Source organism: Sus scrofa, chromosome 1 (assembly GCF_000003025.6).
Source record: "Sus scrofa isolate TJ Tabasco breed Duroc chromosome 1, Sscrofa11.1, whole genome shotgun sequence".
NCBI lineage: Eukaryota > Metazoa > Chordata > Mammalia > Artiodactyla > Suidae > Sus > Sus scrofa.
Window position 1 is genome coordinate 86,364,036 of NC_010443.5, and position 144,179 is coordinate 86,508,214.

Below are 144,179 nucleotides of genomic sequence, written 5' to 3' on the forward strand. Positions count from 1 at the left end.
TTTTGATTTGCATTTTCCCTAATGACTGATAACGTAGAGCAGCCAGCCATGGCCCTACCTGGATGCCATCCTGAATCTTCGTTTCATCTTCAACCTCAGTTTGCACCATATATGCCGCATTTCCTTTGATCTCAAATTAATCTTCCAATTTCACATGTTATAGCATCCTTTTGTGACTGTCTTTGATGGATGCTCTTGGACCTGGTAAAATCCATGGCCCCTACCTGCCCCTGAGTCTATCCGAACTCCATCTTCTGGCCTTTGTGACCTGACCCATTCCACAACCCCCAATCTCTAGTTAGGACACAAGTAGGTGAAAGGGCTGGAAACAAAGGACAAAGCTGAGAAAGGAAGAAGCAGGCCACTGCCTAGAGTCCTAGGGGCAAGCTCACAGTTTAGAGGGGAAACTGATACAGGCAGGATGAGTGAGTTTCAGGCCTCCGTCATATATTGCTTGTTAAATGTGAAAAGGAAATTACTGAAAAAAGGAACTGCAGCCAATTAGATTATAGCTCTGACAGCACCAGAAACACCTGCAACACTTCGAAAAATACCGATCCCCCTTTTTTTTTTTTTTGCTTTTTTGGACTACACCCTAGGGCAAATGGAAGTTCCCAGGCTAGGAGTCAAAGCTGAGCTACAGCTGGATCTGAGCTGTGTCTGCAACCTACAGTACACTACACTACAGCTCACGGCAATGCTGGATCACTGACCCACTGAGCAAGGCCAGGGATAGACTGAGCAACCTCATGGATACTAGTCGGATTCATTTCCCTGTGCCACAGCGGGAACTCCAAAAAATACTAGATCCTGTAACTTGCCTCAGAGAATATGATTCACATTGAGACAAGCTGGGACCATAGACCTAAGACTTTGGCTGCAGCGCTTGTACCTGGACAAATATCTCCGTGAGCAACAAAAGACAAAGAAACTACAAGTGACTAAAAATAACTGTGTGCATGGCAGTTGGGGAAAGTTATGGCCAATAAGATACAAAAAGACCAAAAAAACCCAACTACCACTTCGGAAGGCAAGGAGAAAAAGCGAGGTACTGCACATGCCACCTGCACACGCCACCACCGAGGAGGTGGCTAAACCTCCTAAGCCACAGTTAAGGATTCAGTGTTGTCACTGCTGTGGCTCAGGTTCTATCCCTAGCCTGGAAACTTCCCCATACCCTGGACGAAGCCAAAAAACAACAACAAAAAACCCACCCCAAAACCCGGGAGTTCCCTCCATGACTCAGCAATTAACAAACCTGACTAGGATCCATGAGGCTTCGGGTTTGATCCCTGGCCTTGCTCAGTGGGTTAAGGATCCAGCATTGTTGTGAGCTGTGGTGTAGTCCACAGACTTGGCTAGAGCCCGCGTTGCTGTGGCTGTGGTATAGGCCAGCAGCTACAGCTCTGATTCGACCCCTAGCCTGGGAACATCCATATGCCATGGGTGCGGCCCTAAAAAGCAAAATAAAAACTAAAACAAAAACCCAACTAACACCCCCCCTTCCCACCCCACCCCCCACCCTCAGCCCAGTCCCTGAATCCACCCTTACCCTCACCCCATATGAGGAACCAGCTCGCAACCCACTTAGGGAGTGATCAAGAGAGCCTATTACTTTTTTCACTTCCCACTGCTGCAGCAGGAACCCCAATAAAACCTTGCCTGAATTACTTGTCTGGCCTTTTATTAATTTCTATTGATCCAGGAAGATCAAGAACCCTAGAGGGTAACAGAAGGATCTGCCATGAGGCCAAATGAATCAGCATTTGTAAAAATCCTTCCCCAGTGATTTCAGTGAGCAGTGTGAGTTAAAAATCACCAGATAAGGGGAACCAAGACAACAATTACACCTTGATTGTGGTCAGCAAATCAAAGTGATCAGAACTGGCTTAAATATGACAGCTGCAGTTTGAGAAGAGACATCCCCTCAGCCTCATAGAAAAATACAAGGGAAAATAACCAACTCCAAAAAGCCATCAATAACAGCAGAACAATGATGTCCACTCTCACCATTTTTCCTAGAAGGTTTTCTCTTTAGAATAATCCAGGAAAATAGCATCCATGTCTAAATATGTATTCATAAGCTTTAAAAATTTTACGTCGCCTGCACGGTTCCATGGCTATGGCTTGCTCAGCACAAGGTCAGCACAAGGGCTAGTATTTATACAGCTTCCCATACACCTGAATCGGAGAAAAGATTCAAGGCTTTAGGAAGGACTTGTTGGAGGTGTGCTGGAGCCTGCTTGTACCAGCTCAGGAGAGCCAATTGTTATTTTTTCTTAAACCCTTGTTCAGTCACGCCGCCTATGTAGTTGACTTCAGCTATTGTGGGAATACGTATACCATGAAAACAGGCAAATGTTGCAAATCAAGACTTTTCTTTGATACTGCTGATCGTTGTTCCCAGCACATCCCTGGGCCTGATCCAAAGTCTGATGCTCACTCTTTGATAAACTCGTGACAAATAGTCTCCTGCATTCTTTGCTTTCAGTGAAATGAAAGGCTACTGCTGACTGTACAGAGGTGTGGTGGGGAGACAGTGAAGCATGACATTTAACCTGGCACCAGCCCAGAGAATCCATTTGGTCATGGAACTCATCTCTGATCTTTTTTTTTAACAGACGTAACCTCGGCATATGAAGTTCCTGGGCCAGGGGTGGAATCAGAGCTGCAGCTGTGGCCTACCCCACAGCCACAGCAACACTGAATCTGAGCTGCATCTGCAACCTCTGATGCAGCTTGAGGCAACTGCAGATCCTTAACTCACTGAGTGAGATAGGGACAATGTTGGGCCCTTAACCTACTAAGCCACAAAGGGAACTCCATCTCTGTTCTACTTTCATCCACACTGATTTATATCTATTGGCTTTGCACATTTCATCCTTTTGGGAATTTATGTTGGTTAGAATTCTATATTACTTAATAATTAGACAAGTCTATGGACAGGTAATTATAGATGCTCTTTTAAGTCTTACAAATTTGAAAGCATAGACTATGGCATAGAAAACATCTAAAAGGAAAGCACGAAATATGTTCTTCCACCAAACTACTGGGAAAAAAAGTGAAGTTTCTCTTTCATGAGTTAAGACTATGTAGTTATTTTTGCTAAGTTAATTTATAGGCTATATACTAACATCATATATTATAAATACATAAAGATTGACTTTTGAATTTTTATGTTTTTGTTTTTGTTTTTTGCTCAAAATAAAGCCAATGTCATCTCAGTTCAGATCATAAAATTTCGTTTCTTCAATATCTTGTCCACAGAGGATATCCTAGGGCTGGTAGACTTGCTTCCTACTGATCCAGATTATTTTACTATAGACCATGAGGTCCTTTCTGTTACCACTTAGAGAACAGTTCTCAAACTTCTCATCCTTGGCCATAGCATTTCATCTCCACTCTTGGCACTGCATATACAACTGGATTCATTATTATCTGGAAGGCTATAAACACTGAATTTTTGTCGATTCCCTCAAACCATCAGCCCACAAAATTACCCCTATTTTTTTGGCTTATTATTTGCTACTGTTTTGGCATCATTCAATGCATTTGGTGTTTCTGGTGATAGGAAATCGGGCAGTAGTTTGCCTCAGGATGGAATGTAATTAAAACTTACTGGATTGTTTGTAAATGCCAAATCTAGGCTGTGTGGAGTTTTGAAACTATTGGTAATTCCAAGAAAAACTGAGACAGAAATCTGAGCTACTTAGCATCAGTTTTCACAAGATTGACAGAAATGACTATTTCAGGGCTTGAGTCAAGGAATGCAATACATTTATGAATAGAGCAGAAACTTATTTATAGATCTCTGTTATTCCATTTCCAAGTACATGGACCAGTATCTGTCTTTAGAGTGATCCCGTCTGTATGTCAAGGCAGTGAAAAACAAAAGCAAACCTGTGTGTGCAAACCCTTGAGGAAAGACGTCCTGCAGTGATTCCCACGCTTTACCAACAGGGGCGCCCGAGAGCCAGCCATTAGGTACAAAGCTATGAGGCAACCAAAGATAACAGTTGAAGGCTGACATATTTTGCCTAGAATTTGCCCAGTAATTCTGCAAATGACCAAAAAAAAAAAAAAAAAAAAAAAAAAAAGACGCTCCTAAAGCCAAATAGTGACGACTTCATTTTTCATTTTTCCGGAATGAAGTGTTTTCCCATGATTTTTTTCAAAACATGTGACCACTTAATGCTTTTCTGACATTTTAACAGTATTTCCAAACATGTATCTGTTTAACTGTCTATATCCTTTTTAAGTAGCAAAAGAGAGAGTTACTAATTAGGTATTCTGAAGGAAAATTCAATTCATTACAGTTTAACTGGGAGCTGTACACGCCATTCCAGCTATGGAGAATCAATCCTTCTCAGAGAACTAATGAGCCTTAGCTTCTGCATTAAATTGGTGCCTGCCACTTAAAATTATACACGGATGTATACATACCTGCATGCGGGGTGAGTTATTTATATGTAAATAGTGCAGATACCCAGCTTTTCTAAAAAGCAATTCATTTGATCCAGACTTTAAATCCTGTCTTCTTTACTTGTACTTTCAAAAATACATTTTTTTTAAATCAGAGCCGGAATTTAAAGCAAGTGAGAACAGCATGCAAATCCTTGAAGAGACATGCAATGTAAAAATAACATGACTGCTAATGAAGTGGTATCTACATTTCCGACCCCAAGCTTACATCTGTCCCCGCACCCCCCCCCCCGCCCCCAGCAAAAGGGGATTCATTTTTATTTTCCCTCTTCATCAGCAGTGACATCCAGCTTCCATCATGGCTTGTTAGGGCAACTGAGCACAGCCACACGATAGGATTTGTAGACTTGCAATGGCTCAGATGGTAACAGAAGCATACATCAAAGAAATAGTCTACAATTTCTGTGGGCGAGGAAAGTGGGGTCTGGAGTGGAGGCTAGCTCCACACCCCACCCCTGCCCAGGAAAATTGAGGCGAATCAACACACAGGAAGTTCACAGTGCCGGGTCAGTTTGTCAGTTGGTTTCTATTACACTCTGTTTAAAAAACACATACAACTCCTCTTCCTCACCATATTTTTAAAACAACATAACAGCATCTACAAACACAGGGGGAAATGCTGGCCAGTGTTACCTCCAGGGCTGTGTATATATTGAGAGAGAAATCTGTAGAGTGGCAACGTCCACCACACCTTTCCTCCACCGCAGGCATTGCCACATGATTGGCCTCAGCAGATACAGCACATCCACCTACATTCCCAGGCAAAGGTTTATTCCCATAATTTACAGTATCTGTGAAGGGTGAGCGCCTAAAAATGAGAGTGAATAGAAATAATGTAATTCCTCTAATGATAGAGTATGGGAAAATGTTTAGAACAAAGTTATGAAAGGCAATTTTGGAAACTCCAGAAATCTAAAAGTTTCGCACTCAGCTGACACAGACTTTAAAGACTTCACTGCTATTATCTTTAAGTTTTCTTTGAGAGCTGAGTCATAGGTTGGTGTCAATACACTGAAAACACTTATGAAATATTTGGGTCTAGCCTACACAAAATTTTGTAAGAGGTTAAGTTTGCCTTCTGGGGTCTCCACTTTTGCTTTGGGAGGGTTTTTTCTCTGTATTCTTGTAATGTCTTCTGCCTTCAAGCTTTATTTTTTGCTTATGAAAACCTAATTTTAGAAATGTAGCTGATAAATTCAGTTATGTTAAGGTATAAAATGACTAGAGATGGATCCCAGGGGTCAAGAATTAAGCCAACACTAAAATAAGTTCTAATAGTGGAATTTTACCAAACTCATGGTAACAATCAAATTTTACTTTTTCTTTTTCTTTCTTTTCTTTCTTCCTTTCTTCCTTCCTTCCTTCCTTTCTTTCTTTCTTTCTTTCTTTCTTTCTTTCTTTCTTTCTTTCTTTCTTTCTTTCTTTCTTTCTTTCCTGTCTGTCTGTCTTGGCTGCCCTGCAGCATATGGAGTTACCAGGACAGGGATCAGATTTGAGCCACAGTTTCCACATATGCTGCAGCTGTGGCAATGCCAGTTCCTTAACCCACTGTGCCAGGCCTGCCACTGATCCTTTTGCATCATGGCAGTAACTCCCAAATTTTAAACTTAAAAATACTAGAAAAGGACTGGTAGTTTTATCCCTAAAGCATAAATAATATCCATGAATGAAATATCTTGGCTAAATTCTATAATTATAAATGAGTGTAATGTAAAATTTTGCGATCATTTAAATATCCATATGGAAATTTCACAGTGAGCCAGAACCATTTTAGAAAAATCTCTTTATCTACAGTGGGATGCCTGTGATTAAATAGACATTTATGTTTAGATTCATTGCAGCAGCATTTGTAATAACAAAACTAAAAAAATTTAAATGGCCAACCACATAAAACGTCTGTCCATAGGAAAAGGGCAGAATGATTGAAATATAAAGAAATACAGGAGTTCCCGTTGTGGCGCAGTGGTTAAGGAATCCGACTAGGAACCATGAGGTTGCGGGTTCCATCCCTGCCCTTGCTCAGTGGGTTAACGATCCAGCGTTGCCGTGAGCTGTGGTGTAGGTTGCAGACGCGGCTCAGATCCAGCGTTGCTATGGCTCTGGCGTAGTCTGGTGGCTACAGCTCCGATTCGACCTCTGGCCTGGGAACCTCCATGTGCCGCAGGAGCGGCCCAAGAAATAGCAAAAAAAAGACCAAAAAAAAAAAAAAAAAGAAATACATACACACACACACACACACACACACACACATATACTTGTGTGTGTGTGTGTGTGTGTATACACAATCATTTTTTGGTGATTAAAATTTTCTGGTAAAATACACATAAAATTTCCCATTTTAAACATTCTTAAGTGTGTAGTCCAGTGATAAGCAACCATTGAAAAATCAGGTTGATCTCTGTATGCTAAAATGATGAAAACCCTCCAAGATACATGGTTAAATGAAAGAAGTACAATGCAGAGCGTTCTGTATTGAATGAATCTACTTTGCTTTTGAATTTTGTACTTTAAATACCTTTAGAAGTTAAATAATATACAGAGACTAAGTTTTATCCATAAATCTGCTGCTGAAACTGACAATTCTTAACATTGGTCATATTTCCTTCAATGTGTATATATTTAACAATTCCAGATAAATTTGTGCCTTGTCCTTTATTCCCTATCCTTGGCACCTTATTAACTTCTTGAGAATCATGAGTTTAGCGTATATCTGAATAACTTATTTTTATCCTTTTCCATATATCTGTAAGTAATACGAATGCAACATTATTGTTTGCATGCCCTATAAAATTTGCCTAAATGTTGTGGCCTCTTCAACTTGCTTTCTTATTTCTTGATCACTCTGAAGCCTTCATTTAGCATTGGTCTTGAGTGGGAATGCCAGTGTGCTTTCTGTTTAAAAAGCTATGTGTGTACACTAGGTTTTGCTAGTCAGCTTCCTGGTAGGATCCAAAAGACACTGTTAATCGTACTCTCATCTAGGAGTTCCCGCGGTGGTACAGTGGGTTAAGAATCCTACTGCAGCCGCTTGGGACATTGCAGAGTCGAGGGTTTGATCCCCAGCCTGGCCAAGTAGGTTAAGGATCCGGTATTGCCACAGCAGTGACACAGTTTTCAGCTGCAGTTCAGATTCAGTCCCTGGCCCTGGAATTTCAATATGCTTTGGGAGCAGCCAAAAAAAAGTAATCACATCTAGAAAGAAACTCTGCTTACGAATCAGTGGTGGAATTGGGGGAGGTAGGGTTTTTACTTATCACTTTACCCCCTCTGAAGTTTGAAATTTTACTATAGTTGTTATTTTGTAATGAAATAATTCATTTAAAGATGTAAAATGTTGAGCCTGGTGAGGGATGTGAACATAACAGGGCAGCTTATCTGAGTTAAGTGATTTCTCCCCTGTCCACACACCAGGTGACATGGGGCTGTCGACGTTGTGCGTTGTGATGAGAGCAGTAGAACTTTTACAGAAGTGATAGATTCGAGGGGGTAGGAGGCCGAGAGATTACAGAGGAGGTCACTCAGCTTCCAGTTCATTGGGTTTATAAAAACAGAAGGAAATCTGTGTCCTAAGAATGCATTGAATAGGAGCAGAGAAGGTGACTGAAAGGGCCACCAAAACATGTACACATTAAAATGGGAGTCAGTACCTCTAACTGCAAGTACTGATTCTATGAGTAACAATCCCATGTACTGACCAATGCACTTAACTTTCTCCTTGTAGTATATTTCCTCCATCAAATAAGACACAGATTTCCCATTCATTCATTCGGCAAATGTTTATAGAACCTCTAGTAGATACCAGGCACTGTGTTAGGTACTAGAAGTGAAAAGGTGATCAAGATGGAATTCTTGGAGTTCCCGTCGTGGCTTAGTGGTAACAAAACTGACTATTATCCATGTGGCGCAGGTTCGATCCCTGGTTCCACTCAGTGAGTTAAGGATCAGGTGTTGCCATGAGCTGTGTTGTAGGTCTCAGACGTGTCTTGGATCTCAAGTTGCTGTGGCTGTGGTGTAGGCCAGCAGATGCAGCTCTGATGTGACTCCTAGCCTGGAAACTTTCATATGCCATGGGTGCAGCCCTAAAAAGATTTAAAAAAAAAAAAAAAAAAAAGGAATTCTTAGCCTTATCTTAGAGGTTGTCTGATGTTCTAAGAGTCTAGCCACCAAAGCCTAAAAATAGGCAAAGTGCCAACCATCAGAGGCCATCAGAGGCCAATGAGTTCTGGCTCTTTCCCTGGACAGAAATGTCCATTGACAGATGAATGGATTAGGAAAATGTGGTATACATACACAAAGGAATACTACTCAGCCATAAAATAGAACAAAATAATGCCATTTGCAGCAACATGGATGGTGCTAGAGACTCTCATACTAAGTATCCTTTAATCCCAGTCTCCTAATTTATCTCCCCCACTTAACCCCTCTGCATCACCTTTGGTAACCATAAGTTTGTTTTCTATGTCTGTAAGTCTCTTTCTGTTTTGTCAATAAGGTCATTAAAATTAGGTCATTAAAAGCCTGTTTTTTTATTTTGTTTTGTTTTGTTTTTTGTCTTTTTGCCTTTTCTAGGGCCGCTCCCACAGCATATGGAGGTTCCCAGGCTAGGGATCTAATCGGAGCTGTAGCCACCAGCCTACGCCAGAGCCACAGCAATGCTGGATCCGCGTCTGTGACCTACACCACAGCTCAGGGCAACGCCAGATCCTTAACCCACTGAGCAAGGCCAGGGATCAAACCCGCAACGTCATGGTTCCTAGTCGGATTTGTTAACCACTGAGCCACAACGGGAACTCCCACACATCCAATCTTTTTCAGATTCTTTTCCCACATTGATGATCACAGACGATTGGGTAGAGTTCTCTGTGCTATACAGCAGGTCCCCTTGGCCAGTCATTCCATATACCTCAGTGTGCATGTCCCAATCCCAAACCCCCAAACCATCCATCCCCACCACTTGTCTGCTTTGGTAACCATAAGTTTGTTTTCAAAGTCTGTGCGCCTGTTTCTATTCTGCCAATGATTTCATTTGTATCCTCTTTTTTTAGACTCCACATATAAGTGATATCATATGTACATTTTACTAGTTTACACTTTGAGACTCTCTTACAAATTATTTTTAATGTGTATAAACTTTTTTGGGGGTGCTACCCTACAGCATATGGAAGTTCCTGGGCCAGGGATCAAATCTGAGCCACAGATGCAACCTACACTACAGCTGCAGCAAGGCCAGATCCTTTAATCCACTGTGCCAGACCAGGGATTGAACCCAAGTCTCCACAGCAACCTCGGTAGTCAGATTCTTAACCCATTGTGCCACAACAGGAACTGGCTAAGTGTATGAACTTTAACATGTCTGACCACATAGACTGTATCAACGTGAGTCGTGTGGGAGGCAGAGTCATTTTTAGGGGGAAATCTCCCTCTTCCTATTGGAATTGTTTATCAGTCAGTGCAGCAACATTATGAGTCATACAGAGGTGAAGTCTATGTGTCAGGGGCTGAGAAGCCTTCCAGGGCGGTTGTCCCGGCTTCTTAGTGAGGAGTTTTCACCCCAAAAGTGAAGCCTAAGTGGCCCAGGAACAGAAAAACACTGCCTGCCTTGAGATTAAACTCTAAGGGCAACCATCTAAGAAAGGAAAGTAGTATCTCACAAAATGGGGTTAATAATATGAACTTCAGAAGATTATCATGAGGAGGAATAAAAGTTTTTTTTCCTTTTTCTTTTTTAGGGCTGAACCTGCAGGATATGGAAATTCCCAGGCTATGGGTCAAATCAGAGCTGCAGCTACAGGCCTATGCTACAGCCTCAGCAACACCTTACGGCCAGGTTGCATCCTTAACCCACAAAGTGAAGCCAGGGATTGAACCCTCATCCTCAGGATACTAAGTCAAGTCCTTAACCTACTGAGCCACAACAGGAACTCCTGAGAAGGAATAAATTTTAAGATGTGGACATGTGGTGTAAAGTATAAAGAGCTTTACAAGCATGAGGTTCTTATTATTTTAGTTGAAGTTCTAGAAGATATAGGTAATACGTTTTCAGGAATGGACTCATGAAATGGGCCTAAAGCCCCAGGGGCCCTGTCTATGGCTGGCATCATCCTGTGGACGGCCACCTTATCTCTTATTTGTGAGAATGACTCTCATTCCTAGAGGGTGAAGTATGTGACCTAGTTTAGCAGAGGTCTTAGGACATTTAGAGAAGTGTGATCTTGACAAAATCCAGGAGGGCAGTTCAGATGGGCATTTAAATCCGGAAACCAAAAACACCAAAACCTTGAGTTCTTGTGGGATTTGGCTGATGATGGCAAATGAGGAACTGAAGCACAATCTCTTTCTTGGATTATTCTCAGTTATTCCTAATTATGGCAAATGTATTGTCAAGAGAGAAATTTGTCTTGCATGTTTTTAAAAATATTCTTACAGATTTTGTCACAAAAGAAACATTGCTCAGTAGCAATGCATTTAGAGAGAAACAAGCCCAAAGAGAAAACGTTTTGGAAATTGCATGATTCATTTTTTTTTTTTTTGGTAAAGGCAAACAGGAAAAGCAATTTTTCAGCACAGTACAATCTATACCCTCAAAAGATTTTCCAATGTTCCAATGATGAAATGCTTTATGCATACATAATTCAAATTTAACAATTTCTAGTCATTATTTAAATGAGAAACTTGAGTGTGTTAACAATTTAGAGACGTTTACATAAAAAGAAAGCATTTCGACTTGATAATTATCCATACCAAGAGAAAATTATGGGGTACTCCTCTGGGAAATACAGAGCAGAACAAATGGAAAGAAAAAGAAATAGAATATAACGGAAATTTGGAAAACAAAAAGAGACAATCACGTCATTTGAAAAAGGATGAGTTGCCCTGATTCATGCAATGGCTTTTGGCTAGTTTGTGAGAAAGACTTTTTTTCCCTTTCTTTTTATGGTCCCACCTGAGGCATATGGAGGTTCCCAGGCTAAGGGTCAAATCGGAGCTGCAGCCGCCGGCCTACAGCAATGCCAGAAAACGAGTCACATCTGTGACCTACACCACAGCTTGCAGCAACACCAGATCCTTGACCCAATGAGCGAGACCAGGGATGGAACCTACATCCTCATGGATACTAGTTGGGTTGGTTAACCACTGAGCCATAACGTGAACTCCTATGAGAGAGAATTTTGTGCATATTGAACCCAGGTACATTATTTGTGGAAAGAGCTTCAGAACTAAATGGTTCTCTTTTGGGATTCTTGAAACCTTAGGTGATGTGGGGATAAAGTCAATGTCAAAGGGAGCAAATCCCTGGAAGAAAGTCCTGGGCCAGACCCGTACAAGCCTAGAAACAAAGGGCAACCAGAACAGGGACCAACGAGCCTCATTTCCACCAAAGAGAGCACAGGGACAGGAACAACTCAGCGTGTCCTGTACCAGATGGCACATGAGGAACCTGAACCTATTCAAGTACAAAAATGAACATTTCTATTTTGTTTCAAAAATGTCTGCTAACTGGATTCTATCGACATCTTGCTTGCCTGCCTTTTTCCAGGAAATGACAGACCCTCCTCTGTCAGAAACAACTGCCTCTGATTCCATAATTCAAACATGCTGGTTATCAAGGCAGGGTCCATTTTCTTTGTGAAAAGCTAATCCTCTAAACTTAAAATGTCACTCCTACATTCAATTTAAAGGTTTCTTGCCATCCTCCTATTTCTCCCCCCATTATCTGGCTGGAATATCTTTTTTTTAATTTTTTAATTTTTATTTTTTGGTTTTTAGGGCTGCACCTGCAGCATATGGAAGTTCCCAGGTTAAATTGAATCAGTGCTACAGCTGCCAGGCTACACCACAGCTGCAGCAATGCCAGATCCTTAACCCACTGAGCGAGGCCAGGAATCAAACCCACATCCCCATGGATCCTAGTCTGGTTTGTTACCACTGAGCCACAACAGGAACTGCAGGCATGGAATATCTTGAGGCTCCAGAGGCTTCATGGGATGACATGGGATGGATCTGGAGGAAGGGAATGTGGAAATGGAAAAAAGCTGTGTCCTTATGAGGTTCCACAGAACAAGTTGGCTTCTTTCTTTTTGTCCATCCAGGGGGGCAGCTTTATCCATGATAATAAGGTCACTCTTCCTGTTCTATTGCTAATATAGTTTCATTATCTGGACTTACCCCAAACATCTTCCAACGTGTCATAACCCAACTCTGGGACCTCAGGCAGAGGCACATGCTTGACATTTTGGGGACAGTCTTGTCCTTTATCCGCCAGGTTCTGTCACTATGTGAGCTTTCTTTCTCTCACTGGAAGACACCCAGGCATGTCATCAAGTCCAATGGCCAAGCAAACCCTCAATCAGGAAACAGGAAACCAGTTTCCCCTTTTAAAATAAGATCACAAATCTTAAAAATTATTCTCTTGGCTGGAGAATTATTAGCTACCAGTGCTGTACCAACACAGAGTGCTGGAGGCCATTCCACTCTTGGTGCAGGCAGTGGGGCAATGTGTTATCCATAGAGAAATTAAAAGCAATAATAAACCAACTATAAGTTGGTATATTTGTATCATTACCATACAATTCTAAACAACATCTGTGATAAAATACTTCTTCCTAGAAATATTTTTTGGTGGTCTAAGTTCTAAACAACTATTGGTGTGTGTGTGTGTGTGTGTGTGCATGCACGTGTACTTCAAATTAATATATTTTTAATTTATTATTAAGTAAAATTTAAAATTTAATAACATAAAATTTATATATATATATTTTTTTGCTGCCCCCTGGCATATGGAATTCCTGAGCCAGGGATCAGATCCAAGCTGCAGTTGACCTATGCTACAGCTGCAGCAGTGCCGGATCCTTAACCCACTGTGCTGGACTGGGCATTCAACCTGCATCCCATTGCTCCAGAGACACTTATCTTTTAATAAATATTTTTTCTACATGGGAGTTAATTTGGAGAACTCAATGGCGACTTGACTCCCAGCACACAGGAATTCTGTAACTTGCATTCATTTCAAGAGTAAGTTTGTAAAGTTTCGATTTGGATACGAGCACTTAGTTACTCCATGTTCCTTCTTCTAAACAGTCATCCAAAATTAAATAATGGGAGTTCAGGATTAACATATACACACTGCTATATATAAAAGAGATAACCAACAAGGACCTACTGAATAGTACAGGGAAATATACTCAATATTTTATAGCAACCAATAAGGAAAAAGAATCTTAAAAAAATAGTTACATATGTATGTATAACTGAATCATTTTGCTGTACATCTAAAACTAACACAACATTGTAAATCAACTATAGTTCAATTTTTAAAAACATCAACATAAACTTTAGCTCTCGAATTTTAAAAAAAGTTAAATAATGATAGCACAGCAATTGTGAAGAGAAAGAAAAAGAATTAGAGAACCTCAGTTTACTTACCGTATGCAGCCACTCGGAGTTTTTAATCTGTGTTTGAAATGTAAAAGATAGAACTGCAAACTGTGAGGTATGGTATATCTGATTCTTTTGTGCAGATTTCAGCTTGTACATGCAATATTTTACTGAATTTGAATGCTATCTTTAAAGAGTTAAAATATATTCTCCTTTTTAAATTGTGAACTATGGAGTTCCCATCATGGCTCAGCAGAAACAAATCTGACTAGCATCCATGAGGATGCAGGTTCGATTCCTGGCCTCACTCATTGGGTTAAGGATCCGGTATTGCCATGAGCTGTGGTGTAGTTCAAAGACACGACTCGGATCTAGTGTTGCTGTGGCTGTGGTATAGGTTACCGGCTACAGCTACGATTCAACCCCTAGCCTGGGAACTTCCATATGCTGAGGGTGCAGCCCTAAAAAAAAAATACAAAAAAAAAAAAAAAAAAAAAAAAAGAGAGAGAGAGAGAAAAAGAAAGCTGTTCTCCTTCTCCAACCCACCATGAGGAAAGATAGATCAACAAAGCTGGCAAAGTATGAATATGCAAAAAGACCCCTTTTTGACAAAATTAAGGTTTGAAGACAGACCCTATGTCATTCACTACTGTGCTAAACCAATAGAAAGGAAAAACTTTCACTTTTTTTCCAGCAATGTATTAGTACAATTAAAATATGTTAAGCCATGACGTCTTACTTTTTTCTGCAATATTTTGTTAAATTTTTATTATTTTTTACTGACATAATAAAGTCAGTAAATGAAGCCCTTTTCACTGTTTACATTTCTTTTCTGTCCATTATTCTTATTGTTGTTATTTTTTGCTTTTTAGGGCCACACCTGTGGCATATGGAAGTGCCTAGGCCAGGAGTCAAATCGAAGCTGCAGCTGCTGTCCGATGCCATGGCCACAGCAACACATGACCTGGGCAGCATCTATAAACTACACCACCGCTCATAGCAACACTGGATCCTTAACCCACTGAGCAAGGCCAGGGATATCGAACCCGAGTCCTCATGGATGCTAGTTGGGTTCCTTACCACTGAGCCACAACTGGAACTTCCGTCCATTATTATATACTTGATTCAGCCTGTGATAACTCCTGAAATAATTTTTGATGGGGATATGAAAAACCTATTTTTTCAGCCTAGGGGAACTTCTAGATTCACCACTGCTTAAACTCCCTCCTTAGCCTCCCCTCACAAACTTGCCTTCCACTCAGCCTCTCCTCCTTCCCTCTGGGCCATCTCATCTCAACTAGGGAAGCTGAAGTTGAAATGGAGATTTTGCACTTTTAAGGTCAGTTAACAACCCCCCGGACACACGTCTAATCATTCTCTGAGTTAGAACAAGGGTACCATTAGTATGGCTTGTTCTCAGAGTGGGCTTTTATCTTAAACTCTGGAAAAGAGGGAAGATTTTGATCAGCTCCTCACACCACCACACATTTTAGAACAAGTAGATCAGTGCTTGATGACTTCAATTGAACTTGATCATAGCAGATGGCATTGCTTAATATGAATATAAAAATGATTTGGGGGAGTTCCCGTTGTTGTTCAGCGGAAACGAATCTGACTAGCATCCATGAGGATGCAGGCTCAGTGGGTTAAGGATCCAGTGTTGCCATGAACTATAGTGTAGGTCACAGAAGTGGCTTAGATCTCATGTTGCTGTGGCTATGGCACAGGCTGGCAGCTGCAGCTCCCATTCAACCCCTAGCCTGGGAAATTCCATATGCCTCGGGTGTAGCCCTAAATAAAATTTAAAAAAAAAGATTTTGGTTAATGGAATAATTTTGAGACTCTCCCTAGTAACCTTTTTTTTTTTTTTTTTTTTTTGGCTTTTTAGGGCTGCAACTGCAGCACATGGAAGTTCCCAGGCTAGGGGTGAAATCAGAGCTACAACAGGAGGCCTACACCATGGCCACAGCAACTTGGGATCCGAGATGCGTCTGAGACCTACACCACAGCTCATGGCAATGCTGGATCCTTAACACACTGATCAAGGCCAGGGATTGAACCCTTATCCTTATGGATCCTAGTCGTGTTTGTTAACTGCTGAACCATGAAGAGAACCTCCCTAGTAACAATTAAAAAAAAAAAAAAACTCAGCCTTAAGTATCTTACATAACTTAAACTTATAGTTTTAAAATAGAACTATAGAGAAATTTAAAATATGTGATCATACCACTTTAATGCAGAGGAGAAAAAAAAAATAGGATGAATTAACTTCTTTGCTGCTCCTGCAGTACTGACAGGATTTGCCAGTGATGGAAACTTTGCTCCTATTCCCAGTCGAGAAAGACAAAAATGATTCTGAGAAACATGGCATTATTTTGCAAAGAAGTGTACTTATTAAAGGAGGTTTCAAAACTTGAGACTCTGTGACATAAATCCTCTCTGAAATCGTTCAGAGTTGCTCTCAGGCAAGTCTCATCTTTTGATTTCTTCATCGTTTTTACTTCTCCAGCTAGAAGTCCTAGGTGAAGATTGAATGATTCTTTGCGTTGTTCTGTCCTGGGAAGAAGTTATCCATGCGGGACTGCAACTGAGCAGTCCAGGCTGTGTTCCTTGGTCGATGAGCCAGAAGCCTAGACAAACAGATTCAGTTTTTGTTTTCCTTTTCCTCCTGTTACTGGTTGGTGATTTTGGGTCTTGAGATCAGGGTATTTTTGGTTTTTCTCTGGGTAAGCTAAGCCCTTCAGGTTTATCCCTCGGAATAACATTGCAGAAAGGGAAAGAGAAGAACAGGATCGCGAAGCTTACATGTCCTTTGCTCTGGAAGGGGATTTGTGCTTTGTTTAATGATTTCTTGATAATATGCAGTGCACGTAACGAGAAATGAAGGCTTTTGAATGTCTGCTCTCCATTTTAAGAGAATACTTGTTCAGGTTCACCAACAAAGAAGCAGCAAAATTAGTAACATCATTGATGGCTTCCTGAGAAAAATCTTTAAAATCATGCATCTTTTATCTTCTACCAAGAGAGGTTATCTAGATCTGATTTTTTCAAAAAATTCCAAAATGTTTAAAGACCAAGGCTTCAAAGGAGAAAAATTTAATCATGAAGGGGACATAGCAGGGTCTTGAGCTACATAATAAAGTCTTTTAATTTGCACTACCTGCCCCTGCCCCCCACCAGCGTTAGGTTATTTCCTTTTTATTGTTCTCTGAAATCCCTATACTTCGATGAAATACACCAGGACCTGGAATAAGTATTTCCTCAATTAATTAAGATTGGCTTCAGGTCCTGTAAGTCACAAACTCAAACTCACTTTTTTTAATGCCTTAACCTGCCTTTCAAAGCAATGTTTGCCCAGTGTAAGGAAACAATTGTGAAACTACAAATAGATGCTGACAAGACTAGAATAATGGTTGTGTCCGTTTTACTAATTTATGGTTAATGAAGTCTACAGAGCCTGCCACTGGCTTTTTTGTCTGCTCAACAAGGTTTCCAGCCCCATTCTTCTCAAAACAGACCTTGGTCCTTCGGCTACAGTGGTGGGGTGAGCTAATTCTAGTGCTTTATCCTTCAGGGCAGCAGCGACCAAAGCGTGTGTGTGACCACTCAGGGCTGGTCATACACATTCCCTGGAGTTGATACATAAACACTCAGAGGAAAAGAAGTTCATTCTTTCTGCTAACTTGGGAACCAGGGGACAAGTTCTTTGCCACAAGGAGGTCAGTAAGAACAACCCCAAATATGACTTTAAAGCCAAGCACAGGGGAAGAATCTGGCCCCAGGAACTGGCAGGCCTATCTCTGTGCTCCGGTTCCTAAAGCCCAACCAACCTTTAGGTTTATCATCAACACACACTGGCTCTTCCAGCTACCTACATAGTCAGTCTTTCCCTCCCTATCTCTCTCTCTCTCTCTCTCTTTTTTTTTTTTTGCATAAAAATCATTTCTTTCTGAAACTTGCAGCCTGAAAGACTCATACATGTGCCATTTTTTCAGCATTCATTTTTGCCATGTTTTTTAAATTTAGTTTTTAGTTGACATACAGGAAGACCCACTTTTTTAAAGAACTGGTTCGTTTTTATTTATTTGTTTGTTTACTTATTTATTTTTGGCCACACCCAGGGCATGTGGAAGTTCTTGGGCCAGGGATCAAACCCTCAACACTGCAGTTACCCAAGCTACAGTAGTGACAATGCTGGATCCTTAACCCACTGAGTCATCAAGGAACTCCTCATTTTTTTTTTGATATGCAGTTATATGTTATGTTAGCATTAGCAAATGCATAGCGTCATGTGGCAAACACTGTTACAAGACACAAAATAGTTCCATCACACCCCAAAATGCCCTTATGCTGACCCTTTCTAGTCACTCCCTACACCCAGAACCAGCCCTTCAGAACCAACCATCTGTTCTCCATCCTAATAATTTTGCTTTTTCCAGAGTGTTATTTAAATAGAACCATAGAGTATGCAGCCTAGAGTAGGCAGCATTTTGTGTTTGGCTTCCTTCACTTAGCACAGGGATCCAGCAAACTCATTACGTAAAGGGCCAGGTAGTAAATATTTTTAGCTTTGTGAGCCCTATTGTTGCAACTATATATCTATTTAACTCTGTCATAGTAGCATAAAACCCCCACAGACAGTAATAATAAATGAATAGGTATGGCTGGAATTAGCCTGCAGACCAAATAGTTTGCTGACTCCTGACTTAGCCTAATCCATTTGAGATTCATCCATCATGTTGTCTGTTGGTTCCTTTTGCTCGCTGAGTAGTATTCCATTGGGGGGAATGTTCCACACTGTGTTTATCCATTCGACAATCGAAAGATGTTCAGATGGCTTCCAGTTTTGAGAGATTATAAATAAAATTGCTATCAACATTGGCATACTGGCTTTTTTATGAACTTCAGTTTCATTTCTCTTGGGTAAAATACACAGGTGTGTGATTGCAGGGGCGTATGGTTGTTGTTTGTTTAGTTATATAAGAAACTGCCAAACCATTTTCTAGAGAGGATGTACCACTTTGTGGGGGCTGCACATTCTTTTTTCCCCAAGAGTTATTGAGATATAATTGACATGTAACACATTGTATTAGTTTAAGATTGCAACATAATGAGTTGATATATACATATATTGAGAAATGATTACCACAATAAGTTTAGTTAACATCCATCACCTCGCATAATTACAGTTTTTCTTGTGATGAGAACTTTAAAGATTCATGCTCTTAGCAACTTTCAAATATACAGTGTGGTTAACTACAGTCACCGCAATGTGGATGTGCCATTTTGCACACCCACCAGCAAAACCTGATGGAACCACTTGCTCCTTATCCTGTTAGCACATGATATTGCTAGCTATTTTTTTTAATTTTCAAAATGATTTATTTTTTCCATTATAACTGGTTTACAGTGTTCTGTCAAATTTCTACTATACAGCAAGGTGACCCAGTCACACACTTAATATACATTCTTTTTCTCACGTTATCCTCCATCATGCTCCATCATAAATGAGTAGATAGTTTCCAGTGCTATATAGCAGGATCTCATTGCTTATCCATTCCAAAGGCAATAATCTGCATCTATTAACCCCAGATTCCCAGTCCTTCCCGCTCCCTCCCCCTCCCCCTTGGCAACCACAAGTGTGTTCTCCAAGTCCATGAGTTTCTTTTCTGTGGAAAGGTTCATTGGTGCCTTGTATTAGATTCTGGATATAAGTGATATCATATGGTATTTGTCTTTCTCTTTCTGACTTACTTCACTTAGTACGAAAGTCTCTAGTTCCATCCATGTTGCTACAAATGGCACTATTTTTTTCTTTTTTATGGCTGAGTAGTTTTCAATTGTGTATATATACCACATCTTATTAATCCATTCATCTGTCGATGCTATTTTTTTTTAAATTTGCCCCTCTAATAGGAGTATAAAGGTTTCTCATGTTTTCAACTTGAATTTCCCTATTGAACAGTGATGTTGAGTATATTTTTAGGTACTATCCATCTATCTTCTTTGGTAGAGTGTCTATCAAATCTCCTGCCCGTTTTTCATTGGGCTATTGGCTTTTTTATTATTATTGAATCTTAGCTTTCTTCATATATTCTGGGTACAAATTCTTCTTTGTGAGTGATTTGTAAAATTTCTCTCAGTCTGTAGTTTGTCCTGTCAGTCTCTTGAAAGTGTCCTCCACAGAGCAATTTTTTTTAAACTTTTGATAAAGTCTTATTGATCATTTTTTATAGTCATGCTTTTGAAGTCACATCTCAGATTCTTTCCCCAACTCAAGGTCACAAAGCTTTTCTCCTGTATTTTCTTCTGAAAGTTTTAGTTTCATATTTTACATTTAGGTTCATAATCTATTTGAAGTTAATTTTGCAGTAAGATTTATGACTAGGTTTAATTTGATCATTCAGTTTGAAATTATCACTTATTTTTGATGTTTTTTATGACTATAATATCTTCCTATTCCAGAGAAAATTCAAAGCAGCTACTTTTCTTTCTTTCTTTTTTTGGCCACACCAGGGATTGAACCCGAGCCACAGCAGTGACCACACTGAGTCTTTAACTGATAGGCCACCAGGGAACTCTTATTTGGGGTTAACTTTTGTACATAGTATATCTCGTCAAGGTCCACTTCTTTGTGGCTGAATAACTTTTCTTTGCATCATTGCTAGAAATCAATTGGCTATATTTGAGTAGGCCTATTTCTGGGCTTTCTCTTCTTCATGGATTTATTTGTCTGCCCTTTTACCAGTATTACACTCTTTCTCTCTTGATTACTGTAGCTTTATAGGAAATCTCGAAATCTGAGTGTTCTTCGTCTAACTTCATTCTTTGACAAAATTGTCTTGGCTATTCCAGTTATTTGCCTTCCAATATAAATTTTAGGATCAAATTTTTGCAGTCTTAAAAAAAAATCCTTTTCAGAATTTTGATTAGGATTTTTTTGAATCTACAGATAAAAATTGCAAGAATTGACTTCTTAACAGTATTGAGCCTTCCATTAACATGGCACATCTCTCTTTATTTAGGTCTTTTTGAATTTTTTTTTTCTGTACCTGTGTTGCTATGGCTGTAGTGTAGGCTGGTAGCTGCAGCTCCAATTGGACCCCTAGCCCAGGAATATGCCATAGGTGCAGCCCTAAAAAAATAAAAAAATAAGATAAGGAACTAGAGCACCTAGTTTGAAGTGTCCAGGTCAGTTTCCACAGCCAATCTGTTGTAGAGCTGGGTATATGTAAGATCTTTCTCATGGTCAGTACTCTTAGCATGCTATGGTGTTAGTAAATCATGTTCTTCAACTGAAAAATTCTCAGCTCAGATCTCTTCAAACATTTCTTTCCATTATTCCCTTGTTACTCTTTTATCAAATGTTTGTGTTGGCAAAGGTTGCTCAGGGAACACACTGCACAACTCTTTGGTCACCATTCACACCAAGAGGCTGTGAGCCTCTAATTTCCAGTCAATTTATGTAGAGACAATTTTGTCGGTTCTCAAAGAGTTGATACTTAAAGACATTTTGGGTGCGGCTCTAAAAAGACAAAAAAAAAAAAAAAAAAAAAAGATTAGAAGAAGCCATTTCTACCACATGTTTGTAAATCAGCTGTTACATACCTGGTCCTCCAGAAAAGAAGATATTTCCTGATGACCTATTGCTACGTCATTCAAATTTACCTCTGCTTCTCAAGTATTAATAATAATAATACTGATAATGATAATAGCTTTTTCATGTATTATGCTCCATCATCTTAAGAATGATTCATGTGCCTTATTTGACCTGATTCTCATCACAATCCTGTGAGATAGTTTGTGTGTATGTTATCAATGCCACCACTTATTGGAACAGGTCTCAGTGAAGCCAAGTGGCTTTTACACAAGCTAATAAGGGTATACAGCTTCAAATGGCAATTGGGCTCAAGTTTCTGCAGCTTAAACAGTGCTCACAACACTCTCAAAGATATTCAAATGCATAATAAGATGATTTCCTCGTAGTAGAAATCAACGAGGTCTATTGACTTGACTTGTCATCACTACCATTAACTTCGCCATAAAAGAAACTGCACTCAGCAATACAACTAAGTATGGTACAGGCTAAAAGGTTTTGAGTTGTCACACAATTATGTAACATAGGAGTTCCCATGGTGGCTCAGCAGTTTAAGAACCCGACTAGTATCCATGAGGATGTGAGTTTGATCCCTGGCCTTGCTTAGTAGGTTAGGGATCCAGCATTGACACAAACTGCCGTGTAGGTCACAGATGAGGCCCATATCTGGTGTTGCTGTAGCTGTGGCACAGGCCAGCAGTTGCAGCTCCAATTCAGTCCATAGCCCAGGAATTTCTATATGCCACAGGTGTTGCCTCCACCCCCAAAAAGGAAAATTATGTAACAATTATGTAATTATTTATGTTGTTATAAATAATATTATTAATATTGCCGGAAGTTTCCATGACTAAAGGATGAAGTCTAAACACCATAGCCTTCCACATCTTGGATCCTTCTTACATTTTTCTGGTCACTTTTCATATTTTCCTATTGCAAGCACTATAATTTTCCAACACTTTTTTTTTTTTTTTGGCTTTTTAGGGTCACACCCACAGCACATGGAAGTTCCCAGGCTAAGGGCCAAATTGGAGCTACAGCCACCGGCCTATGCCACAACGACAGAATCATGGGATCCCAGACATGTCTGTGACCTACACCACAGCTCACAGCAAGCGGGATCCTTAACCCACTAAGTGAGGCCAGGGATTGGACCTGCATGCTCATGGATCCTGGTCAGGTTCCTTAACCGCTGAGCCACAAAGGGAACTCCAATTTCCCAACATTCTTGAATATCCCAAGCCCTTTCAGAGCTGACATGTCTCTTCTCTCAGGTTTCTGCCTCCTCTGCCCCTCTGTGGAGCCCAGAGAACAGGAGACCACCTATGGGTGCCATAGATGAAGTTGCCTCAACTGTGACTTCTTTATCAGATTTCTTCTGTGCCTGGTGCTTTTCTATTAAAACATGAGCTCCTGGAAGGTAGGGGGGCTAGTTCTTAGTTGTTTGTGAATTCCCAGTTCTCGGCACAAGGCTTGGGCCACACACCGGGAGTGCCTAACATTTTGTGAATGAATTGAAATACAAAAAAATTATTTCTGGATAGAAAGGTTTATGAGGTTTTACAGTTTGAAAACACTTTCATGTGTTAAAACCTAACTTTTTTTTATAATGATTTTTATTTTATTTTCCGTTGTAGCTGGTTGACAGTGTTCTGTCAATTTTCTACTGTACAGCATGGTGACCCAATTACACATACATGTACACAGTCTTTTTTCTCACATTATCATGCTCCAATATAAGTGACCGGACATAGTTCCCAGTGCTACACATCAGGAAAACCTAACTTTTTTTTTATGGTTGTGCCACAGCATACGGAATTTCCTGGGCCAGGGATCAAATCAGAGCTTTAGCTGCAACCTACACTTCAACTGCAGCAATGCTGAATCCTTTAACCAACTGCGCCAGGCCTGGGATTGAACCCACACCTCTGCGGTGACCCCAGGTGCTATAATTGGATTCCTAACCCACTGCACCACGGGGGGAAATCCAATACCTAAGCTTTTATTTTCAAGCTTTCTGAAAAAATGCTAAATACTGCGTTAATATACGTCAAAAGGATAATAAACAAATTAATGAATAAATTAGTGGATCATAATAATAAAATAAGGCAATACCTCTATGTGTGTTTAATAATAAATCCTCTCACCGTAAAATTTAATTCAGTCAGTCTAATGTGCTTAATTGCACTCTTAACCTTTACTGACATTTAAATCTATAAGCTCACTAATTTAATCTTTAAAATGAATGCAATGTGAAATGTTTAAAATCTGTCAGGGAATCTGAACAAAAGGCATGAGCAAATATAAACTTGCCGTGTTAGATATTGATTTCATCATTTCTGATCTAGGAATATAAAATCAATGTTTAATATGGCAGTCAATGATGAATGTTGGGGGCTCAATGAGCTTCCTATGTGTATTCATTTTGGTGGTAAGTGAAACAAAAGGGATCCAGTGTGAATTTATGTCTGTGGCGCAGTTGATTAAACCTGCATGTGCGGTCACAGTGTGAGTAAAATATCATTGGATCCATGAGATGCAGTTTGCCTGCAGGAGCAGCAGGCAGGCAGATCCTCTGCAGTTCGGTGATTTTACTGCATATATATGATTTCAGACAAGTGCGACAGAAAATACTCAGAATAAAGGCAGCCCCGGAAAGATAGCCAAGCCACAAATGATAGATTGGCTGTTTCAGAGACGCAAGAAACAGGGCAGCTTGATAAGCATTAAGAAAGGAGCAATGGACGCCTGGCATTCCATTTCATTGTCAAAGCCAGACTAGAGAAAAATCATGTCTCTGCTGGGTTTGTAAGCAGGCCAGGCAGGAAAAATACAAGCAAATATTCATGGAGAAAAGACTATAAAAGCACTCTTTTCACAGCTGGCCCAAGTCCACCAGGCCAGATTAGAAGATGAATTTAAGAGCTATAGAGGGAAGCACAACCACAGAGAAAGAAAATTCCATCCTGTGGTTGTTTGTGCTGGCCTACTCACTTTTCATTCAGCAAATATTAATAAGGACCTTGCTAGGATATATAGAGAATGCAAAAAGAACAGGTCACATCTGGGCTCAGATAGCCTTGTTTGGTTAAAAATGTCCTTTACCAGGAGTTCCTATTGTGGCTCAATGGGTTAAGAATCCGATGCTGTCTCTGTGAGGATGTGAGTTCAGTCCCTGGACTCACTCAGTGGGTTAAGGATCCTGCATTACCACAAGCATCAGCATAGGTCTCAGATGCAGCTCAGATCTGGTGTTGCCATGCCACAGCTGCAGCTCCAATTTAACCCCTGGCCCAGGAAATTCCACATGCCACGGGTGTGGCTGATAAAAAAAAAAAAGAAAGAAAACTTTTATCATTATAGAATGATTATAACTGGAGATTGCAAGGAAGAGTGTCTAGTTCTTTAATTTTTGCTTTTTAGGGCTTCACCCATGACATATGGAAGTTTCCAGGCTAGGGGTCGAATTGGAGCTTACAGCTGCCTGCCTATACCACAGCCACAGCAACATGGGATCTGAGCCACCTCTTCGAACTACACCACAGCTCATGGCAACACCAATCCCCAATTCACTGAGTGAGGCCAGGGATTGAACATGCATCCTTATGGATACCAGCTGAATTCATTTCCGCTGAGCCATAAGGGTAACTCCCAAGAGTATCTAGTTCTTGAATGAACACATTTTCCCACAGCTCTAGAGAATCCTATATTAGACTAGATTCCATTATTATTACATTACCTTGGAGAGGTGAGGTGTTTAGCATCTTTGGGGCCATAAGAATGTTGTTTAGAGAGTGATATCTTGACGTGCTGGAGCATGAGCATCTATTTCAGCAGAGGGAAAGAGTTCAAGGTGTTTTATTTATTTATACGTTCAAATCCAGCAGTTTATTTATATCCTAAGGCTTTTTATTAATCGGGTATTCTCCCAGGCCACTTTAGAAACCTCTATAAGGCATGTCCACTAAAACTGGAGTTCCCATCATGGCTCAGTGGTTAACAAACCCAACTAGCATCCATGAAGACATGAGTTCAATCCCTGGCCTCGCTCAGTGGGTTAAGGATCTGGCATTGCTGTGAACTGTTGTGTAGGTCGCAGATGCCGCTCAGATCCCAAGTTGCTGTGGCTATGGTGCAGGCCAGCAGTTGTAGCTCCAATTTGACGCCTTGCCTGGGAACCTCCATATGCCACCAGTGCAGCCCAAAAAGACAAAACAAAAACAAAAAAAACAAAAACTGAATTATGGTTCCTCAGCAGCTAGATAAGTTATTAATTTTAGGTGTCAGTTGCTTATAACATCTTTTCAGCTTTTATTCTAATATGATCTTAAGATAATCATGGGTCCAGAAGCTCATAGGCTGAAATACCTGCCAAAGAGAAACTGGGGAGACAGTTTTCCTTTAATGTGATGCTCTGAGTTTGTGGTTTTCAGAGCAACTGGTTGTAAATATATTAACATAAGTTGAATATGGGAACTGAAGAAAGTGGAGAAACCATCAGCAAATGTGAACACAATGCATTTTTGAGGTCTTTTGCTATTTTATTTTATTATTATTTATTTATTTATTTTGCTTTTTAGGGACACACCCACAGCACATGGAGGTTCTCAGGCTAGGGATGGAATCGAAGCTGCAGCTGCCGGCCTACACCACAGCCGGAGCAACTCCAGATCCAAGCTAGATCTGTGACCTACACCGCAGCTCACAGCAACACCAGATCCTTAACCCACTGACTGAGGCCAGGGATTGAACTGGCATCCTCATGAGTACTAGTCAGATTTGTTTCTGCTGCGCCACAACAGGAACTCCTTTTGGTATTTTAAATAATTCTCTGAAGTATTATTCTAGGCTTCTTAATGACAAATGGCCTTTACCTCTCTTGAATATGTTTTCTCTGTTATTTGGTATTTCGAACAAATACCTCACTTCCCATTACTTACACTTGTTTATTTCAATTCAGTAAACCTTTTAAAGCTTCTACCTACACTCTTTGTCAACGGAGAAATGTGTTTCCCAAGTGCCATGTGCTGGAAAGTCTAAGTAGCTAAAAAGCAAAAGCTGTGGGCCTGTTTTTGGAGTCTACATTTTACACAGGAGTCAATTTAAACTTTTTTTTTTCATTAAAATTACTAACACTATACAATAATTTTGAATGTAAAATTCACTTGAATTTCTAAGAGAAAGCATGGCTTCAAAGCCGTTTTATCCTAAAGTGGTCTGAAGGTATATATTCTTCTGCAGTAAGTAGTACCTGGAGGAAAATGTGAGAACATTTCATGCAGGATAAGTGGTTAGTCACATACCACTGGGAAGCATAAAGAATCTAGCCATGTTCCTCTTACTCCTGGAGTTTATAATTTGGAAGTAGAAAATACAATTCACAATGAACACAAACAGAAGCTTGTGGAGAGACAGGAGGGGAAAATCAATTCTGAATAATATAGGTGCCTTGTGAGTGGTAAAAACTGGGAAAGCCCTGGAATTTCCAGCAGGTGCAGTACGTGGAAGGGCATTCCAAGTGGAGGGATCAGCCTGTGCAAAGGCACAGAGGCATGAATCAGGATGGCAGATTTAGGAACAAGAAACCATGTCATGTGACTGGAACATGAGCACAGGACACAGGGAAGATTTTTCAAAAGTTGTGCATATGTGTTTTTTTGTATGTGTTGTGTTATCTCAGATAAATCAACATCCAATCTCTAGGAGCTCCCGTCATGGCGCAGTGGTTAACGAATCCGACTAGGAACCGTGAGGTTGCGGATTCAATCCTGGCCTTGCTCAGTGGGTTAAGGATCCGGATTTGCCATGAACTCTGGATTAGGTTGCAGACACGGCTCAGATCCCGCGTTGCTGTGGCTCTGGTGTAGGCAGGTGGCTACAGCTCCGATTCGACCCCTAGCCTGGGAAACTCCATATGCCGCAGGAGCGGCCCAAGAAATGGCAAAAAGACAAAAAAACAAAAAACAAAAAACAAAAAAAATCCAATCTCTAAAGGAAGCGTCTTATGAATAATTAACTTTTAAAGTGAAAATAACTTCATTTATCTGCAAGAAGATTGACTGGTCTCCTTAGGAATAGTGTGCTCAGTAGTGAGTTGTCTGCTATCTCTGGCAGTCCCTCCAGAGTCATCAAGATGTTAAAGCAACAGAAAATCGAAGGCATGGTTAATACACCAATTGACATTAGTCGAGTATAGACATTAATACTAGAGAACCTCATTAATTCAACCCTTAATAAAGATCACAAAAGGAGTAATGGAGAATAACTTCATGAAGACCATATGGAATAAGAACTATAAACACATTACTCTGAATTAGCTTGGACATTATTCTTCACTACAAAATATAAGTCCGGTGCACAGTGGTGTTTATAATAACTACCAATGCTGTCTCACTGTGATATCCTATGATTTCCTAGAGCCCTTAGGGCCTGGCTAAAGGAAGTTTCCTTTTTTTTAATTGCTTTTTAGGGCCAAACCCGCAGCAAATGGAGGTTCCCAGGCTAGGGGTCGAATAGGAGCTACAGCTGCTGGCCTACACTACAGCCACACCTGATCCAAGCCACATCTGCGACCTAAACACCACAGCTCATGGCAACACCAGATCCTTAACCCACTGAGCAAGGCCAGGGATCGAACCGCAACCTCATGGTTCCTAATTGGATTCGTTTCCGCTGCACCACTATGGGAACTCCTAAAGGAAGTTTCTTGGTTATTGTCTTCACTTCAGTCCTGATATCTCCTCACCTGCTGACTCCTCTTTTATGATTCCCACCAGTCTATGGGAACCATCATTTCTTCTCTTTCTCTCTCTCTCTCTCTTTTTTTTTTTTTTTCTTTTCTTTTTAGGGCCGCACCTGCAGCATATGGAAGTTCCCAGGCTAGGGGTCGAATCAGAGCTACAGCTGCCAGCCTACACCACAGTCACAGCAACACAGATCCAAGCTAATTCTGCGACCTACACCACAGCTCATGGCAATGCTGGATCCCCAACCCACTGAGAAAGGCCAGGGATCAAACCCATGCCCTCAGGGATACTAGTCGGATTCATTACCACTGAGAAACAACAGGACAACAGGAACTCCTACATTTTATTTAATAAATGTCTATGTCTCTTCACATCAATGTGTCTAAATAAAAAATACTTTTTATTTATCTGATTTGGGATGTGTTTGGGTTTCCTGGATTTGAGTCTTTCCACAATTTTGGAAAACTTCAGTATCTTCTTCGAGATTGCCTTTCCTCCGTTCTGTTACCTTCCTCTGAAACTCTGGACTGAAATAATTAAAACTTCTTTCTATAGCTGTTCCTTTTATGTTTCTTATCTTTGTCTATCTCTAATTTAATTGAGTAATTTATTCAGATCTGTCTCGTTTCCAGTTCACAAATTCCCTTTCATCTAGGTCTAACTGCTATTTAACTTCTCCATGGAGTTTCTCATTTCAATAATTATATATTTCTTTATTTCCAAAAGTCTTATTTTTTTACCTTGCTTATTCTCTAAGTCTCTTTATCCCACTCATATTCTCCATACTTTTAATATTTCTTTAAACATACTAATATTTTATTTTATATTTCTATATTAAATAGATCCAAATATTCTCCTAAATATGCTGACTCTCTTAGACACCATCTTGTTTGGACTGATAATTTTTTTAGGGATGCACCTTTGGCATATCAAACCACACATTTGCAGCGAACCGAGCTGTTGCAGTTGGATTCTTTTTTTTTTTTTTGCTTTTTGGGGCCATGCCCACAGCAAATGGAAGTTCCCAGGCTAGGGGTCAAATCGGAGCTACAGCTGCCAGTCTATACCAAAGGCACAGCAACTCAGGATCTAAGCTTCATCTTCAACCTACACCACAGCTCACGGTAATACCAGATCCTTAACCCATTGAGTGAGGCCAGGGATCAAACTCATGTCCTCATGGATACTAGTCAGATTCATTTCCGCTGAGCTACAATGGATTTTTAACCCATGGCACCAAAGCAGGAACTCCTAACCAATAATTTTGGAGTGAATTCCAACACTAATTTGGCCTTTGGGGTTGTAGATACAAGCTTCTCCTAGATCCATATGTATTTGAATACTAGGACAGAATGTTCCAAGCAGCCTGGTAATAATGATTCCAGCTTTGATGTAATACACAGGTTAATTATATTCTTGTGACAATGCCAGAAGTTTGGCTGCATTGTCCAAGGGACTGTGATTATCTACAGTGATTAAGTATTCATTGATATTTGTGAGAAATGTTCTAGCACTATTTCAAAACCTTCCTCATCTAGACAACTCAATCTTCTTGTGTACAAACCATCAATATTTCCATAGGATAGTTTCCATATGGATCATCCTTGTGTTAACATATTAAAACAGTATTTAAAATGAAATATTTAGCCTAAATGGAGAGGTATTAAAAACAAAGACCAGCTGTTATGTCTGTGAACTTGGGAAAGAAACAGCTGGAATCAATATAGCATTTGGACGCATGGCTGAAGATGTGCTTTGTGTGAGGAATACACCCTTGGGGAAAAGAACTTTTGCATTTGTGTACAACTGAAGTGGAAAATAGGAAAGAAACTTGAAAGCTAGGGACTGTCTTTAGATACATAACAGAAGTGAAGAGTGAATGCTTTGAATGTTATTGATTACAAGGCAGCCATGATAAACCATGGAGTTTTAATTAAATCCTGCACATTGACAGTGAAAGCCCAGTCCCAACCTTGTGCTAAGTTTTAGGAGTTGAATATAGAGCCTCTTAGGGTATCTATGTGGCCTGCTCATAGTAGATTTGTGCTGTCCAAAATGGTAGCACTAGCCATACATAGATGTTTACACTTAATTTAAATGAAATACATTTTATTTTATTTTATTTTTGGCTGTACTCATAGCATACAGAAGTTCCCAGGCCAGGGACCCATGCCACAGCAGCGACCCAAGCCACAGCAGTGACAATGCCAGATTCTTAACCTGCTGAGCTCCCAGGGAACTCCATAAATGAAATACATTTTAAAATTCAGCTCCTCAGTCTCACTAGGCACATTTCAAGTGCTCAGCAGTTACAGGTGGCTAGTGGCCACTGTGCTGAACCATGCAGATATGGAACATTTCCTGCATTGTGGAAAGTTAGACAGCACTACATCAGACTTCGATAAATGTATGTTGAATGAATGAATACATGAATGCCCAAAATTTGAAAAGAGATAAAAAGTATTGCTTTTGGAAAAAGTTGAACCAGTCCTCTTAAAGAAGACATAATATTTATTCAGGGGGAAATAAACACTAGTGGTAAAGTGATATAACCACCTCTTAAGAATTGTAATGTCACGATTCCACTGGACATTGTTAGAAACTGCGAGGGAAGAAGAAAAGGGAAGAAGGAGAAACGGCGAGAGAAGAAGGAGGCAGAAACGGGAGCAATGGGATTTCAGGAAGATTTATCAACCAACAGAGTGGCTGGGAGCACTGAACAGAGAGAACTCAGGCTCGCTGGAGTTTAGGGAGCAGCTAGTTTTATAGGGAAAGGGGTAGTTTCTATTTTTAGCACATTCTATTTTTAGCACAGTTTCCCAATTAAATAAGAACAGGGAAGATACAAGTTATGTTGTCACACTGTAACAGTTCCTCCAACTATTCTTGTCTTGCAGTTTTGTGTTTCATTTTGTACAGTTACACCTAACAGACATATAGCTTAAGCCTTGAGAGAAACTCTGCCTCTGGAATCTTCAGTAAAATCTGTTTTGTTCAAGAATGCTTGTGTGGGTGAGGATGTTTTAAAAATTTTTATTGAAATGTAATTGATTTATAATGTTGTGCTAGTTTCAGGCGTAAAGTGATTCATATATATATATTCTTTTAAAAATTCTCTTCCATTATAAGTTATTACAAGATATTGAGTATGGTCCCCTGTGCTATACAGTAGGTCCTAGTTGGTTATCCATTTTATATATAATTGTGTGCATATTTTAATCCCAATCTCCTAATTTATCCTTCTCCCCCACTCCCCTTTGATAAACATAAATTTGTTTCCTATGTTGTGGACCTATTTATGTTTTTTAAGTAAGTTCATCCTGTTTTAAGATTCCACATATAAATAGTATTATATGATATTTGTCTTTCTCTGACTGACTTCACTTAGCATGATAATCTCTAGGTCCATTCATGTTGCTACAAATGGCATAATTTCATTCTTTTATGGCTGCATAGAATTCCATTGTGTATATGTACCACATGTTCTTAATCCATTCACCTGTCGATAGACATTTAGTTTGTTTCCATATCTTGGCTATTGTAAGTAGTGCTGCTATGAACATAGCTGTGCATGTATCTCTTCAAGTTATGTTTTTCTCAGGATAAATGCCAAGGAGTGGGATTGCTGGATATATAGAAACTCTAGGTTTAGGTTTTTTGGGTTTTTTTTTTTTTTGGATTTTTAGGGGTACATCCACAGCATATGGAGGTTCCCAGGCTAGGGGTCGAATTGGAGCTATAGCTGCTGGCCTACACCACAGTCACAGCAACGCCAGATCCGAGCTGTGTCTGCAACCTACACCAGAGCTTATGGCAATGCCAGATCCTTAACCCACTGATCGAGGCCACCACTGCACCACAATGGGAACTCCCCAATGACTGCTTTTTGAAAAAGGATATTTCATGACACATGAAAATAATATGTAATTCAAATTTCAACATTCACAAAAAGTTTTGTTGAAACACAACCATGTCATTTGTCTATTGCTGATTTCATGCTCCAGTGGCAGAGTCAGAGTGGTTGCAACAGAAAGCACATGGCTTGTGAACTTTGAAATATTTATGCTTTGGCCCTTTATAGAAAAAGTCTGTCAGCCCCTGTACTGTGTGATCAGTAGTGAGAAAAGGGATCTGCCTACCAAAGACTACAAACACTGAGGCCAGGAATGGGCTGTACTAAAACATGGCTGCCTCTGGAGTTCCCTAAAAGGACAGCAGGTTAGGGATCCAGCATTGTCACTGCAGCAGCTAAGGTTGCAGCTGTGGCTGGGGTTCAGGCCCTGGCCTGGGAACTTCCACATGCAGTGGGCGTGGCAAAATAAATAAATAAATACATTTTAAATAAATATTAGTTTACTAAATATGGCTGCCTCATGGGGAATTGGAGAAAATTTTTAGACAATTAGAAGTGGTGAGGAGTAGAAAGTTACTTAACTGGGAAAAAAACTCTCCATCAAATGTAAACTGCTAGATTTTTATGGATGACCACAGGAGGAAACTGGGATAAACAGAAAACTGTGTGACCCGTTACTCAGCTAACCTTTCTGAGGGTCTTTTCAACATCAGGCAAACATCCACCTGTGATACAGCACCGTCCACACCAGATGCTGTGGCTCATTTGGTAAACAAATGCCTACGTAGTGCCTCCCACAGGAAGATGCTACACTAAAGTCATAGGGAGGGGAATATGGGAAGTCTCAGTTTTGGCCTTTATTCTCTACAAAGTATGTAACCTCCATGGAGAGTTAAAAAAACATATTGGATTGTTTTTGATCATCAGGGGGCAAATGAGAAATTTTGGAAACAAGTAATAGAACTATTCAGAAAGGAAGGAGCTAGAGATCAGCAAAAGTAGTGAAAAAAGTCCTCTGAAAGAAGAAAGGAAGGAGGTGGGGTGGAACTTGAAGGCTGATTGGGCAGAGGGGAGGGGAAGAAAGGTAGTCCAGATGGGGAAATGGATGAGCAAGAGCTCGGCACCCTCCAAAATAGGAAACCCTTCAAAAGACTAGAACAGCCAGGCTGGAGCCGGTGAGTACCATGCAGAGAAGCTGGAGATGGAGGGCAACAGAGCAAAGGAGGGTTTGGGAAGGTTTTTGAAAGCCAAGATGAAGGGTTTTCCAGATTGACAGTAGAAAACCCTAGTATGTTTGTATAAAGAGGTAGGATAAGAAAATGGGTTTTTTTGAGTTCCCCTGTGATGCAGTGGGTTAAGGACCTGGTGTTGTAGCTGCAGCAGCTTGGGTCGCTGCAGTGGCAAGAGTTTGATCCCTGGCCTCAGGAAGTTACACATGCCATGGGAGTGGCCAAAAAAAGAAGAAAAAGATTTTCTTCAAAGCTATAGCACAGAGAAGAGTTGTATAAGCACAAAGAAAACAGACAAGTCTGATGATATTCTAGTGGGAGAGAGATAAGCAGTAAGCAAGGGTGTGCACCTTAGATTTTACAAGATAGGAGAGAAATAGTCTCAAAAGACTCATCATCTAGAGCTTCTGAAGACAAAATATAATGAGAGTCTATGAATAAAGATGGAAATTGTGCAGCAGTGCTGTGAATTCGGGCACATCATGGCCAACTGCTGACCACACAGCCAATGGCTTTATTTCCATATGGGTCTGATGAATTTCTAAAAAAGATAATGAGAAGAAGTATTAGCATAAACAACTGATCCTAGACAACTAGGCACCATAGATGTCTCTTACTCTCCTGACCAAAGGTTAGAATAAAAAGAGAAAGAGGCTCAAGAGGGGAGAGATTCAGAAATATCCATCAACCCTCCAAGTTCCTGGAGTCAAGGGAATGGAGAAAGTCTACTGCTCAAGAGTGAATCCAATAAAACATCTTTTATTGTTATGGAAGCTGTGGAAAACATACAGCACAGTCACCATCGTTTTTTTCCCTTCCATCTTTTTTCTTGACCACTTCAGTGAGGCAACACATAGAGTGAATTTGTGACTAAAACACCAACCTCAGTGGCTAATAGGTGGCCATATCCCCACAGGTATGGTTGAGAAACAGTAACCAGAGCTATGAAGCTTGAAGACACTCATAAAAGATGCTCAGTACACATGAAAGTCCATGAGCCCTTGTTGATGAAAATGATAAAAGGAGCCTAAGGACTTCCACTTCAGAGATCTCACTAAGATGGCTAATAGCAGATGCTACTGTTTTTATATTGCCTTTAAAAACCAAGAGTTTTGCTATTTAGGTTGGTGACAAACCCAAAACCCCTTGGCTCATACCAAAAAAAATTATTTTTCATAGACTGAAGAATAATAACTTTGTTAGTTTTACCAACAGGTTTAGCACTGTACATGGTTTTTACTAAGAGTCATTGAGTAACATGTTGTGTTACTCACAACCATTGGCTGTGTGGTCAATAAAGCCATTGGCTGTATGGTCAATGACATTGTATCATTGAGTCCCAGTGGCTAGAAGCCTTTGGCAGCCACATCAGTGAGTCCTGATTTGAGAAGATCAAAGGCCGTGTTCATGTAAAATGGAGGTTCTTGTCCACCATATGTGCTCTTACTGTTTGCACAAGAATAAAATGACTGGGGGAAAAAAATCATAAATAAAATGATTTCCATGATTGAGATGGCTTCTTGTAGATATGAAATAGAAGATAATCAATTATCACATTGACCTTGCACATTTCAGGAAATGAGCTTGTTTTAAAAAAATAACAAAAATGTCTTAACTTCTATTTTTGGATGAACAGAATTAATTGTGTCTAGGTTTAAGACTTAGTGTGTTGGTAAGAAAACATAGATACAGTTTTATAACTAAAAAGATGTCCAAAACATCGAAACCCTTTACTAATTAATTCATAACTACATGAGTAACTAGAATGGACAGGAATTGACAGCACAAATATTGAAGCATGTTTCTGGACTAATTTCAATAAAATAGGTTGATTATACTACTAAATGAACTAAATTCTATGAAGAATAATAGGGCTTCTATAATGATCTAATTTCACATGATTTGTTTCTACCAACAGAGAGAGAAGATAAATGGTTAAATCTGAAAATAAAATGTAACTGGCTTATAAAAGCTTTTCCATTTTCCATTAAAAAATAATTTCTGGATTAAATTTGTCCTGTTACATTTTAATGTGATTCTTTAGGCAATTAGAATTAGATTATAAAAGCTCTAGGAAGCTCTTCCAAAAGTAAAGGAAAAAAAAAAAAAACAAAACTTCAAAAGAGAAGGCAAATTGCCAGCTCAGAAAAAAATTATTTGTGCACCTTTCAAATGAAAATAAAACGCATTTGAATGTCTGGTTTCTTTAAAAGGTTATTTTAAAAATCATGAAGTTCAGGTCAGTTCCTGCCTTGAATACTAATAAGTGGTGAAGAATTTTCTGAAGCTTTCTCCAACTCCATAAATTCAACAATAGTGCAATGTCAAAATAAAGGCATATTTTACTCATCTGCTAGGAAAACCACTTCCTGAACTCTAATTAGAGGGTGATGCATAAAACATTTTTTACCTAACCAACCTAACATATTTGCAGCTGAGATACTGTCCAGGGAACATACATTCAAATGAAAAGAAGAACTTATTTGGGGGTAATGATTACTCTTGATTATTAAATATTTCTCTCTTCTTTACTTAAAATTTAATTGCTCTGAGAGAAATATTAATTTTCAAGCAGTAAATTAAGAAAATGAAGGTAAATGCAGACAAGTTCACTGTGTATGGGGTGAAGATAGGCTTATAGATAGAATTCAAATTTAAAACACAGATAATTTACCTAATACTCACTTTTTGGCCAGAAAAAAAAAGAAGTACCATATTTGATACAAACTATTATATATAAAACAGATAAGCAACAAGGATTTACTGTGCAGCAGTAAATAACCTATAATGGAAAAAAATCTGACTATATATATGCAAATATATAGATAACTGAATCACTTTGCTGTATACCTGTCACTAACACAATGTTGTAAATCAACTATATTTCAATAGAAAAGAAAGAAGAAAAAAAGTAGCATCTTTGTTTTCAAGGAGTCCAGAGGTGGATTACAGGACATATGGCACACCTGGTAGGCACAACCCACATCAGCACAGAGCAGGTGGTTCCCTGGCAGGCAGGTGCAGACACTGAGATGGCTGACCATGGACCTGTCTTAGGGAGGTTCCACTCTGACAGAATGTGGAATTCAGTAGACTGGAACTGTCCCTATCAGAGACATTGATCAAACAATAGATAAACCCTCCCAAGCTATATACTTTCCACACAGCCTGGGTGCCTGTCCCCCTAGAGTTCTGGGGAAGATGTGTCTGCAGTGCAGGTCCAGAGTGCCATCTTAGGATATCATATTCCCTAGAAGCATTCTTTTTTTTTTTTTTTTTTTGCCTTTTTAGGGCAGCACCTTCAGCATATGGAAGTTCCCAGGCTAGGGTTCAAATTGGAGCTACAGCTGCTGTCCTGCACCACAGCCACAGCAATGCAGTATCCCAGCCGTGCCTGCTACCTACACCACAACTCGCAGCAACATTGGATCCCGACCCACTGAGAGAGGCCAGGGATGAAACCAGCATCTTCATGGATACTAGTTGGATTTCTTTCTGCTGCACCACAACAGGAACTCCGAAGCATTCATTTTTTAAAGACACTAAAAATAAATTACCATGATATAAAAGAAAAAAGAAAAAAAAAGAAACATTGCTCTGTAGCTTACAGGCTATGCAGCATTAAGAAAGTACAAGAGGAGTTTCCTGGTGGCTCAGCAGGTTAAGGATCCGGTGTTGTCATTGCCATGGCAGGGTTTTGTTTTGTTTTGTTTTGTTTTTTTGCTTTTTAGGGCCAAACCCAAGGCATATGGAAGTTCCCAGGCTAGGGGCTGAATTGGAACTACAGCTGCTGGCCTACACCACAGCCATGGCAACACCAGATCCTAACCATGTCTTCACCCTACACCACAGCTCACAGCAATTCGGGATCCCCAACACACTGAGCGAGACCAGGGATTGAACCTGAATCCTCATGGAAACTAGTCATATTCATTTCTGCTGTGCCACAATGAGAACTCCACTGTGGCACAGGTTTGCTCCCTGGCCTGGGAATTTCCAGGGGCCTGGGGCATGGCCAAAAAATAAAAAGAAAAAAGAAAAAGAAAGAAAGAAGAAAGTACAAGAACTTGATAAAGCCCGCATAGTTTCTAACGCACTAAAAGAATTACACCTGGGAGTGAAATATGGTGAGGTAACAGGCTGGGGCACGGACAGCTTTCCAACACATTGTGTAGCATAAACAGCCAACTGAGAAGCTATTAGTTATGTCAGGTTTAAGTCCAGATACTTGCTCTTAATGACACAGCACAGAATTGAAGACGCTTTTTTTTTTTTGCCATGCTTGTGGCATGTGCAAATTCCCAGGCCAGGGATAAAACTCATGCCACAGCAGCAACCTGGGCCACTGCAGTGACAATGCCAGATCCTTAACCTTCTGCACTGCAAGAGAATTCCCTATTCCCTAATAGTCAAGGTTTAAAAAAAGAGTCATTCCATCTCCATCACTTATTTCCAACTTTCTTCTGTTTTCCTTCTTTAAGCATCTTCCTAAAGCCTCTGATACTTTTGATCTCCAATTTTCTCCATTTTTCTTCTTATTTCTAGGCTCTGCATGCTCCAGTTGGGTTTTATCAGATTTCTGCCGAAGCATCCTCCTTTTCAAGTGGCTTGCCTGCTTCCATGAGAGTCCTTAAAAATCAAAACCTGCTACTACAAGTCCACTTGCCTCAACTTAAGATTTTTTTTTCTTTAGTGACATTCTGCATACATTCAAGTTTCCTTTCCATTTCTAGTCACTCTCTCCCAATTTCAGCAATTCTTTCCTACAATTTTCAGCACATAAATAATTAAGGACCTCACCTCAGATTTCCACATTGTCAAATCCGAAGGATAAGGTCTAGAGTTTGTTTGATCTGACATTTCTTCGAGACTCTTCTCTCTCGAAGCTGGCCATACAATGCTTTCTCCTGACTTTCCCACTTCTCGGGGAGGGGGGTTCCCTTCATTTTCTGTTCTCCAGGACTTCCCGAACTGTGTCATCACAGCCACTGCGCTGTCCAACGGTGAATTTAAACACCTGGGTCGGAGTTCCCATCGTGGCACAGTGGAAACGAATCTTACTAGGAACCATGAGATTGTGGGTTCGATTTCTGGCCTTGCTCAGTGGGTTAAGGATCCAGCATTGCCGTGAGCTGTGGTGTAGTTTGCAGATGCGGCTCAGATCTGGTGTTGCTGTGGCTGTGGTGTATGTAGGCCAGTGGCTACAGTTCCAATTAGACCCTAGCCTGGGAACCTCCATATGCCACAGGTGCGGCCTTAAAAAAAAAAAAAAAAAAAAGAAAGACCAAAAAAATAAAATAACATAAAATAAAATAAAAAATAAACACCTGGGTGTTTCACCTCAAACTCAGTGTCCAAACACAGCCTCATTATCTCTATTCTGTTTAACTATATCCATCAACTAAGCCAGAAAATGCAGGTGTCGCGCTTAACTCCTTTTGCTCCCCAGCAGCTAATAAGACATTTCCATGGCTATGAACCTAGTCTTAGTCCTTCTCCCTGAGTAAACTCTATAATCATTCCCCCAGCCTCCATTCTTCCCAGCATCACCCTTCTTCACATCCTATCTTCTCCTCTCCCAACTCTGTGATTTTCTGAAAATGCAAATACGATTCTTTGACCCTTGCTTTCAATCCTTCAATGCCTTCTCTCTACATCAGGGCTTCTCAAATTTCAACCTGACTTTCAATCACCTTCAAGCTTGTTAAAATGTGATTTTCATGGGGGCGGGGCTGTAGCCCATTCCCCATGCTGCTCTTGCTGCTCCTTGGACCACACTTTGATAGCAAGACTTCCAAGTTCACATCCAAGTTCCATAGCCCCTTATAGTCTGGTCCTTGACAGCTGAGACCTTGACATCGCCCAGGAAATACCGGTGTTCTAGCTTTCTCCTTCCTTCCTTTTCTTTTTCAGCTGCACTTGTGGCACGTGGAAGTCCCCAAGCTAGGGCTAGGGATCAACTCAGAGCTGCTGCTGCCGCCCTACACCACTGGCTCAGCAACAGTGGATCCCGGCCGCATCTGCAACCTGTGCTGAAGCTTGCAGCAATGCCAGATCCTTAACCCACTGAGTGAGGCCAGGGATCAAACCTGCATTCTCACAGACACTATGTTGGGTTCTTAAGCTGCTGAGCCACACAGAACCTCTAGCCACAGTTCCCTTTTTTTTTTTTTGGTCAGCCAGTAAAATAAGCACCAGCTGGGGATTAGTCCATATTCAAAAGATAAAAATCATATCAAATTTCCATAATAGCAGGGCAATACATGTTTTACAAGCTCTTTAGTGTGAAATGGTTCAATAATCTCACATGTGTTTCATATTTCTTAACAATTCACCTTTGGGTCTTTACCATGGTAATCTTTTTTTTTTTTTTAATAATAAAAATCTCACTAAAATTTTCATGAGGCCGGTGGTAAAAGAACAGAACTATATTGAGTCTCATGAAAAATATATTATACATCTTCCTTTAGATATTGTCTTTTCATATTTTCCTTGGATTATCAATTGCTTATCTTCATTCTAGCTTAATAGTTTCTTTTCTTTTATCGTTAGAAGTAGCTAATAAAAAGATAGATTAAAATACTGTGTGACTGGGGTTGAACATACTTTCCTAACACCATGAATACTGGGAAGCAAGGTTTACGTGAAAGAAAATCAACCTCCTTGTTCCTAGAGCCCAGAACAGATCCTTATTGTAAAAGAATAGCCTCTCATCACGTAGTTGAGTCTTTAGGTCCAGCCTTGTCTCCCACCATGTCCAGCAACACAACACAACATCCTATTAGTCACGAAAAATGCTGAGCTGTCTTTACACATTTCCGTACTTTTGCATATACTATTTGCTATGTTTAAAACTCCCTTTCTCGGAGCTTCTGTCATGGCGCAGTGGTTAACGAATCCGACTAGGAACCATGAGGTTGCGGGTTCGGTCCCTGCCCTTGCTCAGTGGGTTAACGATCCAGCGTTGCCGTGAGCTGTGATGTAGGTTGCAGACACGGCTCGGATCCCGCATTGCTGTGGCTCTGGCATAGGCCGGTGGGTACAGCTCCGATTCGACCCCTAGCCTGGGAACCTCCATATGCCGCGGGAGCGGCCCAAGAAATAGCAAAAAGACCAAAAAAAATTAAAAAAATAAAAAATAAATAAAACTCCCTTTCTCCCTTTGGTAGCTAACTCATCCTGATCTTTCAGAACTAGGTTAAATGTCACCTGGATCTGGAAGCCTGAACTGATAGCCTCAGCTTCTTACTGAGTTACCTACAATGACCACCACTGGTCCTGTAACCGAGCAGGACCCTGTGGGGCCTTCCCAGAGTGGACCCTCACTTGTGTCCTCCCACCTGCCTTTTTAGCTAGAGAAAAACTTTAATCAAAGAACCAATTTAATCAGAGAAATGAAAAAATACAGAGGAAAAGGAAAACAGTCAAGCAAGACAGAATAACAACAGTTAAGCCATTCAACGAAGTCAAGGACCTTTAGTTAGTTCTTCTTCAAGGACTGTACATAATATTCTGAGCCAAGTCCTTGGAGCTGTTTGGCAGGTGCTGAAGCTCCACCGGGTGGAAGAAGTTAATTCTATGCTGCCCACAAGTACGTAGACCCTGGACCGTTTGGAACCAGAAGGTTGATGACGCTGACTCCCAATGACCTCACTACCCACCAATCAGGAAAATGTCCATGAGCTGATCACTCCCGGCTCCTCAAACACTGTAAGACTCCTCACTAACCCCTTCAAGGGGGGTGGGCACAATCCTTGAGGCACTAGCCTGCTGTGTCCCCTCTTTGCCTGGCAATTAACTACATTTTCTATTTCCTCCAGCTCTGTCTCTGAGTTTCCATTTGGTCTCGGTGGACAGAGGCAGCCAACATTTTGGCAACAGTACTGTGGAAAATCTGATGTATTTGCAGGGCCCTATCCCTACCATATTAGAGGTTGGGACTTTATACCTCCTGTGCCCAGCTGGCACAGTGGTGATTTATGAGGTGCTTGTGAAGGACAGGAGACTGCCCTCTCCTCTCAAAGATGTCTGTGTCCTGGTCTCCCACACCTGCTTTACATTGGTAAAGGGGACTTTGCAGATGGAATTCATGACCTTGGAAAGGAGTCTAACCTAGATTATTATCAGTAGGTCCAATGTAATGCCAAGGATCCTTCTAAGGGAAAGGAGGTAGTGTCAGAGTCAGAGAAGGAGACGGAGACGTGAGATGAAAGCAGAGGTCGAGTCACACAGCTTGGAGCTGAGGTTCTGGAAGCTGAAAAAGGCAAGACAATAGTTTTTCTCCAGGAGCCATCAGAAAGGATTGCATCCCTACCAACACCTTGATTTTAGCCTATTTGGGGCTTCTGACTTCCTGAACCCTAAGATACATTTCTGTTGTTTTAAGCCACTAGCTTCCAGTGATGTGTTACAGCAGCAAAAGGAATCTAACACAGTGTGAAATTAATGCTCTTTTGCAACATGAAGAAGAGAAAAATGCCTCTGGGCTCATCTTCTCTGTCTTGTGCTGTTTTTCTCTCCTCTTCCTCCTTGAGCTGCAAGGGGCCTGCCAAGATAACTTTCACACCCACACATGTTTTGCAACCCCCTGCCCTTCTGCTGGCTCAGCTGAGTCAGGGCTGGGAGGGAAATAGGGGCTTCTTTCCAGTTCACTCCACCAAAATGCAAAGTCGCACTTCATTCATCATTTTCTATCACCTACTGGGGCAAGGCTCCTGTGGTTGGTGCTGTGAGCAATCCTATTTGGTCTCTATCTTACTTTTAAGATTCTCTAGAACTCCTTGAGAACTGCAGCAAGGTAAGTTCAAAGGAAACCCCTCTGGCGATCCTCCGCCCTCCACGGGTTTCTCCACCTTCTCCCCCAGGAAGACAGGCCCGCCCACCTCCCTGGAGAACTCAGGTCTCCCCAGTCACAAACCTTCTCCTTCCCCAGGCCTTCATTTCCAATGTAACTTACGTAAATATATACTGAAAAAGGCCTGTTCTGAAAGGTAGATTGCCTTCTCACTGTTATCTTCACCGGTCTTTTCATTGTTATAGTGACGGTTAAAATGCAACACGCAGTTCAGTCTGACTTGCACTCAGCTATCAGGCCTCTAGGTGTCGCCACCACCCAAGTCCTGTTAACCAAGGGCGCCGGTTCTGCACATCCATACTGCTGAACATTTATTTTCCCCAAGATGATCCAGGAAAAATATATGCATATCATATATACTATATATACAATGTATTTTTTTCACAAATATTAAATGTGTAATATACATTTTTGCCCTAGACTTTACACACACACACTTACACACATACATATATATACACATCATAATTTTCCTTCATTCTGTGCCAGCTCTAATTTTCTGTGCAAAATTCAAACTAAGAGTATATGTTGTACCTGGCTACTTGCTAATTTTATTTTGCTCTATTTTCACTGGCACTGGAACTTCTTGGATTTTGCTTGACTATCAGAATGTTCATTAAAGATACACCAAGTTCCGCAGACACAAACAAGAAGTTTTTTCTCCTACAACACGGTGTGGGTGTTTTCCTTTCCTCTGGACCCGCATCCGTTTCTGGAGACTACCATGAGTTGATTTGGTTTTCAAAGCAAGCAGAAAGCAGCCAACACGGAAGAGTGGAGGCTTTTAGACTTCTGGAAATACTTCAAAAGTTCATCAGTTAATCACTTAAAATCACTTAACGTTTCCTTCTTCCCCACTCTGAAATTTTATAGCTTAACAAATGTGAATCTATGGTATTAGGAATCTGAAAGAAGAATGCTGGGTGGGAGAATTCAGAAGAGTTGAAAGGGTGGAAACCCTGCCTTCCAATTCTGCTCCTTTGTGATCTTAGGAAGTTTTTCTCCAAGTCGGACAACCCAGAGCACGTGTCTGTCTTGATTTCAAAACATATAGCCAAGTTTTACAACAATTACCCAGTTCAGTTATACTACTTTCTCTCTTTATTCCGGAATTGCCTCCTTTGTTCCTATGTCTTTATGCTTTGGCATTGCTACTGTTCCTTGTGACTGACTTTGTAATCATTTCGTTTTCTTTCTGGTGATTGCTATAGGTCATAGGCTAGACCAAGGCTTGAATCGAATAACTGGAAAGAACATTCTGTTTAAAGATACTCCTTGCCTCTCTTTATTTAAAACTAAGTAGAACTAAAAATTGAGACAAATTTCCATTAAGATATATGTGTGTGTACACACACAAACACACTCATAAATAAATGGGGGCTTTCCAAATCTTAAATTTCAAATATATAGTCATTTTCTGTTAGCTTTGAATATAATCAAAGCTATTGTTAGGCAAAGAACCTTGACTGTAATCAAGGTTATTGTAAGACAAAAGGAACACGCTGTTTTTATCATCCACCCACTTGCTCTACCCAAGAAAAATACTGAACAGCAGTTAGCTCATATTAAAGGCTATATCTAGTTACTGCTAAATTGGCAGATTTCTGTCAGGCTTCTAAAAGCAATTCGCATTGATTTCTGACTTTGGAGCTAAAATTAATAAGGGGCAGAGGAAGGCCAGGGTTTTTCTTCCAACAGAGAAACAACCCAAAGGCTATGTCCATGAAGAGTTGGCTGTGCTAGTTAAGGGGTTTTTGTTCGTTTATTTTCAAGTATGTATGTATACTAATCAGATTGAAAAAGTGGGTAGTTACATAGTAAAAGTGAGTATCTGATTTTGCTCTGCTTCCATTGTACACCAGCAGTGATACTTCCATTTGGCCCCTGGGGAAGCTAGACTGTTTAGTTAACTAATACTTGTGTAAAATTACAGAATACCAAGCCTACCAGGCATAGGTATTAACAGTTGACAAGTCTGAGCTTGTGGGGTAAGGATAATTAATTCCTGAAACAAACACCCATGTTCCTACTGATTTACAGATTCCTGTAAAATCCACACCATAGAAATGAAGAGCTAGAAGGGTGCGGAGGCTGCCTGGTGCATCTCCTCAGCACTACGGAAATCTTTCTACAGGTGGCCTTGGATGACATCAACACCACAAGCTCCTAATATGACAGAGCCACACTGGAAGTCACTTCTCCATTCCCAACAAAGTCCAGAACGGTGCTGGTCCTCTGAATATCTGTCACTCTTAAATTAATAGATGTGTGTTTTTTTTTTTCTTTTTAGGGTTGCACTCACAGCATATGGATGTTCCCAGGCTAGGGGTCCAATTGGAGCTGTAGACGCTGGCCTACACCACAGCCACAGCAACGTGGGATCCGGGCCACCTCTGCAACCTACACCACAGCTTACGGCAACAGCGGATCCTTAACTCACTGAGCAATGTCAGGGATCGAACCCGAGTCCTCATGAATGCTAGTCAGGTTCGTTAACCACTAAGCCACGACAGGAACTCCTAGTAGACGTGTCTTGATGGCATACATAACCCTCAGGTATAGTGGAGACACCACAACAGAAAATGAGCATTTCAGTGGCAAGCTGAGAAAGTCATTGGGAAAGAATGGAGAATACTGTGCTGGTCATCTTGTGAAGCCAATTAGTTTCTCAGGAAAATTAATTTTTCTTTCACTGCAGGCTCACTTAAAGGTTAACAAAGGTAGGCTCTCTGGCAGGATCATCTCTCTCTCTCTCCATTTATGGATCTGCTTAATCACTAGCCACCACGGACTAGAGTCTAGAAGGCACAGAGTCATTGGGTTTAATTGGTTCTGGCACCTACCATTTCCTAATAATATTTTTCTGCCTTGGTCTTCCATTAGAGGTGGGTAGGTCTTTCAGAGTGGTCAATAGGATCGACTTTACAGCAAGGTTTTTCAATTTTCTGTTTGCCACTGGAGTAAACTAAAAACAAGAAGAGCCAATAGCTCATGGCCTTTATGAAAGAATTGAGTCCTTGGTCTTCACTGTTTTGGAATTAAAGAGAAATTCTAATGCTAGTCTAAGATCAATGCTCAAAAAATTGTTTGGTGTGTATCGTCTAGATCTGATTGTGTGCAAATTCATTTCTAGAAGCTTTAAATATAATCCTCAGCATCTTGCTTCTTCCTTTCAATTTCCACAGCTTTATAAAACTAAGAACCACAAAGTGAGGATGCCTGGACGTCACAGTTACATCCCAAGCTTTGCATCTTCCTGTAATATTTATATTTGTGACAAGATGCTCACCAGCTCGGTTAACAACTGAATTACAAGCTTCCCATGGTGAAGTTTTGCCTACTGGTCAGCAAGGCCTCAGTATGGCTCTTATGGCTAATTTTCACTTCAGTAACCTATAGTTCATAAAACACTGATCATCCTTCTGTTCTTAATGAACATGGTGAATTTTAGATGAGACGCCACTAAGAGAATTCCTTTACAATGTGTGCCAGCTATCAATGTATCAATGTATTAGCTTCATATTCACCCGCCAACACATGTTGTCATGGTTGACAGAACTCCTTTAAGTGTCTTTCCTTCAGTGAGCATGTTACAGCAGCTGCCCAGCAGCCCCACGGCTGCAATGCATCAGCTCTAGAGACAGCCCTGTGATTGCAGTGTACCAGCTCCAGCAGCTCTGTGCCTGAAGTATATCAGCTCTTTTAACCTTCGAGAAACCAAACGAGCACTTGGAGAGTTGGAGAACTCAGGATTATTACGCTGGCAGGCTCAGAGGAGATCTCTCTGCAGAGTCTGAGCCCCAAAAAAGGGTTTCACAAGGCTTTTATGGGCTACCTCTTCCAGGTCCATGCTTGGCTGGTCAGACCGCTGTGAGGTCAGGCAAGGTAGTAGATGTGGAAGAAAGTTTACAGAAGCAGATGTGTGGGGGAGGGTTGGTTAGGGGCAGTTGGCTGGACTTTGCTTAGTCATCATGGCCGAGGTCTCTTCTTTCCACCTTTTTATAGGGACATTTTCTTCTACAAGCACATTATGCTTTCTCAGTAGAGGGCGGTAGAGGGACAGTGCAGGAGAAAGGGGGCTTTCCTTGGGGGCTGCTGCGTGGTAGGTCAATGGTGTGGGTCTGATGGTGCTGCTTCAACTCTGAGTCCCAGAACATGCGGTGGCTCGGGACCTTGTAGCTCTGGCCTGACCTGGTAATAACCAACCTCTCTGAAAGTGCTCTTGTTGTGGATACACCTGCTTCAGGTGTACCATCCACATCCCCTCTCAACCACGTGTCACTGTGCTTGCACTGTCTGACTCCAGTAAAACCCCTGTCCATCTTCACTGCAGGTGTAACCGTGTACCTTAGGGATTCAGGTAGCTGTCCCTAGAGAACTGGGTCACTCTTGAATGGTCTCAATAAGAGGCAGCCCAGGAGTTCCCGTTGTGGCTCAGTGGTTAACAAATCTGACTAGGAACCATGAGGCTGCAGGTTCAATCCCTGGCCTCGCTCAGCGGGTTAAGAACCCGGCATTGCCGTGAGCTGTGGTGTAGGTCAGACGCGGCTTGGATTCTGCCTTGCTGTAGCTCTGGCGTAGGCCGATGGTTATAGCTCCGATTCGACACCTAGCCTGGGAACCTCCATATGCTGCGGTTTCGGCCCTAGAAAGCAAACAAACAAACAAAAAGAGGCAGCCCGGTCCCCGAATGTGTCCATGCCAGGAAAGGGGTTCCTGGCTGTTATTCAGAAACTGCCCAGAAGCCTGAATGCTGCCGTCATTTTACTTGCTAAATATACACACTAAAATTCAGTTTGCCAGTCATTTGATAACTAGGATAGAAAGTATGTTACTATTCAGTACCCCCCCCTTTTTTTTTCTTTTATTTTTCAGCTGTACCCATGGCATATAGAAGTTCCTGGGCCAGGGACTGAACCCTCACCACCTCGGAGACAACACTGGTTCCTTAACCTGCTGCACCATAGTGGGAACTCCCAGTTTCTCATTCATGATTTGGAATACTGCAGAATAAGTATTTATGAGGCCTAAAAAACTGTACAGAAGGGAAGCTGCAGCTGGAGGCATTCTTCCGGGTTGCCAATCTGGGGAGTAAAAATATTGCTGTTGTCATGACTTCTGCTGCCCATGCTAGTTAGTTAGGATGTGGTTAGGAGCACATTGTTTAAGAGTGGTTAGCCACCAAAGACAGGGAGAGAGGACAAGTCCAGCCCAAGGGAAGAGTCAATGCCAAACTGCTGGTTCTTTTTGCCCCAGCTCTTGATCTCAGTCCTCTTCCAGTCTAGCTGTGGGCTGTCCTAGAACCCAGAACCTGCATTTCAATAGGGATATTATTGTACAAGACATGACACAGATTGACAGGGAGGAAATTAAGAGAAAAATATTATCTCAACTGAACAGATGGGATCATAATATCAACAAGCTAAATTAGCATGAAAAATGTGTCTGTAATTTATTCCGGACAAGTTGTCCCACCCATCCCTAAAGGCTAAATCCTGCCTAGGTGTGGCAGCTCATTAGAATGACAAATAAGGAGCCCCAAAGCAGCATGCAAAACAGCTCCAGGAAACAAAGAGTTGGCTGGCAGGATAGCAAGGGCTATATACCACACTCTTATTTCAGGGAACGGTCCCCAGCAAGAGTCCAAAGAAACCTCATTTGCTTCATAAGTACTGTTACTATCAATTATTTTCGAGACAAAGATGATACAGGTGTCCCCCCAAATTGATTCTGCTAAGAGAGGAGCAAAAAGAAAATGGTTAAAAACCCAAGGCAGAGAAAGGAAGATATTTCCCCTTAATACTCACATGCTGTTTTAATCTTTGGCAATAAGAACAGAATGAAACTTTGAAAAAGCAGATGATCCTTATATTCTGAACAGCTCAAGTGAGTTTTGCAGATACTGAGAATTAACATTTTAGGAAATCTAGGACAAAATCCTATTAATATTCATCACTGTTCTGCAGATTATAGATAGTATCCATGTGAGTCATGAAATTCCTTCTTTAAAAAAAGAAAAAACACCAAAATGTCCCCATGACTAGTTCACAGATGTGGACCAACTCAACAGGGGACATCAACTTTATATGATATAAAGGAACAAGAGGCTAGACACAGAGAGATGGCCCATATTACAAGACACACATGTTACTCTTTTATTCCAGGGGGAAAAAAACCCTCCTCCTTCATGACAAAAATATTTCACACTAGAGGGACAAAAAAAGCAAAATGAGAAAAGCATTTACTTTGGCAGAAGTATTAGAAAATTGTATCCCAGAAGATGTTCACATTTCCTTTCCTATTACAAATAAATGAAGGACATATTTTGCCAAAACCCAAAAAAACCTTTTAAAGGTATTTATTATAAATTCAGGTAAAGAGGCTGGAACAGAACAGTACTGTCCAAGAGAGCTTTAATGCAAGCCACATATGTAACTGAAAACTTGCTAGTGGCCATGTTTATAAAAGGTGAAATTAGTTTTTAAATATTTAATTTAACCCAGTCTATCCAAAATATTATCATTTAAAATATAATCAATATATAATTAATGAGATTTTACATTTTTTTTCACACCGTCTTCAAAATTTGGAATATGCTTTGTACTCACTGCACATCTCAAATTCAAGTGCCCAATAATTCTATGCGGCTTGCTGGTTACCACACTGGGTGGTGCTGTTCTGTACCATAGTACTTTCATTGCCAAGACATGAATGATGATAGAGCTTTTTCATCAGAAAGTTTTGTGACAGTGAATTTTACCACCATTGGCCTCAAAGGGATGTATATTACGAGAGCATGGAAAGATCTAAATCTTTGTACTGTTCATTAAAATCAGGACCAAGTTTTCAGTTAATATCCTTTCAAATACCAGGGTCCTTGGTATATTACAAACTCCCTAGGAGTTCCCTTGTGGTGCAGCAGGTTAAAGATCCATCTTTGTTACTGCAGCAGCTTGGGTCACTGCTGTGGCGCTGGTTCATTCTCTGGCCCAGAACCTTCCTATGCCACAGACATGGCCAAAACAAACAAAAAACTAACATGCTGAGCCCTTATTTAGCAGAAACCTCAGAAAAGAATAAGCACTGTAGTTCTCATACCTACCAGTTTACGTACATGAAAACACATCACTACCACAAACTGCATTATAATTGCATGATGCTGTTTCATTTAGCTTAAGGATTATTTAATTATATGTCCAATATAATTTCCTATGACTCAAATCATTTAAAAAGCTGTTCTAAAAGTATATACCACTTGGTCTATTGCTGTAAGCCTACTACATGTTGACATCTTAAGGAAATGTGTACATACAAACATGGGATCTATATAAAGAGTGCCTTTTGGTGAAATTCTGGAACAGAAAACGAAATCATGACATTAATTTTCCACCAAATAACTGGAATTCATGAGCCTTAAAATTGCTCCAAAAAAGGAACACTTCTAGTGTTCTAGGATCCTTCTAGAACATAAGAAAATTTCCAAAGTGTATTTTTTTTTGGCTAATATGCTGACAAGGGAAAAATTAGCCACAATAAAAGTACCCAATGTAGGCATTTAACTTTATTTTCTCCAAAGAGAATAAATAGTTTCACATGCTTTTCATACTTTTGGAAATAGCTTCAGATTTTTCTGCTTCCAATATGCTTTCTCTCTACCTTAATAGATAAGCACTAATCAATAAAAAGTATAAAGAACTTTTAAAAATTAACAATCCTGCATGTTCACTGCAGCACTATTCACAATAGCCAAGATATGGAAACAACCCAAATGTCCATCGACAGATGATTGGTTTAGGAAGATGTGGTATATATTCACAATGGAATACTACTCAACCATATAAAAGAACAAAATAATGCCATTTGCAGCAACATGGATGAAACCAGACTCTCATACTGAGTGAAGGAAGTCAGAAAAAGAAAAATACCATATGCTATCACTTATATCTGGAATCTAATATATGGCTCAAATGAATCTTTCCACAGAAAAGAAAACCATAGACTTGGAGAACAGACTTGTGGTTGCCAAGGGGCAGGGGGAGGGATTAGGAGGCACCGGGAATTTGGGGTTAACAGATGTGGACTGTTGCCTTTGGAATGCATTAGCAATGAGATCCTGCTGTGTAGCCCTGCGAACTATGTCTAGTCACTTATGATGAAGCTTGATAATGTGAGAAAAAAGAATGTATACATGTGTAACTGGTCACCATGCTGTATAGTAGAAAATTGACAGAACACTGTAAACCAGCTATAATGGAAAAAATAAAAATCATTGTATATAAAAAAATTAATAATCAAAAACACAATATTATAGAAAATATGAGAAAAGACATGACAAGGGGTTTCCAGGTCAAAATAGGAATTTTCATAATAAAACATGTTCATGTTACCTGCAATCAAACATATGAAACCACAATGAGATACCATTTTATATTCCTCAGCTTGGCAGTTTTGAGTCTGATGATCCCAAATGTGGGCAAGAATCTAGATTACCAGAAATTCCAGGACACTAATGGCAAGTACCAGTTGGTACTGTTACTTTGGGAAAAAATCTGGCCCTAGCTCAAGTTGATGATGTGCTTTATTCTATGTGTCATACAGTAATTCTATGCAAGCGATACATCTACTCTTGTGGACGTGCACCCAGATATCACATAAAAGGATGTTCACAGCAACAGTTAGTCTTCCATTTCAAAGAAAGATCTATTTCAATATCCAACCACAGGAGGGAAACTTGTGATCTATTTCTGCTTTGACAGAACACTTAGCCCTGAAAATAAATAAGCTGGGGTGCTTGTTTCAAAATGATAACACTCAAAGGCAATGAACATAAAAAGAAAATAACAGAAGAGTCCAGGTTAATTTCACTTATTGATTTTGAAGGGTATGTACATGGAGGTAAAATAATAAAGGACAGAAAGGCTATCTATGATCAACACAATATTCAAAAGGCTGCTGGAGTTTCCACTGCGGTGCAACCAGATTGGTGGCATCTAGGGGAGCAGGGACATAGGTTCGGCCCCGGCCAGTGGGTTGGGGAATCCAGTGTTTGCTGAAGAGGCTTGGGTTGTAACTCTGGCTCAGATCAGATCCCAGGCCCCAGAACTAACTCCGTGTGCCATGGAGCAGCCAAAAAAGGAAAAAGAAAAAAAACAAAAACAGAGGTGGGGGCGCTATGAAATGGGGCAGGGCAGGTCATGGAGGCACGAGCAGTGCTACAAAGGAAAGGCAAGAAGCTGGTGGCAGAACACAGGGGCTTGTGTGTTATTCTTTATATGTCAGTATATATATGTATATATCACATACATTGAGTGTATGCTTATTCCACTACACGTGCGAAATAATTCTAAAACTTCGAACGGTTGTAACAAAGATTATACATACATGATCCTTCCTATGTCCATCCATGGCCTGGAGTGCTATGAACTTACCTCCACTTTCTCACTCATCACCGCCCAGACCTGCTGCTTTTGCTTCTCCTTTCTCTCCTCTTGGAGGGGGAGGTTGTCCTGCTCAGACAGTATCTGGCCCATTCTAGGGGCTGAATACATGCTGATTAAAGGGTTGATCAAACTCACCTGAACTGCATGTCTAGAAAAGGAGGAAAACTTTGCAAGTCTGGATTATACATGGGCAGAGACTGCTTGGCTTCTTTGGTTTCACACATCTTTGGAAACTTACAGCCTGTTCTCTCTACCGCCTCCTCCACCCTCCCTTGTCATGGTGTTTAAGGTTAGAAATAGTTCAGTGATGAGCTCAACCTCAGACACTGTGTTCAGAAAAGGCTTCTGCCTTCAGAGGTGTCGGCATCAGAGGGAACCCTGCTATTAAGGGGTGCAGCCTGTCGTTTCAGTGTACTCTCGAAACCACAGCCCTCTATTTGAACCAAGCAAGCGAAGAGTGATTCAATGTCACTCCTGGTCCTGGTCGTGGTCTGAGATACTTCTGCAGTTACCTCCAACACACACCACTCCCCCACACCCACAAAATGATCCATCGGCATTTTTACATCTAACCCGCAGCAAAAACACAGCATCCCAACCAAACAGGAAGGTCGCCACCAGACACAGAAAACTAGAAAAGCTGTAAAGAAATGATGGGGAACAAACACTCCATTTTCAGAATCTGTGTTTTCTGGAATTTATTCCTCTTTAATGCTGAATATAAAATCTGAGATTTCACCAAGGCCTTTAGAGACAAATACATACAAATTGAAATCGAAAAACAATAAATGTGCAGATCAAAGGGGGCCCTGACACTTCAGAAAAGATGTTAAATAAAATGCATTTCTGAAAAAAGCCAAACCCTATATATAGCAAAATCAAATTAAAAAGCAAAAGCAAACAAGACAGAAAGAGGTTTTGGTACCTTTCATCAACAGAGGACAAAAACAAGTTCAGTTCAATAGGAATTCATGTAATATAAAAACATCTACATGGATGTGTTGAATAAATCTGTAAACAGAAACAAATCTAAAACATAGTAGAGCCTGAGAGACAGAGGGAAAAGAAAAAAAAAAAAAACAAAAACCTTCCTTTTCTCTTTGATTTTAATAGAATACCAGAATTTGGAAAAAAAACCATTATTTCTCCAACTAAATTTGCTTCTGGTCTGCATATACCTAGCAGGATGGCTATTTTCGCTAATTTTAAAATGGCCTAAAATGTGATTTTTAGCAGCAGCACATTTCCTTGACGCCTCAACAAGCCTACTACAGGAAATAAACATTCTGTCCTGAAATGCTCTTGATAGTACATCTAGGTCTGCCATCCCCATCCACTGCTTTCCTAGGTTTGTGGAAGACTTGGGATTTTCCAAATCTAAAGGCAGCTAAAGAAGGGATGAGGAAAATCACTGCATGTTTGGAATTCAGCTGGTAAAACACAACAAGGAAGGATACGACAGTCTCTGAACAAAGTGTGGTCCCAAAGGGCAAGACCTCAGGACTCTGCAGAGCTTGGGTACCGTGGAAAATGCCACACCATGTGCTTCTAGCTCATTCACAACGTGCATGATACCAGTCAAAGCTGGTCTATTTCTTTGCTGATCCAAAAAAAGGGGGGGAGGGCCTGGAAAATAGATGATGTGTAACTGTGGTAATGTTTAGCACTCCTAACCATCTAGGCTGTTTAGAACCATCCTTGGGCCCACCCTAACCAGGGTAATGCAAAAGGCAAACAAGTCTGAGTAGCTTTCTTGGTCTAGCAAGTCTTATATTGATCCTCCCACCCCAGGATTTAACTCCCAAAGACAAATCTTACAAAGCTGGTTCTTGGTGCTGACTGGCAAGAATAGACACAATCTAAGTTAAATTGATATTAACATTAATTTTTTTAATTGCTGTATCTTAAAAAGAAATTCTAAGTCTTATCAGATTTTAACACAATATCCAGTTCAAAAAAAGATTTTTTTTTCCTGGATGATCCCTGGGATTTTTCAAGTAGAACTGGACCTGGATCTTATTGAATGCCCATGAGTAGTAATACCCATGATTTCACAGCAGCATTCCTTGGACAGAAAATCATGGATTGTGTATGGTTTCAGTCAAGTGGGAATCTATGGCGTGCTTTTCTTCTGGTTGTAGTCCTGGGCTTGCACAAACCTCCCACTGGGATTTTGGCTTTCATGTTCAACAAGTTCTTGCAAATATTCCACACTTCGCAGTTTGGAGGGAGAGAGAACACAGGTGACAGGGCCTTAATTCTTCTCTTCTCTCCATTCCTTATAAACTTCCTGCTCTGAATCCAAAAGCCAGGTCCTGCATCAGGATGCTGAGAATAGCAGAATGTCTTAGGCAGTCCTCTCTGAGTCCTATTCAAGACTATCCCCAGGTTTGGCAACTAAAAACTCTTAAAAAAAAAAAAAGGTGAGAGGGGACAAGGCTGCAGAAAAGCAGCAGCTTCTGCTCTAATGAAGCAGACTCATTCAGTGTTGATCAGCACCCACTACAGAGGGAGGAGAGATGTCAGAGGTCAGAGTGAGTCTCTCACAGCCGGTTTCTCCTGTGTGTTCTGCTCTGAAAGATCACTGGTGCTCATAAGTGGCATGAGAACACGTATCTACTTTACTCTGAAAATCTGGGGCTGTGCACTGGCCAGAAACATGAGCTGGCAAAGTCAGAGGACCAATCGAAAGTAACACAGGAAAAAGAAGTTAGTGTACAGCAATATTAGTATCTTTTAACATGCCTCATCATGGGTTCACAAAATATATCTAACCAAGACTTTCCTTTCTCAAAAAATAGAATCCCTTCATAAAATAGAGTCAGCAGCTATTAGTTATGGGAGCTGCATTGAAAAATATATTTGCACTGAAGCATAAATTAAGTTGCTAGGGCTGAAATGCCTGCAGGTACGAGTCAGATAATTTCCCTCTAAGTTTAATCTCTAATTAGTGCACCTTTTTAAATATATGTTTTAAGCAGTCTTACACATTAGGTGAAATCTTCCCCTTGTAAGAGATAAAGAAGCATATATTTTTTTCAAAATAGCAATTCTTTTCATCCCTGTGACTTGGTTCTGATCACACATGGTGGCAACAGTGATTTCTGGAAACATCTGTAGGAGCTTGGAGGATTGACAGGGGTGAGAATTTCTATTTCCCAAAGGAGGATCAAAATTTTTCTATGGTTCTTACAAAGCCCTGAACAGTGATATTTGTGGTTCTGAGGCAAAGATCACCAGCCCCTTGATCAACCAAATTGTTTTTTTTTCTTCCTGATCAAAATATTCTAATAGGCTGCAGACTCATTTCAAGGATACCACCTAGGCAGCTTGAGGAGAAGCAGGTCTGAGTGGTACTGGCATCAGCGAGAACCCAGGGCGGATCCAATCTTTTCTCTCTGATGGTGCTACCTACTTATTGCTCAGCCATTCAGGAAGCACACCTGTCACAGGTTACAGTACCTCCAGGCTGAGGGAGGCAACTGCAGGCAATTCTGAAAAGAAGAAAAAACCCACCACAGTCCTGATTTGGTTTGAAGCAATCATGCAATCCCCTTATACCCATGTCGTCCCAAACACCTTTTCCATGGCAAGCAAAGTTACTGATTATGCGTGTGGCTTTCGTCACAGTGATGCATTCGGTGAGCAGGTGTGTGCCGAGTGCCAGGGGATGCTCCAAAATGCATCTCCATCCTCTTCCACTTGGCTTTGCTAAGGTTCTGCCTGTTTATTCAAAACAAAAAACAAAAGCCCAAACTGGTTATTGCATGGCCTTGACAAAGAAATTCTCTCTGGCAGTGATATTTTCCAATGTCAGGAACAGAGATGTTGGAAATCATGATAAATCACACTCGTGTGACTGACAAGAGCAAACCTTAGGTTTCAGAATCAGAGCCCAGATTTAAATCACACCCACCTGCCCTGCCAAAAGCGGAAATAAAGCCACATATTTTCAACAACAGCTGAAAGTTAAACCTGGGTAAGTGGGGTGGGAAGGGGTCACCTCACTCCAGGGCCCAAGGAGGGTGACCCCGGGAGATGATGTGGCCAGACCTACTGGTAAAGAGCTGATACTCCAATGCCCCAAGCGCCACCTTGATACAACCCCTGATTGGCTGACCCCCAGCATGGTGGGAGGAAGGGTGGTTGTGAGACAGGTTCCCTGGCTGGTCAGCGCCCAGGGGTTACTAGTTGTTATATATTTTGAATATCACCCCTGAATGGCAGGGATCTGAAAGCAGAAACTCCCACTTCTGGCTCTGCTTTGAGTCTATAACAAACCTGATGATTTTTCTGCCTGAAAATCATTGAAAAGACCTCCTTGATCCGTAGGTAGCATGGTGGGCCAGCCACTGCCAGCTCCAAGTGGTCGTGGGAGAATGTGCCCCTTGCCCCCAAGATTTCAACAATTCAACTTCTGGAAAAAAGTGTGAAATCTGCGTTTTAAATATTAGCAACCCACTTGAATTCCTTTTAAAAAGTCTGTGCAGGACAAACACATCTAGAGCGGATGTGGCCTGTGGGCCACCATTCTGGGGCCTCCTACCCTCCTCTGCACTGTGCACTTTTGGTTTTGGGGTTTCTTTTTTTTTTTTTTTTTTTTTGCCTTTTGTCTTTTGAGGGCCGAACCTGCGGCATATGGAGGTTCCCAGGCTAGGGGTCTAATCGGAGCTGTTGCTGCTGGCCTACGCCACAGCCACAGCAACGCCAGACCAGAGCCATGTCTATGACCCACACCACGGCCCATGGCAATGCCGGATCCTTAACCCACTGAGCGAGGCCAGGGATCAAACCCCCAACCCCATGGTTTCTAGTCGGATTCATTTCCACTGCACCACAATGGGAACTCCTGTTTCTATCTTTTTTTTTTTTTTTTAGGGCCACACCCTGCAGCATATGAAGGTTCCCAGGCTAGGGGTTGAATCAGAGCTGTAGCCACCAGCTACACCACAGCCACAGTAATACAAGATCCCAGCCACATCTCGACCTACACCACAGTTCACAGTGATACCGGATCCTTATTAGACCCCCGCGTGAGACCAAGGATCAAACCGGCATACTCATGGATACTAGTCAGATTTGTTTCCGCTGAGCCACATGGGGAACTTCAGCACCATGCACTTTTGAGAACCGCCTCAAGTCTACACTACACCTCTGCTTGTTGGGCCTGTGAATAGTTGTCTCTTTTTCTCCTGACCTTCTTCTCTCTCCTCACTGGGGATGAGCAATTACAGACACCATGGGGGTCATTAGATGCCCCCTGGCAGGTTTGCCGCCCTGTCTTTTATGTATGTGTACTGCAAAGAGGGCAGAAAAGGAGACAAGGAAAGAGGGTCCATCTTTTAGTACATGACCCGTGAATGCTCCATTTAGGCCTCAGTGTAGATGGGTGGTGAATTGCTACCAAGGTACAAAATAAATAACTAGAATGACGAGGGGGAGGATGCTGAATTGCTCTGGAAGATATTTTCACTTCTAGGAAAATGAAGAATGAGTTGTCATTAACCCTTAAGGCCCTGGATGGTTGGTGGAGGGGGTGGCATCAACCTTGTAGCATGCATGACGGCCTTCCACTCTGGTCCACGGCCTCAGGTGCCTGGACATGGTGAGCTGGACGATGGGGACACCCAGGGCCCTCACTGTCCACAGAATGGTCCCCTAAAATCAAGCAAACCTCAGTGGTATCAAGACCAACTTTAATCCCAGAGCAGAAGTCACGTGAGAATGCTTGTCCCCCCCCGCCCCAGATTGTAGGTTTCCTGAGAAATGTCCAAGAGAATAAATATTCTCTCTCTTTTTTTTTTTTTTTTTGTCTTTTTGTCCTTTTAGGGCTACACCCGCGACATATGGAGGTTTCTAGGCTAGGGATCTAATCGGAGCTGCAGCTGCCAGCCTATGCCAGAGCCACAGCAACGCCAGATCCGAGCTGCATCTGCGACCTACACCACAGCTCACAGCAACACCAGATCCTTAACCCACTGAGCAAGGCCAGGGATTGAACCCTCAACTTCATGGTTCCTAGTCAGATTTGTTTCTCTTGCACCACAACAGGAACTCCAAAAATAAATATTTTCAAAGGGTAAAAACATCAGCCTGCAAAGTCTCTAAGGAATCTACATCTTCAGGGGAAATGAGAGCAAAGATGACAAACACGGAGGACTTTCCAGAGGTTTTTGCACAGACATGGATGGATTTATGCATCCATCAGAAGACTGCTATCCCGTTTTTTTTCCAGTCCTTTGAAGATAAAGCTAGATTGTTTAATATCTTTGCATGAAACATTTTATAAAAATACTATCATTTCCCTAACAAATAGTCCAATGTTCCATCTTTATAAAAATAGTTTTAAGAGCCTTTAAATATTTTATGTGTGGGTTTTGCCTCTGTTTAAAGCATGTGCAGGAAACCGCCCACAACCATCTGTGGACTTACTGATGTAAAACAAAGCCCAATTTCACATCAGTGAGGAATTACAGGTGCTGGTGTATAATTTATATTATTGATAGTCTCTACCTTCCTCCCACAGGTGTTCCAGAAATGGTACCACTGCTGGGTAGCCTCAAAAGACCTATTACCTATAGACATCAAAGTTCCCAGTAATGCGCTTTCATTTCAATTCAGTGTTAAAAATGGATGTTTTAGGATTCAGTCTTAATACTGAAATACAGTCAAAACCTCAACTGCTATGTATACAAAGGTTGCAAGGAAACACACTGAAATACCCTGAAATATGTGGTTTTCTTTGGGTGGTAGGATGATGGATGACTTTTTATATTCTACTTTATAATTTTTTGTATTTCCCCAATTTTCCTAAATGAGCCTAGGCTACTTTCATAATTAGATAAAATAGTAATTTTTATGAGTTCCCACTACAGTGCAGCAGGTTAGGGATCCAGTGTTGCCACAGTGTGGTGTAGGTTGAAGCTGTGGCTCAGATTTGATCCCTGGTCAGGGAACTTCCATATGACAAGGATGCAGCCAAAAAAGAAAAAAGAAAAAAAAAAAAGTATTTTTAAAGGGGACATAACAATCAAAACATTATTTATTTATTTATTTATTGTCTTTTTTAGGGCTGTACCCATGGCATATGGTGGTTCCCAGGCTAGGGGTTTAATCAGAGCTACAGCTGCCGGCCTACGCAACAGAGAAAGCAATGCCAGAGCTGAGCCTCAAATTCGACCCACAGCACAGCTCAGGGCAAAGCCAGACCCTTAACCCTCTGGGTGAGGCCAGGGATTGAACCTGCAACCTCATGGTTCCTAATCAGATTCGTTTCTGCTGAGCCACGATGAGAACTCCAAAATATTACCTTTAACAAGGAAATGCTATTTTTTGTTTGGAAAGTACATCCATGTGCTTCAAAAAGTCGCAATAATATCTATAATTTATGGCTCTAAGTGTCAGAAAAGCTCAAGCTAGAGTTCCCTTCACGGCCCAGGCGTTAGTAAACCTGACTAGGATCCATGAGGACGTGGGTTGAGGACGCAGGTTCAATCCCTGGCCTTGCTCAGTGGGTTAAGTATTTGGCATTGCTGTGGGCTGTGGTGTAGGTCACAGATGCAGCTCAGATCTTGTGTTGCTGTGGCTGAGATGTAGGCTGGCAGCTGTAGCTCCGATTAGACCCCTAGCCTGGGAACTTCCATATGCCGAGGGAGCAGTCCTAAAAAGACAAAAAAATAAAAATAAAAATAAAGAAAAGCTCAAGGCTTTTCTACATTCTCTAATAGATAAGACATAATAAAGTGGCCTCAAAACCACTTTGATTCATTTTGGAATTGTAGTGTTTTTTTTTCAAGGCTGACCACTGTAAACCACCTCCCGTCCAATGTAAACGACTTAAATGTGCAAAAGACCTTAAAATATGGCTTTGATTCTGCTATTTCAAAAAAATGTAAAGTAATATAGGAGTTCCTGTCGTGATGCAGTGGTTAACAAATCCGAATAGGAACCTTGAGGTTTCAGGTTCGGTCCCTGCCCTTGGTCAGTGGGTTAAGGATCCAGCGTTGCCGTGAGCTATGGTGTAGGTTGCTGTGGCTGTGGCGTAGGCTGGTGCCCACAGCTCTGATTCGACCCCTAGCCTGGGAACCTCCATATGCCATGGGAGCAGCCCTAGAAAAGGCAAAAAGACAAAAAAAAAAAAAAAAAAAAAAAAAAATATGAACTTGTACTTTAAAAAGCATCTACTACTTTTTGCTCCCTTGAATTTTTCTTCGAAGAAGGGCATATAAAGTATAAATAAACTAAATTTTAAATAAAAATAAACTCTAATAGACAGCAACAACTGAAACTGGGAATGAAAAAGAAAAAAAAAACTGGCTTTTTTTTGTGTCTTTACCCTGAGCAGTCCTAATCATGCACTTGAGAAAGCAAAACCTAAAAATTTAACAATCTTTTAACAGCAATCCTTAAGAAGAATTCAAGAAAGATACACATCAAAATACAAAAAGATGTACCTACCTTTGATGCCAACTGTGATTTCAGGCCTAAGAACGAAAAGACTGTGTTGCTCTCCTTGGATTCAAAAAAACTGTCATAATCCTAGGAAAAAGAAGAGGAGACAATAAAAACAAGCAGTTGTCTTTGTAGTTGGTGCTTTTGACTCATTCTTTATGTAAATTAAAAAAAAAAAAAAAGTACCACTGCTCCATGTAGGCCAGGAAAGAGCTATATAAATCTACTGGATTTGCTGTTTGAGACTAAACATTGAAGCATGATGATGAATGACTGGAACAAGTTTATAATCCAAAGCCTGTCACAGGATTAAAATGTAGAACACTGACAACAGAATTGAAATCACAACACGCTCCTTTGTGTGTCAAGCTAACATTTCTTTGTGTGGACTCACTCTGCCTTAAGATTTTACTCAAGCACTCAACATGGAAGGCTGTCTCCCAATACTGCTCTTGATATTTTGTTATCTAGGGTTAGGGCTTAAAAAAAAAAATCACAGGGTAAACAGAAAAGCCATAAAGGTCTCCGTGTGTCAACGTGAGCGCTTCTCTGCTGCTTTTGAAGTTTTCCGCATTCTTTGAGACTCTGTCTTCAGAGAGAATAAAAAGATCAAATAAAAACTGGAGGAAACTATATTCGCTATAACATTTATCTTTGCCTCAGACACATTTTTCCTTCCTACTTTGGAGAGAAAAGTCATAAAGGAATTCTGGTCAATGTGTTCATCTCTTTCAAAAGTTTGCTCATATAATACCACATAGTTGCTAAGTTGACGTAAAGCAGTCGTAAAAGCTGAGGGAAGTCCCTCTGATGACTTTATGCAGAAGACAAATATCACAGGCAGGCAGGGTGCAGCATTATTTTTAGGCAGTTGCTTTGTGCTCAGTGTCTTGTAACTGGCATATTATTTAATCCCCACTGGTGCCCACCAGGTGAGAGGGTGGCTCTGGGCAAAGAAATACAGTGCTATTAGAATTTATTTTTATTTAAAATTTAGTTTGACAGCCAATAAGTGAGGAAGCTGAGGTTTGGGCCTCGGCATTGAAATCCATGCTATGGGTACTCTACAATGCTTTCTTCCCAAGAGGGAAGCAAGTATGAGGCACCTGTATGTCAGAGTCACTGAGCCCTAATGAACCCACAGCTGAGCTGAGTCAATGGCATTGAAAGTACTTCTGACAGCTGTCTACGCAGCTCAATGCACTCAATGGCTTAGAGTGGGGATCTCCTTCTTGTAAAACGCACCCCCGTGGATGAAAAACGTGGACTTATTCGACACTGTGGAAAGACTTTATAGGTCTTTTTATGTCCAAGAGCTTTATAGCAAGCTGGGTCTTCTGTGGTTGGAAGGCAGCTCGATTTCAGTTCCTGGGCATTTCAGGCTCAGACCTTGCAGATGTGGCCCCTTCTGCAGAACTTCATGCAGTGGATCTCGTTGTCATTTAGGATCAGCCTGAAGGCCAGTCACCTCCAAAGAGAGGCTGTCATCCACGAGGCCAAGAAGAACCAAGAAAACCTCTGAAGAGAGAGGCTCAGCTAAGACCTCCTTGGAAATGGACTTTTAAGCAGAAACCCAAAGAATGACCAGAATCAGCCAAGCACTGGGATCGGAGCATCTGAGACAGGTAATAGCACCGGTGAAGAGTGAGGCTGACAGGTTTGATGGGATCCACCTATGCTAGAGTTTGTAAACCAAGAAAAAAGATTTGAAAAATTTTTTTCCTTTTTATGGCCACACATGTGGCATATGGAAGTTCCAAGCTAGGGTACAAATCAGAGCTGCAGCTGCAGGGCTACCCCACAGCCACAGCAACACTGTATCCGAGCCTCATCTGTGACTTACACTGCAGCTTGCGGCAAGGCCGAATCCTTAACCCACTGAGCAATGCCAGGGATTGAACCCACATCCTCACAGAGACTATGTAAGGCTCTTAACCCACTGAACCACATTGGGAACTCCCAGAATTTTATGTTAAATATACAAGCAAATCACATACGGGTTCTGAGCAAGGAAGCAGAATGATTTCTTTCCTTTAAGAAAATGCCTATATATTGACCATGTGGAAAATGGCTCAGAGAGAGGCAGGCAGGATGGGAAGCAGGTAGAAAGGCTAGAGTGTTCTGTGTGGTAACTCAGTGAAGAGATGCTGGCAGCCTGAACCACAGCAGCTGTAGTAAAGTAGACAGGGACAAGTCGACTAGAGATATATTTTGGAGGAAGAACAGATCATACTCAATTGCATAACTGGTGTAGAAGGTTAGCGAGAATTAAGAGTTAAAGCCGTTCTTGGAATACCTGTCATGGCTCAGTGGTTAACAAACCCCACTAGTACCCATGAGGATGCGGGTTCAATCCGCGGGTTCGATCCCTGGCCTCACTCAGTGGGTTAAGGATCCAGTGTTGCCGTGAGCTGTGGCGCAGGTTGCAGACACAGCTCGGATCTGGTGTTGCTGTGGCTGAGGTATAGGCTGGCAGCTGTAGCTCTGACTAGACCTTAGCCTGGGAAGCTCCATATGCTGCAGGTGTAGCCCTAAAAAGACAAAAAAAAAAAAAAAAAAAGTGTGTGTGTGTGTGTTTGAGTGTATTCTTTGCAACAAAGACAGTTCCAGAGAGCTGAGCAGCATTTTCACTGACCTGGGTTAAAGATATAATCCTGTTTGACACATACTTTCTCTACCTGAATATTTGCTGCTTATATTCAGTGTGGTAACAGGAGGACAAGGGCTAAACTACAGCCACATGACCTCATCCTTTTACATATCCACCATGTGAAAACTGGTCTACCTGTTGCTTAATACACCATATTCTGCCACTATTCGGTCTAAATTCTTTCCCCTGGGAATCTCATTCATGGTCATGGTCCTAATTAAACTCAGATCCCTAGCTCTGACTTCTCTCAATTCTGGTTCCATGTTAAGTATCTGTTCATAGATTCTTAAACATAACAGGTCTAAATTGCCATTCCTGACCTTCTTCCTTTCACTACCCAGGCTGGAACTTGCAGAAGAATGGCACCACCATTTCCGGGCTCTACCAGCCAGAAATCAAGGCATCCCTGGACTCCTCTTCACTCAACCAGTAACTATCTTACATATGCCTCAACCTAATTTTTTTTTTAGGGCCGCACCCACAGCATATGGAGGTTCCCAGGCTAGGGGTCTAATTAGAGCTACGGCCGCTGGCCTATGCCACAGCCACAGCAACACCAGTCAAACCATGTCTGCAACCTACAACACAGCTCACCGCAAGGCTGGATCTTTAACCCACTGAGCGAGGCCAGGGATCGAACCCACAAACTGGTTCCTAGTCAGATTCATTACTGCTGTACCACAATGGGAACTCCAATCTCTTTCTACATCAGTCTCATTGCCCTAATCCAAGCTAGACTTCTGCAACAGAACCTCAATTCATCAACCCTTCTCCAATCTAACCTTTTTCCCTCTAGTCATTCCTTTTTTGTGTGCGTGTGTGTCTTTTTAGGACTGTACCCATGGCACATGGAAGTTCCCAAGCTAGGGGTCGAATTGCAGCTGCAGCTGCTGGCCTACACCACAGCCACAGCAATGCCAGATCCAAGCTGCATCTGCGACCTATAACACAGCTCATGGCAACACTGGATCCCCAACCCACTGAGTGAAGACAGGGATCAAACCTACATCCTCATGGATACTAGTCAGATTCATTTCCGCTGAGCCACGATGGGTACTCCCTTCTGGTCATTCTCAAGTGAGGACAGCCTGATCTTGAAAATTGCAAATTTGATCATATCATCCTCCACTCAAATCCTTTCGTTCAAGATTTCTCATTGCTCCTTGAGGAGCAGAGGGTCTTGAAAGGCCACCTGCACCCACCACCATCTGGCTCACACGTCCATTTCTGGGACATTGAATGGTGTATACCGGCTCAGTCACCTGCAGATGTGACTGATGTCTGCCAATGTACTCCCAGTTACGGCCCCGACCAACTCTGAATGTTTCTTCCTTTCTGTATCAGATACAACTAAAGAAGCTCCAGAATTATATACAATTACAGAGGATTTAGTGGAGATACTCTTAAAAGGGCTGTTGGAATTCCTGCTGTGGTGCAGTGGGTTAAAGATCCAATTGCAGTGGCTCAGGTCTCTGTGGAGGCATGGGTTCGATCCCTGGCCTTGCTCAGTGGGTTAAGGATCCAGTGTTGCTGTGGCTCTGGTGTAGGCCAGCAGCTGTAGCTCTGATTGGACCCCTAGCCTGGGAACCTCCATATGCCGAGGGAGCAGCCCAAGAAATGGCAAAACAAACAGACAAACAAACAAACAAAAAAAACAAAAAAATTCTTGGAGTTCCCGTCATGGCACAGCAGAAATGAATCCAACTAGGAACCATGAGGTTGGGGCTTCGACCCCTGGCCTTGCTCAGTGGGTTAAGGATCCGGCGTTGCTGAGACTGTGGTGAGGTTGCAGATGTAACTCAGATCTAGCGTTGCTGTGGCTGTGGCTAGGCCAGTAGCAACAGCTCCGATTTGACCCCTAGCCTGGGAACCTCCATATGCCATGGGTGTGGCCCTAAAAAGACAAAAGAAAAAAAACAAACAAACAAAAAAACAAAACTTATAGTTGTGTCCAGATATAAAGTCCAGCCTACGTGTTACTACAGATTCTGTTATCTGTACAGATAGTTACTACAGATACCTGTTTGAAGAGTTTACCTCTCTGAATAGAGAACAGGCTTAACAAGAAAGGGAAGGAGCAAAGGTGAGAGAAAAAGACTGAATGAGGACTGGTGGCTTAGTCATCAAAATGCTGTTCCTATTCTTGAATTTTGAATTCTTGAATTTATACCTGTTCCTTCTTGATGACTAATATCTGGTGTCAGTGTGAAGTGCAAGAGTGAAAAAACTAATGAAGGTAAGAAATAAAATGAGAACCAAGGCCTGACTCAATCTCTACAAATGCAGTGTGAGTTTAACTTTAAAGACTGAAGTGCTAGTGTGAAAATGCAATGCATGTAAAAGATCAAAAGGCAAGTTGTGAGGCTTTAAAGTGTATAATTCAGGTTTCAGAGTTTATGCTAAAAACATTAATCTTGAAATGATTACAGTACTCCAAAACACAGACTTAGAAATAGGTAAGTTTCATATATATTTAAAACAAGACACAAAATACACACATGTAGAGAAAATATGTGCCATTATAAATAATCCATTTAACCACACTGAACCAAATGTTAGTCAACCAACAAACATATTCAGAAATGTCAGATATTTAGAAATCTCAGAATGGCAACATTTCTTATTTACATAAGAAATTCTCTTGAACTTTATTTCTATTATAAAAGTTATAACCATTATTTTTGTTTTATGAACCTTTAACTCAGCGTCATATCACTACGGCCAGGGGACTTGTTACCTGAATATTAAATTGGATCCCAACAATTTAGAAACTATCACTTAAGGTGTTTAACTCCTTCCAGACTGACAACTATAAAATTTGGTAATTAACTTTAAAAGCAGAACAATTTAAAGGAAATCATTTTATTTTTAGCGGTTAAGCTGCACCTTTGGCTCATGGAAGTTTCCAGGCTGGGGGTCAAATCAGAGCAGCAGTTGCCGGCCTATGCCACAGCTATATCAGTGCCAGATCCTTAACCCACTGAATGGGGCCAGGGATCGAACCTGTATCCTCATGGACACTAGTCAGGTTTGTTACCACTGAGCCACAATGGGAACTCCAGGAAATAACTTTTAAATGTCAATGTTGGAAGAGAACCTGACACACAGAGGCAAAGTAATTGAATGAGCAGTGTTTGCTAATGAGTGAATGACATGTCATGTTTGACATTACTCTTGCTAGTAATGTTATTTGAGTAAATCCTATTTCTACTCTATTATTTCAGATTTTAAAGATTTTATGTAAAAAATTTACTTTCTGACATACAAAAGTGGCCTGATGAATCTCAAATTGGAAGAAGTTAAATAATTTTTTTTGTCATGTTCATTCAGAGTAGTTGATTGATAATTTAAAATCCAGAGTTTCTTAATAGTTACTACCCTCTTTTAGAGATAACAAATTAAAGAGTATGAAGTCAAATAATTTAAAATAGTATTAAAAATGTTTTAATCACCTCCTGTTAATATTTAAGTTCTTATATAATGGCCTTAGGCCGCATTCTCTAACAAAAGAGAAAGACACGCTTTCTTACAAATTCAGTTGCTTATCAGGCTTACATTAAAAAAAAATACTAGGGTTCATACTTCAAAAGTTTGAAGCACTGCGTTTTTAAAACTCACTGTAGAGTTTCTCAATAGGCTTGCTAAATTCCTTATAGTCAAAGACACACTCTAAAGTGTTGGTAAAGGAGTTCCCATCATGGCGCAGTGGTTAACGAATCTGACTAGGAACCATGAGGTTGCGGGTTCGATCCCTGGCCTTGCTCAGTGGGTTAAGGATCTGGTGTTGCCTGAACTGTGGTGTGTGTCGCAGAGGCGGCTCAGATCCTGCGTTGCTGTGGCTCTAGCGTAGGCCGGTGGCTACAGCTCCGATTAGACCCCTAGCCTGGGAACCTCCATATGCCGTGGGAGCGGCTCAAGAAAAAGGCAAAAACAAAAAAATAAAATAAAGTGTTGGTAAATACATATCTGCAAACTGCACACTGTAACACAATCAACGCCCTATTACTACAGAATGTAATGATTGGTTAATATCACCTTTGGAGAAGAGTACAAACACATAAAGCAATCGTTCACTTTCAAAAGCTGGTACATTTTTCATACATGTAAAACAAAGCTGAAGAATTCATCTTGTTTCTAGGGCCAACTACTTATGAAAAGAAAAAAAATCCTGGACTCTGTAGATATCAGCATAACCGAGCGCTCTTACTAATGGAAGATTTATCTAAATGCTGCAATTTTAAGAATAAAGCAAACTGAACAGTTGTTGAAAAGAAAAGGGGGGAAAACGTCCATTACCTATACGTCTGTTTGCTTTTAAGTGAAAATCAAGGTCAGAGCCGTTATTAGCTCATGATAAAATCTACAACAGGTAGAGTTCACAATAGCCTCATTATCGCACAGAGCTTACTTAAGGACATTCCTCGTTTACCAAGCTTAGACTATTATGGGCTGGACAAGCATTTGAGACAAAGGCCCTAAGTTCTTTGCCCTTTCGGCATTCACTAAGAGAATGCAAGGGAAACCCAAGCGGCCACTCTGCAAAGCTGTATCACTTCCCACGCTAAGTCCATGATAATTAAGTGACAGACCCGTCTTATTTCCACATGCCAAGGGCCTTTCCAAAAAGAAGGCTGCAGGGAACAAAAACAACACGTGTGGCCCACGAGGAAATGGTGGTACCAATCACTTCTAAATGAGCCGAATCAAATTTGGTTTACCCAAAGGAGGAAGTTCTTTTAAAAATGTCTTGCTCAGACTGTAAGAGCTACTGCGGCTGCTGCTGCTGCTGCTGCAAATGGTCAGAGACTCCTTGAAATTTCTTTCAAGGCTGAGGGTGGCCTCTGAGCAGAATTTCTTGATTCAGTGGTTAAGGACTGTTAATGCCATATTCTGTTTTGTGAAATTTTGATAGAGAAGGAAAAAAATAGTTGATAGCTCCGAGTCCCAGAAGGATATGTGAGATGTAGCTGTCTAGAACAGCTTCACTCAGCAATTTTTAGGCCAAAACCCAAAAACTCTAAATAAGTCCAAAGCTGAAGATTTAAAACCTGGAACTTATGTTTAACATTTCTGACACATTGGTACAAGATGGCAGAGCAAGCAAATCCATCCACCCAAACATTCGCTGACACTGGGTGGGAAAAAATAATTGTTTGAAACACAGGAAAAGCAACCAGGAATAATTTTTAAAGAAATATCCAAAGGGGTAAGTGAAAAGGCTAAAATTAATTACAAATATTTGTTAACCTATATTTGCAATATCTTACAAATATGTCATTCTTCAAGCCACAGAAATTTAGTAAAACAGAATTATACACACTCCTCTATGACCACTCACACAACTGAACAGTTCTGTAGAGAATATTTATGTGTACATAACAGTATAAATGAGATATATTTACACATTATATAATAGCTACTATAGTTACAGAAGATAATGTGACTGTTACAAACTTCAGCAAATACTGTGTGTGTGTGAGTGTGTAAATCAAAATGGAGAAATGAGAAGTTGTAAGAATGTAAATTTCTCATAATGCCATTCTGCAGCATACTAAGCGAAGTTACATTAGAGAAAGAAAGACAAATACCATATGACATCACTTACATGTGGAATCTAAAATACAACATAGGAGTTCTTGTCGTGCCTCAGCAGTAATGAATCCAATTAGGAGGACAATGAGAACTCCTGTGTCATATTTTAGATTCCACATATAAGTGATATCATATGGTATTTGTCTTTCTCTCTCTGACTTACTTCGCTTAGTATGAGAATCTCTATGTTGATCTGTTGCTACAGAATGGCATTATGAGAAATTTACATTCTTGTAACTTATAGGGAACTACATCTAGGCGATGGAGCATAGTGGAAGATGATGTGAGAAAAAGAATGTATATATATATATATATATATATATATACACACACATACATGTATGACTGGGTCACTTTGCTGTAGAGCAGAAATTGACAGAACCTTATAAATCACCTGTAATAGCAAAAATAAAAATCTTTAAAAGAATAATAATAAAAACAAATAAAATCAAGGCATATATTTACTAGTAAATGAAACATAATAGTAGTGATAACTAAGAAAACCACAAGGCAGAATTCATAAAAGAGGTTACCTCTTGGCAATCTGGGGGAGGCCACCAAGAAGCGCAGAGGAAAGCTGACTTTTCACTTTGGACCCTCCTGTCAACAAGCTTTACTATCTTAAGGGTGATATAAACATGACCTTGGTGTTTGAACAGTTATCTTTTCATTAACTCTAACTGTGTAAGCCTCCAAAAAACAGAAGAAAGCTTTAACAACAGGAGAACTGCTAGTTTGGATAGTTATGGATAACGGCAAGTTAAGATAATACCGCTAAACATTCAGGGTATGCTGACAATGTCTGGATGAAGGTTTTCAATAGTCAAAGCACAAGCCATCGTTTTTAGGAAAGACACACACGTTCCAGGGATTCATCACTATAGACTATCTAGGCAAACATCTCAGTAAGGTGAAAATGGGAGATTAAACATTTATAGACAGAAGAATAAAAACCAGGGTTATACAGAAGAAATAAAACTGCAAAGATCTAATTCTACTGCCCTGCTTCTGGGCACCCAGCCATCAGCAGTAAAGAGGAACTGACATCACCTTTCCCCACCACCCTCTCAGAGCATCTCTGAGGGTGCCATATGAGCTCAATTACAGTAAAACATCTAAAGGAGAGAGAAGATTCTCCTTGATTCAAGAACTGATCCTTTAGACAGAAAGCCTGGAATGCAGATTTTCAAATTTAGATCCAAATTCAGATCAAAAATCTTCTAAGAAAATTCTACCTGTGGGGTAGGTGAGCTTCTGAGAGAGGTGATTTTCCAAATAGATTTCAGTTCCCGTCGTGGCTCAGTGGTTAACGAACCCAACTAGTATCCATGAGGACATGGGTTCAATCCCTGGCTTCACTCAGTTGGGAACCTCCAAATAGATTTCACTGTAAAATTGGCAAAATCCAATAAGCCTGCTTTTGAGCGACCCAGCTTCAAGTTTCATTAATAAACAGGAACATAAATGCTCAGAACCTTGACAAGATGGGAGCCAAGAGAATGGGTTGGCTACCTGCTTCGTTGAAAAGCTCTGGGGAGCTATTCACACGTTTCTAAGCAATTTTTGTTAAGTATGGTCTATGCTCCTAGCCTTCCGATAGGTACCAGGTACTATGATAAATAGGCCATGGGATCTGCTGAGAATGAGCACAAGGAACTCAAGAGACTGGTTGAAGGCACAGACACAGGAAAAAAAAAATTCTAGGGAGTTCTCTTGGAGCACAGCAGGTTATGGATCCAGCATTGTCACTGCAACAGCTCAGGTCGCTACTGTGGCAAGGGTTTGATCCCTGTCCTGGGAACTTCCACAAGCCAGGAGCAAGGCTAAAAAAAATAAATAAATAAAATGCTATGAACTATAAAGGTCATAATAGGAGTTATTGACACACAGGTTAGCTAGGCATGGGGGAGGGGGAGAAATAACCAGAGTCCTGGTTAATTAGGCAAAGTCAATATCAAGGCCCCTTTGAAACTGTGTTTTGAAAGAGAAATAGGACAGGAGGGAAAAAATACAGGATTTGGCAACCAAGCAAGTATTAAGATGAGGAAAATGGGTGTGGGGTGGCTTTCAGGACTTTGCGTTAAATCTACATAAAGAACGTCCATACTTTAGAGACAAAGTTCTGCGGGTGAGGCAAATTTTGAACTTTCACTTTCCTTTTTATTTTTCTTACTGACTGTAGACAAAGTTCTATTAACATAATTATGGCAGGCAGCTGGGCTCCAACAAAAGTCTAATTTCTGTCATCACTCCATTTTCCTCCACTTGGCCAGGGGATATGCTCAAATTTCAAGGAGCTGGGGGTGGGGGAGCTAATCCTATGTTTCACCAATGAAACCCACTACAGAACCGAGGAAGCAGGGGGAAATGGATCATGGAGGGGCCCATGAACTAAAGAAGCACGACATTTCCAAAGGTTAGAAAGCAAAATAAAAACCCAACAAAAATCAAATGAAAAAGAATATGGAGCAGAGAACTATGCAGCCCAAAGTGTAAAGTATTTACCAGGTGGCCCAACCCCTGATCCAGAGAATTAGAAGATACTTTTATTGATTTTTATTTATTTTTTAATTTTAACCATTTTTAAAAACTGAAGTAGTTAATTTACAGTGTTGCGCTAGTTTCAGTAATACATACATATATTTGTGTGTGTACACACCTATGCTTTTTCAGATTTTTTTCCATTATAGGTTATTAAAAGACATTGAGTATAAGTTTCTATAGTAGACCCTTGTTGGTTATCTATTTTATATACTGGAGTGTATATCTATTAATCCCAAGCCCCTCATTTATCTCTCCGCTTTCTCCTTTCATACTGTAAATTTGTTTTCTATGTCTGTGAGTCTATTTGTTTTATAAATAAGTTCCTTTGTATAATATTATTTTTATATCCCACATATAAGTGTTATCACGTGGTATCTGTCTTTTTTTAACTTACTTCATTTAGTATGATACCTCTAGATCCATCCATGTTGCTGCAAATGGCATTACTTCTTCTTTTTTTTTTGCCTTTTCTAGGGCTGCCCCCATGGCATATGGAGGTTCCCAGGCTAGGGGTCAAATTGGAGCTATAGCCGTCGGCCTACGCCAGACGCACAGCAACGCAGGATCTGAGCCACATCTGTGACCTATGCCACAGCTCACGGCAACACTGGATCCTGAACCCACTGAGCAAGGCCGGGGACCGAACCCACAACTTCAGGGTTCCTAGTCAGATTCGTTAACCACTGAGCCATGACAGGAACTCCTACTTCATTCTTTTTTAAGGCTGAGTAATATTTCTGTCTGTGTGTGTGTGTGTATACATACGTGCATATATATATATATATATACACACACACATACCAGATACACTGTATCTTCTTTATCCATTAGAAGACATATTTTGAGGTAAATGTAAATTTCCTTGAAGCCTTGTTTAACCTAAAAGTTCATGGAAACTGGGTATACTGCCCCAAATACATATCTGCGTTTGTTTTGTACACTTTGCAAGGTGCTCAAAATCTTCAAGTCCAATGACTGCTCAGGTAGACATGCAGTCTCTACTCTATGACTTCAGGTACCCTGAGGCCCTGAGAAACTCAATTCTGGTTTTACCAGCAACACATATAGTAATCACTTTGTTTTAACATTTACTAGTTTTTATTTCCCTAAGTAGCTCTTTCCGAAGCTTGAACCCAGATTCTGGGGCCATTGAAAATAACCTTTCATATCTCGATAACAATATATCCCCAAATATTTTGTTGTTTGATAGAGGCTTTAAAAAAAGGAAGAAGAGTGAAATAGCCTAAAATGAGAATGCACTTTTCAGAATAAAATGACATTCACTATTCACCTTGCCAGTTACAAACTATTGTTTTAAGTGGCTGGGAACAAACTAAAGAGCCCACAGTGGGGGAATAATTAAGTTAATTATAATAATCCACCCAAGGAAATAATATGCAACCTCTAAAAATTTTGTTTACAATGACATGGAAGCCAGTTTTGTTGGAGAACAAAGCAGTGCTGGACAAAGTATACACAGCACTTCCCTTGCAGCACAGTGCATCAAGGATCTGGTGTTGTCACTGCAGCAGCTCAGGTCACTGCTGTGGCTTGGGTTCAATCTCTGGACCAGGAAGCTGCATTGGGTGCATCAAAAAAAAAATAAATAAATAATAAAGAAAACAAAACAAAAACAAAACAGTATGTGGAGTATGATCTTTTGTGGATTTTGGTATCCTTGGAGAATCCTGGGACCAGTCCTCTGCAGATGATAAGAGATGACTGTCTGCATGTGTGCCTTTGTGCATGTGTATGTGCCTGTATGTGTGTGTGTGTAATCTTTTTAAAATAAAATTATATGAGGCAGAGATTTATAAAACTAATAATTAAGGGGGTTGTTTAGCTTCAAAAAAGATCCCCAAACACAATGAAAATATATTATCCTAAGGTAGTCTTCTCAAAAGCCTTAAACACTGTACTTGGGAACAACATAACTACATACATTTAGGTATTCTTGTGGTGTGCTTCTTCACCTCGAACGATGGTTAGAAAATGCTAACACATCTCCCTGTTTCCTTTCATACTTCAGAAAGAAAAGGAGAGGAGACTCCACAAAAAACCACTGCTGGTCATTTAGTCTTTCTGTGCCTCCTGAAGATTAGCATGGCTCTCATCTACTTCCAGGCTCCACCTGCAGCATAAGGAGGCCCCCAGGCTAGGGGTTGAACCAGAGTTATGGCTGCCAGCCTACACCACAGTACCATAGCCACAGCCACTCAGGATCCAAGCCACGTCTGCGACCTACACCACAGTTCACGGCAACACCAGGTCCTTAACCCACTGAGAGAGGCCAGAGATCAAATCTACATCCTCACGGATACTAGTCTGGTTCTTAACCTTCTGAGCCATGACGGGAACTCCTGCTTTCCCATTTCTAACTACCAGTTTTTGTTACAATGAAAGAATTAATAAATTAATTCAGTAAAGTTGCAGGACAAATACATACACATATATAAATCATCTGTGTCTCTATACACTAATAATGAACAATGGAAAAGAGGAAAAGACAATTAGGAAAATAATTCTATTTACAATAGTACCAACTCCTCCCTCCAAAATTTAGGAATAAGCCTAAACAAGGAGGTAAATGACTTGAACACTAAAACTACCAAATTGTTGAAAGAAATGAACAGAGACACAAAAAATGAAATGACATCCCACGTTCATAGACAAGAAGACTTAATATTGTTAACACATCAGTGCTAGTCAAAGCAACCTAAAGATCCAACATATTCCCTATCAAAATCTTAATGGTATATTTTGCAGAAATAGAAAAAAAATTCTAAAATTCATATATAATCTCAAGGGACCTCATACAGCCAAAACAAGTTTGAAGAAGGACAAGTTAAAAGAAATCATACTTCCTAATTTTAAAACATATCACAAATTTAGAGTAATCAAAATAATGTGGTACCAGCATGAAGACAGACGTATAGACAAATGTAACAGAATTGAGTCCAAAAAAATAAATAAATAAACCCTCATGAACATTGTTTAATGATCTTGAACAAAGGAGCCAAGACCACTGAATGGGAATGTACAGTCTAGTCAACAAATGGTGCTAGGAAAACTAGATCTCCACATGCTAAAGAATGAGGTTGAACTCAACTTATCATATACAGAAATTAACTAAAAATGAGCTAAAGACCTCAACAAAAACCTAAAACTTTAAAATTCCCGGAAGAAAACATAGGGGAAAAGTTTCATGACACTATTGGCTGATGTGACTCCAAAAGCACAGGCAATAAGAACAAAAACAGACATATAGGACTACCTCAAACTTAAAAACTTTTGTTTATCGAAAGATGCAATCAAGAGAAAGACAACCTAAGATTCGGGGAAAAATACTAGCAAATTCTTACCTGATATGAGGTAAATATTCAGAATATAGAAAGAACTCTTACAACTCAACAACAAAAAAATCAAGTAACCTAATTAAAAACTGGGCAAAGGACTTGGGAGTTCCCGTCGTGGCACAGTGGTTAACGAATCCGACTAAGAACCATGAGGTTCGATCCCTGCCCTTGCTCAGTGGGTTAACAATCCAGCGTTGCCATGAGCTGTGGTATGGTGTAGGTTGCAGATGCGGCTCGGATCCCGTGTTGCTGTGGCTCTGGCGTAGGCCAGTGGGTACAGCTCCGATTCGACCCCTAGCCTGGGAACCTCCATATGCCGCAGGAGCGGCCCAAGAAATGGCAAAAAAAAAAAAAAAAAAACCTGGGCAAAGGACTTGAATAGACATTTTTCCAAACATAATGTACAAATGGACAGCAAGCAACAAATATACAAACAAGAGTGCTCAACATCAGTAATCATCAAAGAAATACAAGTCAAAACCACCCTACCCATTTTCACCTCATATTCATTAGTATGGCTACTCTCAAAACCAAAAAAAACAGAAAATAACAAGTGTTAGTAAGGATGTGGAAACTCTTGTGCACTATGGAGGAAGTAAAATGGCACAACCACTATGGAAAACAGTATGGCAGCACCTCAGAAAATTAAAAATAGGAGTTCCCTGGTGGTGCAGCAGGTTAAGGATCCAGCATTGTCACTACTGTAGCATGGGTTCGATCTCTGCCCCAGGAGCTTTTGCATGCCGCAGGTGTGGCCAAAAAAAAAAAAATTAAAAATAGAACCACTATATGATGCAGCCATCCAACTTTTATGTATATATCCCAAATAATTAAAAATGGGATCTTGAAGAGATATTTGTAAAACCATATTCATAGGTGCACTAGTCATAAAAGCCAAGAGACAGAAGCAACCAGTGCCCATTAATGGATGAGTGGAAAACCAAAATATGATATATACATACAAAGAAAGTCTTGTCACATGCTTCAATGCTATATAGGCTGAATGTTTGTATCCCCCAAAATTCATTCACTGAAGTGCTGATGCCCAAAGGGGAGGGGACTAGGTTATGACAGCAGAACCCTGATGGGCAAGATTAATGCCTCTTAGGAAAGCGATCTGAGAAAGCTCCCCTACGCTTTCCACCCTGTGAGGACACTAAAGGAAGTGGGCCACCTGCAACCCGGAAGATGGCCTCACCAGAACCCAGCCCTAGTATAAGCCTGATCTTGAACTCCCAGCCTCCAGAACCCTGAGGAATAGCTATTTGTAAGCTACCTAGTCTTGGTGTTTTGTTACTACAGCCTTAATGGACCAACATACAACATGGATGAAACTTGAGAACATGATGCTAAGAGAAGTAAGTTAGTCACAAAGGACAAATACTGTATGACTTCCTTCTATGAGGCATCTCAAGTAGGTAAATTCACAGACATAGAAGGTAGAGAATGAAGGTTATCAGGGGCTGGGGGAGAGGCTAAGTCAGAGTTGTTTAATGAATACAGAGTTTCAGTTCTACAGGATGAAAGAGTTTTGGGGGCCTGTTTCACAGTAATGTGAACATACATTAACATCTCTCAACTGTACACTCAAAAGCAATTAAGATAGTAAATTGTATGATACATATTTTTACCACAAGAAAAAAGTTTTAATTAAAAAATAAAAAGAAAGAGATCCAAATCTTTTTTTTTTGAATGGGGAAGGATAAAAGAAATGGGAGTAAATATTTTCCTCTTGTGTAGATGTATGCGTTTTCATTTCTGGTGCCTTCCACACATGCCAGTTCCACAGAAAGAACAGGGATGAAACCTTGAACATGAGGATCTGAGCTTTCTAAAATCCAAATCAGACTCAAAAACCCATGAGATAAGCCAAGGCATTGGGCTGTTCACCTTTAGGACCCCATTTCCGGAGAAGACTTGCTCATGGTAGGACATTCCAGGGAAACAGCAAGAACAACCAGTTTGCACCATTAAGGGTTCTTGCCGACAAATGACTGAAATGGACAACTTAAAGGGGTGGAAAATGTATGAAGGTACTGGGGGGAGCTTTCAGAATTAACATGAAGGCTAGAGGACCAGTTGAGAAAACAGGAGGAATTTCTGTATCTGGGAAGCCAAGAACACATCTCAGGATCAGCCCCACTTGGACAACACCAGCCTTATGATGTCTAGTTAGCAGGCTATGGCTGGCCCATCACCCTGGCACACTCACACTATGTTTCTGCATTGTTCCTGAATGTTCAAATCTGAGGTGGGAAGAACTCACTGGACTGCCAGGGAACTTCCAACTGGTGGGGAAATTCCTCCCAATAAGCAAGAAATTCAAATGCTTTGGGGGAGAAGTCAATTATCCACACTGGTTAGTAAGTGGCTTAGCAGCTGTGTAAGTCTCACATACCTAGGTCATCCAGTTTAAAATAAAGTAATAAGTTTCCAGCCAGTTTCAGGAAACAGGAGAATCTTCATGCCTAACTGCATCCTGTCACTTGCAGTATGGCAGGTTTCTACCGGTTATCCAAGCAGATAAGACCACTCATAAACCATCACCAGGTAAAGCAAGGCACACAGCAGTAGGTGGGATGAAGGAGGCCATGGTTAGTTGCCCTCTAATTGCTTTTGCTTTTGTCAAAGTCAAATTTATATGACCTTGATAAGAGCAGACACTGTCTTCACAACTCCTGCCAGAAAAGACTATGAAGACAGAATGCAGACACTAGCTCTGCCGTCACCCCCAGCACGGGACTGACACTGCGCCAGCAGGGAAGATGCCAGTTATCTGCCACTTTAATCAATATGTAAGCCTGCAGATAGCTCTCAGACAGTCCATCTGAAAAAATTTCCATATACTCTGTAGGACAAAGATACACAGAGATTGAGCGTCATAAAGAGGTGAAATTAAAGAGAAGGCAGTAACTTCACATTACATTCTTTTATTCATCAAATACATTCCTCTCCTCAAAGAGCTCTGAAGAATTCTCATTTATGGAGATAGAGCAAAGATGTTTCAAACCCCTTCCTCTTGAGAGATCCATAAAACAATAAGAATTATATATTAAAGAAAAAAAAAAGGGAGTTTGGCATCTTAGGAGCAATGAGATGGAGGTTTGAACCCTGGCCCGGCACAGTGGGTTAAGGGTCTGGTGTTGCCGCTGCTGCGGCTTAGGTTGCAACTTCAGCTTGGATCTGATCCCTAGCTTGGGAACTCCATATGCCTTGTGGTGGCCAATAAAGAAAAAGACAGAAAAAACTCCATTTTTTAAAATGAACCTAGGAGATATTGATAGCCCTGAACCATATATGCAGGAGGTGGATAGAAAAATGGAGAGGAAAGCTGAGGGTAGAGGATGGTCAAATCTATGCAGTCAGCGTCATCAAGAAACAAGCTGCAGGGCCCCCCCAAAATCAGGGATTGGGAACATCTGCTCATGCGAAGATGGGTTGAATGGGCAAGGGCAGGAGACAGGGAGACTGTCTGAAAGTCTATAGGGGCAGCAGTTTGAGTGCCAGGGTGCCTCACTCTTCCCAGAGGAGACAGACTATTAACAGACATGGCTTCTGGGAAGCAACACAAGCTTATAAACACCAGCACTGAATAGAGTGGGGGTGAAAACAGGGATACGAAGTCAAAATGTGCATGGCCTAGAGTGGGACCTTCTAGCTCTCTCCCTCTACGGATCCAGAACTCTAGGAGCCAGGCTGATATTCCCAAAGCAAGAAAACAGAAGGCCATTCTCTGGAAAAATGAAACCATTATCTGAAAAAAGACCTGCAAATACTATTATGAGTATTTGCAATGAGAATGCTAATAGGCTACCCAGTCATCCTACAGAAAAGCCTGGTGAGAAACAAGCCTAACGGCACATAGGCACACACACAACTTCTAATCAGCTTTTTAGTGCCTCACTTCTTAAATAAACAAAAGAGGAGGATCACCAGACATCTGAGGAAAGTCCACCACACTTGAGAGAAAGGACCAAAATAAAGTGAAAAACAGGTAATAAGTGGAAACAGAGACAATACAGGTAAGAGAAGAAAACTTCAAAGAAATCGTATTTAATAACTCCACTGAGTTATGATCTTGCATTCATCTCAAAAGTACAACATTATTTTTTAAAAAATCAGAAAGGAGAAAGGAGGGGAGAGGAATGACATAAAAAAATGCAATGAAAGAATTCAGGGGTAAGTTAAAGAATCTCTTAGTAGGACAAAAGGGAAATGGATAATACACACACACACTTTGCTGTACACTTGAAGATAAAACATTGTAAATCAACTATATTTCAATAAAAATTTAATATAAAAAAGCAAATCCTAACTATTCATTAAAGAGATGTTTCTCTATTTTTTCCCCTTAACCTAAGGAGTGAGAAGGAAAAGAGATAACACACAGAACTGCCTTCATCTTCTCAATGCTACACATACCAGGAAGGCACCTAAAGTATTTTAGTTCTTCACACTGACCCTCTGGCTCGTGATCACAAAAAAAATGAAACTCATCTATAATCAGCTATCAGTAGTTTTTTACACTAGAGGGACATAAAGATTTAAGAATAATGACCCCTGGAGTTCCTGCTGTGGTGCAGTGGGTTAAGAGCCTGACCACAGCAGCTTGGGTGACTGTTGAGGCATGGGTTTCATCACTGGCCCTGTGCAGAGGGTTAAAGGATCTGGCATTGCTGCAGATGTGGTGTAGGTTGCAGCTGTGGTCCAGGAATTTCCATATGCCAAGGGTGCGGCAAAAAAAAAAAAAAAAAAAAAAAAAAAAATACTGACCCTTTCTACTCTGCCCCCCAAAATGTATTAATCAAAATATATCGTTAAAATCTTGATCCCAGTTAACATGCAGGTACTGAGCTTCCCTTCCCACCCCCTTTGCCAAAGCAAAGAGAAAGACAGGCCCACCTGTACTCACATTCACAGGGTTTGTGACCTTGGACTCAGACACGCCCTCCACTCTACCCTTTGATATTAGTTACTTGGTGCAGAGGTCACAGTCTGCATTGAAAACACCCGACTGCACTCTAGGTGACGCTGTGTGTTGAATCAGGCAAAGGAATAACTTGGTAACAAAGGAGCTACTTACTCCGCAGTATCGGTCACCATTAAATATCTGTGGGGGCAGAGGGTTGCCCTGAGCAGGCTTCTTTTCCGGAGGGATGTTTTTGTACATCCACTGCCTCTGTTCTTCTGACATTGTGATGTCGACTTCCTCAAACTCTATCTTGTTGGCTTCCAGAAATCTCACCACATCCTGCTGCTTCTTCTTTATCTGCAGAGAGAAGACCTACAAATAAGGAGAAATGCTCCTCTGAAACCACATGGAAGTATTTCCAATTGGAATAGGATCAGATTTCTCATGGATGGAGGTCACTGATCCAAAAAAAAAAAAAGGTGATTTTTGCTGAGGCCATGCACTGCCCGCTCCTCCTTGGTTACTCAGCAAACATCTGAGCAAATTTTGCCACTCTGATTTCTTCACAGAATTCTGGGGCACAACTCAGACTGTCTGGGGAGGGGCAGGCCAGGTCTGAAGTGAAAATTCACTTAGTTCTTAGGGTCCATACCCCTCCCCACTCTTAACCCCCAGGAGTCGACATTTACAGTCATGAAAGCCCCCCTCTGCCCCGAACCGTTTGAAGACCAGGTGTAGCCCCTCTGAGATGTCAACACTTCACTGATTCCTGGGAGCGGCCACATTTTTATTCCCCTCAGCAGCCTCTCTCAGATATTCCACAGCCGTCGCCACTGTCATGAAAGCATCCTTTCATCAGTTTCACAAGAGAAAAATGTTCTCCACTGGTAAGGTGGGAGTAAACAACAAGCATCGTCTTACTTTGAACTCTATTTCTTAACCCTTCTGTGCCTCTGATCTTTCATGTTTCCTTTTTCAGTCACTAGGGGTCAGGTGTGCTCTTGAAGAGCTGCAAACATGTCTGCAGGTTTTCAAAATGTCACCAATCCTGTTAATTTAAGGTCCTGTATTAACCAACCGAGTTGAGAGCGACAATAATCAATATTGTAAACACAGCATGTAAAACGAGAGAAAGCAAGCGAGCTTTTTCTAAAGGATTCTGGGAACTCGCATAAAAAACAAACTTAAGGAGCTCCCGTCATGTGGCACCACAGAAACGAACCCGACTAATAGCCATGAGGATGTGGGTTCGATCCCTGGCCTCCCTCAGTGGGTTAAGGATCTGGCATTGCTGTGAGCTGTGGTGTAGGTCACAGACACGGCTTGAATCTGATGTTGCTGTGTCTGTGGTGTAGGCCGGCAGCTGTAGTTACGATTGGGCCCTTAGCCTGGGAACCTCCATATGCCTCAAGTGCAGCTCTAAAAAAGCAAAAGAAATAGACAAAAACTTAAGTGGTGAAGTAAATGTGATGATGGCCAAAGAAAAGAATCCTTTTGGGGTGGCCGGGCAGCTAGAAAGACTTTTCGTCTCAGAAAATAAAACGCTGAAGAACAAACTTTCACATACTGATTTGCCTTCATCCAGCTCCCCAAAAGCCTCAGTGATCCATGTCTCTGGGGTGGACATGTTACTCATCCTGAGCACAGAGGCTCTGAGCACTGGGTTCAAGTCGGTGAGTGACTAGCAAGATGGCATAGTTAGTATGGACAGAAATAAAAAGCTGGCAAAAGAGAACACTGTATGCTCAATGATATTATAAAATGACAGAATTACTGTATGGTTGTAAATCCAAGTTGAAAATGACAGTATCCCAATTTCTTGAGTTAGGCCGTTTCTCATGGCTGAAAAAGGTGACTTTTTCCCCTCATTCATCCGACTGCAGAATATAGTCATATTCTTTTGGAAAGTGAGCATGCAAAAAAGCATCATCCATCCTACTTAATTTTCCCTTACAACCCAACCAGATAGAGTTTATAAGTGTTCACCTATTTTGATCAAAATCCTAGTGTGCGTTCTTGTCAAGACAATCATGGTCCTGAAATCCTTCTTTAATGGTTCCCCACTGCCCTGTGTAAAATAAACCAACAAGAAGTTACCCACAGTCCTACTACCCACACAACCACTGCCAAAATTTAAACAGGGGAAAGGGTCTGGATTTAATGCCTCTATTTGGAGCGCTACAAAGCCAGCACATTTCAATTGTGCATGGTGTGATCAACAAGAAAACGTTCATGGTCAAACCTTGGTTTTCCTTATATAATGTACAGATGTACAACCTTCATCATTACCCCCAAATGTGCATACATAAAAGCTCACCCATACTCAGTATGAGGATAAATCAAGACACATACAGCTTCTGGAGTTCCCGTCGTGACTCAGTGGTTAACGAATCTGACTAGGAACCATGAGGTTGCAGGTTCGATCCCTGGCCTTGCTCAGTGGGTTAAGGATCCGGTTTTGCCATGAACTGTGGTGTAGGTCACAGATGCGGCCCGGATCTGGCGTTGCTGTGGCTCTGGAGTTGGCCAGCAGCTGTAGCTCCAATTCAACCCCTAGCCTGGGAACTTCCAGATGCTGCAGGTGGGGCCCTAAAAAGCAAGAAAAAAAAAAAAAAAAAAAAGAAGAAGAAGAAGGAAAGCCAAATGATTAAAAGGAAAAAAACAGTGCTAGAGCAATCACCCAAATAAACAAAGAGAAGAAATTAACCCAGGGAAGGAAGCTCCAAGTGGTTGTTTGTGACCTTAGCATCATCAGGAAGGAAGATGAGTCATGCCACCAGTTGTTTTTTTCTTTTTTTTCTTTCCCCCTGAGGTCTACCAGGTGAAGAGGGCAGAAACTGGCAGGACTTGGGAGAAGCAGGGCCCCAGGTAATGGAAAGCCTCCCCTGTGGCAATGGGAGGCGTCAAGGGCACTTCACAGGCTGGCATAAACCCAGAGTTCAGATAACAATAACATAAACCGTCACTTCCCTGACACAAAGAGCTGTTTTCTCCTCCGTCTCAACCATCCTGAACAAAATGTATCTTACAATGAACACCAAAGAAATTTGGGGAGCAGGTGAAAGAGGAGGAAATTGTGGGCCAAAGGTGCTGCCTTCACCCACGTCAATGTGCCCTTGTTGGGAGGGGACAGTATGTTGAACAAGTTTTTTGGCAGGGTTTTTTTTCCTTCAAACACACTTAGAAGCCATAGCAGGAGTTCCTTTTGCGGCTCAGCGGTTAACAAGCCCAACTAGCATCCATGAGAATGCAGGTTTGATCCCTGGCCTTGCTCAGTGGGTTAAGGATCCGAATTGCCGCGAGTTGTAGTAGAGGTTGCAGACACGGCTCAGATCCTGCATTGCTGTGGCCGGTGTAGCTCTGATTGGACCCCTAGCCTGCAAATCTCTATATGCCTCAGATGTGGCCCTAAAAAAGACAAGAAGAAGAAGAAGAAGAAGAAGCCATAACAGATAATGACAGTTATTTACCCAGCAGCCAATCTCCCTTTCTTTTTGGTAACAGAAGCCTAGTTTTGTTTCAGAAAGCAATGAACAGGGACCTGCTGTATAGCACAGGAAACTCTATCCAATGCGCTGCGATAATCCGTGCAGGGAAAAAAATCTGAAGACGAATGGATGTGTCTTCGTAGAACTGAATCACTCTACTGTATAGCAGAAATGATCACAGTGTTTTAAGTCACCTATACTTCAGTAAAACTTTAAAAAAAAGAAAAAGAAAAAAGAAAGCAATGTACTCAGCTACAAAAACCCGTTGTCTCAAACTCCTCTGCAGCTATAGGGGTGATCCCAAAACACAGTGCTGGCCAATGAGACAGACAGTGGCTGCTCGCTGGGAAGGCTCCACTTCATGAATGAAAAGACCAAGTCCATTTTGCACCTGGTTTTTCTTCCCCCTTCTCCCAGAAAAAGTATGCACATGGTGCCTGAAGGTGCAGAAACCATTTGGCAAATGTGAAAACAAACACCATAGGCTAAGGGTGATAGAGCAGAATGACAGGAGAATGACACTTTAAGCTTCGGTACTAGTCTTGTGTAGCCCATGCTAAACCTCTCTGTATTAAACAAATAAAGTCCTAGTTAAGGCACTCTTTGTCAAATTTTCTACAGTTTGCCTCTAAACGCAGTGCTACTTGGTAAAACTCTTAATTGCTCCATAAAATGCCTTCAGCAATATTGTAGTATGATGGATTGAAAATAAAAGCTATTACTGCACAGCAGAGCTGAGAAATAAAAGCTGGAAGTCATAAATTTCATGTAAGTGAAATGACTATTTGTCACCAGATAAACAGAGGAATTTTTATTCTTTTCCTTGTAAAGCAACAATAAAGTTATTGGACCTAACACAGGAAGATATCTAAGAACTCATGCAAGTTGCCTTTTACCTTATCATTCAAACATACACCACGACATATCATTCAAAGCAATTAAAGGGAACAGACACTGTTAAACCTCTCCAGCTAGATCACAGGGAGGCCCACAGGCCAATTCGAGCCTGCTAACTATTTCTGTACGGCCCACAGCCAAAAACAGATCTCATCTTTTTTTTCTTTTCCTTTTTTCAGGGCCATATCTGCGACATATGGAAGTTCCCAGGCTGGGGGTTGAATCAGAGCTGCAGCTGACAGCCTATACTACAGCCACAGCAACGCAGGATCTCAGCTGCATCTGCACCTACACCACAGCTCACAGCAACACCAGATCCTTAACCCACTGAGCAAGGCCAGGGACTGAACCCGCATCCTCTTAGATACTAGTTGGGTTCATTACCGCTGAGCCACAATGGGAACTCTGGTCTTTATCTTTTTAAATGGTTGAAAAAAAATCAAAATAATAATAACATTTCATGACATGTAAAACTTCTGTGAGACCCACGCACCTATGATCAATTAATAAACCACAAAGGAGGCAAGAATATACAATGGAGAAAAGACAGTTTCTTTAATAAGTGGTGCTGAGAAAACTGGACAGCTACATGGGAAAAGAATGAAATGAGGACATTCTCTAACACCACACACAAAAATAAATTTGAAAGGATTAAAGACCTAAATATTAACTGGAGTAAAAGACAGGCAGAACACTCTTTGACATCAATCACAGCAGTATCTTCATGGATCAGTCTCCTAGAGGAATGGAAATAAAAACAAAAATAAACACACAGAACCTAATTCAACTTAAAAGCTTTTGCACAGCGAAGGAAACCATAAACAACATGAAAAGAGAACCTACAGACTGGGAGAAAATATCTGCAAACAATGCGACCAAAAAGGGATGAATCTCCAAAATATACACACAGTTCAATAACCAAAAATTCAATGAGATACAAATTTCAATGCCCATAAATATAGCTGGGTTGGAAGACAACCCCATCGGTTCACTTACATATCCCTCACTGCTGCCTTCCCTCTGGAATCGCACTGTTGAGCCTTTGTAAGTACTTTAGCCTTGTATGGTTCCCAAAGCCTAAAGTACTTACCAGCTGACCTTTTCAGACAAAGTTTGCCAACTCTGTGCTAGATCTCAGGTCTTTCATTTCTGGCTCAAAGCTGACTCTCTCAGTGAGGTCTTCCCAGACCAGGTGATTTTACATTTCTACCAGCACCCCCAGAACTCCCTCCTCCCCTTTAATGCTTTTGTTTTCACTGCAGCCCTTGGCATCTGACATTCTGGTTGTTTTAAGCATTTGGCCACCTTCTCCTATCAGAATACAAATTCCATGTGGGCAGAGGGTTCTATCTGCTCATCTGTTCACTACTGTGTCCTGGGGTTGAGAACTGGCATCTGGAACAGACCAGACACTCAATAAATGGCTGTTAATGAACAACTAAGATTTTCCCAAGTAGAAGGACCAGTGTCGCTCTAAGGCTGCTTCTCTTACCATGAGGATGAGATACCTCCTGGGAAAACCCTCTCAAAACACCTCAGTTGTATTAATTATCTATTACAATTGTATTTACTCATCTGTTTACTTGCTTTTATGCTCACCTTTCTGTCCACTGTCAGTTCTGGAAGTACAGGGTCTGGCACACAGGAGGCCCTCAGCAAATATTAACTGAGTTGATGATTAAAGAATGATCACTCCAGGGCCAAACATCAAAGATTTCCAGGTGATGGTCAAGAGATCAAACTGAATTGACAATTTAATTCAGGAAAAATTTAATTCAGGATGATTTAATTCAGTAGCTGAAGTTTAGCCAAACAGGAATGTGGATCAAACAGCAATACTTCGCAGTAGATGCTAAAGCTGTATGATTTTCAAAAGCAGTATGTCTCAGATATGAGGAACTGCATACAAGCAGTATGTCTCAGATACGAGGAACTGCATAAAATCATTCCAAAGAATCTCTGGACCCTGAGCCTAAAAGAGGTTTCTAAGGTTGACATGATACTAAAGAAAGAAGTTGTATGCGATTGGATGTTTTATTTTTTTACTGTTTGGCAATAAGCCTATTTATTTATTTTATTTTTATTTTTAGGGCTGCATCTGCAGCATATGGAAGTTCCCTCGCCAGGGGTCAAATCAGAGCTACAGCTGAGGCCTATGCCACAGCCATTGCAACTCAGGACCTGAGCTGCATTTGCAACCTATGCCACATCTTGTGGCAATGCCGGATCCTTAACCCACTGAGCAAGGCCAGGGATCAAACCCACATCTTTATGGATACTAGTTGGGTTCTTAATCACTGAGCCACAATGATTATATGTTTAAATAAATGCTGCTGTCAGTTAACTTCAAAAACTGCCAAGCACACAACATAGCATTTTGTTTTACCCAAACATTTTTATAAGAATGTTGATATATTTGCAAATTGTGGCAACTGAACATGAAGCAAATATGTTGGTATTTCCTTGACTCTGCTTCCAGTTGCTACCGCAGAATTCTAGTGCCCTCAACCCCTTCCCCCAAATTATTTCTAGGAGCTCTCAATCAAGTTCCTCCCACGTGCTTGGAAGCAGCCTTCTTGGCCCCTTCTGTATCACCACCAAATCCTATGTTGAAACCCAACCCCCGAGGTGATGGCATTTGAAGGTGAGGTTCATGGGAGGGAATTAAGTGATGAAGGTGATGTGTTCTTATATAAGAGGACCAGGAACATTCCTGCCTCCATCCACCATGTGAGGACAGAGCAAAAAGACTGCAGGCTGCAACCCGGAATTGAGGTATCCCCAGAACCCATTCCTGCTGGCTCCCTGATCTTGGACTTCCAGCCTCCAGAACTGTGAGAAGTTTCTGTTGTTGATAATCCCCACCTGCCCATGGTATTTTCTTATGGGACCCTGAACAGATGAAGACAATAGACCTTTACCCTTTCAACTCCAAACTCCTGCTGGACCCAGATTTGCTGAGGACTCCACTGCTGCACCCAAATCCTGGGGACCCACCCCCAGGGGAGTGTGGGTGATGAGCTGTTTGGGCTGGTACTGATGAGTCTGCTGATGCGGCACCAACACTCAGTGATCTGTGGAAATCCTAGTGACAATGCCAGTAGTTTTCAGTGACCACCTCCTGACTCAGGAATCCCTGGGGAAGTGGATCAGAGGCCAGGCTAAATAAACTACACCGCACTTGACTTTCACTTACCCCCTATTCCGAGGCACAGACTTAGACATAAGTAAGCCTGTATCCTCCTCCACTCTCTCCCCTGGTAGAATCAGTTCTTTCCCAGAAGGCTGCCAGTTAACTTATGCAATTAAGAAGACTGTCAGATTTCTTCCAGATGCTTCCAGACCTGATGGTCATGTTTGAATTCAGGGGTGAACACAGCTGATGCTGCATTCTGGGACCTGGGGAGTTGCTAGTAAATAAAGACATCATCAACTTGAATAAGACAGGACTTGTTTTTCTTTAACTGAGATTTAACATGAGCAACTGTGGGAAAGTAAGCTTAAAGAAGAAGCACAGATGGAAGAGAAGAAAAATTGGAACAGGAGTTCCCATCGTGGCACAGTGGAAATGAATCTGACTAGGAACTATGAGGTTGCCGGTTCGATCCCTGGCTTTGCTCAGTGGGTTAAGGATCCCACGTTGTGCTAAGCTGTAGTGTTGGTCGAAGATGCGGCTTGGATCCTGTGTTGCTGTGACTGTGGCATAGGCCGGCAGCTATAGCTCCAATTCGATCCCTAACCTGGGAACTTCCATATGCTGCAGGTGTGGCCCTAAAAAGCAAAAAAAAAAACCAAAAAAACAAAAAAACAAAAAAAACTGGAACGAACCAAAAAAGGGATGTACTTTAGAGTGAGACTGTCCTGGTTTTAATCCTGGCCTTATCAGTTGAGTAGCCTTGGAGAAATTACTAAGCTTCTCATTTGGCCTTAATTTCCAAAAGTGTGGAATGGACCCAGTACCTTTTTTTATAGGTTTATTGGGAGGATTAAGTAAGAAAAGAGATTAAAAGAATAAGCATTGCTTTACTGCTTCATTCATTCAAGCATATTAATTCTTCCTTTGCCCTAGATGTGGCTTCTGCAAAAAATATCAAGTAGCTTCTGAGAACCTGCAAAGCTTTAGGTAGTTGATGCAACAGTTCTTCATTTCACCTACTTTCACCCTTCAATTACACAAGTTTTCTTTCTTCTGACTTGAGGCAGATGTAAGGCTGATGAGGGCCTTTTATGTCTCTCCTGTGGAACAAGTCAAAAGCAGGCAGAAGCAAGAGAACAGAAAGGATAGATGCTTATAACTTGATCCACCAAAGAGGAGAGGCACACCAGACTAGGAGGAGGAGGGGATCCAACTCAAAAGGGAGCAAAGGACTCTTTTCCTGGTCAAAGACTGCAGGAACTTTCCAGTGATTGAAAGTAGGGTACCTAGAGATCTATCATTTCATGGCAAATTCTTTAACTAATATACACTGCTAGACTCACTGGGCATTATTTATCATAAACTAGGTATTATTTCTCATAGAGTATGCTTCTAGATTAATTACTCCAAAAGCTATTCACTACCCCTCCCTGAAGACTGAAAGATGAAAGCCCAGCATCCCAGGCACCCCTCAGCTGGGCAGCTACATGACCCAGATTTAGCTGCTAAGCTGGGGGCTGAAGTCAGCTGGGTGGAACTGCTGCACAAGGCTCTGACCTCCTGCTGAAGCCAAGGGATTATGGGTCCCAGGTCCTGTACCCCTTCCCTTCCTTCTTGCCTGGAAACCTGGTGTAAGGGATGGAGGGGAAGAGGAAGTTTGTTTGTTTGTTTGTTTTCCCTCGGCTGCCCTATGGCACATGGAGTTCCAGGGCCAGGTTTCACAAACAAGCAGCAGCTGTGGCAACACTGAATCCCTAACCCACCACACCAGGGCTGGGGAATCAAACCTGCATCCCAGCACTCCCAGATGCGGTACACATACACAATGGAACATTATGCAGCCATTAAAAGGAATGAAATACCAGCATTTTTAGCAACATGGATGGGCCTAGAAATTATCATGCTGAGTGAAGCCAGTCAGACAATGAGACACCAACATCAAATGCTTTCACTGACATGTGGAATCTGAAAAAAGGACAGAATGAGCTTCTTTGCAGAACAGATACTGACTCACAGACTTTGAAAAACTTATGGTCTCCAAACAGTTTGGGGGGTGGGGGGGATGTGCTGGGGTTGTGGAATGGAAATCCTATAAAATTGGATTGTGATGATCATTGTACAACTACAAATATAATAAATTAATTGAGTAATAATAAAATAAAATAAACATGAGGTTACACATAAAGTATTGTGTCTCTGGTGTCTATTTCAGTCTACCTTCCTAGAAAGCAAATACCAGGTTACTAAGCCAAAGATAACAATGAGAAAGGCCATCCTGCGAGAGATTGAAACTTGAGTTTTAGGGAATTGGAGTGTCAGAAAGGGGAATCAAGAAATACAGGGCCATTTTTTAAAGAATGACTATATGTGCTAAAATTAAAGTAATACAATTGTTTGTTTATTGATTGATTGATTGTCTTTTCAGGGCTGCACCCACAGCATAGGAAGCTCCCAGACTAGGGGGCAAATCGGAGCTGTAGCTGCCGGCATACACCACAGCCACAGCAACTCAGGATCCAAGCTGCATCTGTGACCTACACCACAGCTCACGACAATGCTGGATCCTTAACTCACTGAACGAGGCCAGGGATCAAACCATTATCCTCATGGATCCTAGTGGAATTCGTTAACTGCTAAGCCATGACGGACCTCCAAGCAACACAATTGTAATGATGGAAAAGACTGTGCTTTTTTGTCTCTGTAACAAGACCACAGTCCCTGGTAGTTACGAGGCACTCAATTTGTGTGTATTGAACAAATAAACATTATTGAGCTTGAATAAATACTTTTAACATATTTTCTTTTTTAACCAGAAATCATTTTGTATCTTGTTTTCTTCACTAACTTGCACTGGCTTTCTTCCATGTTTATAATGTTAAGTCATCTTTTCAATTAAAAAAAAAAAAACCCATAATATCACCCTGAAGTAATTAGTTTTCATATTACCTTCCAAGAACTCATTTAGAAACAGACTTTACATGGATGGTATCCCTAATAACATACATATTTGGGGTAGGATGTTTCGGTTGTTTTAAAAATATTTTGTTTTTATAACATCATTGCATGCATTAATTGTATTAAGTACTTACTCTAGTATTTAGAACATTATCCAACCATTGGAAATTTAAGTGTGTTCTAGAGATATTTTTCTTTTATAAAAAAAGAAAACTGTTTCAGAAAGTTCCCGTTGTGGCTCAGGGGTAATGAGCCTGACCAGTATCCATGAGGATGCAGATTTGATCCCTGGCCTCGCTCAGTGGGTTAAGGATCCGGCATCACCATAAGCTGTGGTGTAGGCGGCAGATGCGGCTAGGATCCTGCATTGCTGTGGCTATGGTGTAGGCAGGCAGCTGTAGCTCTGATTCAACCCTTAGCCTGTGAACTTCCATATGCCGCGGGTACAGCCCTGAAAAGCAAAAAAAAAAAAAAAAAAAAAAAAAAAAAAAAGTGATGGGAAAGAATATGAAAAAGAAAATATATGTACAACTGAATCACTGCTGTACAGAATAAAGTAACACAACTTTGTAATTCAACTATACTTCAATAAAATAAAGTTAAAAAAAATAGAACGTCGAATAGATTTCAGACAAGCAAAGAGAAATTAACATCCCCACACTGTCCTCTAGAACTAAAAGTCCATCCTTGTCTATTTTTAAACTGATGATCAACATCAATTTTTTAAAGCTGACAGCCAACATCAACGTAAATAGCCATTTATTTGGAGTCACACTTAGTCACCCCTCTTCTGCAATTACAGATTAAGACCAAGAAGTTATTAAGATGGGGAATTTCCGTTGTGGCTCAGCAGAAACAAGTCTGACTAAAATCCATGAGGATGCAAGTTTGATCCTGGCGTCACTCAGTGAGTTAAGGATCTGGCCTTACTGTACCCATGGCATTGGTTGCAGCTGCGCCTCAGATTACATCCCTGCCCTGGGAATTTCCATATGCTTTGGGTGTGGGAATAGAAGAAAAGAAAGGAAAAGAAAAGAAAAGAAAAGAAAAGAAAAGAAAAGAAAAGAAAAGAAAAGAAAGGAAAAGAAAAGAAAATGTGGTGGGAATCAGGTAATTAGGATTTACCCACATCTTAGAAAAACAGAAAATTCAGAAGATCTAGCGGTGGTACCGATTCTCCTGCCCAACCTAAAAACCTGGATTCCATCTCTGACTCTCCCTGATGACACAATGAATCCCTAAATCATTAATCATCAAGTTCCTGCTTTCAAAGTTTTTCTTGAACTCACCCATGCTTCTCCATTTCACTGACATGAGCCCATGCCAAGCCACCCCCTCTCATCTACCTCTATCTTCCTATATCTTCTTCTAGTCAGATTTCCCCAAAAACTGTTTTTTTTATAGAGAAGCTAAAGTGACCTTTTAAATAAGCACAAACCTAATAGTTTCACACCTCTGCTTAAAAACCTTCCAGGAACTTCCCATCATCCTAAGGCGAAGGTAGAAATCCATGCCCAGGCCCTCAAGCCCACTTTTGCAGCTCACAGTCCCTCTCCGCCTGATCCTGTTGCAGTGGTTTCCCTACTCGCTTGTGGAAAGGAGGAAGCTGATTCCCAAAGTTTCTGATTCGGTAAGACTGGGGTGGGGCTCAAGAACCTGAGCCAATTCTTGGCTGGGGCTTAAGAATTTGCATTTCATATCCATCCAATGGAGTATTACATGGCCGTGCCAATGAATGAGGTACAGGGATCAACCTCGAAAATGTTATTTATGCTCAAGTGAAAGAAAGTGGTCAGAAAGGGCCATATAATGTATAATTCCATTTACTTAAAATGTCCAGAGTGTAGACTCATCTACAGACAGGAAGCAGACTAGTGGTTGTCGAGGGCTGAGTGAGGGGGAGGGGGCAGGGTAGGTACCTCGAGGGGGTGCGGTACTGGCACTTGAGGTCCCAGCCTCTCCAGGTCATCTCCCATCTCCCCTTCCCTACACTTATCTCCTCACCACAGTGACTAACACTTGCCTCCCCTGCCTCGAATGCCTTCCTGACTTCTCAACATTTAGGTCTTCCTCCTACAAAGATCAACCTAGAGCCCACCTCTCACCCTGTACCTCCCCAGTCCAGAATAGCCTCCACTTACTTCCTCACTTGGTGTCTAAGAGCTACTGGGTCCTGTCCAGTAATTTTCAGTTCTGCAAGACAGGGAACGTATGCTATACCTCTTTTTTGGGGGTCTTTTTAGGCCTGCACTTGTGGCATATGGAGGGTCCCAGACTAGGGGGCAAATCAGAGCTGTAGCCACCAGCCTACATCACAGTCACATCAATGCCAGATCCAAGCTGCATCTGCAACCTACACCACAGCTTATGGTAACGCCGAATCCTTAACACACTGAGCAAAGCCAGGGATCAAAGCCCAGTCCCCATGGGTACCAGTGAGGTTTGTTACCACTGAGCCACGACTGGAATTCCTCTTTGATTTTAAAGTACTTTGTACACAGCCTCAGCAAATAATGAAGTTGCTGAAACAATGGATGTGAAACTGTCAACAACAGACCACAATCCTGAAATAGAGCCATTTGTCTTTCAACTATTCAGTGACTTGTCACTGCTCTTTTGACAGAGAGGTGAGCTAGGTAACTAACCCAGTAATCAGGACTAGAATCCATATCTCCTAACAAGCAACCTAATATGTGTTTCTCTGCCTCTGCCAATGATTTAAGTTTAGGAGCTGGGAGATCAAGAACTCTTGTCCCAGAATATCATCCCAAGTGAAAATACAAAGCCTTATACTCCGTTAAACTACTTCAAGCAACTAGTTTCAAGATATTAGCAAGGAAGCAGTTAATGTTCAAAAATTAAACATTCTGGAAACACACAACATCATGAGTCAGAGTTACAAAAACAGAAGGGAAGAAAAAGCCACACAAACACTTCAGATGTTGAAGTGATCAGATACGGAATATAAAATAAGTTTGCTCAATATATTCAAACAAAGAAAAGAGGGGTAGGTAATTGGAAATTCCGCTGTAGCACAGCGGATTAAGGATCCAGCATTGTCTCTGTGGTGGTGAGGGTTCAATCCCTGGCCCAGCGCAGTGGGTTTAGGATCCAGCTTTGCCACAGTCGTAGCAGAGGTCACAGCTGTGGTTTAGATTTGATCCCTGGCCCAAGAACTTCCACATGCCACATGAGGTCAAAAAAAGGGGTAATTTAAAAGTAAGTGATAGGTGGAATTTCAGCAAATTTCAGTCCTTCAAAGCTTCCAGGTAAGACATGAGCAAAAGCCCAAGGTCACAAGCTAAGCTATCTGCTCCACAATCCCACACCAAGGACATCCAGGGATCCAAACAGGAATTTAAATTATGAGCAAAGAGGCAGAGACCCACCAATGCCACTATAAAAACAGTGGCAATCAGCAAGTTAAAGATCTGGTGTTATCACTGCTGTGGTATGGGTTCCATCCTTGGCCCTGGGCTAAAAACAAAAAAGTGCCAAGGCAAACAAAATCCTGTTCCACTCACAGAAGATGCAAATGAACCAAAATGCATGCTACTTTTATTTCTTTAAGGGAAAGTTTTAAGCACTGCAGAATAATCACAAAAGTATCTTTCTGCCAAAGATATTAAAATGTTTACAAATCACAAGGGGGAGGAACACACATCATCTAAACACAAGGTCTGAAATGAACAAATGGAAGCTCCTAATGGGCAATTATCACTTTAAAATCATGGCCCAAGCCAAGTACTTAGAAAAGGTTTCTAAGTGGAAATAATGGGATGGATGAAAAGGAAACCCAGATTCAGGCCAAATGATAAACATGCCCTCCTAATGTTATTTCCATCTCAAAAACATCCGTTGGATCCCCCTCCCTACTCCAAAGTCCATTCTGCTGTGTGGGCATTAGTTCATTCATCCTGCAAATACTGAGTACCAGCCCAAAGATGTGGCAGGCACTCTGTGAGAGCTCAGTCATCAGCCCACCTTTATGGTCCATGCGGGCCACAGCGAGCCCATCCTATTCTCTCACTGTGCATCCTAAGTCCACTTTGCCCACAGCCTCATTGCTCCTCAAAGCCTCAGTGGTAAAGGACCACTTTGGTGGTGTTCTTGCTGTTCTAATGTTCCCATACTTTAATGTCCCAATGTTTTAATATTCTGATACTTTCAGAAAATGAATTTCTAGAAAAATGAAATGACAAAGACACACAAAATAGAAGCCTCAAGTTTTCATTATTACATACAAAAAAACCATAAAATTATTCTGTAAACTTGCCAGAGAAGTTTCTAAATCTTTATCCACAACTGTACTCCACAGATCACACTTTCAGCCTGCTCCAAAACTGACTGATGGAGAAAGTGACTGGGTCATGAGGGTGGAAAATAAATTAGGAGTTTGGGATTAACATATACACACTACTATATATAAAATAGATGAACAACAAGGACCTACTGTATAGCACAGGGAATTATACTCAATATCTTACAGTAATCTATAAAGGAAAAGAATCTTGATAGACAGATAGACAGACATAAATGAATCACTTTGCTGTACACTTGAAACTAACATGACACTGTAAATTAACTATACCTCAATCGATAAAAGAAAACATAAAAAAAGAAAGGAAAAGAGGAGTTCCTGTCATGGCACAGCAGAAATGAATCCAACTAGTACCCACGCAGATGCGGGTCTGATCCCTGGCCTCTATCAGTGGGTTAAGGATCAAATCCAGTGTTGCCGTAAGCTGCAATGCAGGTGACAGGTCGAAGATGTGACTCGGATCCTGAGTTGCTATGGGTGTGGTGTAGGCTGGCAGCTGTAGCTCGGATTTGACCCCTAGCCTGGCAACCTCCATATGCCACCTATGTGGCTCTAAAAAGAAAAAAAAGGCAAAGAATTTGACTGGATCTTTTTTTTTTTTTTTTTTTTTTTTTTAATGGCCACACCCAAGGCATATGGAAGTTCCTGGGCCAGGGACTGAATCTCAGCCACAGCTGCAGCAACGCTGGATCCTTTAACCCACTGCACCAGGCTGGGGAGCGAATACACACCTCCTCAATAACCCAAGCTGCTGCAATTGGATTCTTAACCCACTGTGCCACCGGGAACTCCAAAATTGGCTGAGTCATTATATAATGACTCCTGTCAATTAAATCATCTCCATACAGTCTCCACTTCCTATCCAAGTTCTATTTATTTTTCCAAGTTCAGCCCCAAACCCACACTGTGTTCAACTACCCTAACCCAGTGTTTCTCAGTTGAGGCAGTTTCGCTCCCCCGAGGAAACATTTGCTGATGTCTGCAGGCATTTTTGGTTGTCACATTGGTTGTCACAACTGGCAGCTAGTGGGCAGAGGCCAGGGAAGCTGCTAAACATCCTATGATATACAGGACATCCCCCACCCCAAACGTCAACAGTGTGGATGCTGAGAAACCCTGACTTCCACCAACCATTGTCCTCCCAGATCGCCTCCTCCTCAAACTGCCGTTATACCCACAGTCACCATCCACCTAGAGTTTAGTGACATACGGCCTGGTACTGCTTTTAACAGTTGTGTGTGTCTGTGCCTTTTTCCCCAATCTAACTCCAAAATCCTCTGGAAGATGAAGACTGTGTGCCTCACATCTGCCCCCACCCTGGACTCAGCAGGGAGCCTTCCAGGAGCTGCTAGTTACCTACCTGTGAGCTGATCTGTCTCCATTCCCACCTGCTAAATGTAAATAGCTCTAACTAGTTCCTCCATCAACTCAGCAATAAAATATTTTTACTCTGCATTTTGGAAAAAAAAAAAAAAAAGCCAAATAACTTGTATTACTTAGCAATGTGAAGCCATAAAAAAATCGCTAGCAAAAACCTGGAATGAGAAATGTGGGTGGTTTGATGTTATTGTTTTTACATTCCCCATCAAGATGATGTGTTTACTTTTTCAAAGGGAAAAGTCACCCAAGTATAAAATACGAACCTGGAATGCCACTATCTTGCAAGACTATCTATGAAAATTATGCATAACTTCATAAACACGCTTCCTGTTAATTAGGGGATAGTGTGTAGAAAAAGCTGCTCCAGCAAAACTTGCTATCATAGTCAAAATCCTCTGCAGTAATGAGGAAATCCTGCTGAGGATGGTATTTTCCACACCGAGAATGACAGGACTGCAGCCAAAGGCCATGCCTTTATCTGCAGCCAGGAGTTTGGCACTGCAACAGTGTGTTTGAAATCTGTTCTTCCCACTTCTACATCAGCCCATCATCGCTTGTATGAAAAGACTCAGAGATGATCCGGAAACTACACTGTTTACCTTTGACAAATAATTATGGGGACAGCAGATTATTCTGACATTTTATGGGGGATCATATGATAAGTGCATATTTCCATAGCAGGTGCACACTGATGCTTGAGAGAAAGCCTGCACCTTCTCGCTTGCATCCCATAGACCCACCCCATCACTTTCTCCTCCCTCCCTGGGCTACTGAGCTAGGCTGGTGCACCCTGTCTGCTGAGAATCCCAACTACCTAACTCCACTCCACTGGACACCTGATTCTGCTAGGTTCTGCACAAGCGCCACTAGGAGCATAGAAAGTTGCTGGAATCTCCGAAAGCACCCAGCCTTCAACAGAAGACCCAATATTCCTGCAGCCCAGATAAGATAACGCCTGTCTTGAAGAGTGCCTCCAAATTCTGGTGTCTCCACCTCAAATTCCTCTCCCTCTATCACCATGTAGTTTCTGCATTCCATCTCGACTCCAAAGACGCCATGGAGAAAGGAACAGAGAACTGGGACAGAGAGCAGAGAGAGAGGCAGGACCTAGAAAAACCTGAGTCTCCGAAAGGTCAAGGAGCCATGAGTCACTCAACAGGTTTTACAAGACCTTGGGGAGGTCCTGCAATGCTGTAGACACTGCCCTAGGAACTAGGGGGACAGAGGTGACAAAGCAAGGTCCAATTTGAGGCTGTGCACAGTTGTTGGGGGTCAGGGTTGGAGACAGGGCTTGTCCACAAGTAATTTCCATAGGACAAAGGAGGTAACACGCAAGTGCACGCAGGCTAGAGCAGCCCAAAGGCAGGTGCTCAGTGGAGAAGGTACATGGGAAGGGCTATAATGCTACAGCTGAGGTGTAAGCAAGAAACAGAAGCTTAGCATCAGAAATATGGAAAGAAGGACTATAAAGTAAACAGCACCTAGGATGAGAGGAAAAAGTCTACAGGTATAGTACAGAAGGGAGAGACAGGGAAAAGGAAGGCCAAAGAGGAGTTGCCGCATGGGGATAGAGTTAAGAGAAAGGAGGTTACTTTCTCCTGGGATTGGAGTTTGAGGTTTTCCATATAACTGAAACTTGGCCCTTTAAGCACCAATTTATTATTACCTCACTTTCTTTTCTTTCTGATGGCCGCACCTCTGGTATATGAAAGTTCCCAGGCCAGGGGTTGAACTGGAACTGCAGCTGAGGCCTACACTACAGGATCCGAGCCGCATCTGCAACCTACACCACAGCTCACGGCAACGCTGGATCGTTAACCCACTGAGCAAAGGCAGGGACCGAACCTGCAACCTCATGGTTCCTAGTCGGATTCGTTAACCACTGAGCCATGACGGGACTCCAACAGGAACTTATTATTATCTTATTTTAAGCTATTTTTATTTTGAAATTTTTCTAAAATGCACATGTGTTCCCTGCATTGTTCAGTAGGGTACATCAAACCAAAATATGCCAACCCTGATTTCATCTGCTCTAGACTAAGAATCATCCTTAGGACCCATTTTTGTCCTTTGATGTAGTAGCTGACATTCTCAGAGCCTGTTGTTTCATCTTAGGCCCAAGAGAGCCCGAAGCTGTGCTTCTAGAATTCTCCACTTCTGCTTTCAGAGCCTCCCTGGGTGATCCCCTACGTGGGGCCTATTTCATTCACAGTCATCTGTGTGATGTTCTGAGGGCAGCCCCCTGCCCCACAAATCTCGCTGCTTCTTCCCAAATGAAAGTTCTAGAATTCTGTTATCTGATAAGAGAACTAAGACCATAACAAACTCACCTCTGATAATGTCAATTCTTCGTACCACTTATTTAAAAAGCAGTGAAATACATCATGTCCCTTGAAGCCTTTATATTTTCCAATCAGACTTCCATCTACTCCACTCCAGTCTCTTTATTAGCTTTTATTTTTGATGTGGAAGCTAGAGAAGCAATATTTCTTTCTTTTCTTTTTTTTTTTTTTTGGTCTTTTTGCCATTTTCTTGGGCCGCTCCTGTGGCATATGGAGCTTCCCTGGCTAGGGGTTGAATTGGAGCTGCAGCTACCGGCCTACACCAGAGCCACAGCAATGCGGGTCCAAGCCTCGTCTGCAAACTACACCACAGCTCACAGCAACACCAGATCCTCAACCCACTGAGCAAGGCCAGAGATCAAACCCGAAACCTCATCGTTCCCAATCAGATTCGTTAACCACTGAGCCACAACAGGAACTCCTAGAGAAGCAATATTTCTTTTCCATGTGTTCAGGAAATGCATTATGCCAAATTCTCTAAAAGGAAACTTGGGGGTGGGGGGAGAATAAAAAGATGATCAGAACCATCCCCGACCTTAAGGAGTTTAGAACTTGGGAGTTCAAACCAGCTGAGTACAAAATAATTATAGCCAAGGTGAGATGCATCGAGGCCTCAGGAGAGCATTGTAAGGGCTGTGCCCTGGAAAGCTGTGGAAGCTGTCCTCCAGGTTTGGAGAGCAAAGGGGGTGTGTGGGAGGATGGCTTCATTGGGAAATGCTATTAGCATGAGCTTCAAAGAAGGGAGGGGACTCTGACTAGTCCCAATGCAGGATCAGCACAGGCAAGGCAAAGAAAATGGCATGAGAAAAGGCAAGAAGGCAGGGGTTAAAAAAAAAGCCTCATGTATGTATGTATACAGTAGTGCAAAGAAGCAAAAGCCTGGTGTGTGTATACAATAGTCCCAAGAATAGTGAGAGAAAATGCTGCAAAAGTAGGTCATGATTTGATCAAAGTGAAACTGGCACATTGTAAATCAACTAGGCTTTTAAAAATTTTTTTAAAAAGGAAAGTAAGAACCTGACTAGTATCTGTGAGGATGCAGGTTTGATCCCTGGTCTTACTCAGTGGGTTAAGGATCTGGTGTTTCCACAAGCTGCAGCATAGGTTGCGGATGCAGCTCTCATCTGATGTTGCCATGGCTGTGTTGGTACGTAGGCCTCTGCTGCACCTGTGGCCCAGGAAATTCCATATGCTATGGGTGTGGCCCTAAAAAGAAAAGGAAGAAAAAAAAAAAAAATCCAATCAGAAGTCCCAAGATACCAGGCCAGAAAGTTAAGCCCTGAAAGTAAAAGCCCTAGGGAGCCAATTAGGTTTTGCTACCTGAAACTTCATTAGCAGGAAACTTCATAGATTAAATCTTGTTAAAAGGATGATCCTTTTTTCTCCCCCTTTTAATGGAAAAGGAATTCAAACAGGTGAATTATTAATCATCTCATCTCCGTTAATTATCTCCTAGAATTGTTAATTATCTCCAAACTATCACCATGGAACTCACTACAGGACGTCTGTTAGTCAAACTCTCCCCCTACAGGAAACGCACACAGTGGAAAAGGAATCATCTGGTCTAAAATGAAGGGTGGCGCAGGTACACAAATCAAATTTGTTCCTTGGACAAATCGGGAACAGGAAGGTGACATCTGTTCCAGTTCACAAGCTCATACAAAATATTTTGGGGGGAAAAAAAAAAAAGTCTCTCAGTTTTCCACTGGAGCCTTTTATGTAAGTGACACTTTCTACAATCTTAAAAAGATGTACTTTCCCAATTCAAGAGATGCTATCTTTCTGTCTAGCTCTGAATATGGCATTTCTTGCCCTCATTCACATAAATATACTTGCCCTGGAGACTTACCTACAAGATAGATCATTCTAGTATGTGGCTCTGTTTTCTATGTTCATCTTTTCTCCTCAATCAGATTATTAGCTCTTTGTGGGGAAAGGACCATGTCATATATTAACACTGCATCCAGAACATGCTTGAACATGGGATACTCACAAATAAGTAGGAACTGATTAACTCGGTTAATTATATAGAGAGACTCAATTTTTTCAGATTGATCTAAGTGTGGAATAAAAAAAATTAAAAAGTGCTAGCTTATTAAAAAAAAAAAAAAAAGAATCTCAGTAGTTCCTACTGTGGCATAGCAAAAACAAATCTGACTAGGAACCATGAGGTTGCGGGTTCAATCCCTGGCCTGGCTCAATGGGTTAAGGATCCAGCGTTGCCATGAGCTGTGGTGTAAGTCTCAGATGAGGCTCAGATCCCTACTTGCTGTGGCTGTGGTGTAGGCTGGCAGCTGTGGCTCTGATTTCACCTCTGGCCTGGGAACCTCCATGTGCCATAAGTGCGGCCCTAAAAAGCAAAAAAAAAAAAAAAAAAAAACCATGATGAGATTCCACGGCACACCTACTAAAATGGCCGTAATGAAAAAGAGACAACAACAAGTGATAGTGAGGATGTGGAGAAGCCGGAACCCTCATAACATGCTCATGGGAGTGTAAAGTGGAATAGCTACTCTGGATAACAGACTGGCAGGTCCTCACCAAGCTAACAGAGATTACCATATCAACCACTAACTCCTCTTCCAAGACTATACCCCAGAAAACCACATTTATGCAAAACCTTGAACACAAACATTCACAGTAGCATTGTTCATAACAGCCAAGAAATGGCAACAACCCAAATATCTACCAACTGATGAGTGAATCAACAAAGTGTGGTATATTCATACATGGAATATTATTCAACTATAAAAAGAAACAGGGTGCAGAACCTCCTTGCCTGACTGCTTGTATCTCTCACAAGTGTCCTACCTTAATAAATCTATTTCTTGCCTATCGAAAAAAAAAAAAAAAAGAAAGAAAGTGCTGATATATTCTACAACAGGCATGGACTATGAGAAACATTATGCCAAGTGAAGGAAGCCAGACACAAAAATTCACATATTGTATAATCCCATTTATATGAAATGTCCAGAACAAGCAAATCCATAGAGGCAGAAAGTAGATTAGTGGTTGCCAGGGGCTGGTGGGGCTGGGGGGCAGGGGTGTGTGTGTGTGTGAAGGAATGAAGAGGAATTACTGGTGATGGTTGCACAACAGAGGGAATACACCAAAACCCACAAAAACAGCTATTTTAAATGGTGAATATTACATTACATGAATTATCTCAGTTAGAAAACAGTAATAACATGGCAAGAAACTGAAGCTTAGAGAAGTTTCTTGTCCAAAGTCACAAAGCTGGTTATTTATTTTATTTTTTAATTTTTTACTTGTTTTAGGGCCGTACCAGAAGCACCTGGAGGTTCCCAGGCTAGGGGTCAAACTGGAGGTAGAGACACCAGCCTATACCACAGCCGCAGTAATGCCAGATCTGAGCCATGTCTGCGACCTACACCACAGCTCACGGCAACACCAGATCCCCAACCCACTGATCGAGGCCAGGGATCAGACCTGTGTCCTCATGGATGCTAGTCAGATTCATTTCTGCTGAGCCACAATGGGAACTCTCACAAAGCTGATTAAACGGCATTACCAGAACCATACTCTCCCAGGCCCTCAGTACACTGCTCCAGAAGGATCAGGGCAGGCAGCATAGATGTGAACTAGTCATTTACTTACTCACCAAGAAACAGGTAACTAAATGATCCCTTCAGGTCCTTCCAAGCTTAAAGCAACTTAAGTCTCACACTGAGAGCACTCCCTTTCTGCAGGAGTAGGGGCAGGTGGTGATGGAGAGGAGGTTAACCCCCCAGGGGACATTTGAGAATATCTAGAGACATTTCTGGTTGTCATGCTGGGGAGCAGGGGGTATTCTTATCAGTACCCAGTGCGTAGAGACAAGGCGCAGTGCAGGATAAGCCCTACAACAAAGACATACGTGGCCCAAGATGTTAATTGTGGTGCTGCTGATAAACCGTGGCACAGGGTATGATCAACTTCAAGTTTACCCTTCGAAAAGAAGCTCTGTCCTAGAAAATGATGACCATAAGCATCAGTTCTCAGATTACTGAGGGACTGGCAAGTTGGCATAGCAGAGACCGGAAACAGAAGACCATCTTTTAAAACAATTTTATTGAGGTATAGCTAATTTACAATGTGTTAATTTCTGCTGTACAGCAAAGTGATTCAGTTATACACAGACATATTCTTTTTCATATTCTTTTCCATTACGGTTTATCACACAAGAGTGAAGATAGGTCCCTGCACTATATATACAGTAGGATCGTCTTGTTTATCCATTCCATATATAATAGTTTGTCTCTGCTAATCCCAAACTCCCAATCCTTCCCTCCCCCACCCCTTCCCCTTGGCAACTACAAATCTGTTCTCTATATCTGCTCTTGTTTCGCAGATAAGTTCATTTGTGTCGTATTTTACATTCCACATATAAGTGACATCATATAGTTATCTGTCTTTGTCTGACTTACTTAGTATGATAATCTCTAGGTCCATCTATGTTACTGCAAATGGCACTGTTTCATTCTTTTTAATGGCTGAGTAATATTACACTTTATATATGCACCGCATCATCTTTATCCATTCCTCTGTCGATGGGCATTTAGGTTGTCTTAGCTATGGTAAACAGTGCTGCTATGAACATAGGGGTGCATGTATCTTTTCTATTTAGTTTTGTCTAAGTACATGACCAGGAGTGGGATTGCTGGATCATATGGCAACTCTATTTTTAGTTTTTTTTAAGGCATCTCCATACAGTTTTTCACAGGGGTTGTATTAAAATTTACATTCCCGGAGTTCCTGTCGTGGTGCAGTGGTTAACAAATCCGACTAGGAACCATGAGGTGCGCGTTCGATCCCTGGCCTCGCTCAGTGGGTTAATGATCCGGCATTGCTGTGAGATGTGGTGTAGGTCGCAGACGCGGCTCGGATCCCATGTGGCTGTGGCTGTGGCATAGGCTGGTGGCTACAGCTCCGATTAGACCCCTAGCCTGGGAACCTCCATATGCTGCGGGGGTGGCCCAAGAAATGGCAAAAGACAAAAAATAAAAAATAAAAAATAAAATAAAATAAAATTTACATTCCCACCAACAGTATAGGAGGGTTCCCTTTTCTCCACACCCTCTCCAGCATTTATGTGTAGACTTTTTGTAGATGGTCATTCTGATGGGTATGAGGTAGTACTTCGTTGTAGTTCTGAGCTGCATTTCTAGAGAGACACTTTTTACCTCCCACAATAATTAGCTTTCACAAAGAATCAAATATTCAAATACCCACAGGAGTTCGGCAGCTAATATAAAAGAATGCAGCCAACAAACACCTAATGACCAGTGAGAGCTATTATTTCCTTCCTTCCACCAAAAAAAAAAATTTCACTGGCTCCCATTCTTCTTGAAACATATAACCCTCTCAATATAACCCACTTTTGATGGACATGGATGCCAAGAAATATTTTCTATTATAAGAAAAAGAGTGAAGAAATGGCTCAGAGTTGGGAAGACAGTGGGAATGATAAGGGGCTATGGAGACTTCAGCGGGTACATGCCCTAAGGAAAGGGCCGCCACTAATCAGTTTCAGTAGATCCATGTCAGGATGGAGTGAGGCTCTGGGGTCAACAGATCTTCAGAAGTCTCAAGAAGAATGAGAAACCCAGATGATGTGTGTGGGAGAGAAAAACATCTCCCAGGATTTAAAATCTTCGTTCAGGAGTTCCCATTGTGGTGCAGCAGAAACGAATCCAACTAGTATCCATGAGGATGCAGGTTTGATCCCTGGACTCACTCAGTGGGTTAATGATCCGACGTTGCTGTGAGCTGTTGTGTAGGTCACAAATGCAGCTTGGATCTGATGTTGCTGTGGCTGTGGTGTAGGCCCACAGCTGCAGCTCTGATTCAACCCCTAGCCTGGGAACTTCCATATGTCGCAGGTACCACCCTAAAAAAAATGCATAAATAAAATTTTAAAATAAAATCTTTGCTCGAAGTTTTTTTTAAGTACTGTTAAGTCAAAGGAGTTCTAGCCTCTACAAGCAAACCATGACCTTTAGCTTACACTATAGACCCTAATAAACAATGTCAATTTCAGGCCTTCCTAGGGAATGTTGCATCAAATGCAGAACCTGCTATCTGATTATACAAATTTTTCCTTAATTAATTAAATCTTAGTAGTTCATTTAAAGTTGAACATTTACCGAAGACCAGAGAATTACTGCTGACAAATATGAATGAAACTTATAATAACATTACCACTTATTTAAGCTCCAACAACTTTACAAATGGAGATGCTGAGGTCCAGACAAATAAAAAGACTTTGCTAAGCTACCCTGCTGGTTAGTGGAGCAGAGGCCTAATTCAAACCCAGGTCTTCCCACTCCTAAAATCCACATTCTCTCCACTTCCAAGGGCTACCATGCCAAACCAAGTTAGTTTAAGGAATACAAAGAGCAAACTAAAAGCCCCGAGTACTTTCTGAACAAGCTATAAGTGGTAGCTGTTATTATCACATGAAATATTAGCTGTCCATCTCAACCCATACTCCTTACATCTTTTATCAGTCTATGAAGAAGTCAAGCTTTCACAAGCCCTGCGGACACTGTGCCTATAATTACTGCTCAACCACTGGGTGGGGACCCTGGGAATGGTCTTCGGAGGCCTGCCCCTGGCCCTTTCGTTAGCTGGAAGAACTCACACACTGTTAGCCTGGCCACCTTTCTGGGTCAGATGACCAGGTTCTCACCGGTCTTGGATTAGTAACCAAGAGAGTACCTGACACAAAAGAGAAGACAAGGGTTCAAACGTGGTTTCACTGAGTTGACTGATCCTGGAGATGGTACCTAATCACTCTGTGCCTCACCATTCTCATCTGTAAAATGGGTATAACAGACCATGGCCTGTAGGGCGACTGGAAGGATGGAATAATCTGCAGGGAAAATATCACATTGCTGGGCCCAGGTAAACACTCATTGTTTACCTGACCTGTCAAGGTCCAAGGCTTAGCACAGGGGGCAGGCTTATCCTAGAATCCACCTACTCCAGTGCTTTTTCTTCTCTCCCCTGTCTCCACCATCTTGTCCCACAAAGCCCCCTTATCTCTTTTTCCATCTGGCAGATCTGGAAGCACCCTGCCTACCTTTCACCAGCATCAAGGTTTGGTGTCCAGTTTTACAGTCAGAACAATTACTGTCTTTTCGGGGAAGTATCACTCACACTCCTTCCACCCAGAAATCCTGACCCTTTACTCCTGTCCCCACCCCCACCCTCCCGCATCAGAGATATTTGCAGAGGACATTATCCATCAATTCAACCTGCTGTCTCATATTTCTCCTCCTTCTTACTCAGTCTGAAAATATTCTACATTCAGTTACACAAATTTAAAAAATGGAGCCCAACCGCACAGAGGTGAAGACAGGGCTGGTTCATCATATGCAAATGAGCTCTGGTCCTCCCTCCTCCGGTGCCAGTGCAGACATCAACAGTCAATCACATTGAGTGTTTTTCAGCTGACCCAGACCAGGCTCCAAAACCCCTCTCCCAGCTCTCCAGGCAGGCACCACCCAGCAGTCAGAGCTTCCATGGGAGATGAAATCCACTTACTGAGTTTAGGAAGCCTTAAATCAGACTAGGACTCTAAAATCATGTATTGTGGAGTTCCCTGGTGTCCCAGCACCCTAAGGATCCAGCATTGTCACTGCAGTGGCTAGGGCTGCTGTTGTGTCACGGGTTTGATCCCTAGCCCAGGAAGACTAGAGAAAAGAGAAAAAAAAACAACAACCATGCACTATGTACAGCCAGAAAAGAGAAAAACAACAACAACCATGCACTATGTACAGCAGAGAATAATCACTTACATCGCAGTAAGCACTTTGTAGGTAGTGAATAAATATGGTTTAATGCTTCGTGCACAGCATGCTATGTCCCTATAAAGTGTTCAAAAATTACAGAACTCTAATTAAGTGGTTTGTTTGGGGAACAACCTCAAATTGTAATGTTCTTGTTAATACAAATTTCAGTAGAAAACTCTTTACACTTAAATTTACTAAAAACTCTCCAAAAATTATACCAACATACACCGTTGGCTTAGTAAGTATTATGTACTATATATTTTATTTCAATGATTAAAGATCTTGCATGAGCTAGGGTTATAATTTTTTGGGTTTTTATTACTGCTATTACTCCTACTGCTGCTGTTTATGATGATGTAATAGGAATAACAGATAAAACACTGAGTGCTTCCTATATACCAGGCAGTCTATATGGAATATGTCATTGAAGGAATCTTCAACCTTCACAGCAACCCCATACACAAGGTACTGCTCCTGTCCCACTTTACAAATGAAGAGGCAGAGGCTACTTGCCTAAGACCATGCCCCTCACCAATGGCAGACTAGGATTTGGGCCAAGCCCCGCCCCAGTCATGACCACTGTAGTCAATGGGCTACGCTGTTTCATCTATCCAATGGCAGATCTCCAAAGATAAGGCAGAAGCAAGCACTTTGGAATGTAAACTGACTCCAGGATTAAATATATCAGCAGACATTCAACACAAAGACCTACTGGACAATGCAAAATAAATAAAAGATTTTAAAAAGAAAGAAATAAAAGGGAGTTCCCCGTTGTGGCTCAGTGGTTAACGAATCCGACTAGGAACCATGACGTTGTGGTTTCCATTCCTGGCCTCACTCAGTGGGTTTAAGGATCCCGCGTTGCTGTGAGCTGTGGTGTAGGTTGCAGATGCAGCTCAGATCCTGTGTTGCTGTGGCTCTGGCATAGGCATGCAGCTACAGCCCCGATTGGACCCCTAGCCTGGGAACCCCCATATGCTGTGGGAGCAGCACTAGAAATGGCAAAAAGACAAAAAAAAAAAAAAAGACAATACGGCCCAAACCTCCTGCCAACTGGGGGTCCAGGCTTATGAAAATGGCCAATTTCTAGTCAAAGGAGCTGTCACAATGAATGTAATTACTAAAGCCAAGAACCTGGAAGCTTCACTCCACATGGAATGTCATGAATGAAGGCCATACTCCCACTCTTTGTGCAACCCACAGAAGGAAAAGAAACTACTCAAAAGCTATGTTGGCTGCGTTGCTTGGGGGTTCTTGTTTGGCTTTTGTTTATCATTTCAACTTGTTTTATTTGAAATCAGATTGTGTTCATAAACCAATTTAAGTCAGATATTAGAGTCACAAACTCTTTTCCCAACTAAGCTGCATATAGGTAGTGTATTTTTTAATTTACTTTAAAAAAATTATAGTTGATTTGTAATGTGTTAGTTTCAAGTGTACAGCATAGTGATTCAGTTATACATGTACATATATCTATTCTTTTTTAAATTCTTTTCCCTTATAGGCTATTACAAAAGATTATCATTCTCTGTGCTGTATAGTAGGTCTTGGTTGGTTGTTTTGTTTTGTTTTTCTGGCTGCACCCACGGCATGTGGAAATTCCTGGGCCAGAGATTAAACCAGAGCCACAGCAGTGACAATAACAAATCCTTAACTAGTAGGCCACCAGGGAACTCCCAGTTGTTTTGTTTTTAGTATTTGATTGGTATGTAGCAATAGCTGCTGACTTCAACTACATATATTTGCATTTACCAAATACCACTGAACTGACCTGTCAAGCAAGTCACCTCTTACTCCCACCCCTCCACTCCCAAAGCCACTAGAGCCAAGGGGACAAAAAGCCATTTCCAGATCTGGGCTATCACCAGCAGGAAATGGAAAATGCATCCTGAAGCAGTAGAACTGGCCTCAGTCACAGCCAAGGTTCCATTTCCGCTTTGGGAGCTCTGAGGGGATACTGGCAGGACGCCCATGAAGGTCCCACAACAAGGCAGACACACCCCAATACACAACATGCCTCCTGGTCAACTCTTGGGGGTCAGCTCCAAGAAACCTCCTTTGGGGTTTTTCAGTTACTAAGCCAGCCCTAAAGAGTCAGGTTCCCTCAGAAAGAAATAAGCTGTCAATGGTAACACAAAGGATCAGATCTAGGAGAACAGCTAAACTGTTCCAGAGTGTCCCAGGGGCCATTCCAGGCTAGAAGTGCCTGGGATCACATTGGGGGACCTTCTCTGCTGGCATCTAGTTCAACTTTCAGACCTACAGCAGCAGAGCTGTCATGAGTCCCAAAGGAAAACATTCAATTAAGTACTGTTGTTCCTAGTCTGACTTCTTCTTTAGGGTTCGGGAGGAGAAAAAACAAAAAATCAAACATAAAAGAAATAACAACATTAACTTTAAATGACCACAGTCGGCGAGTTCCTGCTGTGGCACAGTAGGATCAGCAGCACCTTGGGAGCTCTGAGACACAGGTTCGAGACTCAGCCCTGTAGAGAGGTTCCAGTGCTGCGGCAGCTTCAGGTTAGGTTGCAACTGTGGCTCAGATTTGATGATCCCTGGCCCAGAAATTACCACAGACTGGTTCCTGAGGAACTAGCCTGTGCTGGCAGATGGACTCGGAGAAGCCTAAAGAGAACAAGAGGGAAACCACTGCTTTCAAGGAGACTGCTCAGGTGCAACTTCACCAGCCCCGGCTCCACCTCTCCTAGCAACTCCAATCACCAATCCAAAATTTGGCAGCGGTAAATACCAACTGCTATTGGTCTAAAAACATCAAAAAAGGTTCAATGACATGATAATGAAAGACAACTAGAAAGAAGCCCCCAAAAGACAATCATACATAATCAGAAGTGGAAAAGTTCCCTCACCTGTTAATAAGCATGAGTCATTTCATAGAGAAAAAAAAAAACAAATTTTCACTAAATTTCTAATTTGGAAAGCTAGTCAGGAGTTCCCATTGTGGCTCAGTGGGTTAAGAAACTAACTAGTATCCATGAGAACACGGGTTCAATCCCTGGCCTCACTCAGTGGGTTAAGGATCTGGCATTGCCACAAGCTGTGGTGTAGGCCAGTGGCTGTAGTTCTGATTCAACCCCTAGCCTCTGAACTTCCATATGCAGCGGTACAGCCCTAAAAAGAGGAAAAAGTAAAGAAAAGAAAAGAAAGCTAAGATCCCTTTTCACAAAGTAGATAAATGGAATAATACATAAAATTTTTTCATCTTTTTTTAAAATGATTTTTATTTTTTCCATCATAGCTGGTTTACAGTGTTCTGTCAGTTTTCTACTGTACAGCAAGGTGACCCAGTCACACATACATATGTACATTCTTTTCCTCGCATTATCCTCCATCATAAGTGACTAGATATAGTTCCCAGTGCTATACAGTAGGGTCTCATTGCTTATTCACTCCAAAGGCAACAGTTTGCATCTATTAACCCCAGACTCCCAGTCCATCCCAGCCCATCCCAGTCCATCCCACTCCCTCCCCCTCCCACCTGGCAACCAAAAGTCTGTTCTCCAAGTCCGTGAGTTTCTTTTCTGTGGAAAGGTTCATTTGCGCCATAGATTCCAGACATAAGTGATATCATATGGTATTTGTCTTTCTTTTTCTGACTTATTTCACTTAGTATGAGAGTGTCTAGTTGCTGCAAATGGCATTATTTTGTTTTTTTATGGCTGAGTAATATGCCATTGTGTATATGACCACATCTTCTTAATCCATTCATCTGTTGATGGATATTTAGGTTGCTTCCATGTCTGGGCTATTGTGAATAGTACTGCAATGAACATACAGGTGCATGTGTCTTTTTCAAGGGAAGTTTTGTCAGGATACAAGCCCAAGAGTGGGATTGCTGGGTCATATGGTAGTTCTATATTTAGTTTCCTAAGGTACCTCCATACCGTTTTCCATAGTGGTTGTACCAATTTACATTCCCACCAACAATGTAGGAGGGTTTCATTTTTTCTACACCCTCTGCAGCATTTGTTATTTGAGAATAATATATAAAATTGATCACAGAGGGAGTTCCTTGTTGTGGCTCAGCAGAAACAAATCCGACTAGTACCCATGAGGATACGGGTGTGATCTCTGGCCTGGCTCAGTGGGTTGAAGACCCTGAGTTGCTGTGACTGTGGTATAGGCTGGCAGCTGCAGCTCTGATTTGACCCCTAGCTTGGGAACTACCATATGCCACAGGTGCAGCCCTAAAACAAAACAAAACAAAACAAAAAAGATCACAGAAAAATAATAAACACAGGAACATGATTTATATCAGAACTTCAGTTTTCAGCTAACCCTGTGACTAAACTAACAAGCATTAAAGCCACTCCTACTGAAAAACTAATGTAACAGGGTCTCCTTCTGAGTTTAGAGGGTATCTTTCTTAAAAGTTAACATTTACAAGCTGAACTAATAATCCGTGACCCCATTTTTTTCAAATCTGCATTTCAAAATAAAATGTTTCAAACTTTCACATATAATAACCACTGTCATGTCACTTTTTATGTCAAAAGTGAAACATTTCACTAAGAATCCAGATTTTTTCTATGTCACCCATTTCTAACTTTATTGAAAAAATCCACAATTCTTTTCAGAACTTTTTATAAATGAAACATGAAAAAAACCTAAAGAAGAAATATTCTTTTGAGTTAGTATCTCACACTGGTTCCTGCAGAACTGTTAGTTTGTTTTGTTTTTGTTTTTGTTTTTTTTCCACAATAGTTGTTCTCTGGTTTGGATCAAAAAATTGAAAAAATACAGAAGGAAAAAAAAAGGACTCAATCAAGCTTACAATCCTGCAGTGTGGAAACCACCTCATACTTTTATAGATAGTTGTCAAAATTTAGTTTCCTCAAAGAGAATGAAATATTTATTTGTCTTAACACAAACTGATTGTAAAAAGCCCCTAATTTTGTAAAAAAAGTCCATGCCCTTGTTTATATTAACAAGTTCAAAATATCACAGAATGGGAAAAATATCAAATTTGGGAAATATTAAAATGAACTAGAAAAACTGAGATCAGGTCTTCACTTGGGGTATTGATAAATCTCCCTTTCTACTAATGGACCTTATTATACATTGACTATAACTCCATATAATTCCATATCCAGCTGCTGACTTTAAGACTCTGGAAATTCACCCATAATCTTTCCAATTAAAAGGGAGAAATGGGGAGTTCCCGTCGTGGCGCAGTGGTTAACGAATCCGACTAGGAACCATGAGGTTGCGGGTTCGGTCCCTGCCCTTGCTCAGTGGGTTGACGATCCGGTGTTGCCGTGAGCTGCGGTGTAGGTTGCAGACGCGGCTCGGATCCCGCGTTGCTGTGGCTCTGGCGTAGGCTGGTGGCTACAGCTCCGATTCGACCCCTAGCCTGGGAACCTCCATATGCCGTGGGAGCGGCCCAAGAAATAGCAACAACAACAACAACAAAAAAAAGACAAAAAAGACAAAAAAAAAAAAAAAAAAAAAAGGGAGAAATGCCATCAATTAGTCCTTCTCTTTCAACCCTCATCTTGCATGCTCCGGTTGAACTGTGTACTCCTCACCCTAAAAGATGGTGAAGTCCTAACCCCCCTTGCCCCCCAGGTACCTATGAATGTGACCTTATTTGGAAATAGGATCGTTGCAGATGATAAGAGTTCAGATTATGTCACTAGGGTAGGCTCAAGGTCACTATGACTGTGTCCTTACAAAAGAGGGAAGTGTGGGCACAGAGACAGACACACACAGAAGAGGAATGCCATGTGGACATAAAACGAATATCGGGACCATAATCTACATGCCAAGGAATGCCAAAGATCGCCAGCGAGTCTCAGGAACTTAAAGGCACAGAACGGTCTCCCTCACAGCCTGCAGAAAGGAGGCAACGCTGCCAACACTCTGATCTTCACTTCTGCCTCCAGAACTGTGAGACAAATTTCAGTTGTTTAGGGAGTTTCCATTGTGGCACAGCAGAAACAAATCTAACTAGTATCCATGAGGATGAGGGTTCCATCCATGGCCTTGCTCAGTGGGTCTGGGATCTGGCATTGCTGTGGCTGTGGCATAGGCCAGCAGCTATAGCTCTGATTCAGCCCTAGCCTGGGAACTTCCATATGCCCCAGGTGTGGTCCTAAAAAACAAAAATTTCTATTAAGCCTGGCAATTCTTGGTATTGTGATAATGGCAGCCCTAGAAAAACAACATAGCTTTCCCCAGTCGCACATTCATTCCCTTACAAAAACATCCTCATCCATGTGCCCCCAACTTACTCCTGCTTCTCCTGATTATTTCTTACCTGCTCACCCTCAGCTTACTTCTTCCCTCAACTCACCCCACACTCTCCCCACCAGTGCCCTTCAGCACTGTCTCTAGTCAGGGTACCACTGGCATTGTAAAAGGGGCAGCTCTCATGGGGAACGGGCCAGGACACTGCAGGACCTCCAGCGTCCCTATATTCTCATCTTCCCACAGCAGAGGAACTCTGTTCTAGAAGCATTGGAGCCACCTGTCCACCAGATTTTGACTCAGGGGCCCACCATCTATTGCACGTGATCTCAGATCAGTTAACTTCAGCCCCTCTACCTGCGAACTGAGAATAAACCTTGCCATGTGACTCAGGCTTTTGTTAACGAGTCTAGCAAGCTCAGGCTTACTCTCACTAGCTCCGTCTGGCATTAGAATCACTTAGGAATTAAAGTGCATTCTGTTCTACATGGTCACATCCTGAATTTAAGTGCCTTGGAACTCCTTCTGGAAGCTCCCTTACACAAGTGAAGCTTCACAGTACATCCTATAGAGATGAAACTGATGACTGCATGTTTAAAAGTTTTAAGTCATGCAAAGCAGAGCATGGGTATGTCTTTCTACAGCTAAAACAAACAGGACAGGAGTTTCTTTTTTTGGCTGGGTTAATAAACCCAACTAGGATCCATGAGGATGTGGGTTCAATCCCTGGCCTTGCTCAGTGGGTCAGGGATCTGGCGTTGCTATGAGCTGTGGTGTAGATCGCCGATGTGGCTTGGATCTGGCATGGCTGTGGTATAGGCTGGCAGCTGTAGCGCTGGTTCCCCCCTGCGGCTGGGAACCTCCATATGCCGCAGGTGTGGCCCTAAAACAACAAAAAGGAAAAAAAAAATCTGGACAACTCTGAGCAGTTTCCGTGTGCTTCCCTCCACTCCCACCCTCACCTGAAAACATAGCTACAGACAGGGGCAAAGGTCCATGTCTTCCAACTCCGCTTCCAATTTCTCTGTACCTTGTCCTCCCCATAACTGTTCCCTCCAACATCCAGGGACATGCCAGGGCTGTCTAGTTCATCTCACCTCATCCCGTGGAAATACCCCCCAAGCTGAATGAAGGAACATTCGCCCTCCATGCTCCTTGATGAGATAGTTTGCATCCCAACCCTGTGGGCTGTGGAGAGTCGGCACTGATTTGTGCCACTGAAGCCAGAGTCTGTGTCTGCTCTCCTGACCGTCATCTGCACCTAGCACCAAACAGCACCTAACAGCTTGCCTGGTTCTTAATAGGTTTTTCAATGATGGCCTGATAAGTGGCTGCCATCGACCAGGGCATGAATGAATATCCAGCTGAATGGACACACCAATAAAGACAGTCAGGAGTCAGGAGACCCCGCTTCCCTTTAACCCTTAGCTCTGCACTGACTGACATAGACAACATCAGGGCAAGTCACTTAGTCTCTATGCCCAAACGTCCTTGTCTGTGAAATGAGGTGGCTGGACACCTCACTACAAAATCTCTTTGGGTACTTTGCAGCTCTAACAACTGAGCCCAAGACTTTTAACAGAAAGAGAAACACTTTTGAGAAATTTTGGTCAAGGCAAGCAGAAGGGTAAAGGATTCTCTGAAATCACATACCAGGGGTCCCACCCTGCCAGACAGCACCTTGTTCCCTGGGGACCAAAGGTTCCAGACTGCAGGCCAGCTACAGATCTTGATGACCTCTCTGAGATGCTGAGCACTAGGAATTTTGTTGCTTTTTTTTTCTTTTGTTTTTAGAGCCACACCCATGGCATATGGAGGTTCCCCGGCCAGGGGATTTCAACTACAGCTTCAGCTGCCGGCCTACACCACTGCCACAGCAAAGCGGGATCTGAGCCACATCTTCGACCTACACCACAGCTCATGGCAACGCCGGATCTCCAACCCACTGAGTGTGGACAGGGATCGAACCCACATCCTCATGGATACTAGTCAGGTTTATTTCCAATGCACCACAGGGGGAACATCAAAAGTTTGTTTGTTATCATGGGCTGTTCTCAAGGACTTTCAAGTCCACCCTGTCCTCAAAAGAAGTCCATGGGGACCCTCACTGCCTGCCCCTCCCACCTAAGGCTCCTCCCTCTCTAGCCTGAACTAGGTGGGCTTGGCATCCAAATCCTGTATCAATCCTTCTCTCTGCCGTCTGCCTAAGGCTCCCACATGCATATTTTATGATTTCTGGCACATTTCCTCCTTATCTGACATCCTGCAAAGCATCCCTCTGCCGCCTATATTATTTCTATCTCCTGTAAGAATGTTCCTGAAAGAAGCATGTGTCCTTGGGCTGTACTTTATCACTGGCGGTTTCACCTTTCCTATCTTATTTTGCTGCCTGGTCCCCACCTGAATTCCTTAAGGACAGAAACCACACCCTCTTCATGCCTCCAATTCCCAGGAGACCAAGAACAGGGCTGGGCCAGGAGCAGACCCTCAAAATGCTTGCTGAATGAATGAAATCATTGGCTAATTTCAATGCTTTGAAATGTAAAAGTCAGAGAAATATATTTCCTGGATAAAATTACCAGGACGCAGAGTAAGTTAAATTTTAAAACGGCCCTTCTGTGACTGCACTTTTTCCTTATGACTGAAATAAAATGCCCTTCACTAGGATGTGAATGACAGCAACACAGTCACCTGCATAAGAAATCTGACTTTAGTTCCTTCTGTGGCACAGTGGGTTAAGAATCTGACTTCCAAAAAAAAAAAAAAAGAATCCAACTGCAGTGGCTCAGATTGCTTGGGAGGTGTGGGTTCAATCCCTGGCAGAGGGTTAAAAGATCCAGCACTGCTGCAGCTGTGATGTAGGTCACAGCTGAGGCTCAGATTCAATCCCTGGCCCGGGAACTTCCATAGGCTGTCCTGACTTTCAAGCTAGCATAATAGCTTTTATTTCCTAGTAAAAGCAGATTTTACCTGGAGTTAGGGAAAAGGGCAAGCACCCCTTGGTGTTAATTATTCCAACCACCACTGCTAGGTGTTGAAGCTAGAGAGTCCTGGGAAATCAGAACAAGACTTGAGGATTTTTCCCTAAAGGGGCTGTTTAACAAAACAAACAAACAAACAAATCTATTGGTGATTAGGGCAGAGCAGCTTTTTGGGAATTCCTGGGACTTAGCTAAGCCTACTTCTAGTCACATCCCTTCCTTATAGTTTCATCAACTCCAGCTAAAATCAAATTGACTTGGGAATCAAATCATTTGCTCTCCCATGTGCTTGCTGATCACCTAAGGAAACAAAGTTGGTCAACACAACACTGCCTACCTGAGAGTGGAGGGGAGAACAAGTGCCAACACAGCCCAATATACTCAATACAGCACAATGCCACCAGTCTCAGCTGGCCTCTTCTGCTCAGTAGTTGACCTAAACAACTTCATTATCTCTTAGAAATCATTACTCTTGCCTATAAGCTAGCATAAGCTATCATCACCAAAAATATCGATATTACATAATTACAGAAACACTGTATACTGACATAAGACATAATATTACAATTGGAGAGACTGAATGACTGAGGATTGTCTGAGACCTGGGAAGATCAGACACATTAAAATAGATAGTTTTATCATATTTTATGTGTTTATGGGCTGTCCCATATGTGATCACAGAGTCCATCTTCCAGCTCAAACCCTATCATGTTAGAACACATACTACCAGCTGGGGCAGAGAGGAGACCTGAGATAGCCCTGTAAAGACCAAAGGAAGAGAATAAATTCACTTTGATACCAACATGTGCATTGTTAATGCGAAAGAAGCCATTATAAGGATTTATCTACATTTCCTCAACTACCAAGCTTGAAGCTTGCACCTTCAAGCTAGGATAAAATGCTGAGTTATTTACCACAACCCTTCATTCTAAGGACAAGAAACTCAGACAGAGATGAGGCAACACCCACTGCCTCAATGCTTGGGTCCCTCAAGACTAGCTTCATGTGCAAAACACCTAACATTAAATTTAAAAATTAAAAAGGCACACAGCAGGCAGGCAATTACTATCTGTTAATGGAATTGAGGAAACAGATGCAGAGTTCGAGAACTCTCTTGATATACTACCTACTGAACGAATAAGTCAAGTCACTGCATCCAACCAATTTTGACTTTGACTTGTTCATCATAAATAGTGCAGGCTTCTTTACACTATAAAGCATCCTTTCTGCAGTCAGTAAAACGCTATTACAGTAACTATATAAGTGTGCAGGTCCATGATGAAACCTAAAACTTTGCATCACTCTTATGAAGGAGTGAATTTGAAAAAAATCTATCCACGAAACAGTATGGAGTTTCCAAATACATGAAGTGTAACTTCAGTGGAGAAATCTATAAAAGGCAGGTATGACTAAGCAGCCACAAATAACAAGAAACACCAAAACTATCTAGGTCTGGGGACCAGGACATGCCTGCATATAAAGATAAACTGAAGTTTCCCATCTATTGTTACTAATGCAAAAAAAGGGCTTTTTTTTTTTTTTTTTTCCTTCCAGAAGTCAATTCCTTTTTAAATTAAAAATCTCACTGATGTGTTGCAAATTATTTCATTCCATCCTCCATCTCTTCTACTTCAGAAAACAAATTCTGGAAAAATCTGGTTGAGTTGCTGGGCAGGCAACTAAGTGACCAGACCATATTTTAAGCAATCAATAATGCACTTTTTGATGTATTTGACTATGCCTCACTAAAGAGGCTCTTAAATCTATAGTTTAAACCTGTAGTTTAACTCTTAGTTAAGGTAACCAAATCTTAATAATCATGTAAACACATTGGTCCAGTCTTAATGGGCTATCAAATACATGACTGAATTTTCCTTAAAATCTGACATCCACCTACGTAACTTCTTCCTCCCAAAATTCTTTCTTAAAAAATTCAAGAATATCGACCAAAAAAAAAAAAAAAAAAGCTTAAATAATTAAAGAGACCACAATTTATATATTTCAAGATGAAACTAACTAACATTTCAGGGGGAAAAAAACGCACCAAACGCACCACGTTTACATAGATATAAAAATATAGCACCCTAGGCAAAAAAAAAAAAAAAAAAAGGAGAAAACAAACCAAAAACCCGGGCACGACAGGACAAACCTGGTTGGCCACCCTCTTTTCGCTGGTATAAAACTGAAGAAACGCGCTTGGTGCCGGGTATGGGGTGGGGAGCAATTCCCACTTAAACTTGGTTCACTAGGGAGGCAGGTTAGCAAACCCAGCAGCCTAACAAGCTCCCTAACAAAACATAACCAAGCTGAAATTCCCAAATCGGCAAGAACTAACACCAAGGGAAGTGGGACCCACGAAGCTCTCGCCCTCCCCCCAAATTCCCAAGCCCCACAACTGGAGCTAGGGGCTCCTTGCCGAGTCCATTTCCCCGTCTCCTAGCAGGCCGAGCAGGGTGGGCACGTGGGTGGGTCTGGGGTACCCCATCCACCTCTGCTCCCCGCCCTATTCATTGTTGTCCAAGTGCAGTGGATCACCTGCCGGGCGCGGGCTCCCGCCGCCGGACGCGCCGCGAGCGGAGACTCTCACGGGCAAGCGCCGCGCGCTTCCTGCAGGACCCGCGCCCTACGCCCCTTACCCCAACAGAGCCGACACCGGCCAGCGGCCGGTCCCCTAAGTGCTCACCGCCACGAAGCCCGAGGAGGAGGCGATGAACACGCGGATGACCATCCTCTCGCCGCGCCGGGACAAACCGTCTGTCCCAGCGGGCTCCGGGCAGGCGCGGACGCGGAGGCAGAACTCGACTGAGAGCCGCCGCTGCCGCCTTCGCCACCACCGCCGGGCACAGCACTCGGAGCCGGGACGGTCGCAGGGAACCGGCTCCCTCCCGCCGGGTCCGCAGATGAAAGCTCAGAGCTTCCCGGCCGCCAACCGAGGTAAGGAGGAGGGGGAGGGGTGGGGCGGCAGCGGGCCGCGGAGCGTGCTGGGAGTTGTAGTCCCGGTCCCCTTCCTGAGTGGCGGGTGGACTGAGCTCCTTGCAGCCGCCTGCTTACTGCGCGTGGATCCCGGACCCTCGCGGGTAGAGAAGAACAGCCGAGGCCGGGAAGGAGCTGTGACAGGGGTGGCCGGGATCCTGGCGAGACCAGGGGGAAAAAAAGAAAACTAGGCGAGAATAGCCTGGTTCAAAGTCCAGGGTTGGGTGCTGTGTTGTGATTTACTGGCTTGGAGCATCCCCACCCAGAGACGTCAACAGACACCGTGGAGCCCGCAGAGACCTAAGTCTCCTGGCCGCCTGCGCGCCGTGCGAGCCCCAGGGACCCGCAACCGGCGGGGTGGCGCGGCCGGGCGCCCGGGAGGGGGTGGAGGGGCCGGCGTGGGGGGACGACTGGGCGCTCCTCTGTTTTCCCATAGGCTCTGGAGATTGCACAAGGTGATTGAGGGTAAATGAGCGGAATTCGGTTTTTTGTTGGTTTTTTTTTTTTTTTTTTTTTTTTTTTTGGTAGACGTTGAAAATTAGAAACCCAGGTGAAAGCACAACCGATATTTTATTTTTCTAGCAAACTTGTAATTGTAGTAGAAAAAAACACCAAGCGAAATTAGAATCCTGCTATCAACATCGGGAATCAGGACCCCACCCGCCGCTCCCCCTTCCTTACACAATGGCTTCGCCTTTCTGCACCTAATATTTACAGTTGAGCCAAATCTGTGCCTTTTTCAGACCTGCTGCGCATTCCAGCGCAGTCTCCCAGGAGGATGCTGTTAAATAAAAAGCTTTTATATAGTTGCTAATAGTTTAGGAATAGTTCTTCAGCAAGCGTTTTCTGTTTCACAAAAGCGCAAGCTCTCACAGCTCTGAGAAAAAGAACCAGTTTTCTCTGCATTACTTACTGTATTTACTTTCTTCCTTTCAGCAGGGGAGCTTTGCCAGAGGTCTGGGAACAACGTTAATTAATAGTTTGGGAAGAAAGAAATTAGATGATGAGGTCTCTGGCTCTTTGGTAGATTTCTTGCACAAACGCGAATAGTTTTGAAGCATTTGTTTTTTTAGAGCTATTTTGAATATTTCAAGGGTATAACCTTCCCTATTATTTATTGGAGGTCATTCCATTTTCCTTTTTTTTTTTTAATTTAGTGCAATAACAAGATACAGTCCTAATGGGACTTTATTTCTTCTTCCTGTTCAACCATTTTAAATATAAATTGTGCTGGCTGTAAATCCTCTCTCTGCAAATGTACTTTTATTTGGCTACTGTAAATGCAGAAATATTTATAATTTAAAATAATTTTATTAAGGTAGATACTGTATACTCCATATAAATGCAGTTTATAAAAGTGTAAGTTTTCTTCAGTTTGGAATTATGATGATATGGTTAAATGCAACAAATGAGAACTCAGAGTCTATCCTCTCTGACAGGTACCAGAGCGCATGAAAAGCGCATAAGTCATTTCCTCTGTCAGCAAGAGCATCTATGGACTGCAAAGGAAAAAGACAGATACGGAAATAGCGACAGAACAAGACACGCTGTACCAATAGAGTGTTGTGTGGATATAAAGGAAAGAGGGGAAAGATAGCCTTGTAGAAGAGACTTTGAGGGATCAGATGATGCTGGCAGGCAGAGGGAATGTAGAACAGAGAGGGCAGAGTCTGTGGGAACAGCAAGGGCGTTGGTTCCACTTCAGGAAGGGCTGGGAGGGTGCTAACTGGGCACAGCGCTGAGAATACTTTTGGTTGAATACAAGAAGGGGCTTCTCACTGGATGTTCTGCCCAACTCCTTGCCCTTTTCTGGAATCTGTTCCTCCACCTTGATCCAAGAGGCTGTAAAGGTGCTTTCTCAGCACCCTCTGGTTCATAGAGCAAGACCAGAGCCCTGGCCATAGCTGATCTGTCTAGGGGAGAAGTTCTGAGCCAAGCAAGGCTGGGCAACATCTCTGCTTTAAGGATTTGGGGTTGGAACTAAGAAAGAGGGAGAGCTTGAACTTGATCTTGTGACATGGAAGCTCAGTGCTTTCAGAAGCCCTGTTCCAACATGAGAACCAGACAAACTGAGGAAAGGGGTCAGCAGGAAGAGAACAAAGCAAATGTGTGGAGAGTGACAAAGATGAGTTTCAGAGAGTCCTGATAATGCCTTAGGCCAGGGCCCTCAAACTCTGGCCTGTGCGTCAAATCCAGCTGGTTATCTATCTTGTAAATAACGTCTTATGGGAACATCCTTGTCTATGGCAGAGTGACAGAAACCATGAAAAGCCTAACTATGCAAAGCCAAAGCTTTAGCCTGCAAAGCCTGAAACATTTAGTCTGTGGCCCTTTCCAGAAAAAGTTTGCCAATCCCTGTTGTGGTTCAACCTGTTCCTATATCCCTGCCCTTGAAGCATGGGTAAGATTTCCTGCATCCTTACCATAAATTCCTCATATTACCTGAGTCACCCCAAATAGGTTTCTGTTTTACGCAGCCAGAAGAGCCCTATCTGAGAAATGGTGCTTGATTTGTACACATTCTGAGGAAGAGAAGGCTATGAGCAAATCTGTACTTTGAGAAGATTACTCTGGTTATGGTTCTGTTTTGTTTGTTTTGTTTTTTCCCCACCCTGGGTGATGAGGTTTATCTCTAGAGCTTGTATTCAGGACAAAGCATAGCAGTCTAGGAACCCACAACAGCCAGTTATGAAGTTGAGACCCCAGGGAGTGACCAAGTAGCAAGCAATATGGGAGAGAAGCTAAGAGTCCAAGATGAAAGCACAGAGAGGATTCCGATGAAGATCTGACAGTTCAAGTCTGCAGGTAAAGCAGGTGGCTGAAACTTAAACACCCGACTCAGAAAATGGAGTAAGGCCTTAGGGAAGTTGCTCTGCATTGCCTAAGACTTAATCCCTTTTACAAGTCATGATAACCATCTGGGGAGAGTGGGGTTTTTTTCCTTAGTTTTATTGACCTATAATCAATATATGACATTGTGTAAATTTAAGGTACACAACATAATATTTGATATACATATATATTGTGAAATGATCACCATAGTAAGATTAGTTAACAAGCTCCAGTGTTTTAAAGCAGGGGTTCTTAACTTTTAGTAGTCTGGTGAAGTCTGTGGACCCTTTTCAAAAAAAAAAGTTTCTATATACAGAAAATAAATGAAGATTATAAAGGAAACTGCTTATATTGCAAAACAGTTATCAATATTCAACAGATATATTTTGGATATTTAATGTGCTTACTTGTTTCTTAATGCATTAAATATCAAGATTTAGTAGTGTGTCAGTAGCCACTATGATTTTGAAGTATAATGGGGAAAAAAAATCAAATTTTGAGATACTTGGCAAAAATCGAAAAATGTTAAAAAACCTGTGACTTCTGTTGCTAATAAAGTCACAGATATTTGCTGCTAATACAATGGTTTACTACCTATATTTGTAATTGAAGAAATTGGTAAATTTCTATTAGAAATTAGTGAAAGTATAAAACTCTTATTTTTTTTCTCCTTGAAGTTCATGAACTCCCTAAATTCTATCCACAAGTCCCTTGTGGAAGAGGGGGGAGTTGTCAGTCCAATACGTGAAGAATCCCAAGTTAAGAAATCCTGGTAATGTCAGATGTTATTGATCTGTTCCTCTGTTGGTGGACATTTGTGTTGCTTCCATGTTTTGGCTAATTGTAAATAGTGCTGCACTGAACATTGGGGTACATGTATCTTTTTTTTTTTTTTTTTGGCTTTGTAGGGCCCCTCCTGCAACATATGAAGCTTCCCAGGCTGGGGGGAGGAGGGTCCAATCGGAGCTGCAGCTGCCGGCCTGCACAACACCTACAGCAATGCAGGATCTGAGCCTCCTCTGTGACCTACACAACTCATGGCTGCTGCACCTCAATGAGAACTCCAGGTGCATGTATTTTTTTTGTCTTCTTGAGGGCCGCACCCTCGGCATATGGAGGTTTCCAGGCTAGGGGTCTAATTGGAGCTATAGCTGCTGGCCTACACCACAGCAACACCAGATCCAAGCTGCATGTGCAGCCTAAACCACAGCTCACGGCAATGCCAGATCCTTATTAACCCACTGAGAGAGGCCAGGGATCGAACCTGCAACCTCATGGTTCCTAGTCAGATTCGTTTCCACTGTGGCACAACGGGAACTCCCTATGTATCTTTTTGAATTATACTTTTCTCTGGATAGATGCCCAGGAGTGAGACTACAGGATCATATGCCAATTCTGTTTTTGATTTTTTTTAAAGATACCTCTGTTCTCCATAGCGGCTGCACCAATTTAAATTCACACTTACAGGTAAGAGTGTTCCTTTTCTATACAACCTTTCCAGCATTTATTGTTTGTAGACTTTTTGATGATGGCCATTCTGACTGGTGTGAGGTGATACCTCATAGTGGTTTTGATTTACATTTACTCTAATAATTTGTGATATTGAGTATCTTTCATGTGCCTTTTGGCTGTTTGTGTATCTTCTTGAGAGAAATGTCTGTTTAGATCTTCTGCCCATTTTTTGATTGGGTTGTTTTTGTTTTTGTTTGATATTGAGCTGTATGAGCTATTTGTGTATTTTAGAGATTAATCCTTTGTCAGTTGCCAATATTTTTCTTTCTTGAAATATTCTGATTTTTCAACATTGACTTGATTTTTAAGATCCGAGCCAACGAATCCAAAGCTGTATGCAAATCCTGTCTGGCCCCAGGGTTCTCCAGGTTTCTCCCTCCAGTGGAAAGAAAGAGCTGAACCCAGTGTATTTGGTCCCCAGTAAATCCACAAGAAGCACCAGCTGTGATTATAATAATGATTTGTTTTCATTGCTGACCTTTGTGAGAGCACTTCCCGAAGGAGGACTAGGCTGAAGTCAGATCACAGGGCCTGAAAACCAACGGCTAATGAGGCTGTGGAGGCAATAATTTAGTCTTTTCTAATTGCAAGTTGAGGAGTGCTGAGAAGGTGAGCAAGGACAGAAGCTTGAAGGGGAATCCGGGAACAGAAACATTCTTCATTCACGTTTATCTTCAGATTAAAGGAAGAGGTCTTTTAAACAGGCCAGAATCCCAACTGTCCAGATTTTATGTTTACAGTAGAAATGAATCTGATGGATAATTCTGTGTTATCAGAGCTGCTGTTCTTAACAGCACTTAATCCAGTACTATCTAGCGCCTAAGAATTTCACTTTTTAAGTTACATCAGTCACCACATACACCGTGCCTGTCACAATCCCTGCCCTGCTGCAGGCACTTGCACCTGCTGAGTTAGTGCTGTTTGTAGGTAACAGATTTATGGGAAAGGAGGTTATAAGCCAAAGGGCAGGAGTAGGTCACAATGGTTAAGGATCAGGCCTGGATTGCTGTCACAGCTCTAGGACCTTCCTTAGGCAGTTTATGTGACTTCCTTTTTTTTTTTTTCTTTTCTTTTTGCTTTTTAGGGCCGAACCCGTGGCATATGGAGGCTCCCAAGCTAGGGGTTGAATTGGAGCTACAGCTGCTGGCCTACACCATAGCCACAGCAACATGGGATCCGAGCCATGTCTGTGACCTATACCACAGCTCATGACAACACTGGAATCTTAACCTACTGATTGAGGCTAGGGATCAAACCCACATCCTCATGGATACTAGTCCAATTCATTTCTGTGGCGCCACAACAGGAACTCCTGTGTGACTTCGCAATATCTCCCTTTCCTCATAGTTGTTGGGGGCTTAATGGAGAAGATGTAAGTAAAGTGTTTTGCACACAGGGCCTGGGATGTGGTTAGGACTCAGAAAGTATTAGCTGTTATGAATCATGCAGAGTAAATCAGGGAATGGCCTTCATGTGCAGAAGGCATATAAACACAATAAATATTTCTGTTTCATGTCTGTGATTTGAACTTTCTAAATAACAAGGACCTGGTTCATATAAGCCTCTTTGTATAGAGCTGTGTTCAGTTAGAGAACGTAACAAAATCTTTTTGATGTTAATGAAGTTGAGAGGCCGTGTTAAGATAAAAGGAATGTTAGTGAAATGAAGCAGCAATAAAGTCAACTAAAGCAGCTTGAATTTCATAAAGAATCTATCCATGGCTTTTATGTGGCCTCCTCAGGCCCATTCTGTCTATTCTTAATAAAATAAAATCTTAATTAACAGAAGCTTACTGAGCACTCCCTGAATGGGATGGATCTTTCAGCACTCATGTTTAAGAACTGGAGGCAAATCATAAAGCAAGAAATTAGGCTTGAAACCAACATTCAGGACATATTCTTGAATCAATTCACATTCAACCCAACCAATAGGGGTCCCTATCCTTTCATCTCCCAGATGCCTTGTTCCCACAAGAATCTGAAAACAGAAGAGAGGTGAATGACACAGGCCACCATCTTGGAGCTTTACTGGAACCGTAACAAGGAAGCTTTGAGGTCTGCTGGTAACCACAGGAAGAACTAAAAATCTTGTAGGTGATTCATTTTTTTAGAGCTGTGGTCATTCAGTATGTGTCAGATGCTATGTTAGATGCTGGGGACTCAGCAGTAAATCACAGTCCCTACCCTCCTGGAGATTATGGCTTATCAGGAAGATGAAAACTGAACAGAGAATGTTAAGTGCAGAGTTCCCATTGTGGCTCAATAGAAATGAACCCAACTAGTATCCATGAGGATGCAGGTTTGATCCCTGGCCTTGCTCAATGGGTTAGGGATCCAGCATTGGTGTAAGCTACGGTGTAGATGTGGCTTAGATCTCGTGTCACTGTGGCTTTGGCCTAGGCCTGCAGCTGTAGCTCTGATTTGATCCCTAGCCTGGGAACTTCCATATGCCACAGGTGATAGGGTCCTAAAAAGAAAAAAAAAGTTAGGTGCTTTGAAGGAAAAGACTATTTTTATTGTTTGGTTTTGTTCTCTAATCTTGTAGGAGTCTCCTAACCAACTTTTTTTGGGGAAATATATGTGTGTGGGGGGGAGCACTGGGGTGCAGGTTCCATCCCCAGCCCCTCATAGTGGCTTAAGGATCTGGCATTGCCACAGCTGTGGCATTGGTTGCAACTGATCTGATCTCTTCTGGCTGGGAACTCCATATGCCATGGGGTGGCCAAAAAGGAAAAACAAAACAAGAACCACTTGCGGTCAGGGAGCCAGACTTCCCAGTGAATGTAATTCACTGTGCTGGGAAGCCGGGATTTGACCCAGGTATCACTAAGTTTATTACAAAATGAAGCACTTAATAATGGAGCTCTAGGAGTTCCCTGGTGGCTCAGCAGATTAAGGATCCAGCGTTCTCACTGCTGTGGCTCTGATTACTGTAGTGGCTCAAGTTTGATCCTTGACCATAGAGCTTCTGCATGATGTGGGCACAGCTGAAAAATAATAATAATGGAGCTCTAGTCCTTCCAGTGTTCCTTGCTCTCTTATTGTAAACCAGACATATTTGGAAAATCCGTTAAATTCTTCTTGCCCCAAGAACAATGTAGTGGAAATGGCTTATTTTACTTTAACCACAATTTGCATTTCCCAGAACATGTAGCTTTTGAAAAGCCAGTCTGTTTGGTTCAATTTATTTGCTGGGTACCTGCTTTCTATTAGCAACTTAGCAAACTTCCTGTCTTTAGCAATTTGCACTTCTTTACATTTTTAAAAATTTTTTAATTTATTTTTTCTTTTTTGACCACTCAGCAGCATATGGAGTTCCCAGGCCAGGGATCAGCTCCAAACTGCAGCTGCTGCAATACAAGATCCTTAACCTTTGGTGCAGAGCCGTGGATGGAATCTGCATCCCAGCACTCCCAAGATACTGCTGATCCCATTGTGCCACAGCGGGAACTCCCTGCACTTCTTTACATTTTTAATAATTCTTAAGAAATCATCTCTCAGGATCAAGAAAATATTAATATGTCTTTGGAGTTCCTGAGATGTAACTTTGATAGCTGTTCCATAGAAGGAGTACAATGCAATTTTAATTCCATCCCACCAGTGTTGAGTTCCTACTAGGCACCAGCATTGTACTAGATGCTGGAATAGGAAGATTCATAAAACAGGGTGTGTGTGTTGGGGATGGAGTGAAAGAGTTTTATCACAAGCTCAAGTCTTGGGCAGAAGCACAAACGCCAGTGAGTGAGTGCGTGTGTGACAAGAACAATGCAGAGGGACTGTGGGTATGAGTCCTTTGAAAGGAATCTTTGTAGTGTGATCTAAAGTTTACTTATTTGCAATATGTATCATTATTGTTCTGATTTCAGATGAGAAAGTAGAATAAGCAATGTTTTCAGTAGGTAAGATCTCATCAGTTTTCCTACACTTTGCTACATTTTGCCTTTGTTCCTCTGTTAAGAGTATCAGTTGTGTATCTGGAGTCAAGGTTGAGGATGGGAGGTGCTAAAGCAGACAGAATTCTGCAATACTCCATAACCACCTATCAGCCTAAAACAGAAACAGCCTTCCTATGTCCAAAAGCCAGTTCTGTTCCCAGAGCTATTGATGTATCTACAGTTTCAAGTTTGGCTGAATCTGAGGAATGTCCAGCAGCATTAGTGACATTATTATTTCACACAACAAGCAGAGTACATTTTCAACAATGGTGCTGTAATAGACTAGTCATGCAAAAAAAAAAAATTGTAGACACATCATACACCTTTCACAAAAATTAACTCCAAACAGATCACTGACCTAAATGTGAAACACAAAACTATAAAACTCTTAGAAGATAAAATAAGAGACAACCTAGATGACCACAGGTATGGTGATATATATATGTGTATGTGTGTGTGTGCACACACACATATGTATGTATTTTGTCTTTTAAGGCTGCACCTGCAGCATATAGAAATTCTGGGGCTAGGGGTTGAACTGGAGCTACAGCTGCTGGCCTGCACCACAGACAGAGCAACACAGGGTTCGAGCTGCATCTGCGACCTACACCACAGCTCATGGCATTGCAGGATGCTTAACTCACTGAGTGGGGCCTGGGTTAGCACATGCATCCTTACGGGTACTAGTCAGATTCACCACTACTGAGCCATGGTGGGAACTGCTAGGTGTGGTAATGACTTTTAGGATAGAACACCAAAGGCATGATCCTTGAAAGAATGAATTGATAAGCTGGACTTCATTAAAATTAAAATTTTCTGCTTTGGGAAGAAAAAAAAAAAAAAAAAAAAAGAACCAAGCAAAGTACAAGGAAGTGAAGCCAATCCAGCAGTGTCCTCAAAGCACACTTTCCAATCCTCTCCACTTTCTACTCTGCCATGTTCGGGGTAATGAAGTTTTTCCTTGGGTTTTTTGCCTCATGGTTTTAAAGTGGCTGCCTCAACCACAGAGATAGTCATACTAGCTTCTCAAGCAGGAGGAAAGAAGAGGGCAAGCAGAAACTGTGCTTTTCTCTGATCACCAAGTAAAAACTTTCCCAGAAACACCCCAGTGGACTTCTCCCTAAACCTCTTTGAGCAGAACTGGGTTACATGGCCAGCTATCAGGGAGGCTGGGAAAGGAGAATGCCAGAGGCAATACGGGTTTAGGTCTTTATCCCCAGGAGCTGGGGTGAAGGGTGGGCATATATACACCCAAATTACTAGGGTTCTATGAGCCAGGAAGACTGGGGGTTGTAGTGGGGCAAGTGGCAATAAACAATGAGTGCTACAGCCATTGCTCAGTGTGACCTTGGGGAAATTATTTAGTCTTGACTCAGTTTCCACATCACTAAAACTGAGATAATTATAAAAACTAATTCCTAAGTCTGGGGTAAGAATTAATTGGCATAATCCATGCTAAGTGTTTACGATGTCTAGTACATGGTAAGCATTCAGAAATATTAACTACTAATAAAAAGAAGCACAATAGGGAGCTCCCATAGTGGCTCAGTGGAAATGAATCCAACTGGTATCCATGAGGATGTGGGTTCGATCTCTGGCCTCACTCTGGGGATGAAAGATCTGGCGTTGCTGTGAGCTGTGGTGTAGGTCACAGACTGCTCAAATCTCGTGTTGCTGTGACTGTGTATAGGGCAGTGGCTACAGTTCCAATTCAACCCCTAGCCTGGAAACTTCCAAATTCCATGGGTGTGGCCCTAAAAAGAAAAAAAAAGGGGGGGGAGGCATCGTGTTTCCCAAAGTGCCTGATTTACAACCCGGTTCCTCAGAATCTTTATGTAGCATCATGAATAGAAGATACAGAACTGGAAAACCTGGTTTCCGACCCTCAGAAGAGAGTCCTTCCCACCACACTTGTCTAGAACATAATTTAGACGCTTTCTGCTCTTCCTTGCAGTAGCCTCGTTCCTCTCCCTTTCTCCCATCTTCTTCTCTCCCTTTTCCCTACTTGCTCTCACATCTACTCTTCCACCTTCTTTTCTCACACGTGCTCTTTTTCTTTCTCACGATCGCCTTTCCTTCCTTGCCAGCTGAGAAGCCATCATTGCCTTGCCCTGCTCCTGACTCCAAGGCTGAAACGGCTACTGACCCTTGCACAGGGCTCCAGACTCCTAGGAGACAATTATCCTCCAAGGACAAATAGGTGATCCATCAGGAGCCCAGTTAATTTATTCTGTGTGTGCTAAAGCATAAGTAGTTCATAAGCCAGGCAACAGTCATGAACCCAGCATGCATTGTCTAGATGGTAAACACACTTCACTGCATTAATTTTGTTTTGTTTGTTTTTGTTTTTTGCCATATCACGCTTTAAGGTCAGAAAAAAATCGTAGGGAAAGGCAAAAATCTTTAAATTTAAGCCACACGGTTTATCCACCCTTAAAAAAATGTAGGGCAGAAATAGGACAGATATTTTAAGAAATGAACTTGGAAAGAATATATTTGCAAAAGAATTACCCAGCCAGAAAGAACATTTGTTAACAAAAAGGTCTTACTATACAGCACAGAGAATTATAGTCAATGTCCTGTGATAAACCGTAATGGAAAATAATAGAAAAAGAATATATATATATGTATAACTGAGTCATTTGCTGTAGAGCAGGAATTAACACAATGTTGTAAATCAACTATACTTCAATAAAATAGAAAGAAAGGACATTTGTTTGTCTCAAAAAAAAAAAATGCAGACCTCGGCTCCTCTAAGACTGATGCATGGAACACAGCAGAAAAAGAAGACGAGAGAATGTTTATGTTATGAGCTTTGGAGATGAGCACAGCAAAAAAGTCAACATAAAGAGAACTGACATACTGAATATTTAAAGCAATTCTGAGCAATTTGAAACATTAATTTTGAAAATGGAAGCTCCAGCTTCAGTGTGCAGTAGAGTATTTCTCTAACCAAATGGTATGTCTTTTGAATGTTATTAAAATCCCGGGTTCCTTTTTCTTTTCTTTTTTTTAAATGGCCTGTTAAGTTAGCACAAGAGAGAAGTGATTCCCATTTGTACCTACTAGAGAAAGAGAAGAAAAGGAAGTTAAAAACCAAGCTGTGGGAGTTCCTGTTAGGGCTCAGCGTAGTGAACCCATGAGGATGCATGTTCCATCCATGGCCTCTCTCAGTGGGTTAAGGATCCTATCCGGCATTGCTGTGAGCTGTGGTGTAGATTGCAGATGTGGCTCAGATCTGACTTTGCTATGACTATGGTGTAGGCTGGCAGCTGCAGCTCTGATTCGACCCCTAGCCTGGGAACTTCCCTATGCCACAAGTGTGGCCCCCAAAATCACACACACAAAAACAAACAAACAAAAAAATCAAGCTATGTGAAAGCCACAGCCTTCCCTAGTTCATTACTCTCCAGCTCTCCATCTAAAGGAGGAAAAAAACTCGAGTGTCTGGGGCCAGATCAGAGAGAAAACAGCTGAGATCAGTTCCTAGTTACCCTTATCTCCACCAAAACCAACTGGGTTGATGTGATGAGTCTTTGGGGATCAACTGTGCGTGGGTTCCCTGCCTGCACCCCACCGGAAAGCCTTAGCAGAGATCAAAACGTGAAATGCCTACGAGGACCAGAAGGGTGTGAACAAAGGCTAAAGGTCCACTAGTAGGGTAATACAACCAAAACTGCTTGTTTTGAGACTGAATAGCAGTGAAAGTGTAGGACTGCTGAGTAAAGTATGTGTAACAAAAAAGAATGGGGAAGATATGTAGGGACAAAAATGGATTCTAAGGCTATATTGTTGGGGAGGAAGAAAACAAAGCACAGAGCAGTAAATATAGATTGTTCTCTTTCTTTAAATGGGGAGAGGAAATTAGACCAAAAAGTGCCCAAGCCACAGAAGTAACAACTTGTGATTTTTAACCCATGGAACCACCAGGGAACTCCCAGATATAAAGTATCAAACTACAGAAATAAAGTAATGGGTCCCATGTAGGTAGGAGGGAAAGAGGGACAAGGTGGAGAGGATAGGATGAATGTAGTCAATTTCCCTAGCTATGTTTTTATGTAATTTTGAATTTGACCCATATAAATGCTCAACACATTTTACCTGTTCAAAAATAAAATTTACTCACAAAATGAAAGCAAACCAAATCTGAAATCAAACCAAAACAAATAACTCTTAACTATATATCATATGGATGACATAATATATATAAAAATAGTTCTTTCAAGTCACTTTGGAATACAGTACTCTTACTGTTCATCTTTAATTGAATATATTCTTTTTTTTCTTTTTTCTTTTTATGGCTACACCTGTGGCATATGGAAGTTCCTGGGCCAGGTGTAAATCAGAGCTGCAGCTGCAGGCCTACACCACAGCCACAGCACACCAAATCAAGCCACATCTGTGAACTGTGCTGTAGCTTGTGGTGTTGCCCTAAACCACTGAGTGAGGCCAAGGATTGAACCTGAATCCTGAAGGAGACAATGTTTTTATTTATTTATTTTTTGTCTTTTTGCTATTTCTTGGCCGCTCCCGTGGCATATGGAGGTTCCCAGGCTAGGGGTCGAATTGGAGCTATAGCCATCAGCCTACGCCAGAGCCACAGCAACGCAGGATCTGAGCCGCGTCTGCAACCTACACCATAGCTCACGGCAACTTGGGATCCTTAACCCACTGAGCAAGGGCAGGACCGAACCCACAACCTCATGGTTCCTAGTCAGATTCGTTAACCACTGCGCCACGACGGAACTCCCCTGAAGGAGACAATGTTGGCTCCTTAACTTACTGAGCCACAATGGGAACTCCTAATTGAATATATGCTAAGGACAAAAAGAAATACCCCTCAAAAAAAATCTGAAATTTACCAAGTAATTTTCTGCTATTTCTTTTTTTTTTTTTTTTTTTTTTTTTTTTTTGCTTTTTAGGGCGGCACCCCCAGCGTATAGAGGCTTACAGGCTAGGGGTCAAATTGGAGCTGTAGCTGACAGACTACACCACAGCTACAGCGATGCAGGATCCTATCGGTGTCTGTGACCTACACCACAGCGCCCAGCAATACCAGATCTTTATCCCACTGATCAAAGCCAGATATTGAACCTGCAACCTCATGGTTCCTAGTCAGATTCGTTTCTGGTGTGCCACTATGGGACTCCTGCTATTTCCATTTAAATCTACTTTGTTATTATCTATAGCCAATTTGTTATTAGAAATGTATACTTTCCTATGTAAGAGAGAAGTGGTAAAATATAAAATTTAAAAAGTTAAGAAAACCATGTAATATCACATTTGAATTGAGCATATCAATATTAACTCATGATTTAAGTATTTTTTTTAGCTTTAGCCACTGGAAGAGCTTACAGGCAATGACACTTCAATGGCAGTGAACTTACCAACTACAGAGATCTTGGATTTTATTTTATTTTATTTATTTATTTATTTTTAGGGCTATACCTGCAGCATGTGGAAGTTCCCAGGCTAGGGGTGAATTAGAGCTGTAGCTGCCATCCTATGCCACAGCCATGCCAGATCCAAGCCGAACCTGTGACCTACACCACAGGTCATGGCAACACCAGATCCTTAACCCACTGAGTGAGGCCATGGATTGAATCCATGTCCTCATGGATACTAGTCAATTCATTTCCACTGAGTCATGATGGGAACCCCCAGAGATCTTGGATTTTAAATACCATTCTCCAGTAAAAGTCTCAGGGCTCCTTGGGGAAATGGCCAATCTCTGGATCTGTAAATACAAAGTAGCAGGTGCGTTCAGGACATTTTCTTGCTCTAGAAAGCAAGGAAGTGCTCAGATAATGATGGGGACATCTTAGAGGACCCACGAGTCAGCCAGCTTGAAGAAATTCCCTCTGGCAAGATTTGGGGCAATTTGAACACCAAAAATGACTCCAACTTATTGTAAACATTGAATCAACATAGAGCTGCGAGTCCATAGCACTGTTCAAAGAAAGAAAAAAAACCTGATTTGCCACCATTGAAAGTGAATATAGCAACTCTTTTTCGAATCTGAGCCACAGTTGTAACAATGCCGGATCCTTAACACACTGCACCACAGTAGAAACTCCCTACATTTCCTTTTTAAAAGGCAGGGATGTGGCACAGAGAGTTAAGGATCTGGTGGTGTCACTGCAGAGATTTGGGTGGCTGTTGTGTGAGGGTTTGATCCCTGGCCCAGGAACTTCCAAATGCCAAGGCTGTGGCCAAAAAGAAAAAATAATAAAATAAAATAAAAAGCAGGGTAAGTGCCTCTTTCTCTTCAGTTGCTAACTTTCAGAATAAAGAGTTGCTATAGTTGAAGTTCCCGTGTGGCTCAGAGGTTAAGTATCCAGCATTGTCAAAGCAGTGGCTCCGTCACTGCTGTGATGTGGTTTTAGTCCCTGGCCTGAGAATTTGGTTTGCTGCAGATGTGGCAAAAAAATTAAAAATTAAAAAATTAAAAGGAAATGTAAATGTAATTCAGTCCCAGTAGGTGAAGAAAAGTTCTTGTTTACAGAGGTATGCCTGCCAATAAATGAAGAAAGGAAAATTTAGACAACCATCATTTTGCAACTATCAGTTAAACAATATGTAAAATTAAATAAAATCTCCATTACAGGACAGATGAGCCACACCCTGCCAAATTTTCAAGGGAATCCCACCTTGACAATGGGAGGATCTGTGTGGGCTGTCCCTTTAGCCAAGTGATCATATTTTGTGTCATTATTGTTGGCATTCTGTGTCTCCTGATGAAAGTGATATGAAGTACAGATCACCTAGGAAGTTTCCCTGCCAAAAGTGTTTAACATAATTCCAATCCAGCCTTTACACCCAACTTTCAGTTTACAGGGAAAATCAGGGAAAAAGTTAAGTAACACCACAAGGAACCAGAGAATCCAGAATATGGCTTATGCTACCAGACGTTGGCCTAGACTCTTCTAAAAGTCAATGTCATAAAGCAAAACAAATATAGCAGAGTTTGAGGGGCTGTTGTTGTTTAACTTTAACCAAATACAGTGAGTGAAACTTGATTGGATCTTGGTTCTAAAACAAAAGCAGGAGTTCCTGTCATGGCTCAGCGGGTTAAGAACCTGACCAGGGGAATTCCCAAAGTTGTGGTGCAGCAGAAACGAATCTGACTAGTATCCATGAGGATGTGGGTTTGATCCCTGGCCTCGTTCAGTGGGTCAGGGATCCCACATTGCTGTGAGCTCTGGTGTAGGTCGAAGATACAGCTTAGATCCCACGTTGCTGTGGCTGTGGTGTAGGCTGGCAGCTGTAGCTCCAATTCGACCCCTAGCCTGGGAACTTCCATATGCCCCGAGTGCAGCCCTAAAAACCAAAGAAAAAAAATAAAAAGGAACCCAACTGGTATCCATGAAGATGTGGATACAATCCCTGGCCTCACTCGGTGAGTTAATGATCCAGTGCTGTCGTGAGCTGTGGCGTAGGTCACAGATGCAGCTCTGATTCTGAGTTGCTGTGGCTGTGGCTGTGGCTGGTAGCTGCAGCTCCAATTCAACCCCTAGCCTGGAACTTCCATTTGCTTTTTGGCCCTGAAGAAAAGCAAAAAAAAAAAAAAAAAAGCAAAAAAACACGCAAAAACAAGAGCAATAAACCAAAAACATAAACACAGTTGGGGACAAGGAAATTTTAATCTAGACTGACTTATTAAACTTAGATATAGACAACCTAGAAAAAATAGGCAACTTTCTAGATACATACAGCCTACCAAAACTGAATTGAGACGAAATAGATCATTTGAACAGATTCATCACTAGAATTGAAGTTGAATATGTAAGAAAAACACTCCCTACAAACATCTGTCCCAGGACCAGATGGCTTCACAGGCAAATTCTACCAAACATACAAAGAAGAACTTACATGCATCCTGCTTAAACTTTTCCAAAATACTGAAGAAGGAACACTCCCAAAGACATTCTATGAAGGCATCATCACCCTAATACCAAAACCAGACAAAGATACCACCAAAAAAGAAAATTATAGGCCTATATCTTTGATGAATATAGATTCAAAAATTCTCAAAAAATTTTATCCAACTGAATCCAACGACATATAAAAAAGATCATACACCATGGCCAAGTGGGATTCATCCCAGGTGCACAAGGATGGTTCAACATATGCAAATCAATCAACATCATACACCACATTAACAAAAGAAAAAAAAACCCATGTTCATCTCAGTAGTTGCAGAAAAAGCATTTGACAAAATCCAACATCCATTCATGATTAAAAACTCTTACCAAAGTGGGTATAAAGAGAATATATCTTAACATAATAAAAGCCATTTATGACAAACCCAAGGCCAATATAATACTCAGTAGAGAAGAGCTGAAAGCTGAAATCTAGAACAAGACAAGGATGCCCACTCTCACCACTTTTATTCAACTTAGTATTGGAAGTCATGACAGCAATCAAACAAAAGAAAAGGTATCCAAATTGGAAGAGAAAAGGTAAAATTGTCACTCTTTACAGATGACATGATACTATATATAAAAATCCCTAAGGACTCCACACAGAAGCTACTCGAACTGATCAATGAATTTAGCAAACTAGCAGGATGCATGATTAATATTCAGAAATCAGTTTCATTTCTGTATACTGACAATGAAATATTAGAAAAGGAATAAAAAATACAGTACCTTTTAAAATCGCACCCCAAAAATCAAATACCTAGGAATAAACCTGACCAAGGAGGTGAAAGACATATGCCAAGAACTATAAAACATTAATCAAGGAAATTAAAGAGGATTCAAAGAAATGGAAAGATATTCCATGTTCCTGGGTTGGAAGAATTAATATTGTATACATAGCCATACTTCCCAAAGTGATCTACAGATTCAATTCAATCCCTATCAAATTACCCATGACATTTGTCACAGAACTAGAACAAACCAAAAATTTATATGGAACCACAAAAGACCCAGAATTGCCAAAGCAGTCCTGAGAAACAAAAACCAAGCAGGAGGCATAACTCTCCCAGACTTCAGGCGATATTACAAAGCCACAGTCATCAAGACAGTGTGGTACTGGTACCAAAACATGCATACAGACTAATGGAACAGAATAGAGAACCTAAAAGTGAACCCAGACACCCGACATCAATTTATCTTCAACAAAGAGGCAAGAATGTAAAATGGGAAAAAGTCTCTTTAGCAAGTGGTGCTGGCAGAACTGGACAGCTGCATGTAAATCAATGAAACTAGAAAACACACCCTCACACCATGCACAAAAATAAACTCAAAATGACTAAAGACTTAAACGTAAGACACCGTCAAACTCCTAGAAGAGAGCATAGGCAAAACATGCTTTGACATCAGCCATACAAATGGTGAGTCTCCCAAGGTAATATAAATAAAAACAAAATAAACCAATGGGATCTAATCAAACTTTCAAGCTTTTGCACAGCAAAAGAAATCATAAAAAAAAAAAGAAAAGCCAACCTATGGGATGGGAGAAAATAGTTGCAAACAATGCAACCAACAAGGGCTTAATCTCAGAATATTGTAAACAATTCACACACCGCAACAGTAAAAAACAAACAAACAACCCAATTGAAAAATGGGCAGAAGACCTATATAGACATTTCTCGAAAGAAGATATACACATGCCAACAGGGAGTTCCCATTGTGGCTCAGCAGTTATTGAATCTGACTAGCACCCATGAGGACCCAGGTTCAATCCCTGGCCTTGCTCAGTGGGTTAAGGATCTGGTGTTGCTGTGAACTGTGGTATAGGTTGCAGATGCGGCTTGGATCCAGCATTGCTGTGGCTGTGTGTAGGCCAGCAACTACGGCTCTGGTTGGACTCCTAGCCTGGGAACCTCCATGTGTCTCAGATGCAGCCCTAAAAAGCAAAAAGAAAAAAAAGCAGCTGGCCAACAGGCACATGAAAAAAATGCTCAACATCACTAATTATTAAAGAAATGCAAGTCAAAAATTCAGTGACTTTTGATTTGCTTTTCCCTAGTAACACTGACAACACCTGATCATAAACCGCATGCCACCAGGGAACTCCTCTATGGCTCTTTCCATTTCTGCTCCTGGAGTCTCACCAAATCACAAAGTAGCTTTAGCCCTCTTCTCCGTGGACCTGCCTTCTGTCTGGGCTTGTTACAGTCCCAGACCATCCTAAAACTACCCTTTCCCCCTCCTGTGGCCCGTGACCTCCATGACCCAGGAAGCACATGCCTTGTTTCCATCAACAGACCTGAGTCATGGCTTTTCTACTCAATGTGCCAAGTATATACTCAGAAGCAATTCCTGAATCCTTCCTGGAACTGGTTGAGTAAGGAAATAAACATCTACTATATGCAAAGCTCTGCTGTAGATTCTGAGAGAGCTGCTTACAATCCAGCAGAGGACAAGACAAGGCAGAGTTGGTGACATTGTGAGGCCCAGTGCAAATGCTGTAGGGATAATACCAAACAAAGTGCTATTTGGGTTCTAAAAAGAAGGAGGAATTCCTCCTGTGGCTCAGCAGGCTAAGAACCTGACTTAGTGTCCATGAGTACTAGGGTTCACTCTGGCCTCACTCAGAGGATTAAGGATCTGGCTTTACCGCAAGCTGTGGCATAGGTCACAGATGCAGTCTGGCTCGGATCCGGTGTTGCTGTGGCTGCGGTGCAGTCCTTGGCTGCAGCACTGATTTGTTCCCTAGCCTGGGAACTTCCATATGCCACAGCTGTGGTCCTAAAAGGAAAATAAATAAATAAATAAATAAATGCATACATACATACATACATACAGATAAAAAGAAGAAGGAAGATCCTCTGGTTGTCAGGGATAAAGAAGGACGTTGAGTAGGTCATAGCATTTTACAACCTTTTGGAGCCCCGAACGTTGTGTGCTGGGGAACAAAAGCAAATAAAATTCACATCTTGCCTCCCTTTTCTCTTGCCCTTCCCATGCCAGCATCCTGCATTCCAGCCAGGCTCAAATGTTTGTTTTACCTATTATGTCCATCATTTTCCACCTCTGATTCTTTGCTTTTCCTATGTGGATCGCCTCCTTCCAATCCATGATCTCCATAAATCACCTTTCAAGACTCATGTCAGGGGTCACCTTCTCCAGGATGTTCTCTGTGACATCCCCCCAACAGATTCCCACAGTGTCTCTCTTTATCCCTCATGGTTATTAGCATGGCTTCTGGAGCCAGAGCATCTGGCTCTGAATCCTGACTCTGACACCTGTCAGCTAAACTACCTTTACTTGCTTAAGAGGATTGAGTTTGTACCCACACAGCACTTAGAATAGTGCTTGGTCGTAAGAAGCCCCAGACAGAATTTAATGATTACTATTATTAGCTACTACTGTTAGTACCACCACCAGCAGCATGGCATATATCTCCCTGGATGGGAATTTTTTTGTTTTTTAGGGCTGCCCCCATGGAGGTTCCCAGGCTTGGGGTCCAGTCATTGCTACAGCTGCCGGACTACACCACAGCCATAGCAACAAGGCATCTGAGCCACGTCTGCAACCTATACCACAGCTCATGGCAACCTGGAACCTTAACCCACTGAGTGAGGCCGGGGATCAAACCTGCGTCCTCATGGATGCTAGTCAGATTTGTTTCTGCTGAGCCATGACAGGAACGTGGATGGAAATTCTTCATTTGTCTGTGTCTCCTCTGGTCAGAATTTCTAGAGCACGGTGTTGTGTACTAAACAACTTGGTATCTTCCACTCCTCATGCATTTCCTTGAATATTAGTAGCATTTAATTAATTCTTGATGGAATTGGAGACAGATGGGTGGAAAAATGAGATGAATATGGGCAATTCCATAGACTAAGACCTGAGAACAAGTGTCCAATGCTGGTATGGTTGAAGGCGTGACCGTGTTTCAGGTGATGAAGGTAGAATGGGGTTCATCATAGTCAAGGGAGCACAGAGCCACGACTCCTGACTTTAGAGGGATGATCCAAATGGGTTTTTCAGTCACCGTGGCTGGGTATCAAGAAGTGCAGGGATGTCCTGGGAAGACAGGAGACAGGGATGGTATCCTTGTGTCGTATGGGAATGTGGGCAAGGGTTGGAAAGATGTTATGAAGGACAAGAGAAGGTACAACAGTTAAGAGAAGGCAAGGAGTTCTCTGTGGTGCAATGGGATTGGCAGTGTCTTAGGAGCACTGGGATGCAGGTTCTGTCCCTGTCCCGGAACAGTGGGTTGAGGTCGCAACTGTAGCTTGGATCTGATCACTGACCCAGGAACTTCATATGCCAAGGTGTGGCCGAAAAACAACAACAAAAAAAGAAGACGAGATTGCCTCTTCCTCAGTCTCACCCCTCCCTACATCTTCAGTGCCCTGGCCACCAAAAGTTGAAAACATGGACTTTGTTGGTTCACTGCTTGTTTGGAATGTTTCCCCCATAGTTTGTGGAGTTTGTATGTGTGAGCACATGTGTGTGTTAGCACACACAGGTCTTCATGCATTGGCTCACTGGCTTATGGACTTCACTAGCCCCCTACTCCCTTACCTCCACTGACCTCCCCTACAGCCTATTTCAGTCCTTCTTGCCTTGCAACTTGCTGTTCACTCTATTCACTGTGCAACCTTGAACAAGTCACTTCATTTTTCTGGGCTTTGGTTTTTTTTCCTCCATATAACATGGAGAAGTTGAACTGTCATCTCAATAGAAGTTTTTGTTTGTTTATTTTGCCATGCCCACAGCATGCAGAAGTTCCCTGGCCAGGGACCAAACTCAAGCCATAGCAGTAAGAACACTGAATCCTTAATCTATAGCAGCATTTTTAAACTTCAAGTCATAGCACATTAATGGGTCAAGAAACCAATTTAATGAGTTAGTCATTAAAATGTGAAATAGAAGTAGTTCCTGCTGTGGCAGGGTGAGTTAAGAATCTGACTATAGTGGCTTGGGTTGCTCTGGAGGCACAGGTTCGATTCCTGGCCCAGAGCAGTTGTTTAATGGATCTGGCATTGCCAAGCTGTGGTATAGGTCGAAGCTGTGACTTGGATTCAATCCCTGGCCCAGGAGGAACTTCCATATGCCATGGATGTAGCCATAAAAAAGAAAAAAGAGAAAAGAAAAAAGTAGAATAAATAACAAGCAATAATGTAAAATAGAATGTGTGTGTGTGTGTGTGTGTGTGTGTGTGTGTGTGTGTACAGGTTCATATGGAAATGTATTTCTTACTATGCATCATGGTCAAAAAAAGATTGAAAGTATGATTCTTTAGATCCCTTTCAGCTTTAAAATTCAAGATGTATAGACTATTTTCAACTTTTCTTTGCAACTTTGAGGATGGAATTGAGCAGAAAAATTTCATTTTTAAGGAAGAGTGACTCATAACAACAGTCAGCAACTTTAGGTTGTGCTGACAAGGCAATTATCCTCCGCTTCTTCAGTTCAGAGAATTGTTCATGATGGTGCAATGGCAGGTACCAGGTTTCTAGGGTAACATTGTTTCTGGCTCCTAATTGCACATTGAGGGGTAAGGAGGAAGCTCTCTGGCACCCCTCTGAGCACAGTTCCAGTTGGAACTCAGAGCATCTGCCAAAGATTGAGAGAGAGAAGGGAAGACTATGGAAGACAAAGAGGTGGAAGAGGAGGAACGGCAATCCTTCCTTCTCCCAAATCCTAGTTGTGTAATACTCCCTCTCTGGTGCATAAAATCCCACTATTTCCAGCACAGTACTATGTGGTCATCACTCCTCCTTCTAAAGATCGTGAGTAGGTTCACACTAATAACCTAACATAAGGGAGCAAGCTCTGCAGTGAAGTGCTAGAGCCTGGGGTTTTGTTAAGGTCCTGAGTTTGACTCACAGGAAAAACAAAGTCAAGTCCCAACTCTGACATGCGAGGTCTGGCATTCAAATACTCACTTTTTAATGAGTGTTTTCTGAGCACCTATTAATTTCACTGCATAAGTCTTCTTTTTTTTTTCCTCCTCTAACTCAAAGAGGACTAATTAGAACTTTTTTGAGGTTCTTTTTTTTTTAGGACCACACCTGTGGCACATGGAGGTTCCCAGGCTGGGGGCTGAATCGGAGCTGCAGCTGCCATCTACACCACAGCCACAGCAACATGGGATCCGCATCTCGTCTGCAACCTACACCACAGCTCACAGCAACACCAGATCCTTAACCCACTGAACGAGGCCAGGAATCCAACCTGTGTCCTCATGGATGCTAGTCGAATTCATTTCATTTGAGCCACAAGGGGAACTCCCAAGAACTTCTCTTAGGTTCTGTGTACGATCACTGTGCTAGGACCTTTATACACTTGCTACTCTTTTAGCCACAATAACCCCATGACAGAGGGATTTTTATGCCTAGTTTTTGTTGTTGTTGTTTTCATTTTGCCCTTCTTTGGTGCACTTTATTTATTATTAGCATTTTTTTAATCGTCAACTTTCCTTTTAATTAACTCTTCTCCAAGTCACCTAGGATCTGCATTGTTTGTTCTACTGAAACATGTTAAAAAGCACAAGAGTCATGGTTCTGTCATTAACTAACTGCTTGCAAGTACTCTAAACTTACATTTCTTCATATTTCACAGAAAAGCACAGGAAAAGAAGATGCTTAAGATCTATTTTATTTTATTTTTATTTTTTGCTTTTTAGGGCCACACTTGCGGCATATGGAGGTTCCCAGGCTAGGGGTACAGTTGGAGCTACAGTTGCCAGCCTATACCACAGCCACAGCAACGCTGGATCCTTAACCCACTGAGTGAGGCCAGGGATTGAACCTGCAACCTCATGGTTCCTAGTTAGATTCTTTTCCGCTGTGCCATAATGGGTACTCCTATTTTTATTTTTTTCCTTTTCATTCTGGTTTGCTGCAGGATATATATATGTGTGTGTGTGTGTGTGTGTGTGTGTGTGTGTGTGTGTATGTATATTGACCTTTTTAGGTACATACCTGCAGCGTATGGAGGTTCCCAGGCTAAGGGTCAAATCAGAACTGAAGCCGCTGGCCCATGCCACAGCCCCAGCAATGCCAGGTCCTTAACCCACTGAGCGAGGCCAGAGATCCAACCTGCATCCTCATGAATGCTAGTCAGATTCATTTCCACTGAGCCATGATGGGAACTCCATACTGCAGGATATTGAATATAGTTCCCTGTGAAATACAATATGAGTTTGTTACTTGTCCATTCTATATATAATAGTTTGCATCTGCTAATCTCAAACTCCCAGTCCATCCCTTCTCAACATCCCCCCTCCTCCTTAGCAACCACCAGTCTGTTCTCTATGTCTGTAGGTCTGTTTCTATTTTGTAGATAGGTTCATTTGTACCATATTTTAGGTGCCACATTGTAATATGATACAATATCCATCTTCCTCTTTCTGTCTTACCGCACTTAGGATGAGAATCTCTAGGTCCATCCATGTTGCTAAAAATTGTATCCTCATGTTTGGATGCGGTGTGGAGAGTTCAGTGACAGGTCCCAGGTCACATGACTTGAAGCCATGGCTGGTCTCCAGAATCTGCTCTTCCCATTATACTTGTGTTTTTCTTCTTCATCTTTTTTTTTTTTTTTTTTTTGGGCCCCACTTGCGGTATATGGAGGTTCCCAAGCTAGGTGTCAAATCATAGCTGTGCCGGGATCTGAGCTGTGTCTGCAACCTACACCACGGCCCATGGCAACGCCAGATCCTTAACCCACTCAGGAAGGCCAGGGATCGAACCTGCAACCTCGTGGTTACTAGTCAGGTTCCTTAACCACTGAGCCATGACAGGAATTCCATACTTGTGGTTTTTGAACACTGGTTCCCCCCAGGCTATCTTGGAGGCCAGCAGCCCAGGCCCCACCCAGGCTTACTGATTCAGAACCCAGCAAGGTATACAGCTTCTCAGGCAATTCTGGTAAGTCTCAAAGTTTGAGGACCATAACATTAAAGGAAAAGGTTAAAAAACCTATGACAAAAAAGAAAAAAAAAATGTCTGACACACTTTAGGCCAGATGAGCTGATGGTGGTGTTCCTGAAAGACTACAGTATCTAACAATTACAATGCCCTTCGTCATGGCCTGGCACTATGCCATGTTCTTTACATGAGCCCATTGAATTGCAGTCATGCTACTTGCCACATTTTCAGGGCGAGAAGTCTGAGGCTGCGGAACTTGCTGAGGTCATGCAGCCCCTAAGTAGCAGAGCCACAGACCAAGCAGTGTGGCTCCACTGTCCACGCCGGCAACAACCTCAGGCCAGAAAAGGAGCCAAATAGCACAAGAGAACAAGGAAGTAGGAAGACTGGACAAAGAGCAAGCAATGGGACTGAGAAGGGAGCCTGGGGCTACAAACTCCAAATACTCTTTATTTTAGTGTTTTCTATCAATAGCCTTCATGAGAGAATTAGAAAAACCAGACACATTATGTGTGTTTATTATGAAGCAAACTGAGGAAAACATCATTTACATTTCACATTTCTGTTAAAATAGGTGGCTCTGTCATCAAGGAAGAAGTCAGGACTCAGAGAATGAAGAAAGAAGATAAAACCAGCTCTATGTCACTGTGGAATAACCCCCAGCTTTTTTTTTTTTTTTGGCCTGCACCCATGGCATGTGGAAGTTCCCAGGCCAGGCATAGAACCTGTGCCATAGCAAGGACCTGAGCTGCTGCGGTGACAATGCCAGATCCTTAACCCACTGAGCCACCAGCGACCTCCCCAAATTTTTATACAGCTTCTGCCACTTGACAAGCAATGAGCCGGACATCTTCACCACAACCTATTGTTTTAGTTCTCTGCAGGCATAGAAATACCTACTTCATAGAGTTGCTAAGAGTACCATATGAAATATTTCGATCTGCCTTGGGAACCTTAAAATACTTGACAAATGTTCAAGGAATTTATTATCAATACAGAGTTTCTTCATCAGCGTTTGTTTGCCAAGTAACCTCAGTTCACTCAGCATTGACTAAACATGAGTAAAGAAACTAGTGCATGGTAGCCTAGCCATGGAGACCAAGAGTGGAAAAGCCAGAGACTGAATATCAATACCTCATTTTGTAGATGGTTTTTGTCAATTCAGTAAGTGGCTTCTCAGTATCATGGGTGAAAAACTACAGGGTTAAGGAAGTTAAATTAACTACTTGACCTTGTATGTCTTTTTAAATTTTTTTTATTTGTTTATTTGGCAGCACAGAAGCATGCAGAAGTTCCTGGGCCAGGAATCGATCAAACCTGTGCCACAGCAGTGACCCAAGCTACTCTCGTGAAAACATCTGACCTTTAGCCACAAGAGAACTCCTGCCCTTATATGTCTTTTAAAAGGCAGAACAAAAAGCAGAAAAGCACTTCTTTTGGTGCTAAGAGCACTGACTCCAGATGAATGTGATATTTTTTGATAGAATAAAAAAGAGTAGAAACCCATTTATTATTACTTCTGATAGGTAAAAATTGTGGGACTCTCAAAATTAAAATTCAGGGGAGCTCCCTGGTGGTCTCGTGGTTAGGACTCAGTACTTTCACCACTGCAGCCCAGGTTCAACTTCTGGTCTGGGAACTGAGATCTCATATCAAGCCACTGCATGCCATGGCCCCAAACATTTAATAAATAAATACATTTTTAAAAATAAAATCAATTTCAAGATGGTTTGAAAATAGAAAGTCACTTGTCTTAGTCTGTTTGAGCTTCCTATAATAAAATGCCACAGACTGGGCAGCTCATAAACAACAGAAATTCTTTCTCACAGTTCTGGAGCCTGGATGTCTGAGATCAGGGTTCAGCAGGGTGGGGTCAGGACCCTCTTCTGCATCCCAGACTTCTCACTGGTGGAAGGATCTAGGGAACTTTGTGGGGTCTCTTGTAGAGGAGTGCTAATCCAGTCAGTAAGAGTTGTATCCTCATGACCTAATTACCTCCCAAAGCCCCCACCTCCTACAACTGTCATAAGCCAGGATTATGTTTTCAACATACAGATTTGAGGCAGGAAAAACAGAAATATTCAGATCATAGCACTATCTATATGTGCTGAAATGATTCTGTCCACAGATGCAGTTGTGCAAGAAATACTGTTTTGGTTTTTTTTCTATAATCTATTCATCAACTTAATCTTGATGAATAGATTACTCACTCATACCTGAATAGGTAGATTGTTCACTCCTACCTGAACAGATCTGGGCTTCATTTACTCAGTATTGGGGCCCTTCCTCTCCCTTCCAGGGTTGCCTCAGAATCTGAGAGGGAGGATCAGACTGCTAAAAATGAAGACAGGTTCTCCAAATTGTGGTCTTTGAAGAATTCCCTGTCTTAGCTTGGGCTGCTCTAGCTAAATACTGTAGACTGGTAGCTTAAACACCACATATTTATTTCTCAGAGTTCTACTGGCTGGAAAGTCCAGCATCAAAGTGCTGGCAGATTCAGTGCTTGGTG

The 144,179-nt window shown here is 41.7% G+C and overlaps 1 protein-coding gene across 3 annotated transcripts; it reads right to left on the reverse strand.

Annotated features, from left to right (window-relative positions):
* SH3BGRL2 (SH3 domain binding glutamate rich protein like 2) lies at positions 52,246 to 117,770 on the reverse strand. 3 transcript variants are annotated; one of them, XR_002344061.1, is made up of 5 exons: positions 117,265 to 117,770; positions 81,065 to 81,146; positions 79,250 to 79,435; positions 60,031 to 60,111; positions 52,246 to 55,296 (listed from the first exon to the last, which is right to left on the reverse strand). XR_002344061.1 is itself a non-coding variant. In XM_021092122.1 (4 exons), exons 1-4 carry the CDS (start codon positions 117,307 to 117,309, stop codon positions 55,285 to 55,287), a joined length of 339 nt encoding a protein of 112 aa, XP_020947781.1. In that variant the 5' UTR covers positions 117,310 to 117,760; the 3' UTR covers positions 52,246 to 55,284. The 3 variants fall into 3 exon arrangements, 2 of the variants coding, with proteins under 2 accessions (XP_020947781.1, XP_020947786.1); XM_021092122.1 differs by lacking the exon at positions 81,065 to 81,146 and having other exon boundaries at positions 79,250 to 79,450; positions 117,265 to 117,760; XM_021092127.1 differs by lacking the exon at positions 81,065 to 81,146 and having other exon boundaries at positions 117,265 to 117,748.

What these genes read in the sequence shown, in the direction of transcription:
- SH3BGRL2 (XM_021092122.1), bottom strand. Translation starts at nt 117,309, where the DNA reads ATGGTCATCCGCGTGTTCATCGCCTCCTCCTCGGGCTTCGTGGCG. An exon ending in CCTCCTCGGGCTTCGTGGCG is followed by an intron (nt 79,451 to 117,264) that starts GTGAGCACTTAG and finishes CCTTATTTGTAG; the next exon opens with GTCTTCTCTCTGCAGATAAA. An exon ending in ATGGTGACCGATACTGCGGA is followed by an intron (nt 60,112 to 79,249) that starts GTAAGTAGCTCC and finishes TCTTTTTCCTAG; the next exon opens with GATTATGACAGTTTTTTTGA.